Genomic DNA, 144,179 nt, shown 5'->3' with positions numbered 1-144,179 from the left:
TCCTTTTCTGCTATCCCTAAGGTCTTTGAAATGTTTCCCTCTTCACTGTTGTTGGCAGTTCTTCCTCTGCCAAAGGATTGTCCTTTCTCTCTACGAGTTCCCCATCCTCTCCTGTCATTCTGCTTTCTTGCGATCTTTTCTTCTGCCTTTAAGGCACTCTGCTATGCTTCCTCTATGGTATAAAGTTTATATTTCAAACTTTGGGCTCTCGGTATTAATATAAGGGTTTTATTCATATATATACGGGAAGGGTTTATATTTCTTTTTTGGATTTAATACATATATAAGTGTTAGAAATTAATATGAAGATGGTGGAGAATGGGTTTTAGCACTAAGTGTAATGTATCTAATTCATTTTCTTTTCATAAACACATTGTAACTTAGGCTAAAAAGGTAATTTTTGAGGGTTTTTTAGGAAAAATGCTTTACATGGGAGTAATTTCTTTTATAAGGTTTTACCTTTAGAGAAAGGGATTTATTAGGGGAAAATGGTTTTTCCTTAGGAAAATGATGTTTTTCTTAGGAAAATGGATTTTTTAGGGAATATGAGTGAATTTGAAGGGGGTGTGATTGGACCAACTCTTTACAGTTTCGTATGAATAATTAATCGTTGATTGTTTGTATAGCTAGTTGACTTAATAGCACTATACCTTGGTGTTAATGATTTGGGGAAAGATGTCCTAGCCTTGGGGCTCATTCCTTTCCACCTCTTACCACACCCTCGAAACCCTCGGTCGATTCATTTCACTGTTGTTTCACTTTTTTGTTTGTGGGGTGAGGTCTCTAGTTCGTTTTGCTGTGATCTTCTATGAAACAAAGGTTATGGCTTTGGTTGTTTTACAGTGGTTTAGCTTCGCCATGCCTGGACATGCGTTTCTCTGAGGGTCTCCTCCTGTGTATGCTCTCAATGTTGCCTGTTCTGTGTTAGTTTTCTCGGTTTGGGTCTTGAACCCTCGGTCTTGGTCTCTCGTTTGTATTTGGCTTGCCTCTGGTTATGTTTTCGCTTGTATACTTCTGTTATATGTTGTTGGTTTCGATGCACTTGCTCCTCCATTTGATTTTTTTCTTGGTTCTTACCACAGGTTGCGGTTGTGGAGTGGCTTGGCTCTCGGCTCTCATTCAGCAATTTATTAGAGGTAAGTTAACTCTCCATGCTAGTTTTTTCTCCTCGTTTTCCTTCGGCGCTGACAGCTCTTGCTCCTTGTGGGTCGTGAACACTCTACATCCATAAACTTTGCTCGTGGTTTCTCTCCTATGGTTCACACAGGCTTGGATCTCTCACGCAGGTTCTATTGGTCCTTTCCTTCGTTTTCAACCCTCTATCTATGGCTTCATTTCACTGTTTGCTGATGGCCTGCTTGTTGGCCATGTAGGTGCATGACTAGGCTCCATTTGTGGACCTCGCACCTTGACTCCTATGCTCAAAATGGGTAGGGTCACTCCTTGAAAGTTCTCTGCTTGTCTGTTTGAGGGTTTTACTATTCGTAGGGTTTATGAGTCTATTGTCGTAGTTTGGTTTCAGCTCTACGGTTTCTTGGCCTCACTGTGCTTGTAGTTTCACTGTATATTTATGGCTCTGCTATTATAATTATGGTTGTAATGATACGGTCCTATGATGACCTCGCAGAGGTTTTTGATATTGTCAACTCTGTTTTATTTACTGGTCTTTGAACAGTGAACTGTGGATGTTTGACTACAAAGCTACAGGTATAAAATTGAACTCAAACAATTTTCCTTTGCAAATTTTTATCAACCGAAAATCACTGTATAACTATATATATATATATATATATATATATATATATATATATATATATATATATATATATATATATATAGTGATTTTAGGTTGATAAAAATTTGCAAAGGAAAATTGTTTGAGTTCAATTTTATACGTGTAGCTTTGTTCTCTTGGGTGTTCTTTCGATAGTGTCTCTCTCATTTCTCCCATAAGCTTGCTCTGTTACGCTGCTAATTTGTTTGGGGGCTCTCCTTGCTTCAGTGCTTACTGTTAACTTTCTGTCAACATTATGCTTATGGATAAGAAAATGAATTTAATTGTATTTTGTAGAAAAAATGCTAAAGCTATAATATGAATGGATTCAGATGTGTTTTTTCTTCAGAATTCTTCTGTGCATTTTCTTCATTCAGTTCTATGAGGGTCAAAAGATTACAATAGTCATTTCCTTTTTTTGTTTTGTAGAGAACACCAGACAATTATCAAATTGCCAGTAGTTACATTAAGTTGTTTCTGAATAACTATCTTTTCTTGATTTGTAAACTAAAAGCAAATTTTAATAAAACTAAAAAGTAAAAAGAACACGTAAGAAAACACTAACAGTGACTTAGACAACCATTCCTAGAAATGTAAATGAAAATTAAAACTAACGAAACTCAAACTGTTAGAAGAGACAAAATCCCAGCAATGACCTCCGTGAGCTAGATGCTCCCGCATTAGGGTGAATGTTGATGAGGAGAATTTTAGTACTTAAGACCTATAAGTCATTGGACCGAGGGTTGAGAAGTCATAGAAATTCTCTAAGTACCTTTGACTTAAGTTTTTAGGTACTTAAGACTTTTCTTGGAAATTAGTTAAGTTAAAAGTGTAATGAGTGAGGGAGGTTAATATATTTGACTTTGTGAATTTGTTACATGCCCAAAATTATTATCCATACTTGGAACTTTGATGATGAAGGTGATCAGCATGCTTTTATCTAACAATCATCACAATTTTGCAACCATTCTTCTACTTGCCCACCTACTCATCCTACCATTTTTACTTCTCTTTATTAGGGTGCACTTAAGCTGGCAAACCCTTTACCAAAACTTTTTCTTTTCTTTTACAAAAATAATCTATCTAAGTCTAACCTTATTACATCAAGGGCTCACATTGAATAGTTGAGCTCCTTTTATTCACTCTACCTAATCTAATTATCTGCCATGGTGAAACAGTTTGGTCCTATTTTCATTCTCTATCTATAAACAAGAAATTCAAAACATGGAAAACCAATATTAAACTATTTGATTACAATGGATTGTGGCATGAACAACAAGTTGCACACAATCATTATTTTGCATAAAAAAGTAAATAGTAGTGGCATTTTGACTAGCACGCTTTCTTGGTATTTTATTTCTTTGGGGTTCATATTTTTCATCTTTTTTTACCTTTTTTATTCTTTTTGTCCTTCGATTTTTCTTTTAGGACATGCCCTCTTTACATTTTTTTTATTTTTTGAATATGGAAAACATTTGCAGAAGGAAAAGGTATGTACATATTACAGGTTTAATCTCAACCATTTAAAAATTATGACTCCTACTGGGATAGGAACCTAACAGAAGCCATTGATGGTAAAATAAAATTTTATAACCTTAACCATGTATGGGAAGCATGCCATAAAGGGACTGAAGCTATAGCAACATTGTGAAGCATTCACAATGATAAATTCATTGTATTACTAAAAAAAGAATAGAAATTAGAAAAGGGCATAAATGAATTTTAAAACCTTACGCTGGTTGGCCAGTGGGATTCCTCATCAGGCATATGAGTCTATGGAAATTTCTAGGCAATACTAGTTAGGGAAGCCCTAGGTAGACCTGGTTGGTCTCTATCCAAGAAATAATGTCGTGGAAGTGAAATTGGATTGGGGGGAGCTCTGGGGCTGATACAATGATCATTGGTTGGGTGGAGAAACCCTCCTTCCCTAGTGATTTCCTATGCCAACCTAACTGATTTTGGATAGATAAGTACTTCTATGTAACTCTAGTAAAGACTTCTTTACAGAGTATTTCTATAAATTATTTTCGTAAATTTTTTTCCATGTATGCTCTCCACAAATTGTTTCTATAGATGTTTTTCTATGGAAATATCAGAAATGATGTGATTAGAAACTTGAACGAGTTATTATGTTTAGCGCTAAATGGGAAATGACTAGCTTTGCTATGAATTTAACTATTTGAAACCACTGCTAGAAAATTAAATCCTTGTGGACTATGTTAGTTCCCATGCTCCAGGTGGGTGATACCAGCAATGAGGTAATAATTTTGAGTCATTATTATAAATCTAAAGAATAAGACATATATATACATTCGGTACAGACCCTTCATGAAATTGTAGTACTAATTATTAAATATTAACATACTGTAACTAATAAACTAAAGAAAATAATCACATAGTGGCTTTATTTACTCTTGGTGTAAAACATATGTAAAATCAGACTCTTGAAAGGATTTTCTCTATATAGAAAAATCTGGTTTTATCGGGGTCAGCCAACCCAACATAATCTAAACTCTCAAGGGAATAATTAACTGTGAAATATGCACCTTTGTTGCTAACATAAACCTTGGGAAAATAATCTCCTGCTAATAATAATTTGCAATGCAAATTAATGAATAGGAATTGCAAACTTGGAAAAAACACCCATAATATATACATACATAATTGTTTAGTATAGCCTAGTAAGTTTAAATAATTAATAACAATAGGACAAATATTACCATTAATTTCGTGACTAGCGGAGTAAAGAAAGATTCAAAACATGCAACTTGAGACTCGTAATATAAAATAAAAAAGGTGCACAGTGATGCCAAATCTTCCCAGATTTACTAATTTTAATTAAATTGACAAATAACATCCAAATAACTCTATAATATATATAAGCAGTCAAACAAAGGTTTTAGAATAAACCCTAACATAAGTTAAACCATAATGTAGTCTTAATTGAGAATATTTATCTGAGCATCCAAGGCTGAAAGACAATGTCAAAAATAATAACTTTCAAACTATGAAAACAATCCATCAAATATAATTTCCAATTATCAATTAACCATTAGACCCATAGATAACTCTACACCATACCTTATTAAAAGTCAATTATTTGTGATAAAGGTTGAGAACCCTACTAGGATTGGTCTCCAATGAGAAACCTGTTGTATCAGAATAAACAAAAGGGTTATTAAAAGAACATGGTAAAAGAAGCGATGCCTATTCTCCAAGGGATATTTGGCTGCGGAAAGTTAACCTGAATAAAGAAAGGGAGAATAGGATTACTCAAGAACACTAAAACAAATTGCTACAATAATTCAACAACAACATGGTAAATGGACTCAAATTGTTACCTGTACACCAAACCAAAAGCGATCCTAATTTCCCCAAATGCTCTGCAAGAACATGAGAAGAAGTTTAGGGAACAAAATCATAAACATAATCTGCATATGTTAGCTTTGAACTACAGAGAAGTCAAAACAATGAGAATTATACCAGTCGAAGGGTCTTCGATATTAACTAAGGATTTCGTTGTAACTTGTGAGGTGCAGATTTCAGAAAACATTCTCAAATGGGAGATTGAAACCCTGTAAAATAATGCTATAAGAGACCTATATTCGAATATTTTAATTGAAAGGGGAGATACTATTAATTATGAGAAAGGGACAAGCTCGAACATTACTGGTGGAGCCTAGGGCTCTCGGTCAGGTTTTCATATTGTAGATCATGTTTCTCCACAGTGCAGAAGTGAAAATGAGCAGAGTCAGCAGGAGAGGGAGGGGGTAGTTACTTTCGTAACTCCTCGTTCCCAATATATGGCTAGAAATACAACCCTAAATTGCCTCAATATTTGATGGTCACTAACACATAAGCACGGGGTACACTTACCATATGCACATTACGACTACAGCTAGAAACTCCCTCTAGAAGTTTCTGTCAGGATGCTTAACTCTTATGTTTCAATATAAAATAATGTAAACTATAATTTATTTTAGAATTTGAAAGGCCTTGATGACAGGGTAAGTAAACATAACTCTTCAAATACCTTAGATCGTATAATCATAATAACTGGTTCCAAAAATCTTCACTAATTGGACCCAAAACCTAATCGATCCGTGGATTTGATTAAATGAGTTAGCATATAAGAATTATCATCACCAAGGGGTGTGGTACTCATTTTTTATTAATTTGAGGGAGATTTGGATAGGTGTGGATTCCATTTAATAAATGAATTAACAATCGATTTATAATTATGTATTAAACAGAATTCTTGTCAAATCATTAGAACTAGAGTCTCATAAGTTAAGATATTCATGGGGTAATTGTTTTTGAAGACTCGGTGATGTTAGAATCTCTTTCATAGATCTAGAGTCACACTGATTTTGAAAAACACAATAATAAAATGTTTTAACTATAAGAATTTTCTATTTTTCACTTGTTTTATAACATATATACATAGTTTACACTGAAATATTTTATATTCAAACCATCCACATTAAAATGTTAATTCATACTGATTAATTAGGAACTAGAGAACATATACCCATATGATAATCTCTCTCATATATATATATATACACCAACATCGGTCCCTCAATGCTCTAATATTCATCTAATTTGCATTGATTGGAAGCTCCAAAAGACAACAGGACCTAGAAGAGAAAAATGGAAGCCATATAGCTCTACAATTGCACTTGTTGAAGAATTTGAGGTTGAAGAAAAATATTTTTGCGTATAAGACTATCATCATTTGACAGCCTTCATCATTTTCATTCCAAAGTTAGGTGGCACGCCTTGTGGTTCCTCACACTTCATGAAATAAGGCCTTATGCCCCAAATGGTTGGTGAGCATCCCTAAAATGAGATGATGTGGAAACTAAACATTGGCTCCATATTTTTTCAAATCATGAGGCCAAGAAGGATTTTATATTAATGGACTTAATCAAGTATATTTTTGGTTCCAAGAAAGGATATTATCAAGTGCATATTATCATTTTTTTTAAAGTTAATTTTACCCTATTTTTTGTTGGGTTTTTTTGTCTCCACAAGTCAAATTTAAATTCAAATTTATGAAGCCTATTTAAGGGAATTGTCTCTCCTTCATTTGGAAACTCATCTAAAAACTCATCTAAGGTATTTAATGTGAGATACTTGTGCCTATTTGCAAATTTTTTGAGTAGTCTTGATCATCTCAGGAAAGAAGTAAATTTTGAAGAAGAACTCTAGGTTTAATGTTTGTTTCTTTTGCTACGATTCCTCTATGGGATCTTTAAAGCATTTTTTGAGGCAGTTTGACATCTTTCACGACTATTATGGCATCATTTTATCTATGTGAGATATTTTATCGATAGAAGATTTGTTGGAGCCTATTTTTACCCCTCACATTGGCATATCAGTGGAAAACTTGGTCATTCCTAAGGCTCTCATCAAGGCATAACTGTGTTATGTATTTTGACCTCTCTTTAATGCTCAAATCTAAAGTCTAGGGAAGTGTGATCTAAGACATGTTTTGATATTTTCGAAGGACTACCGTGGACAAGGCTAATTGCTAATCAGGTCAAGTTTCCAAGTGAGCTACTAAGGTTATTCTAAGGTATATTTGTATCCCTTTCAAGGTTAATCTGATTGATAATTCTATGGTCTCTTAATCAATTCAGTGGAAAATATTCATTGTGTAATTAAAATGTTTTCAAGGGCTTCTTTAGGCCATTTCTTTGCCTCTATTCATTGAAATTTATAAGACTAGTCTTGGCCCTCTTTGCGAGGCCTATATTTGAGGATGACTCTAGTATTTCTGAAAAATTTTAGACCTTTTGTGGACAATATAGAGGCTCTTTTGGCCCAATTTTAAGGGCCCTCTTCTTTGGAATTTTTCATCAAATCTATGAACTAGACCCTCAGACAATTTGATCTAATTTGAGACTCGACCTTTAGGAATATCTTGTGACTGTATTGTACCTTTCTATGAAGCAAGTGGTAAAGTTTAACTTGAACTTTATAAAGAACATTAGTTGCACCAACAATGATTCTATGACATGGTTTGAGTTGCACTAATCAAGGTTTCTGAGACATGGTTTCAGTTGCACCAATAAAGGTTTATGAGACATGGTTTTATATCCTATGGACTAATAAAATCCTATTACAATTTCTTTTTAATCTTCTAAGTTGTAACTTCTTAGTTTTATGGAATTAACTTAGCTTGGAAGGTAGTGTGTGGAGGAAAATATGTTAGGTCCCTATAATACTAGTGTATCCCCATATTTTTATTGTTAGTGTAGCCCCCTTATTGTTATTGTTGTGCCCTTAAATTATTATTCTTATGTAGGCTCATATTATATTGTGACCCCTTAGACTCCTATATATAGAAAGGAGGTCCTCGCATTTGTATCATCAAATAATTTTTCATTCATGTAATGTAAAGGAGGTTCCCCCTCAAAGAGGATAATTTTTAAGTCATTGATCTATATTTTGTGAGCCGGTTGCATAACATTTGGTATGAGAGATTTGGATTCTAGGGTTTCACTTCTCTAAATAGGTCATATTGGAATTTATGCTATAGCGTTTTTTCTACGAGGATTCTGGAGCTAAAATTTGAACCACATAGATAAGAATTCTTGGTGAATGTCATGTACAAATTTAAGATCTTGTTTCGTAGTCTTTTCGGAGATATTATCCTAGGAAGTTAGGGCTTTTGTAGGCTCCATAATTTAGTCTCAAATAGGTGACATAGGTAAAATCGTCATAACTTTCTGTCTAAGCATCGAATTTGAGTTTTTTTAAAAGTTAGTAGAATTGCATTGAAGTTAGTTTGTGGTGTATCATTTTTAGAGTCGAAGGTCAAAAGAGTGCCACATGGAATTCTGTGAAATGTCGCTCTACTAAACTAGTCTATAATCAAGGCATCGTGGGAGATTGGGCATAACCCTTTCTTGCAGACTCCAATCTTAGTATGATTTATGGGGTTGGAAAGAATATTGAGAAGGCTACCATTAGAAAAAAATTTCAAACCATGGAGATCCAAAATTATAGAGCTACAACATATTCAATATGAAACACCTACAAATCAAGAAAAATGTGTGTTTGTTTTTAAAATTTTCATAAGCTTTGTTTGAAAAATCAGTTGAAATGATTCAAGGGGCATAGTGAAGCATAAATATCATCATTTGATTCCAAAATGAATCAAAGCAAGAAAATGGAAACACCAAGAAAGAAACTAGAAATCTCTACTATGGTGCATGAAGAATAGGAATAAATGCAACATGATATATTAAAATTTCGAGACCAAGTGCAACAAATTTCACTCTCGCAAAGAATAATGAAAACTAAAGTGGAATCTAAGATGGACAGTTTAAAGAATGGTTTAAAATAAAACGTGGAAGGTTTGAAGGATGGATTAAAAGAAAACATGGAAGGTTTGAAGGACGGATTAAGCGCAGACATGGATGTTAAGATGGAAGATTTGAAGGAAGGTCTGACAAAGTTGCTACAAGAAATGCTTCCTAATGTCGAGAATGTATTTGATGAAACTTGTGATGAGAAAAATGAATGTTAATCATGATTCTAGAGACTCTAAATTTGGATTGAAGACCCACTATATTCCAAAGATTTATATGAGAAAGTTTGATGGAAAGTATCAAGTAAAATGGATACTACAAATGGAGCAGTATTTTGATCTCCATAATATCTAACACACACAAAAGGTACACATTGAAACTTTATATTTAGAACCCAATCAGTTTGTATGGTATCAATGGATTTGTTCTCCTAAATCACTTGTGACTTGGTCAACTTTTACAGAGGAAATGATAGCACATTATGAGGATACAAAGAACAACAACTTCTTTCTCCAATTAATAAATCTCAAACAATAAGGGGCTACACTAGTATTATAGGACCTAACACGGTATTATGGTCTCAGGTTGACAAGGTATTATCGTAAGTTTGTTGATAATTATGGAAGAATAACAATACCCCTAGCAAAATTACCGAAGAAAGATGCATTTTCTTGGACTCAAAAAGCAACTAAGGCCTTTCAACATCTTAAAGAGGCAATGTGCCAAGCACCAATCTTAGCTATTCTAGACTTCACAAAAACCTTTATTGTGGAATGGGATGCCTTGAGAAATGGATTTGGTGTTGTTTTAATGGAAGAAGGAAGACCAATTTCTTTTGAAATTTACCAAATCAAAGGAAATTATTTACACAAACCTATTTATGAGAAGGTGTTAGGATATTTCGACACATAGGAAATAGTTAAGTATAACTTGGTCTAGTATAGAGTTAGGTAAAGTGTGTTTCTTTACTATGTACATTTCGTAACTTACAATCCGACGATTCATTCTCTCCTCGGTATTACCGACACTTGATCTGTGGCTTAACAACCGATTGGTCCATGATCTCTATTTAAAGAGCGTGGAGGATCATTTGTAGGTTAACCCATCCATGAGAGAAGTTTATGTAAATTTTCATTCTTTTATTAATAAATTTCCTGAAGTGGCCATGTTAGCTCAGGTCGTGGACTATTTCCCTCTTTGAGGGTTTTAACCATGTCAAAAGTACTGGTGTATTGATCTGTGATCTGTTTGTGAGCGGTGTCCTTTAGTGTTATGTCTGAGGAACTTACCCTGTAAATTCCTACATGGTATCATAGCTATTTGAGGGCCGCATCCATTGGCGATCCAAATCTGAAGCCGGTAGAACTGCATCCGACTACCGTTTCCTAGATCTACTGTTTTTGACTAATTTTGGTCCAAGAGGACTGCTCTGTTGTGTTGGGAGCATCTGTTTGAGTGAGGAACCCATTTCGTTTCACGCGAAAAGGTTTCCGGTAGCCCTAGCTACGTCATTTTTAAGATATGGAGGTATATAGTGTTTATTTGCAGTTTACAGTTATTTTCTCTCTGTTTATTTCGGTTTCGGTTTATTTAGCCTTTTTATTACCAGATCTATACCTTTCATTTCTGTGTATGCTCTTTTCCCCGCGACTCTGTGTGATCTGGGCAAATCAGAAACAGAAAGGAAGGAATTTTCTCATGTGTATGCTCTTTTCCACTGCGCCTTAGTGTGATCTCGGAAAATCAGAAACATTGAGGAAAATATTTAGTTTCCGGCTAAAGCTAACTTCGAGCCACAAGGTTCATTTTTTTGTATGTCCGTGTTGGGTTTTGTGTTTTTTGTTTTGTAGGGAAAAAGAGCTTTCTCAAACCAAGCACGCAACCCAAAGCTTAAGCCCCCCCCCTCTCTCTCTCTCAAACTTTTTGTATAGCTCACTTGGTCAAAAGCTAATTTATGAGAGTAGAGGTCTTGAGTTCAAGTCTCCTTTTTGTGGGGGCAGATTTTTCATTTCACATTCGCGCACTTCGTCAGCATCTTCATCAAATTTTTTTCAAAAAGCCATAACTTCTTCATCCGGAAGCCGTTTTTAGAGCCGTTTTTTTTTAACCAGCCTAATTTTTCGAGCGCTGTCCATTGGAACACTTAGTTTCATCATCTATAGCTTCAGTTTTTGTTAAAATGGAAAGTCCATGCCAAGTTATTCTTGATAGCACCAACTACTTCCAATGGTGGTCCTACATTGTGGATTTACTTAGAAGTAAAGGTCTTTACAGAATAGCCTCAGGCCAAGAGACCAAACCGAAAGATGAAGATAAGGCAGCTAAATGGGAAAATAGGCAAGATTAAGCATGTGGGTTGATAGGGATGTCTATTTCTCCAGATCTTAGATTCCATATTGCAGAACTTGATACTCCTGATGAAGCATTGAAACAGATTACTAAAGTTTTTGGAATAAAAAATGAACTTAGAGCCCATCAACCTGAAAATGAGTTGCTTACATTGGACCCCAATAATTTTTCTTGCATTGAAGATTTTTTGTCCAAATTCAAGACCCTTAGACTTCTCTTGGAAGGTGTTAAAGTTAAGAAAGAGGATAATAACCTTATCTATTCCATTCTTACTAAGTTGGGACCAACCTACTCTGTGTTTGTTTCCACCTTCCATCCTACAAGAGAAGCCTTCATTTCTCAAGGACAAGACTACAAGTCCCCTTCCTTTGATTCTTTTTGTGATTATTTAATAGGAGAACAAGAAAAACTCTTACACCTTGGTCTTCTTAATCTTGGAAACTCTTCTAAGAAAGCGTTAGCCGCCCAGCAACAACCAAATCCAAAGAATCCTAAGAAGTTGTATCCTAAAAAGAATGGTCCTAAACCAAACAAGTGTCCTAAGCAATTTGAGCCTCAAAATGAAAAATCATTTCAAGAAAATGATAAGACAAATAAAAACAAAGAGAAGAAGACTGATAGACATTACAACTTTTGTAATCGAGATGGCCACTTAGAATCCAAATGATTTAAGAAGATGGAAACCTTGGAAGCAGCAATGAAGAAGCATAACATCCATTTGGAGCACTCTTCAACTTCAACTTCATCTTTAGGAATGGCACTTTCTGCATGTGGTTTTCAAGCATCTCAGTCTCGCTATGCACTAAATGTATCTTCTTCTTCTCATTCTCATGAGTGTCTCATTGATTCTGGAGCTTCTTATCACATGGCCAAAAACAAAGCCATGTTTTCTTCTTTAAATGATTGTAATACCAAAAATATATATGTTGGTGATGATAGATCTCTTAGTGTTGTAGGGACTGGAACTGTTCATATAAACAATGGTCAATTTAATGATGTATTATGTGTTCTAACCTTATCCTGCAACCTTCTATCTGTATATCAGATAACTCATTCAGGTGAAGGTAAAATCGTTGAATTTTCACCTCACAATGTTGTAATTAAGGACCTAAGAGATCCTAGATAGATTTTAGCTACTGGCATTGCTGATGATTCTACAAGGTTGTATAAGTTTCACAACTTTGGGTCATCAAATCTTCCCTCGGTATTTGTTGCTCATAATGATGAAGTGAGCAAACTTTGGCATGAGTGATTTGGTTACTTAAACAATCGCTCTCTTCAGAATCTATGTAAAGAAAATATGGTGACAGGTCTTCCGATGGTATCTTGCAGAGATGGTGTTTATTCCGGATGTGTACTCGGAAAACATCATCGGGACAGTTTTGAAAAACGTGCCTCTTGGCACGCCTCAGCCCCTTTATAGCTCATGCATAGTGATTTATGTGGTCCACTTCCAGTTGTTTCATTCTCTGGCTACAAGTATTTCTTAACTTTCATTAATGATTTCTCTAGACGCACTTGGGTATACTTCTTAAAACTCAAGAGTGAAGTATTTAACATGTTCTTGGCCTTTAAGGCCTTTGTTGAAAAACAAAATGGACATCAAATTCTTAAGCTAAGATCTGCTAATGGCGGAGAATATGTTAACAAAAAATTCATCAACTTTTGCACTGAGAATGGAATTCAAATGCAACATATTGTTCCATATACTCCACAACAAAATGGTGTAGCTAAAAGGAAGAATCACACCTTAAAGGAAATGGCTAATTGTATGCTTCAATATAAAGGACTTAGTCTTAATTATTGGGCAGAAGCAATTAATTGTGCAAATTACATAATAAATCGCACTCCTACTAAGGTTTTAAAGAATATCACTCCAGAAGAAGCATGGATCTCAATTAAACCAGATGTAAGTCACTTTCGTGTTTTTGGAAGTGAATCCTGGGCCCATATTCCAGATGAGAAACATAAAGCTTTAGAACCTAAGAGTGAAAAAAGTATTTTGTTGGATATTCTGAAGATGTCAAAGGATATAGACTTATTCCACTTAAGTCCAAGAATGCTATCATTAAAAGAGATGTAAAGTTTGTTGAAAATATATCGGCCTACGAGCCTAATTCGGCGGATGTGCCACCTCTTCCTATCTCTTCTACTTTTGAAATTATTTCTTCTTCAGATGATGAAAGCGAGGATGACAATCCTCCCCCACCTTCTCAAGATCCTCCTTTAGCTCCTCAGCTTCCAAAATGGGTCCGTGCTACTCGGGATGCAGCAGGTGATCTTGCCGGTGATCCTACAGATCAGCGACGTACACGTTCTCAGTTCGAGAGAGCCTCTTGTTTACTGGCTCAAGCTTCAATGAATTATGATCCTGACACCTTTGTAGAAGCTTCAGGCCATCCAGATTTGGAAGTAGCTATGAATGAAGAATATCATTCATTATTAGAAAATGATACATGGGATCTTGTTCCTCTACCAAAGGGATGAAAACTTGTTAGATGCAAATGGGTTTATAGAACCAAGTATGGACCAGATGGGAAAGTTGATAAACATAAAGCTCGTCTTGTTGCTAAGGGTTTTTCACAAGTTGAAGGCATTGACTACACTGAAACCTTCTCCCCTGTTGCCAAAATGAACTCTATTCACCTTGTTCTTTCCCTTGTTTCCTCTTTCAAATGGGAAGTCCATCAGATGGATGTTAAATCTGCCTTCTTGCATGGGGACTTGCATGAAGAAATCTATATGGAACAACCTATTAGCTTTATACAAACAAACTCCAGCCTTGTATGTCGGCTTAAGAAATCCCTTTATGGTCTCAAGCAAGCTCCTCGAGCTTGGTATGCCAAAATGGATAACTTTCTTTTAGAAAATGGCTTTTCTAGGTGTCATTCTGACAATACTGTCTACACCAAGAAAGTGGGCAAGTCTCTTATCATTCTTGTTCTTTATGTTGATGATCTTATCCTGACTGGTAGTGATCCCAACCTTATAAACCATGTGAAGTCTAGCCTTAAAAGGAAGTTTCAAATGACAGACTTAGGACACTTACATTATTTTCTTGGTCTTCAAGTCTTGCAATCCAAGGAAGGTATTTCCCTTTCCCAGTCCAAGTATGCCTGTGATATTCTACGCCATTTTCACATGGAAGACTGTAAGCCAGCCCCTTCTCCCTTTCAATCTGGAGTCAAACTTTCAGTCACTTGTACTTCTCCTGAAGTTGATGCTACCTTATACCGTCAAATTGTAGGAAAACTTTTGTATCTAACCCATACTCATCCTGACCTTTCCTTTGCTGTTGGCCTTGTTGCTTGGTTTATGCAAAACCCACATGAAAGTCATTGGAAAGCAATTGAAAGAATACTTCGTTATGTTCGAGGTACAGTTTAGTTTGGGATTCATTACAGTGCCGACGCAACACCTCTATTGGTTGGTTTCACTGATTCCGATTGGGCTGGTGACCCTGATGATCGGAAGTCTACTACAGGTTATGTGTTCACTCTTGGTTCAGGACCTATTACATGGGCTTGCAAGAAACAAGGTGCCATTTCTCTTTCTTCAACAGAAGAAGAGTATCGTGGTGCCGTAGAAGCTAGTAAGGAAGCCTTGTGGCTTCATCAGATCCTGTCAGAGTTTGGCTTTCAGTAGCAACATCCGACTACACTTTGGTGTGATAATCAGAGTGCCATTCAACTATGCAAAGATCCAGTCCAACATCAGCGCAACAAACACATTGAACTGCACATGCACTTCATCAGAAAGCTCGTCCATGACCATGTTCTTGAAGTGCAATATTGTTCAACAAATGATCAAGTTGCAGACATATTTACAAAGGCTCTCATAGAGGCGAAGTTCACTAAACTTCGATTTATGGTTGGAGTTCAGGAAGTTGTCACTAAGGGGGGATAGGCTCTAGTGCCTCCTTCCTTCTCCTATTGTGTCATATTTGTAAATCCTTCAATCCTATCCCAAGTTGTTCTTAAGGGGGGATGTTAGGATATTCCGACACATAGGAAATAGTTAAGTATAACTTGGTCTAGTATAGAGTTAGGTAAAGTGTGTTTCTTTACTATGTACATTTTGTAACTTACAATCCGACGGTCATGATATGTAGTGATCCGACGGTTCATTCTCTCCTTGGTATTACCGACACTTGATCCGTGGCTTAACACCCGATTGGTCCATGATCTCTATTGAAAGAGCATGGAGGGTCATTTTTAGGTTAACCCATCCATGAGAGAAGCTTATGTAAATTTTCATTCTTTTATTAATAAATTGCCTGAAGTGGCCACGTTGGCTCAAGCCGTGGACTGTTTCCCTCTTTGAGGGTTTTAACCACATCAAAAGTACTGGTGTATTGATTTGTGATCTATTTGTGAGCGGTGTCCTTTGGTGTTCTGTCTGAGGAACTTACCCAGTAAATGCATACAGAAGGAAATGTTGGTAATACTACATGAAATAAAGAAATAGTGACCTTACCTAATCAGAAGACACTTCATGATCTAGAATTTATCCAGGATAAAGAATGAAAGGTATTACAGACTCATGTGCATGGATGTTCCTATGTTACTTATGCAACGGATCAATAAGATTGCTAGAATCGATAGACACTGAGTCAATTAGAGAAAACATAGTAGTCAAACATGTAAACAAAACAAGTTTAATAAGGAGTTCACCCAATGCTCCTGGGCTATGTCTCCTGGTCTAGCGTTTCAGTGGTGGCCTCTCTATTATGTTTTCAAGTAGAGTTTTTACAATAGTGAGCTTGATTCGAGTCTCACTAATAGAATGAAGTCAGTGGGAATGGAGTGCACAGACTCGCCTTACTGAAACTCGACCTCTGAGGGTCACAGTAATATGACAGGCCTACGACGAGGAGCTTGCTTGAACCTCTCAAGCCTACAATGGAGTACACAGACTCTCCGACTCTCTCTAGCTCTTTCTGGCTCAATGATACCTTCAGGTCAGCTTGGCTTCTACTCTCTGTTCTCTGCTATTAGCTTTCTATGTCTCTTTGATGTCTGCCTCTATATTGCCTATTCTCTGCTTCTATCAGTTCATGGCTTTAAAGCCAATTTGTTCTTTGACAACTCATTTCTGCTTCCCAGCCTTCCAGTTTCCTTTCCTCTGTCCATTCGAATTCCTCTACTCTACGTCATCATCAAGGGGTAACGCCTCACAGGGAGGTGGCCACCTGTTTGCTAAAGAACTAGGTGTCAAATTCCCTGAATCATACTCGAATGGTCGTTAAATCTGTTTCCTTTAAGATCACCTACGAACACGAATCGTTTGCCAACTCATCATCCACGTCAGACGTCAAATCCCTGTCATCTTCCTTTTTGACCTGTAAAATCCAGTTAGTCATCGAGATGTATCTCTGCCGTTGATCTGGACCCACCAGATCCTACGGTCATCCTTCATATCGAGTGGACAAGTCGCACAGAGTTTACCCATCCAATGCAAGCAATTTTCTCTCTCTTCCTTTAGATGTGTGTTGTTCGATGTGTGGCATTGGGTGGGAATTAGTCAAAACTGCTTACCACCTCGAAGCCTTCTGATATCCTGCCAGTTTTGGGGAATCCCGCGCTACGGAACTGAAACAGTTACTTTTTCGAGTTTTATAGCATTTTCGAGTCCGGGCACTTCGAGGCTTTCCTTCACTGAGGGGGACACTATGGCATATCAGAATCCACCTCTGTTCCTTGATCTGGCCTTCGATTTTTCCAGTTTTGTGCCATTTCACTTTACCATGGGCCAACGGTCTATGCACTCGACCGAGGGTCCTCATTGCTCCGCTCTGGCCACAACTTCCATTATTATGAGGATTCCTTCTCATAGCTTCAATATTTTCTAGGACTTAAATCTTTTAGCATAATTGAAATAGTCATGAAAACTTAGAGAGTTTTAGGATCCAATTCGGATCATGGCCTTCCCACTGAAAAAGCTTTTGGACCACCAAAAGTTGGTTTTCTTTCAAGCATCAATCAAGTGAGGGTATTTCTTCCTTGCTTTCTCAATTTTTATCCATTTTGCACTGCTTGGCTTTGAACCTTTGAGTCCGATCTTGAGGTACTCAACATCACCTCTGCGTGTAGTTCTTACCTTCCTGTCCAAAATTGCATCTTCCTGCAACTCATTAAGATATTCAGGTAAGAGATCATCAATAGAAGGCAATTGACTCTGCTCTTCAGGATCTTCAATTAATGAAGGTTCAAATAGTATCAAGCTATCTGCATTAACAACTGAGTAGATGTGCATGTAAGCTGGTAGATCAAGGTGAAAAGCATTCTCACCAATTTTCTCAAGTATATTGAAAGTTCCATACCTTATTGGCTTCAACTTCTTACCTTCACCTTGCATCCTGTCTTTGTTGATATACAACCAAACTTGGTCACCAACTTGGAAACTATGCTCCATTGGATGCTTGTCATGCCTTGCCTTGTACTTGGCTTGGCTCTTTTCCAGTTGTTCCTGTATCTCCTGGTGAATCTCTTGGATTTGTTCAATGAACTTGGTTGCCTTGTCCACATTGCTATGTCCATCAACTGCTATGTCTTTACCAAAGACAAAATCCAAGGAAGACCTTGGTGTGAAACCAAAAAAAGTCTCAAAAGGAGATCTTTGTGTAGAAGAATGTTTAGCTCAGTTGTAAGCATGCTGCACATAGTATAAATGTTCATCCCAAATTTTGGGATGCTTGCTGCAACAGCCTCTGAGCAACTAGATCACTGTCCTGTTGACCACTTCTGTTTGGCCATCTGTTTGTGGATGAAAAGTTGTGCATTTTTTTAGCCTGATGTCCATCAATTCCCACAAGCTTGAACAAAATTTCCCAACAAATTGGGTATCTCGATCAGATATTATTGAAGTGGGTAATCCAAAATGAACCCATACATACTAAAAGAACAGCTTTGTAGTTTGTTCAGCTGTAATCTATTTGTTACAAGGTATTAAAATACACATTTTACTGAATCTATCCACAACAACATATAAATAGTCATGATATTTCCTAGATTTAGGTAGTCCTCTGACAAAGTCCATGGAAACACTTTCCCAAGGATGAGAAGGAATTGGTAGTGGAGTGTACTAACCTAGTTTTCTATTGATGGGCTTGTTTTTAGCACACATGGTACACCCTCTTACATATCTAGAAACTGTCTCATTCATTTTCGGCTAATAACAAAATCTTTGCATATGTGCAACCATTTTACTTACACCAAAGTGACCTAATATTAGAGAAGTGTGTGCTTCTCGAATTATCTTTACTCTTTCAATTTGTGGAATACATAGCTTCACACAATGATACATGAGTTGGTCCTTAATATGATAATCCAATTCTTCTACTCGTTTTCCTTGACTTAAAGTTGCATATACATCTTTAAAATCTATATCTTGAGCATATTGTTCAATGTAGCTCTCATGCAATACTGAATTATGCTTAAGTGTAGTAGATGCATTTATAATTGGTCCGTCTGCAACTTTATTGTGTTTTCCCTTTTTATATCTAATGAATAAATGAAACTGTTGTAGAAAACCCATCCATCTATAGTGTCTTGATTGCTACAACTTAGTTTGGGAGTGTAGATATTGAAGTGGTTGATGATCAGTATGTATAACTATCCCTTTTCCCATTAAGTAATGTTTCCAGTTTTTCACACTCTATACTAATGCATACAATTCTTTATCATATGTAGGATAGTTAACTACTGCAGAATTAAATGTGTCAGAATGATAACATATGGGTTTACTGTGCTGCATCAACACTGCTCCCATGGCATAGTCACTGGCATCTATTTCAATCTCAAATGGTCTTTGAAGATCGGGCAATGCTAGTACTGGTGTTGTACTAATATTTTCTTTCAAAGTGTTGAAGGCTTTCTACTATTTCCCTCCCCACTGAAACACCTTGTGCAATCCTCTTAAAGCATGTAAGGGAGCTGCAATTAAGGAAAAGTTAGAAATAAACTTTCTCCAATATTGTGTTGTTCCTAATAAGCTTCTAACCTCTGTAGCAGATTTGGGTTTAGGCCAGTTTACAATGACTGCAACCTTAGAGGGATCTATCTTCAATTCACCACCCCTACTATAGGTCCCAAATAATTCAAAGATGTTTTTCCAAATTCACATTTTGAGAGTTTAACATAAAAAATTTCTCTTTTCAAAACATCTAGTGTCTGCATAACATGCTTTAAATGTTCTTCCCACGTTTTGCTAAATATAAGAATGCCATCTAGATATACAATAAAAAAATCATCAAGAAAAGGTCTGAGTACATCAGTCATTACTCTCATGAAAGTAGCAGGAGCATTAGTTAAGCCAAAAGGCATAACTAGCCACTCATACAATCCCTGCTTTGTTTTGAAAGCAGTCTTCCATGCATCTTGCTCTGCAACTCTGACCTGATGATAGCCACTATGTAAGTCTAACTTGGAAAAATAAACAGCTTCTTTTAACTGATCTAATAGATCATCTATGTGAGGAAGGGGATAATGATTTTTGATCGTTATCTTATTCAATGCTCGGTAATCAATGCACATTCTCCACGAGCCATCTTTCTTTTTCACCAAAACAATTGGAGACCCACATGGTGATGTGTTAGGTATAACGAACCCTTTCTCGAGCAACTCCTGTACCTTCTTCTTGATTTTTGCATTCTCTAAAGTGGAAAACCTGTACATTCCGATGTTAGGCAATGGAACATCTTGTTGCAAATTAATATCATGCACTATTTCCTTTTTGGGTGGTAGACCTTTAGGTTCTTGAAACAATACATCATATTCTGAAACAACTTTTTCTAAATTAGCTTGTTGTTTAGCATCACAGCCCTAAAATACATTGGTTTTATCAAGTTTCTTTTCCTTTACAACCATCAGTAAAAATTGTTTGCATAAATTTACAATTCGTTTCATCTGCCCTGAGTTTATGAGAGTATAATTATTCTTGAGCTTATCAGCTCTTACAATATATTTGATTCCATCTTTAATGAGTATATACTTGTTCTCAGCTCTATGAAAATAGCTTTTCTATCATACAAGTAAGGACTTCCTAAAACAATTCCACATATATCCAAAGGAACTATATCTAACTCAACCTCATCTACAAATGCTAACCTAAAAGAAAACATAAGTTTACATTGTCTAGTCACTTGTAGCTTTGCTTTATCACATAGCCAACCCAATGGATATGGTTTCTTGTGAGGTGTGGTTAGTAATCCCAACTTCTTTACAATTGCTTCAGAAATTAAATTTACTTGTGAGCCACTATCAAACAAAGTATCAATCTTTTGATGACTAGAAATAACTCAAATATGAAAAATCTCACGTATTTTTCTCTCATTTTCTTCATTATCAGTAGATTGTGCAGAATTACTAGTAGATGCTTCAGAATTTTTACCTTTTATACCTGTGGTTGCGATTGTTGCTTCATCTCCTAAGTCTGACCCCAAATCCTTTTGAATAGCTGCAGCAGTCTTCTTCTTCTTTCCCTCGAACTTCTTAGGTTTCAGCTCTGGATGCAGAATCCAGCAGTGTTCATCATCGTGCCCATCCTTCTTACAGTGAGTGCATGAGGACTTGCTCTTCTGTACAGTGTTTTTCTTCCTCTCTTTCCATTTTTGTTCTCTTTTCTCCTTATTTTTTCTTGTAGTGGGATGGGATGATCTCCCAACTTCTAGGTTCCCATTCTTACCTTTGGCTTCTAGATGCGTAGCCTAAATGGATACCTCATCTATGCTAGTGGGATTAAACGTGAAGATAGTGTGCCTCATGTAACTGTGTAGACCACCTATGTACTTCAACAGAGTCTCAAGTGACTCTAAATAAATTCCTAGAATCAAAGCTCTTTTCCTAAATTCTTGAGTGTAACCTTGTACACTTTACCCTTTTAGTTGTTGAAGAGTTTCCAACTCATCATGGCTTGCTGCATGTAGGCTAGTGGATAGAATTTCTTTTTAATTGCGGAAACAAATTCACTTCAGACAGAAAGAATCTTACCATGTTTCTTCATGTCAGCTTGTGTCCTGCCTTCCCACCATACCAAGGCAGTGCCCCCAAGGCGTAGGCTGGCTAGCTGAATCTTACTCTTGTATGAGTCAATGCTCTGCACTTTGCAATAAACTCTATCTGATCCAATTATCCAGCTTCTCTACATTCAACTCTCCATCATATATTGGTAAATCAAATTTAACATCTAATTTAATCAAAGATTTCTTCCTTATATGTTCAGGGCTATTAGAAAGCATGAGAAATTTTTCTTCTTTCCCTTTGCCTTTGGAGTGGTCATGGAGGAGAGATTCTTATAGTCATTTGTCTTGTTTGGAGCTTGATGCATCTTCATATCTATGTTTTTTATAGTCCCTATACATTTCCTCCACCATGGATTTCAGGGTCATAAAACTATCCATGAACTGGGGGTCTAATTCCAAGGGATTTTGTTCTGACATTTTCCTCTTAGAATAGACTCTTCCAATTTCCGGGTTAGTTTCGGCCAATTCTCCTTCTCCTAATTTAAGCTTTGATCTAGTTAGCATTCAACAACAAAATTCAACACAAGCTTTTCTGACCTTAATAACTCTATGCTCTGATACTGCTTGATCTAGAATTTATCCAAGATAAAGAATGAAAGGTATTACAAACTCATGTGCATGGATGTGCCTATGTTACTTATGCAACGGATTGATAAGAATGCTGGAATCCATAGACACTGAGGAACTTAGAGAAAACATAACAGTCAAACATGTAAACAAAACAAGTTGAATAAGGAGTTCACCCAATGCTCCTGGGCTACGTCTCCTAGTCTAGCCTTTCAGTGGTGGCCTCTCTATTATGTTTTCAAGAAGAGTTTTTACAACAGTGTGCTCGATTCAAGTCTCACTAACAAAATGAAGTCAATAGGAATGGAGTGCACAAACTCTCCTTATTGAAACTCGACCTCTGAGGGTCACAGTAGTATGACAGGTCTATGCCGAGGAGCTTGCTTGAAACTCTTAAGCCTACAATGGAGTACACAAACTCTCTGACTCTCTCTGGCTCTATCTGGCTTGATCCTGCCTTCAGGTCAGCTCGGCTTCTACTCTCTATTCTCTGCTATTAGCTTTCTCTGTCTCTTCGATGTCTGCCTCTGTATTACCAGTTCTCTGCTTCTGTTAGTTCATGGCTTTAAAGCCAGTCTGTTCTTTGACTGCTCGTTTCCGTTTCTAGGCCTTCTAGTTTCCTTTCCTCTGTCCATTCGAATTCCTCTGCTATGCGTCATCATCAACGGGTTACGCCTCACAGGAAGGTGGCCACCTGTTTGCTAACGAACTAGGTGTCATATTCCCTAAATCATACTCAAGTGGCCATTAAATATGTTTACTTCAAGATCGCCTGTGAACACGAATCGTTTACCAACTCATCATCCACGTCGGACGTCAAATCCCTGTCATCTTGCTTTTTGACCTGTCAAATCCAGTTAGTCATCGGGATGTATCTCTGCCATCAATCTGGACATCCCAGACCCTACAGCCGTCCTTCATATCTGGCGGACAAGTTGCACGACATTTACCCATCCGATGCGGGCAGTTTTCTCTCTCTTCCACTAGACGTGTGTTGCTCGATGTGTGGCATCGGGTGTGACTTAGTCAAAACTGCTTGCCACCTCGAAGCCTTCCAATATCCTACTGGTTTTTAGGAATTCCGCACTATGGAACTGAAACAGTTACTTTTCTGATTTTTATAGCGTTTTCAGGTCCGGGCGCTTCGGGACTTTCCTTCACTGAGGGGGACGCCCTGCGATACATGATTAGCACTTAGCACTAATCACGTATGAGAATCCACCTCCATTCCTTGATCTAGCCTCCGATTTTGCCAGTTTTGTGCCATTGCACTTTATCATGGGCCAACAGTCTGTGCACTCGATCGAGGGTCCTCGTTGCTTCGCTCTGGCCACAACTACCATTGTTATGAGGATTCCTTCTGATAGCTTAGATATTTTCTAGGACTTCAATCTTTTAGCATAATAGAAATAGTCATGAAAACTTAGAGAGTTTTAGGATCCAATTCAGATCACTTCAAGGTAAAAAAATATCATGATAGTATTAACTAATTTTTGGAAAAGATATTATATTCAAAATAACAACAAAAATGGGTCGCAAAGATGACTTTGAAATCCTATACAAAAAGGGAAGCAAAATGTTGTTGCAAATGCACTCTTAAGAAAGGATGAGGATGTTGAAGCATTGCTTTGTGTTATTTATATTAACCAACCAGATTGGATAACCAAAGAAAGGGATGAATGGAAGAATGAGGAAGAATTGTGGACACCCATTCAAATGTTACATCAGGATCCCAATACATCTGATACATTTAACTGGAAAAATTACTCATTATGGTACAAATATCACTTATATATTTGTAAGAATTGCCAACTCAAACAAAGGATTCTTTTGGAATTGCACACCTCTAGGCACTAGGGATTTTTAGAAACTTACCACAAGGTCAAGAAGGAATTTATTGGGATGTCCTTAAATATCATATTCAAAAGTTTGTGGTGGCATGTTTAGTTTGCCAACAAAATAAAGTTGAGATAATTAAGACCCCAGGTCTTTTACAACCTTTAGCCATTCCAAGTCAACATTATGAGGAGGTCTCAATGGATTTTATCACATGTCTACCCGAGTCGAAAGGAAAGAGTGCCATCATGATGGTAGTTGATAGACTTACCAATTATACACACTTTTGTGCATTATCTAATCCGTTTAAATCTAGTACAGTTTCTATCGCATCTATGGAAAAATTAAAAAGCTACATGGAAACCCAAAGTCTATTACAAGTGATAGAGATCCCATTTTCACTCAAAATTTTTGGACGGAAATATTTTCTTGTATTCGTACTCAATTAGCTCGTAGCTCATCTTATCATCCTCAATTTGATAGGCAAAAATGAGATAGTGAAAAAATGTTTGGAATGATATCTTCGTTGCTTTGTATTTGATAAACAAACACAATGGGTCAAGTGTGTTACACATCATTTTGTCGCATTATAAAAATGACCATCGGTCTCAATTTTTCGCTATCCAAAAATGTGTCCCAAAGCATTCCCCTACAAATTTATAGTGCAAACTATCCCAAAGAAAGTGTAATTCCTGGATCCCATGGTTGAAAACCCTATTTTTGGCTTCTTGTGGAGTTCCCTAGTCAATATCTATGCATACACAGAAGATTCCATGAAGAACTGTGCATAAGTGCTCCTTATCTTACACTATGACCTGTGCACATGACTTAACACATGTAAAAACAAAAAGTGAAGTCTAGGAGCATTGTTAGCTATATCTATCCCAACTAATTAGCTTTGAATGGTTACTTATTCAACCATGATGCCTCCCATCATGGAGTTAATCCCTCTCTTTGTGGACCCCCTATCTCACCATTAGTGGTTCTCATCCCTTAGAAAATGGATACTAAACTTCCCCTCCTTGGCCTATAAAGCTAACATAGACTTGAGGATTGAGAAGGATCGTTGGAAGTAGGCTTATGCTGCAGGAATAAGGTTGGAAGGTTGTTCATTCAAGGAGAGGGTTGGAGATTGTGGGAAGGGATTTGCAACATCAAGGCTTCGAGCTTGTAAGAGTATTCTCCATTTTATTAATACAAAGGAAAATTTTCTTTCTCAATTACATCTTTATTGATATAATTTGTGGGATTCCTTGATCACCTACATAGATTGTGATTGCATATTGATCAATTTATGATATATGATTGGATTGACTAGTTCATTTACCTCTTATGTTAGATGCTGGATGCTTTGATCTGATATATGTTTCTATTTATGTATATCCTCATTAGGACAACATGCAGAAGCTATGGGAAGTGAAGGGCAGTTCTCTAAAGCATCGAGGAGGAGTAGATGATTGAAATATCTTAAGGGAACTTCATCAATAATTTTGATTGAATGGTAAGTGTCCTCTATCATAGTATCTGTTTCACTCAATCATAGTCTAAAGAAAGGTAGTAGTTCATGTTTATTTGTTACTACATTTCTTTGGAGTCTACGGAGATCTCTCTTGTCTGCAAGAGGGCTAAGTCCACATAAGAAATTGGTGACTCCACTGGGGATGCATCTCACTCTTCATTATTTTCCTTGTCTCATCTATTGAACCTTCTGTAGAAGCCCTCTCTGAGTGTTTGGAAATCTTAAAAAATGGATTTTTGGTTTTATTTGACTTGTTTTTTATTTTTTCCAAGATTTCCTATCGTGCACACTTTATCTTTAGCCATAGAGTGCACTTTCGTGCACTTTTCTTTCTGCAACAATGTGTATGCACACTAGTTTTCTCTATGACCTATGCACATAACTGGAATTATAAAAATTTTAGTTTTATCCTCATCAAGTCAAGAGTTTTTTATTTTTCCTATTTAAGTACACTTGTTTGTACTTTCAGTAAGTCTCTATCAAGTTGATTGGGTGTTTTGAATTTTCTTTTTGAGAAATTCTTAATTTGATTTTCTTTGTTCATTACTGAGAGGGTTGTCTTATTTTCTTAACAATTTTTGCATGTTTTTACTTTCATTTGTTGGGTCTAAGTGTTAATCTCCTTTGAGTGCCTTCACTTTTAATATTTGGAATTTTCACCCAATTTCTTTTACTTACACTCGATTGGTTCTTTAGTTACATTGGTGAAGGAAAATATTCTTGTTGTTCTTTCATTGATTTGGAATCATCTTGTGTTTATTTTGAAGAATTCTCTTACATAGATTACATTTGCATAGTTAGAATTCTCATTTTTATGAACTAAAATTGTGCATAGATTCCATTTGCATAGTTTTCAAGGAAATTGTGCATAAGTTACATTGCATGGTTTGACGCTTAGGGCTTTGAATTGCATTGGAAAATTAGAAATTGTGCACTTTGGAATTAATATTTGAACCTTTCTCCTTACTTTAACTAGAATTCATCGAAATGAAAAGATCAAAATATCATGTTTGATTGCATTAAATTTTTGAGGTAGGTCATAATACCATTAGTTTCACATCCATTTACCATGTGAGTAAATAACAACTCTTAAAATTAGCACTAATAAAATCATTTTTATTTTATTTTATTTTATTTTATTTTTTTAATTTTTATTATCTTAGGGCCCTTTTCCACCTACATTAGATCAGTTTCTAGGGCTTCAAAATAGGGAAGTGAGTTAACATTCCAAAGATGAAAACAAACATTAACATCTCATGATAGGGAGATAAATCCATTTACTGCAATATTTCTCTGGGAATCTCCCCTTACAATAGAGTCAAGCAAAAGATCATATCGGACCCGGTGGAGTGATCAAATCCACTTCATTAGTTACGGTAGAGTGATTTACATGTATTGAAAATGGTCCCGAAAGGTACTTGGAGACACTTGGAACTGAACCTTAGATTAATCATGTTGAGGAACTTTAAAGGGGTTTGAGCTTTGTTACTCTGTCCTTGTGTGTATGTCTAATTTGTGACTATCCCTCAACATTAAATTGTTCTACGTAGTAACCTTAGAGACCATAATCTTAGGGATTTTACCCAAGGTGACAATGGAGGGGAAGTGTCTACTGTACCTGGAACAGATGTTGGCTAGACTCTATTGGACCTTTCTGTAGGGTATTATTCATTCGAGATGGCATAAATGAAGTTTACTTACACCAAATCGTGTACATTAAGCAGGTTGTCAGTGTAATTGGTTCCACACACTCTATCTATAGCCACTGTTAACTTTTATCTTTGTGATGTTGGGCTTCATCAGTAACTAGTGATTTAGTTGTGAAAATCTTGTTTGCATGGTTTGAATCTTTAGATTTACTAGCTCTTGTTAATTGTTTGTTTTTACTTTTTTACAAACCTTAGGTGTGAATTGTGATTTTCAATTGCTAATATTGATATTAATTTTATCTAAGTTGAATCTAATGGAAACAATGCCAGAAGTTACCGATAAAAACCTCCCTTCGAATGGGAACCCTAATCCTTTCCCTAATTTTGTAAATGTTGGTCCTCCTCATATGGCTACGTTATCACTTCCAAGATTCACGACAAGTTTATTGGTGTGGCTGTTTTCAACTTCTTTGATCCAAAATACCCAAACTATTCCACCTCAACTAAGTACATCATCTCAACATCACCAACCTCTTGTTCACCCTTTACCTTCTTCACCTAACATGTCCTCCTCCCTTTCTTCTTCCTGTCTTGGTAAAATCCTTGATGCTAGTAACCAGGTGACTAAGAAAAAGAAGAAGAAGCAAGATAAGAAAGAAGTCAACCGACCAACAATGGCTATAGGTAATGGTAATGTTGAGGAAACTTCTAGTATACATCGCAAGACCAGATACCATTAAAATATTTATAAGGGTGACCACTTACTTATTGATTGTCCTAGCATTCCTAAGGTCTTGGAAGTATGGTTTAAAATTATCAACCTATTGTTGATCCATCAACTAGTGATTGTGAGGTTCCTCGTAAAAAGGGTAAAATTAGGTTTCCTTGCAGGTTATGTGAAGGGATTCATCATAGTCAACTTTTCTCTCATATGGATGAAGCCTAAAAATTGTTGGAAAGACTTACTATTTCATAGTAACAAATTCCAACTCGTTACCTTAAAATTTCTCCCAACCTACCGTCAGTTCATGAAGTGATTGATATAATTCCAAGTACAGTCAATATCACTCTTCCATTGGAGAGTGAAACACATATCACTCAAGCTGATGAGCCATTTGTTGATCAAGTGGTCAACTCAATTCCAGCCTCAGTTGATCCCACTCTCCCTTCAGACAGTGAGAATAGTACCTCTCAAGTTCTCCTTGTTACTTCAGACTCTTCTACACATGGGGGAATTTCACCTGTTTCCATTGATCCCCCTCCAAGTTATGAGGCTACTTCATTTGATTGGAGTAGACTAACATGACCTGGTCTTCCTTCTTCCACCCATTTCCAAATCATTTTGAAAGAATATGGTTGGATGAAGGTGCTTCTATTAGTATTGTATCCTCATCTGCTTGGAAAGCTTTGGGTTCCCCTCAACTTGTACCTGTTACGCAGAATCTTTTGGATTTTAACAAAACCATTAGCGAGCCTTTAGGGATCCTTCCTAAGTTACCTATTACTCTAGAAGGTAAAAATATCTGTATTAATCTTATGGTAGTCCAAGGTCCCTTAGATTTCAATTTCTCCTTCGACGAGACTATTTCTATGCTATGAAAGTTGTCACATCGACACTCTTTCACGTGATGTATTTTCCTCACAATGGAAACATTGTGACTATTGACCAAATTTCATTCATTGATCTTGATTTGGCTATCAACCATATGACATCCCTGAATGTTCCTTATATGCAAGTGGTATCATCCCTACCATGGGTTAATTATGTGGAAACCACTCCTATGTTTTGAGTTACCGATGAAAGTCAACCTCTCAGTGTTTGCTCGACTTGTTATGACTTAGATCCAGAAATCGACGTAGGGAACCTTATGGGGGAATTTGAAATGGATTTTCTTAGTCCCTGTGATTATCTTCACATGTATTCCTTCCAGAGAGATATTATTACTTCTGATTATGATCTCTTCGAAACCATGGTCACGAAACATCCCTTAGCATGTGTTTCTTCCAAATGGAAGCCATGATCTAGGTGACTTTGAGGAAAGTTATTCTATTGTGTCAACCTCATTAAAAACTGAAACAAATAGCCATGAGGATGGTTCTTTTACCGTGTCAACCTAATTAAAAAATGAAACAAGTGCCTAAGAGGATAGTTCTTTTATTGTGTCAACCTTGTTAAAAAATGGAACGTGTCCCTGTGAAAAATAGTTCTTTTACTATATCAACATTGTTAAAAAATGAAACAGGTTCCCATGAGGATAGTTCCTTTACTATGTCAACCTTGTTAAAAAATGAAACTGGTCCCTATGAGCATAGTTCCTTTTCTTGTGTAAATCTTGTTAAAAAATGAAACAACTATCATGAGCATAGTTCTTTTTCTGTGTCAAGTTCATTAAAAAAATGAAACAAATCCTCCCCTAATTAACTCAAGTCTTTCACTTGATCTCGTAACTGAACCTTCATTTCATCCACCTATTAGTAACCAATTGTCTACTTGGATGCATGAAATGATGTTGGGCAATCTCTCTTGCAGTCATTATGCTAGGGGCATGAAAACCACTCTCAAACACAGTTTCCTCTCCGTTTCAAGCTTGTGCAAAAATGATACCATTTTCAAGCATAATTTTTCTCTGTTTCAAGATTCTATAAAAATCAAACCTATCACGAGTCCATTTTGGTTATTGTTTTCAATACTCGTCAAACTCATGAAATCCTGAGCATCTTTTTCTATATTTTCATGCTCGTAAAATGTGCATGAAAATGTTGATTTAATTCAATATTTTCCTACTCATTAACTAAATTAAAATTTGGTGATATGACTATATTTTTATCATTTTTTTGAACTCATTAAAAAGTTATGAAAAGTCAAGACAAGGAGTTCTCTTTACGACGTTTTTAGAATTCTTGAATATGAAACAATTTCGAGTACTTAATTGTTCAAACTCGTAAAAGTAAATGAACAACCGTCTATTCAGGTTAAGTTTACCCCTTTTACATACTGAACTAGACTATTTACAAAAAAGGTATATGTTGACTAATCATGGTCAATAGAGTTCTCTCCTGCATTATTTTACCCTTTTTCGGGCTTAAGGGACTCAACTTATGAAAATGGACACTATGGAGTTTGTTTATTTTTTTCTCCTAACTCCTTAATACTGAAAAACACTACGCAACTCCTTAATACTGAAAAACACTAAGCTTTACTTTCTTCAATCTTGTTAATAATTTACGTTGAAAGAAATGAAAAAGTTTACATTTTGTGTCTTTCAAAACTCTTTAAACATGAAAATGACATCGAATTACACCTTCACTAGACTCTTCAAACTTAAACAATGCAGGACTCATTAAGCATGACAAGAGTGAACCACTCCTTCTTAAGGTTTGCTAAAAATACTTCAGAGGACTCAACTGAAGGATGAGCTTACAAGAAAAGTGTATGTTATCCTCCTAAATCTTGTAGAAAATAAAGAGGTACTTGTAAGTAATGGTGGGGGTAAAGTGAGAAAGAACCTTTTTTTTGTTTTAGAAAAGGTAGTATGTCACTCTTGAACATGAAACTCCATCATTTTTTGCGTCCAGGTTGGGAAATCGATTTTCCTCTCAATTGGTTATACCATATTGAAAGTATTCAGTTGGTTTGAGTATTATTTTTCAGTCAAATGCTACTAATTTACCATGTCATGTCTCTAATATGTTCAAGAGAAGTTCAACATCAACTCAAATTACTTTGTAATTCATAGTCTTCAATAACTTCGACCATCCCTGAGTTAGTCCTGGATTACTCCAAACTTTTATTCTTCAAAACTTGACATGAGTTTTGTCTCATAGGCCCTCCTGTGATGGGTCACTTCCTATCAACTTTAGGTCACTATCTGGGATGTTGATCTAGAAAACATCAGTACCTTGGAGCCTACATTGTTTAATGGTGGGTTTCTCGCCTTTGATGACATGTTCTCATCATTGGCCTTCAATTGAATGATTCTATGAGTGTTTGACATCAACACATCTATTCACACTCGATAGATTATACTGGAAATACCTTGAGAGCCATTGTCATTAGTGATGGTTTCTCTCACACTTGTTAACAGTTCACATCATTGATCAGTAATAAAGTGGTTTCTACCATGTTCGACTACAAGACATTAACTCACATGGATAAATTCTTACTAACGATCGAGAGATGGAGTTCAAGACCCCGAATCTAGTTTCATCCATCTAAGTTGCGTGGAGTTATTAAATATTCATGATTGTAAACATAGATCCAAGAATGGCTGCGTTCATACTATGTCAACTACTAACATGGATTTTCATAGGTATTTTCGTACTGGTTCTTTGAGACATTTATACTTTGAGTATGGGAATGCCTACCTCAGCGATGATTATATATTACATTGCAGCATTTGATTGATTGTTTCTGGTCTCCAACTATAGTCTCTAACACAAATCTTGGCATGATAAAAAAGTTGAGACGTCGAACATATTTTTCTGACTTTTCACTTTAGGGGGCAATCTGTTACACTCCATTTTGTCACATTAAACAAATGACCATCCGTTTGGATCTTTCACTATCCAAAAATGTGTCCCAAAGCATTCCCTTATAAATTTAGAGTCGAAACTATCCCAAAGAAAGTGGAATTCCTCGATCTCATGGTTCAAAACCATGTTTTTGGCTTCCTACACAGTTCACTAGTTAATCTAAGTGCATATGTAGAAGATTCCATTAGGAACTGCACATAAGTTCACATTATCTTACACTATGACCTTCACACATGACTTAACGCATGTAAAGATAAAAAGCCAACTCTAGAAGCATTGTTAGTCATATATATCCCAACTAACAAGATTTCAATGTTTTCCTATTCATCCCTGATCCCTCCCATCATGGAGCTACTCCCTCTCTTTTTGGAACTCCTATCCCACCATTAGTTGATCTCATCCCTTGGAAAATGGATCCCAAACTTCCCCTCCTTGGAATATAAAGTGAACAAAGGCATAAGTATTGAGAAGTACTATTGGAAGTAAGCTTAAATTGTAGGAATAAGGTTGGAAATATATTCATTCAAGGAGAGGGTTAGATATTGTGGGAAGGGACTTTCAACATCAAGGCTTCATGGTTGTAAGACTCTTCTCCATTTTATTAATATAAAGGAAATTGTTCTTTCTCAATTACATATTTGTTAATACAATTTGTAGGATTCCTTGATCACCTACATAGATTGTGATTTCATATTGATCAGTGTATGATACATGATTGGATTAATTAGTTGATTTAACTCTTATGCTAGATACTGGATGCTTTAATCTATTGTATGTTTCTGTTTATGCAAATCTTCGTTTGGACAACATGCAGAAGTTATTGGAAGCGAAGGGAATATCTCTAAAGAATCTAGGAGGATCAGATGATAAAAAGCTCTGAAGGGAACTTTGTAAATCATTTCAATTAAATAGTCAGTGGACTCTATCACAGTATTTGTTTCAGTCAATCATAGTCTAGAGAAAGGTAGCAGTTCCTAGTTGTTTGTTACTAGATATCTCTAGAGCCTAGGGAGATCACTCTTATCCATAAGAGGGATAATTCCATGTAACAAAGTGGTTACCTCTGAATGAATGGTGGTATAACACTTCCTTCCATACTGTAGCAAAATGACCCCATTTATGGCACTTTATGGATATCATCCACCGCCCAGCACGTCATCTTTAAGAGAAAATTTCAAGGTTCAAGTAGTGGAACATCACATAGAGCATAAAAAAAAAGTTCTCAAGTCTTAAAGGATAGCATCACTTTGGCACAAAATTGAATGAAATAATAGGGAGATCAACATTGCAATGAAAGAAGTTTTGATGTAGGCGACTAGGCATTTTTACGGCCACAACCATACAAACAAATGTCCCTTGAACAAATCTAAGAAGGATAGTAAATTATCACCAAAGTACTATAGTCCTTATAAGGTGTTGCAAAATATTGGTACTATATTGGCATACAAATTGGAGCTTCCTGCATCTTCTCGAGTGCACCTAGTTTTCCATGTTTCATGCTTAAAGAATGTTATAGGTGACAAGATCCCAATTCAAATAATATTTCCAAAACTTGACAAGAAAGGAAAAATAATATTGGAACTTGAAGCAGTCACGGAAACAAGAACCTGAAATCTATGAAATCGATTAATTTCATAGTATGTCATCACGTGGAAGAACTTACTAAATAAAGATTCTACATGGGAGGATGATAATTTTATATAGAAGCATCCAAAACTACTCAAGCATTAAGGACAACACTTTTTTTAAGGAGAGGGACATGTTAGGTCCCTATAATACCAGTGTATCCCGTTATTGTTATTTTTATTCAATAAGGGAATTTTGAGGTCTAAAATGGGTTTCCTAAGGAAATTATAAAATAATAGTGGAAATAATAAAATAATATTAGATCACATCATCAAATTTTAGATGGAAAAAGGAAAAAACTATTTTTTCAACTCGTTCTTTCAACTTATGTTCGTATTTCTCAACTCAAATTTCGAGAAGAAACACTCATTGGATGCAGGATTTGATTCCTCATCCAAGGAGTACCCATGTTGCATACTTTTGATGAACCTTGCTACATGAAAAATGAGAAATACATGAAAAAGGTGATTACAATCACGTTGTTTCATGTATTTCTCATTTTTCATGTAGTTGGGTCCATCAAAAGTATGCAACATGGGTACTCCTTAGATGAGGAATTAAATTTTTCATCCAAAGGGTACTCCCCCTCGAAATTTGAGTAAACCTTAGGGAGATAAGTTGAAAATACGAATTGAAAAAGTAGTTTTATTGTTTTCTTATTTCTTAAAATTTTTACTTTTTTGCTCTGAATATGGTGAATCATCCCCTATGGTTGACATCATCATCTTGAATCCTATTAGTTCTTATAAAGTTTATTTTGGTTGTACATTTTTCTTAGGAGGCCCATTTTAGACCTAAAAATTCCCCTAATGGTAGCCTCCTTATTATTATCGTTGTACCCATGTAGTCCCCATATTGTTATTAGTGTGTTGCATAGAAGCTCACTATTGCTATTGTTGTGCCCTTACATTATTATTATTATGTAGGATTTGATTATATTGTGAACCCTTAGATTCCTATATATAGAAAAGAGGTATTGTCATTTGTATCATCCAAGAATTGTTCATTTGTGTAATGTGAAGGAGGTTTCCCCCTTGAAGAGGATAATTTTTAGGTCGTTTCTCTATCTTTTTGTGAGTTGGTTGAATAGCAAACTCTATGGACGTTGTACACTTGAGAGCCAAATAAAATTACTGGTAGAAAATTATTTTGTGTGATCAGTGTAATGGTAAATGTTTATTGAACTGGTTTACCAAAGGGACAATGTATTATTGTAATGAAGAATATAGATATTATGTTCCTTAAACCAAAATAAACATACCTATAGCATATACTTCATGCAACAGTGTGCGACAGAATGTGGATGTTAATCGATCTGAAGTGTTGTACATGAAACCTAAGAAATTTGTGCATTATATCATAATATTGTAAACACTTGTAACATGGATCATGTCATCAATGTATAAGTTTTATGTTGATTGCTATTTTTGATTGGCTTGTTAGTGATCTAAGTTTGTATCATCATTGTTTTTTCCTATAGTGGCTTGTGAGGGTTTTTGTTGCAGTGTAATATAGTACTCCTAGGAGAGTTGGTTTGTTGCCAACGTTCATGCATAGGATTTGTATATGTTATTGTTGTAGAATATTAAAATATAATATGTTGTCTTGGATATCTATTTATGAATAGAGTGTGTTACTTGAGTGTTAATGTTGCTTCTAGAGTTCCATAGCCTTGTATTGATGTTTTTGGGCATAATTATTAATGATTAGTTTATTAGTGAGTCTATTAACTGCATTGTGTAGTTTCTTAATAAACATATATTATTGAACGATTGCTACTAGGGTTTCACATTGAAAACAATTGTATTGATGAGATCAATTACATTATGGAATGTTAGACAAAAGGAAAGGAAGTTTCAAGTATAGTGGTATATTGGTAGCATTGATAGTCAAAATCATCAATTTTATGACTTGAGAAGAGCTATTGTGGTAGTGGACTTGACAAAGTTACTTATGTTTCTAGGGTTTGAGAAGAGGAAGTTGATGACCTTGGGAGAGTACTGTAAAATGGAAAAGAGATTAGGTTTTTTTATTGAGCACAAGTGAATCTAGTCTAAAACTTATGAAACGTGGTCAACTATGGTGAATTGAAGGGTAGTAGGGTGGTGCAGGCGGGAGATGTAAGTCCCCTTCAGGTAGGAGCCTAATAACACATCAAGGTAGCAAGGCGGTGATAGGGAAGGTTGGATCATATATAGGGTGTTATAAATGTAGCAAGAAAAGCATCCATTTGAATTCTACCTTAGTAAAATGGAGAAATTTGATTTTCCACATTAGCAAAATGAATTAGATTGCAGTTAGCTTGAGTGACATAGCCTTGTCACCTAGTTAGATCAACAAGTTTGAGTTTGTAGGCTTCGAGTAGAGATGTGCATGTATTGATTGCTAAAATTTAGCAATCTAGTTCCACTATTCTTAGTTGAACTCAGTTAACTGAGCTCTAGTCATTAATAGAGCCAGTGGAAGGTTAGTGGAGTAGTTAAGAATGTTGTCAACATAGCGATATCTCAGTTAACTAGTCAATCAACCAAAAATAGCCTAGATATGCATGGAATTCGAATTGCCTATTTGGAGTGGAGGAAATGGCACATTGTAATCATGAATTGTATACTAGTTAAGTGTACATTCTTGGGAGTTAATCAGGTGATAAATTCCCTTGGATTTGTGGAAGGAAATAGGGAACTCCCCTATTCTTTAAGATCTCAATTTCTCCAGGATTGTGCAAGGAAATAGGATGAAGATGGGGGGCTTGAATAGGCTAGGTGTTGTCCAGAGATGGTCACTCAGTAGGAGAGCAATTTTACAGTGCATGGCGTGCTTTAGAGTTGAAGTAATACATTGTAATAGTTTCTCATTGTCATCTGATTAATGAAAAGCAAGAGAGGGGTTTTTCCTAGATGGGTCCCCTTGTAAAATATTTGTGTTGCTTGTGTTTTGGTAGTTGCATGTCATTACATGTGTTTCTATCTTGTGATTTTCTATTCCAAACATAGTAGAAGAAATTTATATCTGTTGATTTTAGTTTGACTTCATCAGTAGTAGAAAATTTCTTACAATTTCTACATGGTATCAAAGCCTGAAATCACATTAGAAACGAGTCAATAGCTCTTCTCCTTCAAAAATTTTGATTTGCAGATTCAGTAAAGAATTTTTCTTTCGTGTGGGGAAAAATTTATCTCAATGGATTGAGTTTGGAGTATGACTCGGAGGGAACCTCAAATTTCATAGCTTTGAAGGACATGATGGAATTTGTACTCGATGATAATGGAGTGTTGGAATATACCCAAACTAACATTGAAAAACCAACAACATCATATGCAAAACAATTATCCCAAAGGAAGAAGGATATTGCACAATCCAAGAGGATCATTGTGGAGGGTGTGAGAGACCATATAGTCTCAAATTTACATGGCAACGAAACTCCATTTTCTATGTGGAAGACCCTCATTGAATTATTCAAAAATAGAAGTGATGCCTGAAAATTGGCATTGCAAGACAAGGTCAAAAACATCTGAATGTAGAGAAAGTAAACCATTCCACATTACCTCTCTAGATTCACTCAAATTTGAGATGAAATTAGAGGAGTATGAGAAAATGTGCTATCTTCTAAGCTAGTGTGCCTAGCTCTCCAAAACCTTCCAAAATATTGGCATAGTTATTGGGACTTTTTAAATGGAAGGGGAAAAATTACCAAATTGGGAGAAACTTTGGTTCAATTTGGTGCAGGAAGGAATTCAAAGGAACACAAAATATGGAGTAACATCCAAAGCTGAGGAGGAAGAAAATTTTCCTTAGCGGGTAGCGGAAAGAAGGCCAAGGGCAAGAAGGTCCAAGGAAATCCCGAGTCCAACCAGAACAATGGAAAGAAGAAGGATCTCAACAAGATAAAATGTTTTCACTACCACACATATGGACACTATGCAATGAGGTCTCTAACATGAAATCCAATAAGAATACCCCAAGAGGAGAAGGAGGTGATGCTCTCACCTCCTAATTTAGATTGGAATTGACCCTGCTTACATGCATGATAAGCACTATAATGGGGAGTCTATGGTACCTAGATTCTGGTGCCTCATTACATATGATAGGATACAAATAATTCTTCATTATCTTAAAGGAGAAGGATCTCCAGATGCACATAGAACTTGGAGATGATGGGAGGTATAGTACCAAAGGAATTGGTACTGTCACCTTTAATAGGGAATCAGGATCCCATCCTCATTTAAAAGATGTTATGTATGTACCTAAGATGAAGAAAATTTTTATTTATGTAGTTATATTGGAGGGCATAGGTTATGATATTGTGCTCAAAAAGGCAAAATATATTTGAAGCATGTAGATTTAGGGCAAGTGAAATAGATTAGAGTTAGAGTGAAAAATATCTTCAAACTTGAGGTGGATTCTTGCGCTACACTGAGTAGAAAGGAAAAGAATGTTAAGAGTCGAGATGTTGGAGAACTCTAGCATAGGCACATGGGACACTTACACCATGGACCCTTAAAAATCATGCAGAATATTACCATTCACTTCATAAAATGCACCCTTGAATAACATGATGTCTGCAAGGGATGTATACTAGGAAAATATGTCAAATCTGCCTTCAGGAGTTGACATAGAAGAGTTGGAGAAATCTTGTAGTGAGTCCTCTCTGATGTATGTAGACCATGTTCTACAGCCTCTACAACAAAACAAAGGTACTATGTGATTTTTTTATGGCTTTTCTCGAAAATGTTGGATCTTCATGAGGAGAAAGGATGAATTTTTTTCCAACTTTTTTGAATTCAAAGAATTGGCTGAAATGGATACTGGACAGTGTTATGAAACCAGCTCAAGAAAATATAGAAAAGATAGATCAACGCCTTAGAATTCAGCCTCTTCGAGGGGGCAACCTCCTTTACATTACATAAATGAACAATTCTTGGATGATTCAAATGAAAAAACCTCCTTTCTATATATAGGAGTCTATGGAGTCACAATATAATCCAACCGACCTAACAATAATAATATAAAGCCACAGAAATAACAATAGAGGGATTCTATGAGGCACAGAAATAACAATATGGGGGTAATAGGGGCACAACAATATAAATAAGGGGTATAACTACAATAGTAATGGGGTAATCACTAGTATTATAGGGACCCAACATGCCCCTCTCCTTCAAAAAAGTGTTGTCCTCAACGCTTGAGTAGTTCTGGATACTTTTGCATAAAATCTCATCCTCCCATGTGGAATCTTCAGCGGATAAGTTCTTCCACTTGATAAGATACTCTGAAATTGATCGATTTCATAGCTGTCGAGTTCTTGTTTCTGTGACTGCTTCAGGTTCCAATATAATTTTTCCTTCCTCGTCAAGTTCTGGCAATATTGTTTGAATTGGGAGCTTGTTGCCTATAACCTTCTTTAAACATGAAACATGGAAAACTGGGTGCAATCGAGAAGCTACATGAAGCTCCAATTTGTATGCCATAGTACTAATCTTTTGCAACACCTTGTATGGACCATAATACTTTGGTGATAATTTATTATCCTTCTTAGCTTGCTTTAGGGACATTTGCTTATATGGTTGTAGCCGTAGGAATACCCAATCACCTACATCAAAACTTCTTTCACTGTGATGTTGATCTGCCTGTTGTTTCATTCTATTTTGTGCCAACACGAGGTTATCCTTTAATAGTTGGAGGACTTGTTGTTGATGTTCGATGTGATGTTCCACTGCCTGAACCTTAGAATTTTCTCTTAAATATGATGTGATGGATGGTGGTTGATACCCATAAAGTGCCATAAATGGGGTCATTTTTGTTGCTGTATGGAAGGAAGTGTTATACCACCATTCAGCGAGAGGCAACCATTTGACCCATTGTGTCTGTTTATCAGATACAAAGCAACGAAGATATCCTTCAAAACATTTGTTTACTATCTCAGTTTTCCCATCAGATTGAGGATGATAAGATGAGCTATGAGCTAACAGAGTACCAAGACAAGAAAATAATTTTGTCCAAAAATTTCCAGTGAAAATGGGATCTCTGTCACTTACAATAATCTTTGGGTTTCCATGTAGCTTTTGAACTATTTCCATAAATGCAGTAGAAACTGTACTGGCTTTAAATGGATGTGATAATGCACAAAAGTGTGCATACTTGGTAAGTCTGTCAACTACCACCATGATGACACTCTTTCCCTCAGACTTGGGTAAACCTGTGATAAAATCCATTGAAACCTCCTCCCAACGTTGGCTTGGAATGGATAAAGGTTGTAATAGACTCGGTGTCTTAATTGTTTCAACTTTATTTTGTTGGAAAACCAAACATTCCGCCACAAACTTTTGAATATCTGATTTAAGGCCATCCCAAAAAAATTCCTTCTTAACCCTGTGGTAAGTTTTTAAAAATCCTGAGTGCCCTCCTAAGGGAGAAGTGTGCAATTCCATAAGAATCTTTTGTTTTAGCTGGGAATTCTTACAGAGGTATAAGCGATCTTTGTACCATAATGAATCATTTTGCCAGCTAAATGTATCAGAAGTACTGGAATCTTGTTGTAGCTTTCGAATAAGTGCCCACACTTCTTCATCATTCTTCCATTCCTCCCTTGCTTCGTTTATCCAATCTGGTTGGATAATAGAAATGGCACACAACAATGCTTCCACATCCTCATCCTTTCTTGAGAGTGCATCTGCCACCACATTTTGCTTCCCTTTTTTGTAGATGATTTCAAAGTCATAACCCAACATCTTTGTGACCCACTTTTGTTGCTCTTCAGAGGATAATCTTTGTTCTAAAAAGTATTTAAGGCTATCATGATCCATTTTTACCTTGAAGTGTCTTCCCATTAGGTAGGGTCGCCATTTCTTAAGTGCATGGAGTATTGCCAACATTTCCTTTCATAAATAGCTTTGCTTAAAAACTTTCCCTTGATTGGACGACTTTCAAAAGCAATGGGTCTTTCATCTTGCATTAGAACAGCACCAATTCCATTTCCTGAAGCATCACATTCCACAATAAAGGTTTTTGTGAAGTCCGGTGTAGCTAAGACCGGTGCTTGGCACATTGCCTCTTTAAGATGTTCAAAGGCCTTTGTTGCTTCCGGAGTCCATGAAAATGAATCTTTCTTCAATAATGTTGTTAGAGGTGCTGCTATTCTCCCATAATTCTTAACAAACTTGCGATAATACCCTGTCAACCCAAGAAATCCTCGCAGATGCTTTATGGATGTGGGGATTTTCCATTCCTTAATGGCTTTAATTTTGCTAGGGTCTACCTTAACTCCTTCATGAGATACAATATGACCCAAATATTCCACCTCCTGGACTTCAAAGAAACATTTGGATCTTTTTGCATATAATTGTTTCTCCTCCAATAGTTGTAGCACCCTGTCAACATGTTCAACATGATCCTTCCAAGACTTGCTGTAGATTAGTATATCATCAAAAAATACTAACACAAATTTTCTAAGGAATGGTTTGAAAATTGAATTCATCAAACCTTGAAATGTTGAAGGTGCATTGGTAAGGCCAAAAGGCATGACCAAAAATTCATAATGACCCTCATGAGTTCTAAATGCCGTTTTCAGAATGTCTTCAATCTTCATTCTGATTTGATGATATCCCGAACGAAGATCCAACTTGGTGAAGTAAATTGATCCATGCAATTCATCCAGTAATTCATCAATGACAGGAATGGGGAACTTATCTTTAATAGTGAGCTTGTTGAGCTCCCTATAATCCGGACACATGCGCCATGATCCATCCTTCTTGTGCACCAATACTACTGGAGCTGAGAAAGAACTTTGACTCGGTTGAATTATACCAGCCTCTAGCATTTCTGCAACCATACGTTCAATTTCACTTTTTTGGGCATAGGGATATCTGTACGGCCTGATGTTTGGAGGAACACTTCCTGAAATCAGATGAATAGCATGATCATGATCACGCATAGGTGGGAGACCTTTGGGAGTCTCAAATACCTTGGAATGATTGTCCAAGACTTTTTGGAGATCTGGAGAAATAGATGATTCCAATGTGGAAACATCTAGCGAACATAATTGTGCAATTACACCTCTTTGCTCCTTTTTAAGAAGCTTAGTCATGCCATTAGAGTTGATTATCTTTCCTGGTTTCCCTGCAATACCCCTTAATTCAACTTCCTTTCCTTCCATAGAAAATTTGATGAAAAGTTCTTGAAAATTAAAAGCTATTGTACCCAAGGATTGTAGCCATTGGACTCCTAGTACAACATCAGCACCTCCCATTGGAATGGAAAGCATTGGGCTAGTCAATACATATTCTCCCATGGATAGCTTGATATTATGGAACTTTCTAGATCAATTTATTTTTCCTCCATTTGCAATCATCACTTGACACTCTGGTGCTGGATATAGGAAGCAATTCAATTCTTTTGCTACCCTACAATGAATAAAATTGTGGGTGCTTCCTGAATCAATCAACACTATTACCTTTTTCTTCTTGATTTGTCCTTCTATCTTGATGGTTTGAGGAGTGGTAATTCTCGCCAATGCATTACAAGATATGGTCGGATTTATTTTTTCTTCATCTAGGCTTTGTTCTTGGAGTATATCCTCTTCTTTTGACCTTTCTTGCTCCTTTTCTTCTTCCTCTTCACAATCTATGTAGAATAATTTCTTCTCAGCACACTTATGACCTTTTGTGTATTTTCTATCACAATTGTAACAAAGCCCTTTGCTCTTTTTTCTTCCAATTGTTGTGGTGTCAACCTTGTAGGTTGTGGAAGACTAGGGGAAACAACACTTCCGTCTTTATAGTTGTGAGTGGTATGCTTCCTAGTTGCCATAATTTTGCTTTCCATTTTTCTTGCTAACCTGAATGCCTTCTCTAATGAATCAGGTTCCCAAAGGCGGACATCATGTTGGATATTATCCTTTAAAGACCCTATGAACACATCAATCCTATGCTCCTCTGGAATATCTTTTACCCTTATGTTCAATTTTTGGAACTCCTCAATGTGCTCCATTATTGAACCCTTTTGTTTGAGACTTATCAATTGGCTAAAAAAAGTGTTGCTTTTTGTATCCTCATAATGTGCTATCAATTCTTCCGTAAAAATTGCCCAAGTGATAAATTGTTTACGAGAACAAATCCATTGATACCATACAAACTGATTTGGTTCCAAATATACAGTTTCCATACGTACCTTTTGTGTGTTTTGCACATTATTGAGATCGAAGAATTGCTCCATCTGTAATATCCATGTGGCGGGATCCTTGCCATCAAACTTCCTCATATCGATTTTTGGAATATGGTGATTCTTCAATCCAACATTAGCATCTACGGAATCATGATTAACATTTCTTTTGTTCTCATCATGAGTTTCCTTTAGTACCCTTTCACCCTTAGGGACCATTTCTTGTAGCAACTTATTCATATTTATCTTCAATTCGTCCATGTCTGTCTTCAAATCTATCTTCAAATCATCCATCTTAGCTTCCACGTCAATCATCTTAGCTTCTATGCCTTTCTTTAAATAGTCCATCTTAGCTTCTACACCTTTCTTTAAACCATCCATCTTAGATTCTGTTCCTTTTTGTGCAAGGGACAGTTGTTGCACTTGGTCTTGTAATTTTGATATATCATGTTGCATTTCTTCCTCTTCTTCATGAGTCATGCTAGAGCTTTCAGGTTCCTTACTAGGTGTTTGCATTTTCTTTCCTCGGGGCATCAATTACTGATAATAATGCTCTACTATGCCCTTTGAATTCCTTCAAAATAAATTTTCAAACCAGGCTTAAGCAAAAAAATAAGAAAATCTACACACCTTTTTTCACTTTGTAGGAGCTCGATATTGCCTCTGATGTATCTCTGTACTTTCCAATCATCTAGTTCTGAATTTGTGATCTGTAGTAGCCCTCTGTGTCCTCTTTCCAATGCCACAAGTTTGACCCAAATTGGATTCTCCAAGGAAGAGTTATGTGAAATCTCCCAAAGTGACTTGCTTTTAGACTAGTTCAGTAGAGCAAACTTGTACGACGTGCCACGAGTCACTGTTTCAACCTTTGGATCTGAAACACACACAAAAGAAGCTACAATCTGTCCTCTTTCTATATCTTCTTACGAAATTTCAATCCGATCCCTAGAGAGAAAGTTATGACGATTTTTCCCAGGTCACCTGTTTTGAATGTAATTTAGGACTCTGCAAAAAGACCAACTTCCTCAGATCATATCTCCGCAAATATCGCGTGAAAAGCTCTGAAATTCGGACCCAAGGTTCAGCGCTATTTCTTCTCAAATGGATTTTTTTTCCGACTTCTGAAACGTCCCAGAAAAAAAGTTATAGCGAAAATGCCACGATGACCTATTTGGAGCAGCGAAACCCTAGAATCCAAAGCTCTGATACCAAATGTTATGAAACCAGCTCAAGAAAAGATAGAAAAGATAGATCAACGCCTTAGAATTCAGCCTCTTTGAGGGGGAAACCTCCTTTACATTACATAAATGAACAATTCTTGGATGATTCAAATGACAAAACCTCCTTTCTATATATAGGAGTCTATGGAGTCACAATATAATCTAGCCGACCTAACAATAATAATATAAAGCCACAAAAATAACAATAGAGGGATTCTATGGGGCACAGAAATAACAATATGGGGGTAATAGGGGCACAACAATATAAATAAGGGGTATAACTACAATAGTAATGGGGTAATCACTAGTATTATAGGGACCCAAGAGATAGAAATTAAAATCCCTGAGAAGTGATAATGGAGAAGAATTTGTATCTGGGACATTCAAGGAATTTTGTGCCAAAGAGGGTATTAGAAGAGAACTAATAACACCTCATAACCCATAACAAAATGGGGTGGATGAAAGGAAAAACAAAAGCACATTGGAAGAAACAAAATACATGTTGCATTATAAAAGGATGTCATTACATCTATGGGCATAAGCGTGCAACACCGTAGTCAATTTGCAGAACAAGAGCCCCCACAGAATACTTGTTATGATCACACTTAAAGAGAATTCTCTAGGAGAAATCTAGATGTATCCCATTTTTTAATTTTTGAAGCTACTATGTATTGTCATGTCTCCAAGGATAGTAGGAAGAAATTGGAGCCTGCAACTGATATGGGAGTCTTTGTAAGATACACAGAGACACCACATAATTACCAAGTGTATTTCCCCTCATTCAGGATGACAATGGTGAGGAGAGATGTTAGATTTGATAAAGACAAGTTTATGAGATGCTCTCTAGAGTGATATATGAGTAACCTACTAGAGGAGGATATTTTAGATCCAAAGGAGAAGCCTCAGAAAGAGCTTCATGACTTTGTAGAGAAGCCACCTGTGGAGGAGAAGACAAGAGGCCAAGTGGAGGCACCCATTCAACCATAATCTTCCACAGTGGGTAGGAAGAGAGCCAATGATTGTGACAAGTTGGTGCAAGATGCTAGGGAGCATGTGGGAGCTCCTACATCCTTGTGCAAGCAGAGGAGGTCACTGAATAGGTACGCTAGTTACATGGAACTCATGACATAACTCATTGATTTTGGGCCTTATTCATTTGAGGAGGTATTTTATAAACAAGAGTGGGTTGATTCCATGGAGGAGGAGCATGAATCCATCCTGAATAATAGTGTATGGAAGGTGATACGAAGACCAGAGAGAAAGTGAGTGCTTGGTTCTGGATGGATTTACAAAGTGAATCATGCAGCTAATGGGAGCATTAATAATTACAAGGCCATATTTGGGGATAAAGGCTTCTCCAAGTGAGAGGAAGCTGACTATGAGGAAAAAATTTCCCTTGTGGAAAGATATTCCTCAAAACCATTCTAACATTAGCTATGCAGATTAGGTGGAAGATCCACTAAATGGATGTGAAGAGTCCCTTCCTCATTGGAGTGGCTGAGGAAGAGATTTAAATGGAGAAACCTAAGGGATTTGAGACATGTGATAGGGAGACATATGTGTGTATACTCAGGAGATTCCTTTATGGCCTCAAACAGGAACATTGGGAATCGTACACTTGGATTGAAACATATCTCAGTGGATTGGGATTCACCAAAACTAAAGCAGATGCCAACATTTATAACATTGTGGTAGATGGAAAGTTTCTTATCTTGGTATAGTATGTTGATGAATTGATACTTATAGGGAATGATTAGGTGATCCACTCTTACAAGGAGGACCTTGCAAGAGAATTCGAGATGAAGGACATGGGATTAATGCATTGCTTCCTTGGGTTGGACGTATGTTAGGGAGATGGATAGCTATTCATGAGTCAATGTTAGTATTCCTATGAAATACTTCATATATTTCATATGCATGACTGCAAGCCTATGGACACTCCTTTAGCTACAAAATGGAGGAAGCATGATTCCTCTTCATGAAAGGTAGTAGATGCTACCATATACAAACAAATTGTGGGGTCCTTGATGTATTTGGTAAACAAAAGGCCCAACATATTCTTTGCAGTTAGTCAGATGAGTCAATTTATGGTGACTCAATGAAGGAAGCAAAGCATGTGTCTAGATACCTTAGAGGAACAACTGAGCATGGGTTATGGTATAGGAGGATAGATGGTGTGAAGCTTTAAGTTTTCACTAATGTAGATTGGGAAGGGAGTCAACTAGACAAGAATAGTAATTGAGGAGTTATCATCAATGTTGGGTGTGCAATTATTTCCTAGTATAATAGGAAACAAAGGCCTATGGCACTCAGGTCAAGAGAGGCCAAGTATATGGCTGCAAGTCAAGTAAGATGTGAGGCCATATGGATGAGGAAAATTGTTGGTGGTATTTTCAATCAAGAGATGGACTTGATAATGATTTATTGTGATAATCATAGTTGTATCAAACTCTTTACGAATCTAGTATTTCATGAAAGGTCCAAGAACATTAATATCAGGTACCATCACTTGAGATATTGTGTGCATAGGAGAATAATGGTGTTGCAATAAATTCCCACTGAGGAGAAAGATGAAAATATTTTGACAAAGGCATTATCAAGAGGAATATTTGAGGTCCATGGGTTCATGATAGAGGTGGTGCAGAACACTTTTCTCACTAAGAGGGAGTGTTAAAAATGTATCAAGAAAAGCCTGCATTTGACTTGTGCCTTAGTCAAATGGAGAAATTTGTTTTTCCACATAAGAAGGATGACTTGGATTGTAGTTAGCTTAAGTGAAATTTCTTGGTCACTTAGTTACATCAACAAATTTGAGTTTGTAGGCTTGGAGGAGAGTTGTGCATGTAGTGATTGCTAAAATTTAGCAACCTAGCTCAGTTATTTTCAGTTGAACTCACTTAAATGAGCTCTAGCCATTAATAGAGCCAATTAAAGGCTAGTTGAGTTGTTAAGACTATTTTCAACTCAGTGACCTGTCAGTTAAGTAGTCAATCAACCAAAACTAGCCCATACATGCATGGAATTCAAATTGCCTATTTGGAGTGGAGGAAATGACACATTGTAATCATCAATTGTATATTAGTTGAGTGTACAGGCTTGGAAGTTAAGTGTTATTGGGAAATCTAGTGTCTATGTAGAGCTGCTAGTCCCACTAAGGCTGGTAGCTACCTTAGAAACAAACAAACTAAAACTACTTTTGTTTTCCTTTATGAGAAATAGAGAAGAGGGGAATAAAGGAGACCAAACTCTGTCTTGCGCTTGGTACCTTGCTTGATTCCTCTCCCTTATGATAGATCTTTGCCACTTTCTTCCTTGTCTACCCAGCTTCAAAGAGCACTTGTAGAATCAAAGCAGCATAATACTATCCAAGAACATAGATCTATTATCATAAACAATATAGGACCAGATATATATTGACCACACAAATGCATATATCATCAATTATACAAGAATGTGGAGGAAAACTTGAATAGTTTTATTGATAATCAAGAAAGAGAAAAGAGGATTACAAACAATTGTTCTGACCCAGCATCATCCTCTCAGCAAGAAAGCCCTTCTTCACCTCATGAAAAGCTTAGATCACCCAACACTATGATATTGCACCAAGAAACCAGTAGCACTTCCTTACAAGATACAAAATTCCAGCCTCTGGATCTCTGGGATGAGGGATCCATATATAGATGTTCGCAACGGGGGTGAGTCAGCTTTTGAGATTTGATTAGTTTCTTCTCTTTGATAGTTCTTGATTCCACTTGGAGATTGATGATCTCTTACCCATCCCTGGGTGAATGTAGAGAGGCAAGTGTCACATGAGAAGTTTCTAGAAGATTCCATGATCCTCCACCTTGTAGATTGACCCTACCATTTTTCCACTCTCGCCCATCGCACCCCATAGAAGGGCTTTTCATGATGCATCACACCTCCTGTGTGTATTTAGGTGGGATGTAGCACACTTTGACCATGGGGCAGGTGAGATGGTCCAGTTTTGACCAGTTCTGGGTAGTTTTTCATGGAGAACTTCTGGGAGAAGATGTAATCAGTTGACCTTGTTCTTTTAGAGGTTGGAACAACACTTTTAGGGAATTAAGAGCCCTTGGTTTACAAAAATTTATGATTAGGGTTGCAGTGCCCAAAAATGTCTATAACAGTTGCCCCTTAAAGCATGAGGTCGTTAATCTGTTGATGTCAGGTGAAATGCTTTATCATGAGGATCTGAAGTTCTTTCAAGCTGGAAGGCAACTTGTAATAAGATACAATACAATACATTATCTTCATAATATTTTCATGATCTAGCTGAGGCGGGCATTCCCATGCTCAGCTTTATAAATTCATTTTTATGTACATAAGGCAGACAATCTTCTGAGTGTAGACTGATGATTCTGGTAGAGCCATCATCCCTTAGGTTGGATGATTATCTGTGCAGTAGTGATGTACATTTGATGTCTTTATTTTCCTGAATATATATCATAGCCTGGATGGATGAAACTAGATCCAGGGTCTTCAATCTCGTTTGATCTTCACTCAAAGTACAAGTCGATCCATGTGAGAGATGTTTTGGAGTCGAACATGGAAAAACATCGCCTGATTACCAGCCAATGATGTAAGCTGTTAACAGGCACGAGAGGAATCACCGATAATGATGATGACCCTCAAGGTACTACAATACAATTCACGTGGTGTAAATAAGGGACTTGGCATCGAACACCACGCAAAATCTTTCGGTCGAAGGCCATTGATGCAAACCTGTCACTGGAAGTGAGAAACTTGCCATTGAGGCATGCAAGCTTCAAAGTACTGAAAGGGTTGTTCCTAGATCGACTTCTTGGATAATGAGCTGATGTCAACAAGAAGTGATCTGTCATAGGAGGGCCTTAGTGAATCCCACATCAATGACACGGAATGGAGCAAATGATTTTAGTGGAGGTGAAAACGATTTGGTGATATAAGGTTTAGGGTGGTGGTCATGAAAGAATGGAGCATGAATGTATTGCAGTGGGTGAGACACAGGTGAATTCTCTGAGCAGCTTCTCTCGAACATATCGGAATCACTGACATGATGGATTGGTAGAAATAACCCCAAATATGGGTGGTGTGACAGAACCATGGTGATGTGACCAGTGAATGGAACAACCCAACCCGACTCGGATGCAGAGTGAAAGTGTCATGTTCAAGAGCGACTTGCTACCAATAAAGTTTCTTCAAGTTTTCTTCCCATTTTTTCCCCAGTCATTGCTGACCAGTACCTCTTTATTTTTTTCAAGCTTGAGGAGGATAACATGTGCTTGTTCTATAATTTTCCCTTCAGGCAAACCCATCGCTATGCTTTAACGAGCCTAGAGATAGTGAAACTCGTTCTTGTCTGTATGGACAAGTTTGTCGCTATTCGGTTTTAACGAGTTTAACGACAAGGATAACTTGGTCCTTTTCAATTTTAGAGAGTCTAAAAAAGGGACGTAAAGAAAACTCCAATAATCCATTTTTCATCATATAATCCCTTGAGTCCGAAAAAGTATAAAACAATACAAAAGGGATGAATTTTCAGTACTTTTAATGAGCCGAACAAAACAAGCGCTCGATCTTTTTGTGTAATAATCCCTCAAGTCCAAAAAGATTAAAATCTAAAGGAGGGATAGAACTTTCGGTCCCTTTAACGAGCTGGAGAGGCCAATCGCTCGGCAATCTTTTCATTTTTTACGAGTCAATTGAAAAGAGCTTAAAGGAGACTCGTTTTTTGAGGAACGAGTGATAAATTTGGGTAGTAGCTCATTCCAGGTAAGGTTTGGAATTTTCCAATCACGACAGTGTCACAAGGATGGCTAGCAGCATCACTCTTCGCAGTTGTTCCTCAAAAAGGGTAAACAATCAAATGGAGGTGAATGATCGGCCAAAACAAAGTGGAGGTGATGATGAGAACACGACCAAGGCTTCACGGGCTGATGGTAATACATTCACAATGGTTATTTACCGGAGAATGGTTCATTTTTTAATGAGCTTAAACTCTGGGGGAACATTTTCTCATTGCTTATGTTTATTTTTTAACGAGCTTGAATTCTGCGTTAAAACTGCTTGATATAATGGTCATTGATTGTCTTGATTTTACCATTGACAACTTTGTTCTTTCAAGGGTTGTACTGCCTACTCAATTGCTTCATCAAACTTGTTAGAAACGAACAATATATGTTTGAAAAATGAGTTAAAACACTAATATTTTACTTGAATTACGTGAAAAGTAATTTAAAAGTGAATTTTACCTCTCATTTTACCATTTCATTTGAACTTTGGTTTGTTGGAGCTTTGGAGGTGCTTTCCCCATTGATTTTCACTAGCTAATTCTGGGAGATTCTATGGACGATTCTCGGCACCTTCTGGACCAGGTAGGAGCTAAACCTGAGCTCTTTAATTTCATCCTTTCCATTTTGCATTCTGAGCATGTTTTCTGGTTTTTATGAGCCTCTGGGTTTGAAAAGCTCGCCCTGGCTGCATCGCACCTCTTCCACATCGAAAGGTGCGATGCATGCTGGCTTGGCCATTGGCCAGTCAGCATGCATCCCACCTAGAACACTGCTGGGGGTGCGATGGGCACAAAGAGGGCCATTTATGCACAATTTTTCATGGAAATTTTTTCCTGTTTCTCACCAAATCAGGACCTTGACTCTTCTCTTGTTTGTTTCATAGATTCATTGGAGAAAAATGCCTCTTACATGGTGAGAATGTGAGCATGAAGAAGAGGACATGCTTGCTTTACATGATCCCGTTACAGTAAATGCACTGCGGAATTGTGGCCTGTTCAAGTTTTTCCGCATCTCTTGCATGAGGCAACAAATCAACTTGTTGCAATATTTTCTTGATGCATGGGATCCTACCACCCAGGCATTCTAGATTAGGGGTAAGTCCATCCCCTTGACTTTCGTGGACATCTATTTTTTGACTAGCTTATCGAGGCGGGGTTCCCCTATCTCATTATCAGGTTCGGCCCGTGGGGGTAAATCTGTGAGAGATTACATTCGCAGGTATTGCAGAGAGGGATCTCAGCCGAGTAAGGACGGTAAGATCATTATCCGAGATGTCACTGAAAGGTCCCTAAGGACCATTTTGTTCACTTTTGCTAGACTAGCTGGTAGTGCGGCACTTCACGTGCCCAACAGGTCTTATATGCAGTACGCCTTGGAATGCCTTGAACCAAAGGTGTTCAACTGGTGTGATGCAGTAATCTGTGTGATGAAAGAACAACTGACCAAGGTGAAAGATGGAAGATTGAAGAACTTTCGATATGGTTCTATCTTGACAGCTTTCGCCTTGGAAAAGATCCCGTTGATGTAGCCGCAATATGTTTCACTTGGTTTACCTCCACCAACTGAGCCACAGATGCAGAGATGTGTCGACCTTATGGCCAGACATGTTGGTCAGTCCCAGATTTCCTTCTCTGATAACTTTTTCGAGTGGTTCAACCGTCAGGAGATGGTTTTTTCCGAGTATCCATATGCTGGTATGGATTTCTGGGATGATCCGAATTTGGTACTGCATGCTGGCGAGCAGTGGGGTGTCATCGGTAAATTCTCTAACCATATCTCTGTTTAGCGTTTCCCTTTATAATGTTCTTGTGCTTTCTTCTATCAGGACTAATCAAAACTCATGTGCTCATGTAGATGTTGGACCAGTTCGACGAGTAGTACACCTGAAAGTGCCAGCTGCCGCTCCAGCAGGAGAGGGTGCGTGAAGGGCTATCCTTCGCAACCTTCATGTGGTTGAGACTCTTTCAGCATTGCAGGATCAGGTCGAGGACCTTACTCTTGGTATTCCGGATGTGAGGACCGACGAGCTACCCCTGAGGTTGCAGCGACATACTACTGGTGTACCGAGTCGGTGGACTAGGCTTTTACGCATGATTCCACAGGTGGTGACTTGTTATCACCAGCATCATTAGACTAGGGTTCCCCCTAGCATTTTGAGTTTTGGGTCATTTGACCAATTTTGTCTTGGTTACAGAACATTATGTGTAAACCACAAATAGTTATATATATTTTTGATTTTCGGAGTTTTATTTTGGTTAAGTTACATGATCCTGATGCAAATACTCATGAAATGCTTCTTTTTATAAATGTTGCAAATGTCTATCTAACACATAATTTGCTAATGAGTCTACTAATGTGTTTAAGTTTCTGGAAATATGCTGATATTGAATAAAATCAAATTGTCTTTCCAAAATCTTGACACTTAGGAACATACGATAGATAGCTGGATTTCAGACGGAGTAGATACCATTGAGTTGTAGTATGAAGAGCTGTGAGTCTAGCTTGACGGCAAGTCATCTTAGGCCATGTGTGATGGCATCAGAGAGAAGTTCTATCAACACGCTATATTCAGCGATGTTATTTGTTGACCGACTAATACATACCCCTCTGAAACTTACTAACTCGTCGTTTGGATCAAAAATGGCCCAGGCCGCAGAAGATAGGTTCTGTGAACTATGACTCGCTCCGTCGGCATATCCAACGAAAGATTCCAATGGGTCCGACATCTGCGACAAATGTAAAAAGTGGATTACTTGACCAAAACAATTACTCTTAGCGAAAAAAAAATGTAACAAAAGCATATAGGTTACCACACTGAATCATGCGTAGTAACGATTAAGGTACAACCCGTTACGGGGTTGCACCAGTGGAATCCCGTCATAATCCATTAACTCATAGGCTCCTTTTGCTAACACTCACTTAACAATATAGGGGCCCATCCATAAAGATTTGAACTTACCTGCTCCCAATTTATCAGATTCCTGGTCATAAAGTAAGACCAAGTCACCTTCTGAGAAGACACGGGGTTTGACATTCTTGTCGAACTGCGCCTTGACTCATTTCTTATGGGCTTTGTTAGCCAAAGCGGCATCATGATGGGTTTCATCCAATTGGATTAGTTCCAAGAAATGAGCCTCCTCTTCTTAAGTTCCAGGGAGAAGGTCGACTGCGAGTTTGAGGGACGAGATTTCACACTGAACTGGTAAGATTGCTTCTAGGCCATACACCAGTTGAAAAGGTGTAAACCCGGTTGCATTTCTTACCGATGTTCGGTATGCCCACAAAGCTGAGTACAGGATCAGGTGCCAACTCCTTTTGTTGACTCCAATCATCCTTTGTAGCATCCGCTTCAGGACTTTGTTGATTGCTTCAACTTATCCATTAGCCTGCAGGTAATATGGAGTAGAGCTGTCGTGGGACAACCCTAATTTGGCAGCCAATTTGACCATCATGTGATTGTGAAAATGTGATCCATGATCTGTGACTATAGCCTGTGGAACACCGAATCTAGCGACTAAATGATTGAAAAAGAAAAGGGCAGCTGTTTCACCAGTGCTATCTAATGTAGGCATCGCCTCGGCCCATTTGGTAAAATAGTGTACGACGACTATGATATACCCATGCCCCCCAGTCGAGGTGGGGTTACATGTCATGAAATCAATGCCCCATTTCCTCCTTGGAAAGGAAATACAATCTTCCTAAAGTAGGTCGACACAACCGCAGCCATAGCATATATCCATGGTCTTCCTAGTAGGATGTTGTAATCGAGGTTTCCGTCGATTACTTCGACATCTATTTCTACTGTTTTCCCCCTATTTCAACTTGCAAGTTACTTAGAATACCATACGGGGTATACGTTCGTCCATCAAATGCTTTTAATGTCGTCGAAGATCATGACAAGGTTGGAGATCCTAAAGTTTTCCAGCAACTCATCGACATAATACATGTAGATGCCCCTCATCAATAATTGTTCTATGAACAGTTTTGTTGAGAGCTTTCACCTGAATGAGGAAAGCTAGTTGAGCTGGTAACTGAGGATCATATCCTTTGTGATTAAAGGATACAAGATTAAAATCCTTTGGGTCTATCCCACCTATTGCTCATAATAAAGCCTGCTTTTGGGATGGGCAATTTTGTAATACTTGAAGTGTCAACATAGCAGATGGCAATTGGGCCAGATCTTCCACTATGTTATAATGCTATGCTGCTATGGCACGAGGATTAAATGTTGACTTGTGTACTAGTCCCTTTGGTGGTTTTATTGTTAGCTCTGGAATGATGGGCAGCGCAACTTCTGTTGAAGTTGTTGTCGAACTACTAGGTTAATCTTTATCCTTGTTGTTCGACAGCTATGGATTCCCATAATCTTTATTCCTTGTCGATATCAAAGCATCATTTTGCTGTTTCAAAACCGACAACATCAACACTTGTGACGGGGAAGCATTTTCACTAGGAACCAGATTTGTTCCTGGATTTGGAAACGGATCAGTCAATACCGCTGAGGTTTTTGAATTCTTGAAGAATCTTTTAAGCTCAGCTTTATGTGGACAATATCTTGTCCAATGATCCTCATCACATATTAAGCATGGACTTTTTGGTTTCCTATCTCTAGGAGGGTTTGCAGAAGAATTTTCAGGTGATGATTCCTCCTGTTTCTTCTTCTTCCCTTTGTTTTTCTTCTTGCCTCCTGGTTTCTTGGTTTCTTTGCCTTTATCAGTCGAGACAGCATTTACTTCCGAGGTGAGAAGTTCTTCTTTTACATTTTGACTGGAAATCTTACGGGCCTTTTTAGATGTAGCCTTTTTTGATTTCGTGTCTGTCGTACCAATCACGCCATCGCCAGCATGAGAGTCATTATTCGATTTAGGAGGAGGAGGGATGAAAAATTCCAGTCTGGGAGCGTGAGGGATTTTATCGTAGAGCATGCCAGATTGGATATAAATCAAGTCTAAATATTGCGCACGAGCAATTACTTGCTCTTTAGTGACGACTCCTCCTTTTGCCACACCTTCTGTGATGGAAGGTAATAATGACTTAATAAACCATTCAGCTAAAAGCTGATCAGGAACATACGTTTTTACCATTCTACGACGATGTCGCCACTCATGACTATGATCGGATATGTGAGTGGCCATTGTTTGCTTGAAATTGGTAAGAAGTTTTATTCACATTTCGTACCTTATCGGTAACTTAAAATGGGTTAAAAAGGTTGTGGCTAGGGCACTGAAGTTGTCAAACGAAGCTCTAGGTAACTCGATATACCACTTTGCTGCCAGACCAGTTAACGTCCTCTGAAAAAGTCAAAGCCTAATCGAATCATCATTTAGGGTGTTTGATGAACACCACAGATGAAACGTCATCACATGATTTGACGGGTCTTCACCTGGATTTCCATTAAATTTAGGAATATCTAATGAAAGTTTATCCAAAATCGTTGGCCACCAAGGGGAGTAAGAAATTGGATCGTTCGTTAGCAGATTTAGATCTTGTAACTCTAAAGTTGCCACGAAGGGTAACTGTTGATTCAGGTTTAGTGAAGCATACCCAGGATAGGACGGAATTGCCTGAGCAGTTGGTCTTTGCATACCAGCATAATGCATTTGATGCTGGTAACTTTGGTAAGGTTGATGGGCATAACCATTGTAGAACAGTTGATTTTGACCATTTTGAATATACGGCTGCCCACTATTTGAAAATATTTGTTGCTCAGGCCCCTGGTAAACTTGTTGGAATTGCGGTTGTTGATATTGCACCAGCCATGGTTGTGAAGCCATGTGCTGTTGTCGAATACTGACCGTTTGACCAAGATGAGGGGTAATTGTACCCGTTTGGGCCTATTTCATTCCACTAGTTGGCGATTGTGGTTGAGTTGCAGGGACAAGAGGCTGTTCCATTACAACCTGAGAAACCTAAGGTTAGCATACAACAAGCAACGCTTGTAGTTGCGACAACGTCACAATAGCCAGCGTAGTTGGTATATTTGACATAGGTAAACATTGTTGCATTGAATATAAAACTCTTGGTCATTGAGGTAGTATTGGCACCCAACCGCTAGATGTAATTCCAGCATAACCTGAATTTTGTTGTGAACTCACGTATGGTTGTCCTCCCGGAGGAGACAATGAAAGGGTATACTGCCCCCCATATGGCGGTAATCCGGTACTCAAAGGAATCGTTTGTCCTTGAGAGCCGGACTACCCAAATTGACACCCTGAAGGATCAATTTGCTGAGACTCAACATAAGAGTTCCCAGATACTATTCCGGATGAACAAACAGGAACAGACCATATTGTCAAAATAGCCCCTAAGTGGGCCCCTTCTAGCGATTGAGAGCTAGTTGGGACAGATGGTATGTCAGCAAACATTGTTGGAGTGACAGCAGGAGGTTCTGTCGTCACTGTGTCAGATGACATAGTCCTAGATGTCGATGGTTGTTCAGACATTTCTAGTCTATCCAAAAGATTGCCTAGCGATTCTACAAGAGCTTCCGATGACGGTAGACTAATTTCTGATGAAGAAGGATATAGAGTGATCCCGACTCCAAATTGCGATGGAGTACTAGATGGAGGATCCTCCATAATCTCTTCTATAGCAAACAGACCAGGTGGAAGAGGTAGACCGTCAGGTCCATAAAATGTTTTTGGTGCCGAAGAAGGTATAGAATCTGCAACGACAGATGTTTGGGGAACAACACCTTCCGAATCAGCTGTAGATGGAGCTGGTTCAGTAATACAAGTGTTTACCTTCACACTAGGATCAGTTCTACTGTCCTTTGGTGGCTGCTGAACTTCTTCTGTAAAGGCAGGGATACCAGAAATGTTTGGAGTAACTGGAGTCTCCGAAGGTGTCAGAACACTTGTTCTAACTTTACCAGGGGATTTGGAACCGATTAAACGAGTTCACTTTGTCCGTAACAGTTTCGATTCTGGAGACAAAGACAGTTGACTTGTAAGCCTCCATGAACGATGGGGTTTCAATTGACTTTCTTCCATGGTTGCGGATTACTTGATCAACTAAAAATCAAAGGGGAAATATGTTTCCGAATTAGATGAATTTTAGATGCTTTGACACAACTTGCTTTTTCAATTTTTAAGAGTTGAGAAAAAACAAAAGATGACTCTATTCGCCTTCGATTTTTAATGAGCCTGAAGTGACAAGTGCTCAGATGGACCTTTTCCGTTAAGGAGTCTGAAAAGGAACGGAAGAGATTGGTCTAGAAATCTAGATAGAGGGATTACCAAACCAATCGCAAAACTGCAGAATACTTTTTATGGTACGGCAGTCAATCTTCCCGAATGATGTGTTCAGCGCATTGCAATCGATAGGGTGGCAGACATAGCTTCCTATGGATAAAGGATAAAGCCTATTGTGGTCTCCCAATATATACTTGACGGTACGTGGGAGCACAAGTCCATACTGGCACTTATCGTCTCAAAGTGGAGAAATCACCCAACCATCAATGAAAACAACAGTTACCAGGCTTTACGACGCCGGAATACGTCTCTAGCCTAGACTTCTAGATGTTGTGCGTTAGGTTCCAAAGTGTTTTTAGATTCATTAAATTTATTTTACAGTTGACCTTGCTTAAGAAATTTGCCTTTCAGGTTCACCGCGTGATGTAGATGTAAAATTCCTAAAATGCAGTCTAAGATGATAAACAATCGTTTAATCTTCGTTTTGCAATGAAAATCCTAGCTACTAAGGAAAGAGAGATAACGTTCTTTCAACATAGAGTAGAGAGCACACACTATATGCACTGTCCTAAATCAAACCAACAAACAGTCTAAATGCAAATGCACGTGCATGTATTTGTTTTTAGCCTTCTTAATGTGTGAATGATAAAAGTAAAGCTGAGCGCAAATATGAATTATTTTTCAAAGCGACATTACTAGCAATTTTCTTTTCAAGACAAAATGAGGACAATGACGACACTTTGCGATTTGCAATTGAAAACTTTCTTTCGACACTTGAAAAAGCTAATAATTCAAATCAAATACAAGAGTAATAGTGTAATCAACTATCAAGAACAATCGGATTCTCTTCTATGACTGAAAACGACACTTGCGACACTTTCAAATCAAGAATCGATAGTACAATTACGCTACTTCTTTGTAAAAGAGAACTGAAAATGGCTAAAAATACAGAAAAACATTTACAGTTCTTTGCACAATGGGGGTGGAATAATGGCAAGGAAGGGGGTTTCAATAGAGGTGTACTCACTATAGGGAGCAAAAACTCTTGAGTAGAGCTGAAAAGAGTGAACACAGAAACCAAAATCTAGGAGCAGGAAAGGCCTTGTCTGATCAGCGCACCTGTAACATAGTGAAAAAGAGATGCAGCGCACCTACTACACTCGGGAAGTGCGATGCATCTAGAATTCACAGAAGAGACAGTGCACTGGACCAGGGACGAGACTTTAACTGGGTTCCGGGTCACAATTTGTAGCTCAGTTCAGGGATTTAGGTTGAGCAAGTGGTAATTAGTAAATCAATCACAGGGGTAGATCTAAAGAGGTTACTAGAGCAACCATAAGGGCAATTAGAGAGCTTGTAAATCAATTGTTCAGTTCATAAACAAAACATGGAGATAGACTGAAGCAACATTGATCTACTTTGCACTTGCATAGCAAATGCAGTTCGAAGGCTAGCTGGCTTAACTTCAGGCTCCATCTGTAAGTTTATAAAGTAAACAAATGTAGATAAACAAACAATCTATTCACTCCCCAGCGGAGTCGTCATTTTGTTATAGGGAAATCTAGTGTCTATGCAGAGCTACTAGTCCCACTAAGGCTGGTAGCTACCTTAGAAACAAACAAACTAAAACTACTTTCATTTTCCTTTATGAGAAATAGATAAGAGGGGAATAAAGGAGACCAACCTCTGTCTTGTGCTTGGTACCTTGCTTGATTCCTCTCCCTTCTGATAGATCTTTGCCACTCGCTTCCTCATCTACCCAGCTTCAAAGAGTACCTGTAGAATCAAAGCAGCATAACACTATCCAAGAACATAGATCTATTATCATAAACAGTATAGGACCAGATATATATTGACCACACAAATGCATATATCATCAATCATACAATAATGTGGAGGAAAACTTGAATAGCTTTATTGATAATTAAGAAAGAGCAAAGAGGATTACAACCAATTGTTCTGACCCAACATCATCCTCTCAGAAAGAAAGCCCTTCTTCACCTCATGAAAAGCTTAGATCACCCAACACTATGATATTGCACCAAGAAACCAGCAACACTTGCTTACAAGATACAAAATTCCAGCCTCTGGATCTCTGGGATGAGGGATCCATATATAGATGTTTGCAAGGGGGGTGAGTTAGATTTTGAGATTTTATTAGTGTCTTCTCTCTGATAATTCTTGATTCCACTTGGATATTGATGATCTCTTACCCATCCCTGGGCGAATGTAGAGAGGCAAGTGTCACAAGAGAAGTTTCTAGAAGATTCTATGATCCTCCACCTTGCAGATTGACCCTGCCATTTGTCCACTCTCACCCATCACACCCCATAGAAGGGCTTTTCAAGATGCATCACACCTCCCGTGTGTATTTAGGTGGGATGCAGCGCACTTTGAGCATGGGGCAGGTGCGATGGTCTAGTTTTGACCAGTTCTGGGTAGTTTTTCATGGAGAACTTCTGGGAGAATATGTAATTAGTTGACCTTGTTCTTTTAGAGGTTGGAACAACACTTTTAGGGACTTAAGAGCCCTTGGTTTACGGACATTTATGATTGGGGTTGCAGTGCCCAAAAATGTCTATAACATTAAGGAGGTGATCAAATATCTTATATTTGTGCAAGGAAATAGGACGAAGTAGGGGGGATTGAATAGGCTAAGTGTTGGCCAAATATAGTCATTTAATGGGAGAACAACCTTATAGTGCAAATTTTTCTTCAGAGTTGAAGTAAGACACTGTAATAGTTTCCCATTCTCATCTGATTAATGAAAAACATTGAAGGGGTTTTTCCCATTTGTGTTCCCCTGTAAAATCATTGTGTTCCTTTTGTTTTCATGGTTGCATGTGTTCCTATCTTGTGATTTTCTATTCCATAGATAGTAGAAAAAAATTGTATCTCTTGGTTTCAATTAGACTTCATCAACCTTATCACATTTCTTGCAATTTTTGCATAGAGTGTTCGAGCATCCTTCTAGTGTGAGGTAATAAATCAAGGCATTGAAGCATCCTTCTAGTGTGAGCTAATAAATCAAGGCATTGGAGCATCCTTCTAGTTTGAGGTAGTAAATTAGGGTGTTGTAGCATCCTTCTAGTTGGAGCTAGTAAATTAGGGAGTTGGAGTTTCCTTTAGGTAGGAGACTATATATTAGGGGGTTGGATACTCCTTCAGTTGATGCTGAGAATCTTGGAAGTTGGAGATTCCTATATATGTAAATTTTGAAATTCTATATTAAGAAACATTCAATGCTTTCTCTCCTAGAATGATTTCCACCTAAAAATCTCTTTTATAATATATTTGATGTTTTGCATTGTTGATGGTGTTCCTAATTTATTATTTCATATAATGCCAATTAATGCTCCACAGGTTAAAAATTAACTAATTGAAGTGACATGCTCATTCACCCTCCTCTCATTATTTCCAACACACACACACACAAACACACACACACAATCATGTTTGTTATTAATATTTTTTGACATGTTACATATCAAATCCATATTAAACATTGAAATAATTATAAATTCCCCTCGTACCTTGAATTATAATTCACATATTCATGAAATTAGAACTCTCCCTATCTTTACATGAACATATTTGACAGGAAAATCTTTTACTCAATGCATAATAGCATTTTTAGTTTAAATTATTATATTTTTCTCTATATAATATATATATAAGATTATGTTATTTAATATTAACATTCAAATAATTTATTTATGGTTTACATAAATTGTTTTTTGTTCTTAATATAATTTTGTTTTAAATATTACATGTCAATTTAATATAAAATAAACTACACATCAAGTAACTCAAATCCTATTCTTTTCAAGTATCATATATCCATATACCTAAGCATTTTCTATAACCAAATTTCTTTCAATAAATTCTACACATATAAATCCTATCCAATGTTTTTATATCGACATGCATTCCTATGCTTTCATTTGATCATGTCACTATCCATATATCTCACAAAATCAGGACCCATTTCATTCTTCCATCCCTTTACGAGTATTGATTCCACATCACATGGAATGTATACTAACCTTTTTCATTATGCCTTTCCCAAGGATATTTTATAATGAGGGTTCTTCGAGGATCATGATTCTCCACATAGGCAAGCTGACTTCCTCTAACATAATATTAGATAATTCCTAGATGATTAAAATGAAAAAATGGTATATCTATTCATCTATATAGATGATATCTACAAGGTATTTCAATCATGTAAATTCTAGGCATGCTACTATCATACACTTCTTTATATGATGCTATGCAAAAGATATTATCATATGCTTCTTCTGAGGTTCTCCCATTGCCTTATCTACATGAGATTCACTCCCCCTTTTTTTTTCCTGTTGGCTTGGATAGTCCTTCTTAAAGTTTCCAAACACATTACACTTAAAGCATGGAGCCTTGGACAAGTATTTCTTCTTGCACTTACTAAAACTTCCCTTCTTCAACTTCTGCACTTGGGATAGAAAGCCTTGATATTGCTCATATGATCCAAGATAATCCTTGACATTGATCCTTAACTCTTCCAATATGTGCTACACCCAAAAATCATCAAAGGGAGTTGAATCCTTCTTGGAGTAGATGCTTGTTGCAAAGATGCTCCCTTATGGTGGCAATGGATTTAGTACACAAATGGTTAGCTTAGAATCAGAAATCGGTTCCCCAAGTCCTTGTAGATGGTCTCTTAGTTGAAAGAATCTCATGAGAAAGGATGCCACATCCTCCTCCTTTGATTTATTCATTATATATAACTTATTATACAAATACATCTTTTGTCATGTTTTACTTATAGAGTACAAATTCAATAGCTTCTCATACATAGGCTTGGAAGTTTTCAATTTTGCAACGAATGGAATCAAAGAATCCTGAATTGATTCAACTATGATCCTTTGATCCATTACTTCCCCTTTCTGGTAGTTTTCGAGTTCTTGTATCTTGTCCTTGCTTGGTTCAGTGATTTCCCCAGTAATATGTTCCGTTACTTCTTGCTCTATGAGTATCAAGTCAATTATTTTCTTCTACAGTAGATAGTTTGATACCCTACCGAACTTATTTCTATCCTTATAGAAAACACCCATATGTCTTGAAGATTCAGACATGATGTAATAATATGATACTTACTTGAGATCAAGATTCTCCTTGATGGTGCCTTCAATCTTCTTGATGCCTTCAAGATCCTTCAAGCATCTTCAACAACCTCTTATAAAGATGCTTTATTTAGTAATATCTTCCAACATCCTTGATGCTTTCCTCAAAGATACCTTTCAAATAGATCTTCTTTCAAGTGAGATCAACATCCTTCTTGTACTTTTCCTTTTGATGTAGCCTTGATTATTTTTAGTAGAAACCCTCATTCTAGGTATTTTACCAATGAGTCTTCAATCCTTCTTGAAGTCTTCTTCTTTAATCTTTTCTTCAGAGTTTCCTTTTCCCTTCCCCTTTACAAGTAACTCCTTCTATTGTCCTTCCAGTTTCCTTCCTTTTTCACCTATTTTTTTACACCATGTTGGAAAATCAATAATAACAACTATTAATCTTATTTTCCTTAACCTTGATACTTGCTTGTAAATCTTATTTATATTCTTTGTGTTATTTAGTTAGATATTTTCTTCAAACACTATCAAGAATAGTAATAGAAAAAATAAAGGACACAGATATTAGCCTCTCATCGAGGGGAAAACCTAGAAACTCTTCTCTTCTTAGAATTTGCTTCAAATGAGATATAAAGACCCAAACCCTATATTGAGACCTTATCCTAATACCAAATTAGCCCTTCCTCAAGTCCTTCCTCTATTCTACATCAACCAACTTCAATACTATAACTTCAACCTACCAGCTTCAATACTACATCTCATCCTACAACTTCAACCCCACAATTTGAGACTTGCAACTTCTTTAGAAAGCCTAGTATAGTATCTTCCTGAGAAGTTCATAGAGCAAGACAACTCTTCCCACGGTCAAAGAAGTCTACACAATATTTTTTCTTCCAACTACAAGTTACTGCACTTCGTCCTCCTGCAATTTAGACCTGCAATTCTGCCCTCTTCCTCCAACCCAGAAATCCTAGAATTTCACATGTGTCAAAGAGATAGAATGGAAACCAAGATATTTTTGACCTTCTTTATTCTCTCACACCGTTTCTCTCCTTTTCTGCTTCTCCTAGATACATATCAAACTTCCTTTTGTGATTTCAAACAAGTGGAGAGTGTGTCCCAAATGGAGCTGAAATGATATTTATATAGCCTTCTCAAGGGTTCAAATTCTGTCCTATATGACTTGATGTTCCTAGGGCCAGCTTATACTTTGGAGACAAAATAATTCTTTTTACAATTATATTTTTCTGAGAAGTATCTTATAAACCTCATGTTGACTCCTTTGACTCAAGGTAATAACTTTCCTAAGACTTAAAAAACCCTAGAAGCACAGAGAACATGCTTTTACCTTGAATACCATCAATAATGAGATTGAAACCCATGCTTTAATAATAATAATTTTTCTTTTCTTTTCTTCTTTGTTACATAGGATACATATTGAAATGAGTGCAACAATACTTATGAAGATCGAAACTAATTACATTTTCAACACCAATGCCATGGCCTAAGACAATAGACTCCACATTAAAGGTTTTTGTAAAGTTAAGGTTGGCTTGAATATGAATTATACACAAATCTCTATATTTTGTTGTAGATTCAAGCCTCATGTAATTTCCTAAAAGAAAAAAATAAAAATTTACTCTACCTTCAAATAGTGGAAACCAATGATCATGAACATAGTAATCCGACAAGAGAAAGATAATAAATGGCACATGAAAAAATATTTATCTTCGGAAAACAACAACTCAAAACCCCTACTATATATATTGCATTAATAAGAAATACAAGATGAAAGTAAAATGGTTGTTCTCACTAGAAAGATCCCCACTCAAGTATAATCAACTCACTGCTCACAAGATAGCTTAAGCCAAACCTTAACCTATTTTGCTGCTCTCCAAGCCCCTATTTCCTTGCTCAATTGCTATGAGGATCAACCCATATTTAATTAGGAAATCCTTCCTCTAAAACAGTGCAATCCAAACTTAGGTCCTTCTCTCATTGCATGCATGATATGTACAACTCGAAAAATCTTACAGTTGATATGCACTCTAGTCTCAATTGGATCTTCCTCTAAATTGACATGTATGAGTTTCTCATGACTGAATCTTCAATTAGTTGGAGTAGGACCTAATGATAGTGCACCAACTCACTATTAGACCTCTACTAGTTCCACAAACAGTTAGAACTAGTTTCTATAAGTGAGTCTCTAGTTACAATTCAAATAAATTGACCCCTAAAACTTAGGGATCACACTTACATGACTTCAGATAGACTTCCACCTCTAAATTTCTAAGTTAACTAATTCAACTTAACTTAGTTAACTATTAAAAGGTGCTATTAAAAAATAATTACAAATTAATTCACAATTTAATTCAAGCACAAATTAAATTGGAATTTCCACATCCTATTTTAAACATTTCTTTTTTATATTTTCAACAAAATCCTCTTTAAGATTTGAAAAATATTTGGTTGGTTTTTTAATGCAAGAAAATGCTTACTTATTCAATGATTTTTTTAGTGATGATACTATTTGACCAAAATTCTTGGAAAAATTGTGGTAATATCCTATCAATCCTCTATCTCAGGGTCTTTCTGAGCGGTCATTCCCTCATAGATTTGATTCTTTTGGGTCCACTTTAACACCTTCATCTTATAAAGTATGACCCAAATATTCCACTCTTTCAAATATTTGGGGTAGATTAGTATGTCATAAAGAAATACTAACACAATTTTTCTAAGAAAGAGTTCCAAACTAGAACTCATCAAGCTTTGAAACATTGAAGGTGCAATGGTAAGTCCAAATAACATGACAAAAAACCCATAACAAACTTCATATATTCTAAAATATATCTTGGAGTGTCTTCTTACCTCATTCTCACTTAGTGATATCTAGAATGAAAATCCAACTTAATTAGTAAAGAAATTGCTCCATGAGATTTGTCTAATAATTCATTAATAGTAGGAATAATAAACTTATTTTTTATTTTCATTTTGTTGAGATAGACACATATACTATGAGCAATCCTTTTTTATAACCAGCACCATAGGTGAAGACAATGTACTTTAGCTATAAGTTGAGTGATGCTAGTCTCTAATATTTTTTTAACCATATGCTCAATCTCACTTTTATGTGCATAAGGGTACTTCTAAGGCCTAATGTCAAGTGGTGCACTTCTTGGTTGCAAATGAATGAGATGGCCAATATCCCTTTGAATATGATGGAGTTATTATTGCTAATTTTTTTGAGATAAATTGGAGTAAAAGATATAGATGTTTAAATACCCTTATGCAGCTCTACAAATACCTTTAAAAGATTATTGATTGTGTTTTGGAGGTCCAAGAAGATATAGATTTTTGAATACATAATAAATACAAATTGTGCAATTTGATATTAAGCCATATATAAATTTCACTTAAGCCTTTAAACCCATAAAAAATGTTCAATAAAAATGCAAACGGAAAATTAATTAGATACTGTGTAACAAAACATGGAGAATAAAGTCTGTACTTTAAAGAAAAAATACTAAGTCAAATTTCTTAACAAACCCTTTTATTATCTTCAATAAATATATATATATATATATATAATGATCCAGTTCTTTTTTAACATTTTTATCAAGTTTTTTAAAATCTAAACAAACGTAAAAACAATTTTCTCATTTTAACATTTTTATAAAAATAATAATAATAATAAATTTTTCTATCTAGACAAACAGAAAAACCATTTTCTCAAATGATATATCATAATAAAATGTAAAATAAAAAATTAATAAAAAACTGGTTTTTTCTTCATTAAGATTAATATTGAGATGTTATTTGGAGTGGACACTTTTACACTTTGTTTACATTTTACCATTCACTGACATTGATTCTCAGCAAGCTGCATCAAATTCACCATTCTCTATAACCTCAAAACTATTATCTGCATCTACATGATCACTGTCAATTAAATCTACAACATCATAATCATTTTGTTAAATCTGATGTGAATTTGACTAACTGCTCTTTTTCATGTTCAACTTATTCCCAATCATAATTATCTGTCATTATCCGCATAGTTCCTTGATCTATTTCTTTCACGAGATAGAAATTGTCAATAATACTCCCTAGAGCGGTAGATTCCAAATGTGGAGCTTCAGCAGTTTTTAACTCCTCATCTGATTTCGATTCCCTTGCGCAATCAATTGTTTATACAGGAATCTGGTTAGCTGTTTATACATATAATCTGGGTTTGCATTAAAGAAACAATAGCATTGAGGATTTTTCCAATAAGAATGAAATCTGAGCACATTGAAAATTTGAAGAAGAAATGGATGGCATACAGTTGTACATGCTGCAAATATCTAAACATTTAAAACGCAAAATTGAAGACCGCAGAAAATCGATCTAAACAAACATAATTAAATGCTTACCTCAGCATAAGAATGAGTATTATGTTCGGAAATCGTTGAATTCGAACTAGGGTTTCGATGATGGGATGGATCCTCAGCTTCAGAAACCGTTGAATTCGAATTAGGGTTTCGATGATTGGATGGATCCTCAGCTTCAGAAATCGTCAAAATGGAGCTAGGGTTGCGAAGATCGGATGGACCCTCAGCTTCAGAAATCGTTGGATTTGAAGTAGGATTTGGAAGATCGAGTGGACCTTCGACTTCAATTGGACTAATGACGACTGCCTTAGGTTTTAAGTCGCAGTAGATGGATAGAAATTGTAGAGATCGTGACAGAAAAAGAAATTGTAAAGATTGTAACAGAAAAGATTGTCAAATTCCATAGTAAATTCCATAGTTTCTCTTTTATGATGGCTGGTTGTAAATGAAACAGAGAAAATCAAGAAGCACTTCTACAGCTTTAGGGTTGCACCGGGGGAATAAGCAGGGGCAATTTTTTCTCCAATCACGGTGAAACCAAGTAATAGTAGCAGGACATCGAATCATGAACTCCCTATGGCGTTAAAAGGTTTTATTTATACAAAAAGTGGTGATTTTTAGGTAATAAAAGGTATTAAGTTTAATTAAATTATTACGCCCTATGGGCATATCGGCACAGGGTTTTGGGTGGCGATTAAGTATATTTTTAGATATTAAATATTATTTATTAAAAATTTAATATACTATATATATCTATATTAAGTTTAATGCAAATTATTTTTTAATAATATTTAGAAAGACTATAATTTATTATGGATAAAATTTTCATAAAAAAATATATTTATATTTATTTAAATTATACATATAAAAATTATGTTTTTCTTAAATTTATAATAAATTATAATATTTATTAATCCACATATACTTTGCTCTAATTATGTTTAATTCACAAAATATTTGAATTTCGATATAAACTTATTTTCATGTATTATGAGGACTAGTGGTTACTAGATGATAAAAAAAAAAATATCATGTTTAGTTTTTTTAAGTTGGTATTTTTCATTAATTCAAAAGGTTATAGTGTTGTTTATAATTGTTCAAAATTCTACGAAACCATCAAAATGATAACACAACTAATATCCATCTAGGAGTGAGAGGAAGTAACAATAGAAGGATTTTCTAGTTTGGAACAAGGGATTATCAACAACTTGAATTCACATTGTATATGCTTCTCCATGTGGACTAGGCAAGTGTCCAAATGAGAGAGGCGCTCTTGCATACTCGAGTGGTTCCTTTGCACGTCCTTGAGAAATGAAATAATCTCATTTTTGTCATCATTCTTTTCTCTAAGAACTTGCCTTAGTAAGGTTTTCAACTACCAATGTAAGGTGACTGATTGTATGTATTGAAATATTCTCCCCCTAGTGTGTCCCAAGTCTAGGAGATAGTGTGAAACTTCAACAATAAGTTTAGAATTTGAGAGAGATTACCTTTCTCTGTGAACAGTTTGTTCAAATCTACGAATATCAACTTGGGTGCAGGGAGACATCACTACTTGGTAGGAAACAACCACTTCCTGGGACTCATTCTCAGCGTGTGACTCGATGGACTGGCCTCACTCATTTTCTCCACAATGGGAATAATGTCATTGCCTCGAAAGTAATACTCAAGTCATAATCCAAGCAATACGAATTCTGAAAGGGCACCTAAGGCAATACCTTCATAAGTCAAGCCACACAAGCTTCACTAAGCTATCAGTGTCTGGCGACCTCCTATAGAAATGGCCCTCCCTTCTTTTCCTCTGAGCCTAAAATTGGAGACCACCACCTAGAAATTGGTGGGGCAGCAACAAGCTGATGCCTAGCCAACAATAGAAAGCTCACACCACAAGAGAGAAAACACAAGGATAAGTAATATACTAAACACCAATAAACAACTAAGATGAAACCCTAAACAAACAAAAGGCCGATGAACATGCTAGACATATAATCCAAATACTTGTAGGTATTGCACAACAAAGACCTTAAAAACACTACAAAATTGACCAATGGACAAACACACCGTAGGAGAGACCATGCACAGAGAATTACCTTGAAATTCAACGGGGGATGAGATGGGTGATGAGCCATGGAACCACTTCAACAAGAGTTCCCTGCAAAAGGCCTCCATCTAGCCCTAGTAATTTGCAGTCATGGAGCCACTTCCTCATGAATGAATTCTTTCTTCCACCACAAACCTTCTCTAAGAAAATTGGACCCGAGATAGTCAATATAGAAATATTGAAGGTACATGAGAGCTCAATGGTTAGGTGACTCCAATCTTTCCTTTTCTAGACAAAAAAACCAACAAAGAGTTGTCAATCCCTCACACAATTTCTAACTATAGAATTAAGAAGTAGGCTTGGAGGGTTTCCTTTGGAGCACCCCTGAAACCTTCAACAAACCCCCTCATTGCATCATTAATGTTACTTAGAAGAAATATTTGGAATTTATGTGAAGGCTGAGACATTAGGTGAATATTAACATCACACAAATGGTGCATCGGGGGAGGGGAGAGAGGGATGTCACACCTTAATAATCATGGGATTCAATGGGGTGGTGGTTTCCCCCTTCTCCCCAAGATTCCTTTCCCGAAGACCATCCACCCCCATCGGGGCAATAATATCATGGTTCTTTTTTGTAAGGTTAAAGTATACCCTTAAAAATTCAAGCAAAACATGTACATCCATCAAGAATCATCAACTAATATGTCCTTGGGTAGGTGGTCTCAATCTTCCCAAATGGGAAACCATACATTTTTTACTACCTACCTATAGAGTAATTAGTCCAAAATTTAAGAAGTTTCAACATAAAAAGCATAACAAGGCTATCTATAGGTGCACTATAAAAATAAATGTTGAATAAAAGCATGGGGACTCAAGTATCTAAAGAAGTGCTCGAAATAATATCTATGTCATTCAATCATGAAGGAGCATGTGAACTTGGTTTGCATTGAAAATGAAGTTCTATATGAGAAATCATCTCCTCAGTCCTGTCTAGATGGTGGTAATGATTACATTGGTGTCTTTTGACATCCTCCAAGCCAGCAAATATGTTATATCTCTCATTCTATTTATCCATAAATATTTTACCTAGTAGAGCCTTCATCTTCCGATATAAGGGTAGTGCCACATAATAATTCTTCCTTCATCCTCGAGTGTTCCCTGAGTCAAGAATCCTAGTGGCTATGCCTTTTAAGATCTCAAAGTATGAGAAGACCAATCTTTCTTGGACTTCTTTGGCCCCTGAATTATGAACTTCATTTTCGGTGCTATGGGGCACTATTGTATGGTAATTACCAGTAGCCTCCTTAGCTTTTTGTTGAGCTCTATTATGTCCTTTCCACCCCCCGCCCTCCCCAACACTTGCCAAGCATTCTTGGATGCTCCATTTCCCTCTAAAAGCTAAGAGCTTTTAATATGAAAATATTAAGACCCAATACCTAAAAAAAGGGAGTGTAAATTCTAGACTCGGTGATATTACAGGAACTAGTTATAAACTAGTCAATAAAAGTCCAAATATTGGTGTAATACAAAGAATTCCACAATAATATGAAATTGTACCTATAGACAATAATCCACTAAGCATGTCCAACTTCCATCCATGACTCAAGGGTGACATCAAGTAGTAAGCCCCATAAACATAGACCACCAGAGAATGAAAAACACAAAAATATATAAGGAAGTATACAAGTTAGAGGAACCCAAGCTCAATTAAGACGACGACTGCTTGGGGCACAATCACTAAAAACATCTACTATATAAGACAACACATGCACTACCCTACACCTAAGCCTCCAAAGCCTCTTTGACCCAACACACTCTTCAAAATGAATCTATGAATAATTAAACAACTTTTTGAATCTATACCATATAAAAAGAAGAGAAATACCGTGAAGTTTAAGAGTTACCTAGGAGTGGTGGAGAGGTGCCCTTCCCTTCCATACCAGGTAAGGTGTTTTCCTCTAGGTTGGCTCAATTGTGTCTACCAGAACGAGCTCGAATAGGCTATGCCTCACTCCATATCACCCTCTATCTACTTCAGCTTCTTTTGCCTCCATTGAATTATGCAAATTAGTCCGTCAAGCATCCCATAGATTAGTTTATTCAATACCTCTCCCAAAGAATATCATTGGTGCAGGAGCATTCAGCCCAAGAAAATCAATGTAATTTAGTAGACATAGGGGGTCTTGTGTTTTCAAGAAAATAGGTTCCTGAGTAAGAATTAATGTAAATATTTAGGCCTTTGAGTGATTTTAATGAGAATAGGAATTAATTAGATATTGTGAGACATATTTGTAAATGTTCTCGAATGTAGGAGAACATGAGAGGATTAGGATTAGTTAGGAATTAGTTTAAAGAAACTGTTGAGCAACTGTAAAGAAACTGTTTCTAATGTATTGAAAAGAAAAAAAAGAGAGAGGTTGGAGGAGTTAGTTAGCCAGTTAGCTAGCTAGCCAACTAGGGAGAGTGTGTCTGTAAGCCTACGAGCAAGAGAGGGAGAGAGGCCATTGTAATCAAAAGATCAGGCCAAAGAGGTAGAGTTTCGATATGTAACCATTGTTATATGTTTGTATATAGAGGAACTGATTTGAATCCGTTTAAAGGTGTGTTTCGAATGTAGAATGATGAATTTGTGTCATTGGAGGCTTACATAATATATACGTATGCAGGCAGAGTTCAATGAATGAACAGAGAGGAAGAGAGCGAGACAGAGACTCGTAATGGGCTGTTGATCCATTCGAAGGATCAAATTAATGCTCTAGAATGACAGTGATTTAAGAACTCACAGAGTTCAAACTCTGGCAGGAGTGCACAACGGAATAGCGAAAGGCAGAACCATTAAAGAAACCCTAGAAACCACAGAAAACTGAAGAAAAGGCGCAAAATCTAAGTGAAGTGGAAGAGCGGAGAAATGAAGTGTTAACGCTCAGCAGCCGTTGGATCCGGAAGGTCAACGATCGAGATTAAATCACAATCAGAAGTCAAAGGTGCCAAGGGACAGTGACAGTGATTCAACGATGTTGCGATATCGCCGATAGCAATAAATCGACTATCGAAGTTTGGGCTTATCGGCGTGTAGAGGAATGCGACATGCGAATGATAAGGTGGACCCGATAAGGGTATAGGTGCAGTTAATGTTTTTTGAGGTTCGATGTTGCGTTACCGCCTATCGAATGTGAAGGAGTCATATGTAAAGAGACTCGTGGGGACACTGATAATGATCAACGATAAAGGGTGCATTAGGAAAAGTGCCAACCCAGACTAAAGCGGGAAAAGGTATGTTTGTGCATGTTTTTACGTGTGTTGCTTATAAGAGTATTACGATGGATTAAAGCGCCGATAGAAGGGTTTTTCCAATTGTAACCCAAAGTTTTAAAGTGGGTTTGGATATATGCGGGCTTAAGGGGTAAGCGAAGGATTTATAAAGGTCTGTAAGGGATAACCAGTCCCGATAAGAGATATGTGAGGAAGGCCTTAAAAAAAATGGTTAATGAGGGTTTAATCGGGGTGATTAATTTCCGATAGAAAGGAAAAGGCAGGTTAATGTTTAGACCTTGTTAAGTCTATAAATCATTCGGCATGAAACTAGTAATGGGGGCTGTCGAGCAGTAAAAAGGGTCTTTTTCACCTCTATTTACCCTACATTAATTGTCAATCCAGGTACAATTTGTTATCTCAAAGAGTGTACTCAGTCTGAGGTGGTCATTTGTCAGAGTAATGCTAGTAGTATAGTGCTTTAAATACAAGAGTAAATGGATGCTTGGAATAAAATATACTTTCAAAAAGAAACTTAACACTCTGAGACTTAAATCATTCACTTAGAAAACTACAACAACTTATCAGTCAAGGGTGTAGTAATAATAACTCCTCCCTTTGTAAACTAATGTAATTGAGAAGCAATTTAAGGGAAAAGATCATCAACCTGGGAACTGGACAACAACTATCAATGTTCACTACAGTTTCAGATCGTTCTGTGCACATCAAAGCAATGATAATTCAAATAACAGGAAATGGAACAGCGACTGATCTATTTAACTCAATTGAACAACAAAGCTTTAACCTATGAAAATGAAGCAGTAATTGCAATCTTCACTCAGAAATGATTTGAACAGAAAACGGAAATGGGACAGCAAACTAAAGGAAGCTATGAAATATTGAACAACAACCAGAATCAAATGTAAATGCACAACAAATGAAATTAAATATTACATGCAACACTTTTCTGTTGAAGAAGCAGTAATCTGAGTTTCGGCATAACAACTATTAATCACGGTTGTGAAGAAATAGCAATTGCGATCACAGTGGAACAACAGTCCCAATGAACAACAATCACACTTGGAGTAAACCATAGATAAATAGACAATAATACTGATTTATGAATACACAGCACTGTTACTCTGTAATCGAATAGTAATGGCAATCTGTAAGGAATCAGCAATGTTATACAACAATATCAATTTGTTAAAGGAACAACAATACGATATAACTTCAGAACGAGTAGCATAACATTCCTATGCAGAGAATAAACTTACTGTTCAAATATGAACGAAATATAAGAGAGATAATACATGAAATAACAAGGAACAACAGATTATTGAATCGAGGTGGATAAAAGAAATCAAACCACACACGACTTGGAATCGAGAATTAATGGTACAGGAAGCAAGTGATCCACCAGGGCCGGGCCCTTAGCCTCCACAGACGCGCTGCTTATGATTGCACCAGAATCAAATATGGAATGGCAACAGAGTTTATATATTAAGCATCAAAACAGAGTTACAGTAATCGCTCTTTTAAAGAGAGTCGATGATCAAAGTTTTAGTTACAATAGTGAATTTCATAAAAACAACAATAGTCCGTCCCCTTGGGCTAGCAATGTTGTCCCTTCTTATAGCAGTCGAGCGGAGATATCAATGATACAGAGAATCATTAAGGTAGCGATCCCTCAGGATCAAAGGATCCTGAGGGATTTGCCATATTGTTAACTCTCAATTATCTTCCCATTCTCTTGTGCCGATTTGGTATCTCCTCTTCCTTTTCCTGGCTTGTACGCTCCAATCTAGATTGCATCATTTGGATGTGGTTCCCTATTAAAGGGACAAAAGTTGATTTCATCTTGTCATTTCCTTTAGAATGGTGATTTTCCATTTTCCTCTTTTTCTGCATAGGAAAAGGGTAATTATTAGTCATTTTACGTTGCACACAAATCTTCTAAACTTTATCATAATCTTTCACCATATACCTATTTCATAATGTAAAGAAGTTATGAATTTTAAGGAAAAGATGACAAAATAAGTGGTAATTACATACCTTCTCTAGCACTCAAGACACCCCCCTGCTTACCCTTTTTCATGCCCTCATGAAAACATTGTAATTGACATGCAAGGCAATTAGGGAATAGTTTAGAGAAGAGATCTCATGAGGTGGTCTATAGCCATGATGCCTAGCTAGGTATTCAAAAAGATGTCCTTTCTGACCTTCAAGCATTTCATATAAGGCTTGATTTCCTGGTGCAGGGTGCCAAATGACTAGACTTCGGAACCTACAGCCTAACCAAGACGGGCCTTCTCTCAAAATGAGGTCACCATAGATACCCAAGCGGTCAGTAACTAGCTTAAAGTTCTCATAATTAAATGGTTCCCTGTTTTGGATGTTCCGATTAGAAGTCTGATATCGGAATTTGGCTGCTGATATGGCAAGGTCTTTGATGGCAAGGAAGTATTCTACACCTTGCTAGATGACTGTTGTGTGAATAGGTCCCAATTCTTCGATCACTCTCTGAGTTCTCATTAGGCTCCTATGTTTATTCCATAACTGCAGTGGGTCTCTAGGTTTCAGCCCACACCCATAAGTCTAATCCATTCTCTTGTCTTTGAAAGACATTGTTGGCTTTAAGCCACTTTATTTGATTAACACCAAAATAAATAAATGCCTGTAGTTGGACATCACCCACAAAAGGACTAGGATTCTGCTCTGTTTCTCCATCTAATACAAGATTGTGCAAATAAAATTCACATAACAGTCTCTGAACTTTCACCTCGTAATGCTTACAACAGTTTATGAAGTCATCAATGGTTTTTATTTCTATAGGAACTCCTACTTTAACAGCTTTAATTTTCAATTGTAAATATCTTTCCATTAAAAACAAAGCATAGTTCCTAGCAGGTGCCCTACATGCTAGCACGTCAGTATACAGAGAGCATAAGGTATCCATTTGTTTGATGACTACATCTAGTCTATGGGTTACCTTTGTGACTCTTTCTTCTGCTTTTCGCCATCCTTCAAAGGCCTGAGTTTTTGATGCATTAATGTCTTTCAGCTGCTATTGTAATTTCTCGTATTTTTCTCGAGGGATAGTCTGCTCTGTAAGTTTCTCTATTGTTTGCTGGGCTTGTGCCAAATATTTTCGCAGAGTTACTATCCTTGGGTCATTATCCAACATAATAGTTGTAGGCAGGAGATCTACTTGGGTCTTCTTATCACAACATCTCATCTTTATGGTCCGAGTTTCCTTAGAGGACGGTGCCTCTGTCTAAATTTCCTTATCATGGGCCGATACATTCTCTGTTTGTACTTTGACATGGGCAATAGCCGGATGTTGTTACTTTCGGTTTTTAATGGAAGGTTGGACTTGAGTCCTCTTGATCTTTTTCTTAAGGGGTTTCGCCTGGGTGGTTGCATGCTTTACCACAGAGGTTCCTTTTGATTTCTTCCCCATTTTCAAAACCCTTATCTGTTGTCAAAGTTGCTTGATTATGTTAAGCAGTCTTTGTTGTTCCTTTCGTAATCTTTTAATTTCCTCTGTTTTCTTGGAAGGAACAATTGTTTGTTTACTCATGCCTGGGATTTGTACCTCCAGTATTGCATCTTCACCTTGGCCAATTTCCTTATCTTTTTCGGGTGCTTCTTCAATGTTCTGCTGATCAGGTTGTTCAGGGGTAGAAACCCTAGCTTGCTCTACTGTTTCCTGGGTAACTTCTTCTTCTACCCCTTCTTCATCGTGGAATTCTTCTGGTGTATTCTGACTAGGAACAGATTGTTCCTCTTCTTCATCTTCGTCACTCTTCCCTCCAAATACACTCTCATCATGGGCAGAGTGATCCTCTTCTTCTTTTTATTCGTCACACAGTTCTTCAGGTGCACTTTTATCATGAGCAAAGTGCTCCTACGGTTCTTCTTCAGTGTGGGGGTTAACTGGGTTGTGAGGTTGGGCATATTCGCCCATAATGGCCAGAATCTTGGCCAATTCATCTTCTTGTAGTGGGTTTGCAGTGGACTTCCACTGCGTTTCTCTATTTCCTCTTCCTCCTGACCAGATTGCTCAGTCTCTTCCTCTGGTTCTCCTTCATCATTTTCCTCCAATTCTTTTTCGTTCTCCCCTCCTTCCAATTGTAGAGCCTCTACTTTGCACTTGATTATCCATCATTACCTACAGTTTTCCCTCACTCATCTCTCTCTTTTGCCTCATTTTCCTTGCAAACCAACCCAGATCATTACATTTAATGTCTTTAAGCATGATTAAGTGAACTTTGCTAATGTGTGACTGTTTTTTTTAGATTTTGACATATTTACAGAGATTCCGCAGCTGTCTGGCAATTCCGCAGCCATTCAGCGATTCCACAGCCATCTGATGATTCCGCAGCCTTTTTGTTAATCTCAAGGTTCCACGTGTCATTTTGCAAAACGAGCCACATGGGCACTTAGGAATAAAGGTGCTCGAGGTTCCTGTGCTGTTAGTTCGGTCAGCCACATCATCTACACCTCCGGTCAACGAGGGTCAAGCCACGGTCAACAAAGGCAGCTTAACGGTGTTGCGTAAGCTGTTGGGTCACGTCAATGCAACTGGTGACTTGTCCGTGTTACGCAGGTTGTGGAAGACATAATCCAACTCTGGATTCAATTCCCATAACGACCAGAACCTCCAGCTCATCCACGAAACTCATGACGTGTTGCTGAACCTTTATTACGCATGACAGATTAGTTAATTTTCAGTTTCTAGCTTTACGCATTAGGCAATCGTTTAGATGCCTATAAAAACTAGCGTTTGCATACGCTTAATGTTACTTTTTAGTTGTTGTGTTTTATGAACTTGTTATAATTTTAGTGCATTTCAAGACTCTGTTTTGATAGTGCTGTTCTAGCACTCTTGACTGTAATTTTCTGCACATGGAGTAATAGAAGCAGTGCTGTTCTGAAGTTTTCAATTCCTTGAGTCTTCTTTGGGTTGTATGAATGGAGGGCCCCTGTTCATGACTGCCCTTGTATAGTATTTTATGTTCAGCATTTCCTTATTTTCCATTCAGCATTTCCTTTTCTTTGAAACATGTACAGCTTGATTCACTTTCATGTTATTTCATTTCCAGCCTTTATTTTATGCTGATCAGTATTGTTCTTTTGCAGGTTTTTAACCCGGGATTGTTTTTGTGTTTATGTATTTGCTTTATAACTGATGGTATTTTCAGTTGACAGATTCAAAGTTGCTGCCTTTACTTTATTTTCATAGCTGGTTTTTAGTTTAATTTCTCAAAGTTGTCTGCTAACATATGAATGGTCTCTTTATCACAAATTGTTTATCTTTTAGAGATCAGAACACTGATAAATTACAGCTGGCTTTGAGTACTTTTTAGACTAATCTTTAACTATTTTCTAATCGTGCTTTACATAGTACCATATGATAGAAGCAGAAAGTTAGAAAGAGCTGAACATTATAACTAGTCTTTAAAGTAGATTTTTCTCATTTTTTATCACTTTTTAAACTCATCTCTAGCTACTTCCTAATCGTGTTTTACACAGTACTATGTGTTAGAAACAGAGAGTTAGGAAGAGATAAACATTATCATTGGTTTTTAAAGTGATTTTCTTACCTTTTATTTGCAGCAGCATGAATGGTGTCTAGTGCCATTAGAAAGTGGTTCTTTGCTTTCAAGTCATTTCAAGTTATTTATTTCTTTCAAGCTTTTCCTTTTCAGCAAGTAGTTAGAAATCACCTTACACACACACTCACTCATCTGTTTATAAAAACTCCATTCCATCTTAGGAAGATAAACTGTCCATAAAACAACACCCCCAAAACGACAAAAAGCTCTAAGAGGTTGCTTAAGTACATATAGTACACCTTCACTTCATCAGCTTACGAGCCCCGGGTTGACAATTAATGACATCAATTTAGGAACACTAAATTGACTAAACATTTTGGCACCGTTGCCGGGGAAGTGAAATTAAGTAGCCATATTCTTAGAAAAAAAAAACATAAAAATTTCAAGGAAAGAAGTTGATAACCTATCAAAGTATGCTCTCCTCTTGCACTTCAAGGTGATCTGGAGGATCAGAAAAGAGAAAGTTATTGATTTGGTAGTTTCTTGAGTATGCTCTCTTCTTGCACCTAGAGTGAACTGGAAGATCAGAAAAAGAACTATTGACTTGACTTGAAGAAAAATAATAAAAAATGACATGCATAGAGCTAGATATTCTAGAGGAAGGTTTTTAGCTAGAGCTCGAAGTTCAATTTTTACAAGTCCATCTGCTTCAAGGGATAGACAAGAGACACCCCCCTTATCTCCAACCGAAACTCCTAGTCCTAGAATTCCTGGAATTCAAGAGCCAAGAGTTGACTCTCCTACACCTTCTATTGAATTTGAACCAGGAAGAGACTCTTCTCTTTCTCCTACAGAAAGACCAATTGTAATTGAGGAAGTGGAATCATCTGAAGAAGAAGGAGAAATCTCTTCTCATTCACCTTTTGTAGAGGAACCAGAAGATTTTGAAATCCCTAGGAGAATCATCATGGCAGAGGAAGAAGGAGGTGGTAGGGGTAGAGGTAGAGGTAGAGGAGGAGGAGGAAACAACAATAACAATAATGGAGGTAGAGGTCCCCTTGGAGGAGGAAATAGAGATGGGGATAATTCATTTGGGTTCCCCATTGTTAATGAGGATTCCCGAGCCACCATGAAAAACATATCACCATCTGTCCTTCCTAATTTCCATGGGTTAAGGACTGAGGACCCTGAAACATTCTTATTTGAGTTTGAAGTGGTGTGTCGAACTTATGACTACCTGGATGATTCTCAGAAACTCAAATTGTTCCCTTCAACACTGAAGGATCAAGCCTTGAAATGGTTCATGGGGTTACTCACTCAATCCATTAGGACTTGGGATGAAATGAAACAGACATTTTTGGATAGGTATTTGGACTATTGTATGCCTACTAATCAAAAGGACGAGGTTTTTAAAATGATACAAAGAGAAGATGAGAGCTTAGAAGATTTACTTGAAAGATTTCAATATAACTTGAAAAGAGCAAAAATGAGTACCTTGGATGAAGAGACCTTAAAAGCCCTCTTATTAAAAGCCATTAGGGATGAATGGATAGATATCTTAAACATGATGGGGAAAGGGGATATTTCTCAACTTTCACTCAATGATATAGCAGAACTCTGTATCCATCTCTCAAGAGGCAAATCAAAAACTCAAAAAGGGCCTAGAGATCCTTCTCTCATTAGGGCAAATAAATCTGCAACAGGATCAGTGAGTAGGGCTGAAATCGGCAGTATGCTTGATGAATTTAAAACTGACATCTTAGGGAGTCTTAGTGAACAACTTGATACCCTTAAGATTCACAATAAACAAAAAGCAGAAGCTGAGGCTTTGGCTATCTTTTGCCCGAAGTGTAGAAAGAAACATGCTTTAAGGGAATGTCCCTTAGATGCACACGTTGTAGAAACATGTGTAATTTGCTCAGAAACTCATGAGACCAAGGATTGTCCTTCAATTCCTGGCCTCAAAGCAGTCTTTCAAGAGGATCCAAAAACACTTGAATCTCTCTGTTTTATTGCAAGGAGACCTTGGCAAGGACAACAGAATCAAGGGTTTAACAACTCTATGAATTCTCAATCCCAACCAAATTGGAATCCTTGGCAACAACCTTGGCCTCAACCTCAAAATGCTTTTCAAGCATGGATGCAAAGCATGCAGAATCCTTATGGGAGATTTGCTCAATTCTATCAATATCCTCCATCATTTCAGAATCAGCAAACCCCACAACTTCCAAATCAAGGTCAACAACTATCATTGCCATACCCTCAACAACAACAACCTCCTCCACAAAATCAAAATTCTCAACTATCACTTCAATCCCAGCAGAAATCAAATCAACTTCCCTCTCAGCCATTACCAAATCCAAATAATAGGAACCCTCAAAATGCTTACATGATGGAAGGTCAACCATTCCCTACCTATATGGTTGTTCCTCTCAATCAAGTACAACTCAGATCAGGTAGAATCTTAGATCAACCTTCTACAAGTGTTCAACAACCAAGCATTTCTGAGGAAGAATCTCTCAAAGTCAATAAAGGTTCTGAAGTATCACTTCAAAACCAAAATATCCAAAAAGAAAAAGAAAAAGAATCAACCTCCACAACTCCCATAGTTGAGCAACCTACACCTTTAGCTACACCTCCTTTTCCTGAAAGATTGCAAATTGACAAAGGGGTGGAAAAGCAGATATGGGTGCCTGACTATAGTTTCCTAGATGAATTGAAGAATGTCTGTATCAAGATCCCCTTGTTACAAGCCATTAAAGAAATTCCCATTCTAGCGAAGACAATAAAGGAGTTGAGTTTGAAGAAAACAGGAAAAAGAACCAGAGATACTAAAAAGATACATCTAGTTGGAAAAATTGCAGACATAATGATGGGTAAGATTACCATGCAAAAATATGTGGACCCCGGTAGCCCTATTGTCAAGACTCATATTAATGGGGTTGAAATCCCAAATACTTTGATTGACTTAGGAGCCGCGATCAACATCATGAGTAGACAGACCATGGATCAGTTAAAGCTTCCTAACCTTCTCTTTACACCTACTTTGCTACAGCTTGCAGATAGATCAATCATTAAACCTGATGGTGTATTGGAAGATATTCCAGTCTCTCTAGATTCTTGGGAATATCCAGTTGATTTTATGATTTTAACTCCCAAGAACAATCTAGGAGGACATCCTCTTATTTTAGGAAGACCTTGGCTGGCCACAGCTGATGCTTTCATAAGTTGTAGGTCTGGGGACATGTATATATCAGATGGTAATTCCACCAAGAAATTCAACTTGTATCCTCCAGCAAAGGCAATAACAAAAATAGGAGAAGATGAGTGGGTTGATGATGAGGATACTATTCAACCTGTTCTAACCATCTCTGAAATCAGTGAGGATAGTCAAATTCTAAATACATTAGAAAATTTTGAAATACCTTTAGAATATGACTCTACACAATTTCAGTTAGATGCAGACATTGAATATCTCTCCTCTAGACAGATGTATCTCTTCTCAATGGAAGAGCTTGGTAGTTCTACAGTTGAAATCCTTCCAGGAAAAACATTGAACATTAACAAAAACTTGGAAAGACCACAACAAGAAGAATTAACTAAACTGTTGCAAAAACATTCCACTGCCTTTGCATGGGAATACACTGACATGAAAGGAATCGATCCTAAGACTTGTATTCATCACATCTATATTGAAGAAAACAACAGACCTATTAGGCAACCACAAAGAAGGATGAATCCAAACCTTAGGGAAATCGTGAAAGAAGAACTCCAGAAATTGCTCAAGGTAAACTTCATTTACCCCATTTCAGATAGCCAATGGGTTTCTCCCTTGGTTATAGTGCCCAAAAAGAATGGTAAATGGAGAGTTTGCATTGATTATCGAGAATTGAACAAGGCAACCTTAAAGGATCATTTCCCTTTACCTTTTATTGATCAGGTACTAGATACTTTAGCAGGTAAAAAGTATTTCTCATTCTTGGATGGTTTTAGTGGGTATAATCAAATTCAGGTAGCACCTGAAGACCAAGACAAAATCACATTTACTTGTCCTTGGGGAACTTTTTCCTACCGAGTACTCCCTTTTGGATTATGCAATGCACCCGCTACATTTCAAAGGGTTGTACTAGGAATCTTTTCAGATCTGATTCATGATTGTGTAGAGGTATACATGGACGATTTCACAGTTTATGGTAATACATTTGAAGAAGCTTTGGAAAATTTGGAAAAAGTACTGGTAAGATGTAAGGAAACAAATCTTTCTTTAAGTCATGAAAAGTGTTTTATGATGTTTACTGAAGGGATTGTTTTAGGACATCATATTTCAGGAGATGGGATTAAGGTTGATAGATCCAAAGTTGAAGTCATCTCTAAGTTACCTGTTCCAAATTGCCAGAAGGATGTTAGAAGTTTTCTTGGGTTTACTGGGTATTACAGAAGATTTACTGAAAACTTCACTAAGATAGCATCCCCTCTTTTCAAATTGCTTACCAAGGACTGTGAGTTTAAATGGGATCCCGAGTGTCAATCTGCCTTTGAAGCTTTAAAGACTAGAATATCTGAAGCACCCATCTTAAGGGGGCCAAATTGGAAACTCCCTTTCCACATTTCTACTGATGCTTCAGATACAGCTCTAGGAGCTGTTTTGGGACAAAAGGATTTGATCCCTTATGCCATTTATTACACAAGTAAGAATTTGACTCCCACTGAGTTAAATTATACTGTTACAGAAAAAGAGTTCTTAGCTGTGGTACATGCAATCAACAAGTTTAGACACTACATAACCGGCTATGAAACCTTTGTCCTTAGTGATCACTCTGCCATAAGATATTTAATGAACAAACCTATCACTAATGGTAGAGTTACAAGATGGCTTTTACTTTTACAAGAATTCAACATTACTGTGTTAGATAGACCTGGAAAACAAAACACAATAGCTGATTTCTTGTCTAGAATCCAAAACACTAATGAAGATTCTCCAGTAGAAGATAAGTTTCCAGATGAATACTTGTTTGCAGTGACTACCAAGACTCCTTGGTATGCAGATATGGCTAATTATCTTGTTACAGGGAAGCTTCCTCTACACTTATTTCCTAATGAGAAAAGGAAAATCATTCAGGAGAGTGCACATTATTCTTGGATTTCTAATGAATTGTTCAAAACAGGGCCAGATTGTATAATCAGAAGGTGTGTTCGGGAAGATGAAATGCCTAACATCCTTAAGGCATGTCATGATGAACCATGCGGCGGGCACTTTGCTGACAAGAGGACAACCTATAAAATCCTTTCTCTAGGATATTATTGGCCTTCTCTCTTTAAAGATGCAAAGCAGTATGTTAGAAGGTGTGACAGCTGCCAAAGAGTTGGGAAACCAACTCCTTCAAATGAAATGCCTCTACAGCCTCAGGTATGCATCGAACCCTTTGAGAAATGGGCTCTAGATTTCGTTGGACCAATTAATCCACCATCAAAGCAAAAGAAGTATATACTGGTTTGTACTGATTATGTTACTAAGTGGGTAGAAGCCAAGGCATTGCCTTCTGCCACTGAAAATTCAGTTGTTCAATTTCTTTTTGAGGATATTTTCACTCGTTTTGGTGTCCCAAGGGAAATTGTAACAGATCAGGGCAGCCAGTTTACATCTAAATTGATGGAGAAGTTGATGGAGGAATATACGATCAAGCACATAACATCTACTCCCTACCATCCGCAATCCAATGGCCAAGTGGAATCTACCAATAAAGTTCTTGAAGGCATTATCACCAAGACTGTTCATCTTCATAGAAGAGATTGGGCGGAAAGGCTTCCTGAAGCCTTATGGGCCTATAGGACTATATGGAAGAACACAACAGGACATTCTCCCTATGAACTTGTTTATGGGAAGGAAGTCCTGCTCCCCATTGAGTTCCAAATCAAGACCTTCAAGATGGCAGTCCAATTGGGAATGAGCCTCTCAGAAGCCCAAAGACACAGAATGGACCAGCTAAATGAGCTAGATGAAATAAGACAAGATGCAATTCTAAGGACCGATCTAGTTCAGCACCAAAGATCTAAATGGCATGATCGTCATATCAAAGAAAGAAAGTTTCAGAAAGGAGATTGGGCTCTATTGTTTGATTCAAAATTCAAAGACTTCAAAGGAAAGTTTCAAACTCATTGGCTTGGACCATATGAGATTGATGAAGTCTTTAGCAATGGAGTAGTTCGAGTGAAAACTATTGATGAATTTCATACTCCTCTTATTGTGAATGGCCATCGCTTTAAAATCTACCAAAAGCCATTCTCAAAAGAAGAGTTTGTAAAGTTGTTTAAAGAATATTCTGCAATCAGGTTGGTGGAGAAGGATTCTTCTCCTCCATCAGCCTAATCTTTGGTTTTTGAAAAAAGAAAAAAAGAAAAAAAGAAAAATAAATAAAAATAAATAAATGTATAAGCCTGAAAACCAATCTCTGCTTGGCAATCTTATGCAGAAAATCTGAGGTGAAAATCAGGGTCACCTGACACCTCATGTTTTCCAAAAAAAAAATCTCTCTCTTCCATCTCATTTCGCCATTTCATTTACCATCTCATTCATTTAATCACTCTCACTCCACCTCATTTCTTTCCATCCATCCATCCATTCATTACATTTCATTCCATCAATAAAGTTATTTTTTAGATAACTGAAGTTGTTTTGTGCAGCCGGAGGGTATCACTGCAGTTTCCGCAACTGTTTGGAAATTCTGCAGCCATCCAGTGATTCCGCAGCTCTCTGCACCTGCATAAAAAAAACACAGTCTGTTTGAAAAAAATTTACAGTTCAGAAGTCATCAACAATAAGTGGAGAAGAGTCATGCAACAACAATAAAACAATGAAGGGTTAGTGGAGAATGATCAAAGGCAATCCAAGCGCGGATATGAGGTATGATCTAAATCCTAAACTTACGGTTATCTCATTTTGCAAAGTTTCCGGGGTTATGTTTTCTGCCATTTAATGTAATGATTACCAGTCTTTCCCATCATGCGACCAAAAATCCACGTATCCCCCACACTTATCGGTCATGATCCTCACGATTTTGAAACTCAATTGCGGCTGCTCCTCCATTAAGATTTTCGTACCTAAGTGACGTAGACTACTGTACTACGTCTCTCTAAGTCATAATCCCGCAGCCAAGTGTAAACCTATGACCGAAACCTAAGGACCTAACCGTTTCTACCCATCGTTTCATAACCCTCCTACGCTCGTATCATTCCATTCACGCTGTTTCATTTCCACAGTTCCCTTATTCCGCTGTGCTCACTACACTGCTACCTTAGCCATACTCTATTTTACTTCTTCCTCTCTGCTAATTCTGATTATCAGTGAACGTATGTTACGGATGTTCTATTAGAGCCGTAAATTTACTGTGTTAAGGCCACTGTTGAAGCTGTGTAACCTTTTTTTTCCAAAAGTCTTAGAACAGAGCCGTAGAGCCAATGGGTAAACTCTTAAGAGTAGAACCAGAGGGTTCAAAATTTCTGGAGGGATATCCTCAAGTTAAGGAGGCTTTGCAAAAAGAAAACTGGCTCCAATGCATCCAGAAATTCAGAGGTTACCACAAAGAGGTTACGAAGGCCTTTGCACGTTCCTTCAGAGACAAAGATAATCAAGTGGAGATAGGGGACCTAAAGTTTACAGTCACTGAGAGCAGTATAGCACAGGCCACTTCACTCCCACAAACTGGAGAAAGATGGTTTAAAAACATATCAGTACAAGACCAACAGTGGAAGCAAATCTTAAAGAATCCAGGTATGGATACCAGCATTTTTACAAAAGGGATTCCTGTTACTTATGTCAAGGAAGAATGGACAACTTTACTTTTATTAGTGCAAAAATTCTTACTTGTGAGGGAAGGTTTGGAGTTTTATATGTTTACCATGCCAAAGTCATGATGCATTTCTTAGGAGAAGATATTAACCTTCCATATTTTTTACTCTCAAGTCTTAGAAAAATGTGTTCAATTGTCCAAAGGAACCCAAGAAACATTGAATCACATCTGTATCATCATGGTCTTGTTAAGATGCTAGTTGAGGAATAGTTGAAAGCAAAAAGAGATACCTGGGAGAGATTTCTTGTGAGAAACCATTTTGAAGAAGCAGGAGAAACCTCTGTGCCTAGAAAGAGTAGAAGAAAAAGAAAAGAGGCTACCCCTGAAACTGTTGTCCAAGAGGAAACTGTCCAAGAACAGATTGAAGAAGAAACTGATGTACATCATTCTGAACATGAAATTGACCCTGAGCCTGCTGTGGACATTGATCAAACAGCCCAAAGAGTCATCACAGAAACCCTTTCAGAACTTGCCCAAGAAGTTGCTCAAAAGAGAAAAGAGAGTAGGAAGAAACAAAAGAAAGATAAAGGAAAATCCATAGCTCAAGAAACCTACCTCACTCCTGAGAATTCTAGTGAAGAAGACACTCAGCCCTTAGCACAAAGGTTGGCCCAACTCCATGAAACTGCCCTTTCAAAGAAGGTGGAAAAACAAAAGCAAAAAGCACAAAAAGAAAAACAGAGCACCACCACCGTGAGAAGGAGCAGCAGGTTACAAAGAAAAGTGGGGGCCACAAAGGGTAAAAAGTCACTCATCATTGACTTGAGCACACCTGAAAAGGTTGCTACAAGACCTGACTTTGAGAAAAGCTCTCCACACGCTGAGTATGTTGAGACCAGTCCTCCACGTGAGGAAAGTCCTTTTGAGCATGAACCTGAATATGAACATGGATCCGAATTTCAGTATGAGCCTAGTCCAAAGAAGTCACCTGAGGTTGATCCAGATCAGCAGAAAGTTTATAATTACCTGGAGACGTTAGAACAAGCAGCTGTTGGTCCAAGTACTGTTCAACCTTTGGAACAGCAAGTGCAATCACTGAAGCAGGAAATATTTGAGCTGGAGGTACTAAATCGCCACATCAAACAAGAAAATGAAAAACTGAAGGTACAGAGCAATGTGGACAAGATGGTCCAAGATAACACCATGCTTCATATGGGCCTGTGGCAAAAGGAAAACAAAAAGCTCAAAAAGAGATGCAGGAAGATAAATAGAGCTTTGATCAGTCTAAAATTCAGATGTTTGATGAAAAGACCAAGAGTCAATATAGTCACACAGAGGAAGAAGAGAAGGCTGGATGTCTTAGCAAAGGCATCTCAATGGGTGGACTGAACAATGTTTTTGATTGCATGAGGACATGCAATGCCCTCGTAGTGGGGGTATGTAGAGCCTCTACTTTGCACTTGATTATCCATCATTACCTACAGTTTTCCCTCACTCATCTCTCTCTTTTGCCTCATTTTCCTTGCAAACCAACCCAGATCATTACATTTAATGTCTTTAAGCATGATTAAGTGAACTTTGCTAATGTGTGACTGTTTTGTTTAGATTTTGACATATTTACAGAGATTCCGCAGCTGTCTGGCAATTCTGCAGCCATTCAGCGATTCCGCAGCCATCTGATGATTCCGCAGCCTTTTTGTTAATCTCAAGGTTCCACGTGTCATTTTGCAAAACAAGCCACATGGGCACTTAGGAATAAAGGTGCTCGAGGTTCCTGTGCTGTTAGTTCGGTCAGCCACATCATCTACACCTCCGGTCAACGAGGGTCAAGCCACGGTCAACAAAGGCAGCTTAACGGTGTTGCGTAAGCTGTTGGGTCACGTCAATGCAACTGGTGACTTGTCCGTGTTACGCAGGTTGTGGAAGACATAATCCAACTCTGGATTCAATTCCCATAACGACCAGAACCTCCAGCTCATCCACGAAACTCATGACGTGTTGCTGAACCTTTATTACGCATGACAGATTAGTTAATTTTCAGTTTCTAGCTTTACGCATTAGGCAATGATTTAGATGCCTATAAAAACTAGCGTTTGCATACGCTTAATGTTACTTTTTAGTTGCTGTGTTTTATGAACTTGTTATAATTTTAGTGCATTTCAAGACTCTGTTTTGATAGTGCTGTTCTAGCACTCTTGACTGTAATTTTCTGCACATGGAGTAATAGAAGCAGTGCTGTTCTGAAGTTTTCAATTCCTTGAGTCTTCTTTGGGTTGTATGAATGGAGGGCCCCTGTTCATGACTGCCCTTGTATAGTATTTTATGTTCAACATTTCCTTATTTTCCATTCAGCATTTCCTTTTCTTTGAAACATGTACAGCTTGATTCACTTTCATGTTATTTCATTTCCAGCCTTTATTTTATGCTGATCAGTATTGTTCTTTTGCAGGTTTTTAACCCGGGATTGTTTTTGTGTTTATGTATTTGCTTTATAACTGATGGTATTTTCAGTTGACAGATTCAAAGTTGCTGCCTTTACTTTATTTTCATAGCTGGTTTTTAGTTTAATTTCTGAAAGTTGTCTGCTAACATATGAATGGTCTCTTTATCACAAATTGTTTATCTTTTAGAGATCAGAACACTGATAAATTACAGCTGGCTTTGAGTACTTTTTAGACTAATCTTTAACTACTTTCTAATCGTGCTTTACATAGTACCATATGATAGAAGCAGAGAGTTAGAAAGAGCTGAACATTATAACTAGTCTTTAAAGTAGATTTTTCTCATTTTTTATCACTTTTTAAACTCATCTCTAGCTACTTCCTAATCGTGTTTTACACAGTACTATGTGTTAGAAACAGAGAGTTAGGAAGAGATAAACATTATCATTGGTTTTTAAAGTGATTTTCTTACCTTTTATTTGCAGCAGCATGAATGGTGTCTAGTGCCGTTAGAAAGTGGTTCTTTGCTTTCAAGTCATTTCAAGTTATTTATTTCTTTCAAGCTTTTCCTTTTCAGCAAGTAGTTAGAAATCACCTTACACACACACTCACTCATCTATTTATAAAAACTCCATTCCATCTTAGGAAGATAAACTGTCCATAAAACAACACCCCCAAAACGACAAAAAGCTCTAAGAGGTTGCTTAAGTACATATAGTACATCTTCACTTCATCAGCTTACGAGCCCCGGGTTGACAATTAATGACATCAATTTAGGAACACTAAATTGACTAAACACCAATTGTGGGCGTTTCTTGTCTCCTCAATCATCTATTTCCACCAGTTGACTGATGTTTCCCCAGGAATTTCCTAGCATCCCTCTGATCCATGCCAATCTAACAGATTTTCTTCGTTTCAGTGGTCTGCTCGATGTACTAGCGACATGTTTTCGTTTTTGGGCTGACAAAGCCAGTGCCCTGTCTATCGGGAAAATCAATTCTTCCCAACTTCTCCACTGTTGAGGAAGACTATAGCTAACTATCAGTCATATTAACCCGTGGTGGCTTAATACTGACTCTACATGGTGAGATTTCTTCATGCTTCGAGCAACATCGTGTAATAAAAAATTTAAAAATGCAGGCAAATTCACAGCGCATTTTTGCTTTAACACAGCTAAAAGTTTAAGATGGTGTGGTCTTACCATGTCTTTCCTGCCGTCACAAGTGATGTAGCTTTGGATAATTCTTGCCAAACCTACCCACGGATCTCCCAAGGCTGCTGGTAAAACTCCCTTCCCTTTTACAGTCAGGTTTTTCCCTTCATCCTAGAAGATTTTCATGGCGTCTCGCAATCTCACATTTTCTAGAATCCACACAGGTCCAGTGGCTGGCAGTCCCGAAACCTCTGCAATTATGTTGTCAGTGACTGCTATCTGTCTCCCTCTCACCATGGAATGATGTTCTTGCAAGTTCTATAAAAACTCAATTGCCACCATCTCATTGGATTGTTGTAGACGGTTAAGATAAACTATCCATCCTGCCCTTGCTAGGATCTCTCGTGCAACATCAGAGACCATCAACACCTGTGGCTCTCTGCGAATTGATCTTTCTCCCATGCTTAGAACACTGTAAAAAAAAAACAGAGACGACAATGGAATAGCAGGTTGTTCAAATTTCTAGCTCACTATTAGCAAACACAGAGAAGATGACGGAACGACAAGCTGTTTGAATTACGAACTTACCACTAATTTTTGTAGGGAAAAACATGGAAATAGCTTCGAAACAGCAAGCCATGCAAATTGGGAAACAAAATACTGTTAAGATTTGCTATTCTTGAGTCATAATTCTCCGAATGATAAGCTGACACATATGCCAACAAATTATGAGGTCACCTACACCCCCCGTGCAATGTGATAGGCCATTCTTGGCTGTCAAATGAAGGAGCAGTGTGCTGAACTGCCATATTATAGAGTCATAAAGGAACAACGTATACAGAAATGCCATGTTTACAACGACGAGCGGATTACCGAAATCGAGGTGTATAATAGAATCGCTTAATAAATAAGGAAATTTCGTGATATGATGCGAGAATTGGAGAATATGACATCTGACGTGCATAAAAGGTCCTATGTAATCATTATCGACTTTTACCGTCATAATTTATTTGTAATTGATTTTCATGTATCAAAGGTTTGGAAGGGTTATATACATAATCTCATTTGATCCATTTATAAGGATATAAGAAGAAGGATTTTATAATTGCTATTGATGTCTAAGAAATATTACTTCAATACCATCAACAGAGCTTTGTTGCCCACAGATGTCCATAACCTTGACAGAGTTGTTTATTTCACCCATGGAACCATAATCCTTTGTGTATGCCTAGGAAAGTGTTGTGCAATGTCAGAATGGAGGCCATTATGCTGGCTTGGTAACCAGATAAATCATAATGCCATTCACCAGGAAGGAGTGAAAGGTGGGCAGGCCGGCTCGTGATGAGACCTCCTGTTCCAAGGACTTTTTATTTTTTCTGATGTGCCTCTTGGATCATATCCCTGGTGTGGTGGCCATAGTGGGAATGCCACTTCACTTTCTTCCTTATGATCATGGTAGGCTGGCTCTTGATGAGACCCCCTATCCTTCATCTGACAAACCATGTTAGTAATCATATAAATATTTTTCCTTCTTTTTTTTATTTTATATAGCACTTTTCCTATTTATATGCAGAGGGTGGTTCAACACTCCTTAAGAGTAGGGATGGTGGAAGAAGTCTTAACATCTCAATAAAAAAATATGCCCTTTATTCTTATTCATTAATAATGATCAAAGAGAATTATGGGGATTTAGGAAGAACCATCATGAAAAAAATAATCAATCATATCGGTAATAGTAGAATAATGACAACAAGGTAATCAATAGTTGTGTCCTTTCTTCTTTTCTCTTATCAATTCAAAGCAATTTCTTGTAAAGATAATGATTTGTAATTCGATGATTTCAGTATCCTCTAGTTTTTGTATTCGTTGCATAAATATATAGTTGTGCTTTAAATGAGCATGAATCACAAAAATGATGTAAATGGTAAAATACACATAGAAGAAAATGCACTCTAAAAATGTTGTTCTCAAGATAGAACAGCTACTGTACAAAAAGCGCAAGCAAAAGGAAAAAATATGCTCGAAACTATTGTTCATTGAGAGGAACAGCAGCTGTCCCTTAATTGGAACAACAAAGAAAACAAGCACAAACAAAAAAATTTGAAAATGTTGTTCCTTCGGAAAGGAACAACAGAAAAATGAAAGTGTTGTTCCTTCGGAAAGGAGCAGTAGAAAAATGAAAGTGTTGTTCCTTTGGAAAGGAATAGCAGAAAATGAAAGTGTTGTTCCTTCGGGAAGGAACATCATAAAAATGAAAGTGTTGTTCCTTCGGAAAGGAAAAACAGAAAATGAAAGCGCTGTTCCTTCGGAAAGGAACAACAGAAAACGAAAGCGTTGTTCCATCAGAAAGGAACTACAAAAATACAGAAGTTTTGTTCCTTCGGAAAGGAACAACAAAACGTAAAAGTTCTGTTCCTTCGGAAAGGAACAACAAAAAGGCGGAAGTGCTGTTCCTTTGGAAAGGAACAACAAAACGACGGAAATGCTGTTCCTTCGGAAAGGAACAATAAAATGCAAAAATGTTGTTCCTTCGGAAAGGAATAGAAACTAGCGAAAATGTTGTTCCTTAGGAAAGGAACAGCATAATGCAAAAGTGTTGTTCCTTCGAAAAGAAACAACAAAATGGTGGAACTGCTGTTCCTTCGGAAAGGAACAACAAAATGGTGGAACTACTATTCCTTCGGAGAGGAACAACAAAATGCAAAAGCACTGTTCCTTTAAAAAGGAACATCAAAGTGGTGAAAATGTTGTGCCTTCGGAAAGGAACAACAAAATGCAGAAGTGTTGTTCCCACAAAAACGAACAGCAGAATGGTGAAAATGTTGTTTCATCTAAAAGGAACAACAAAATGCAAAGGTTGCAGAAATGTAGAAATCTATACAGAATATAATTTACACAAACAAAACAAAAGAATTATGTACAATATTTAAAAGCAATCAAATCTCTTAATGAACCAAAGGTGGGGAAGAGTTCTCTTCCTCAACCAGAATCTACATGTCGGAGTCTTCCCAAAGTTGCTAGTAGAAGGATTCCCGACTGAGTGGTTTGCGGTGCAATCGAACTTGGTGGCTGTTTGCCTTAAAGGTATGTCATGATCCATCGATGGTGGTTAAAATAATGGTGTCATTATCATGTACCTTCTGGATTTCATATGGTCCCAGCCAGCGAGTCTGAAGTTTCCCCAGAAAATTATGAAACATGGAATCATATAGGAGCGCCCAATGTCCTTCACAAAAGACTTTCTTTTTTATGAGGGCATCGTGCCATTTGGCTCTCTGTTGTTGTATTAATGCAGTATGTTGAAGAGCAGAGAGCCTGATTTCATCCAACTCATTGATCTGCTGTAGCCTATTAATTTGGGCCTTGTTTAAATCTAGACCGACTTCTTGTGCTCTTCTCAAGGTCTGTATTTCGAATTATATTGGAGATATGGGTTCCTTTCCAAATACTAGCTGATATGGTGAATAACTAGTAGTGCTTCTCCATGTTGTTTTGTATGCCCACAAGGCTTCCGATAATCTTGTAGCCCAATTGCGTCTGTGTGATGCAATGGTTTTGGTTAGTATTGCTTCTATTACTTTATTCGTGCTTTCTACTTAGCCATTCGCCTGTGGATGGTATGGAGAGGCAATTTTATGCTGAATATGATAGTTTTTTAGTGTTGCAACAATTTTATTACCAGAAAACTATGGTCCTCCATCCGTGATTATATCTCTTGGGAGGCCATATCGCACAAATATGTGGAACAAGAACTGACTGACATAATCCTCTATAGCTCTTGGTAATGCCTCTACTTCAACCCATTTGGTGACATATTCAATTGCTACCAAAATATATGTTTTCTGGTTTGATGATGGATTGATCGGACCAACAAAATCGAGTGCCCAACATTCAAAAGGTTCAATGACTAGCTGTGGGTTCGGAGGCATTTCGTCGAACTGTCTAGGGCATCCTGCTGTTTGGAAACTGTCACAAGATTGAACAAATTTTTTTGCATCTTTGAAGATTGTGGGCCAATAATACCCTCTTTGCAAAACTTTGTGACCAGTTCTTCTATTTGCGAAATGTCCGCCACATGGTCCATCGTGACAGGCTTTCAAAATGTCAAAAATTTCATCTTCACCGACACATCTTCTGATGTGCATATCTGCCCTTGTATGGAATAGGTAGCCCCCAATCCAAGAAAATCGAGTATTACGCTGGACAATATACTTTCATTCATAGGGAGTCAGAGGTTTTGGTAATTTTCCTATTGCTAAATAATTTGGAACATTAGCATACCAGGGTGTTTTGACAGTAACAGTGAACAAACGTTCATCTGGAAATTGATCTTCGACTGCTGCTACGTACACTGGTTTTGGCATTCGTGAGAGAAAATCAGCTACAGGATTTTCTTTTCCAGGTTGGTCTTTTATTGTGATGTCGAATTCTTGCAATGAAATCATCCATATGGTTACTCCACCATTTGTGATTGGTTTATTTGCTAAATATTTTATGGCAGAGTGATCTGTATATAAAACAACAGGATATCTAATAATATAATGCCTAAATTTATTTACAACATGAATCACAGCTAAAAATTCCTTTTCAGTAACAGTATAGTTCAACTCAGCAGGAGACAAATTCTTGCTAATATAATAAATTGCTTATGGTTTTTTGTCTTCTTCTTGCCCTGGGACTGCTCCAAATAGCTGTGTCTGAAGTATTTGATGAAATTTGGAATGGCAAGTCCCAATTTGGACCTCTGAGTATTGGGGTTGTTGACACAAGCTTTTTCAGATCCTCAAAAGCACGGTCACATTTATCTGTCGAAACAAAGTCAACATTTCCTATCAGTGTGTATAGAGGTGCAGCAATGTGAGAAAAATGTTCTATAAATCTCCGATAATATCCAGAAAATCCAACAAAACTGTGTACCTCTGTCTGTGTGGTAGGAGTAGGTATTAACAAAATTATTTGAATTTTGGCCAGATCTACCTGTATTCTAGTTGCTGAGATATAATGATCTAGGATGAGTCCTTCAGTCATCATCATATAGCATTTTTCATGGCTCAAACAGAGCCTAGAGGTAATGCATCGTTGCAACACCCTTTCCAATGTGTCTAATGCTGGGTCGAAATCATCTCTATATGGTGTGAAATCATCCACGTATACTTTAAGCCCTTCATTTATTAAATCTGAAAATATGCTGAGGATAGCCCTTTGAAATGTGGCAGGGGCATTGCATAGGCCAAAGGGTATAACTATGTAGGCAAACGTTCCCCAAGCATAGGTAAAAGTAGTTTTGTCTCGGTCTTCAGGGGAAATCTAAATCTGATTGTATCGACTGAAGCCATCCAAGAAAGAAAATAATTTCTTTCCTGCTAATGTATCTAATACCTGGTAAATGAATGGAAGGGGAAAGTGGTATTTTGTGTTGCTTTATTTAGTTCTCTATAATCTACACAAATCCTCCACTTTCCATTCTTCTTTAGCACCACTACAAGTGGAGAGACCCATTTGCTATCAGAGATAGGATAAATAAAGTTTACATCTAAATTTTTTTGTAGTTCAGCTTTCACAATGTCTTTTAGATGGGGGTTAAGTCTCCTTTTAGGTTGGCGAATAGGTCTTGCATCCTTTTCTGTGTAAATGTGGCGTGTACATAACTGGGGATCGATTCCCTTCATGTCTGGATAATCCCATGCAAATGCTTCCTTGTATTTTCTCAGTAGTTGGATTAGCTTCTCTTCTTGTTTGGGAGTCAGGTTACTATTAATGTTTAAAGTTTTTCCTGGCTCAATCTCTATAGTTTTGCTATTTGACACAGAGGTAGTAGGTATTGTTTGATCATGAGTGTCTTTGAGAGGATCTTCTTCTAATTCATTATCAAATGTTGCCTCTATCATGTGACATTGTATGTGGGATCTGGATTCAGCTTGGTTAATAAAGTTGTTAATAACATCATCCTCTGTTTGATCTTTGAAATCGAGGGCATCTTCTATAGTTAATGGGGATCTAATGTTTTCGGTAAGGTATGATATAGGATGTTTGTTAGTTTTTATTATCATGACACTTGGCTGGGTGGGAGGGTATAGGGCTAGATTCTTGATGTTACTCCCTCGAGTTATGGTCATACTGCCTTGTCGGCAGCCAATGTAAGCATCAACAGTTGCAAGCCAAGGTCTGCCTAAAATTAACAGATGTCCATCAAGTTGGTTTTTGGGGTTTATTATCAGAAAGTTGGCAGGATATTCCCAAGAATCAATGGATACCATGACATCATGTAGTGTGCCTTCCGGCCTAACCACTGATCAGTTAGCCAGTTCCAATAAAGTGAAAGTTGGTTCTACTGATGTAATGCCCAGTTTTTGACAAGTTGTGGTTGTTAAGATATTAATTGCAGCCCCAAGATCAACTAAGGCATTTGAAAAGGTTTTCCCATTGATTTGTACTGTCACTATTGGATTTCATGGGTCTTCATTTTTGACAGGTGCCTCTCTTCCTGATAACAGGTCAGATAAGGTGCCAACTACTTGGACTATTGGGTTATTTGTTATTCCCCGCCTTGGTTTTTTTATACAGAATTCTCTGATGGTATTTGCATATATTGGGATGTCTTGGATGGCTTGGAGGAGTGGGATTTTTATGTACAAATTCTTAAATTCTCCCAGAATATCAAAGTTAGGATGTTCTATAGGTCGTGGTATAATTAATCATTCTAGGAATGAAGGAGAAGATGTGGTTGTTTGATTATGAGTCTATTGTCGGATCACATCTTCTTCTTGTGATGGTTGTTCTACAGGTAATTGATTTTCAACTTGAATAGTTTTATCTCCATCTATTTCTACAACACGCCCAAACCTTAATTGAAGGTCATTGCACTCCCTTAGATCGGTTTCTATTTCTCGTGTTTCAATTATTTGAATAGATTGAACCGGTTTGTTATTTGGGTTTTGGTTGGTTTGCGCTAGGAGTTGCGGTCTTAAATTGGGTTGTGGGTTTTGTTATAGTGCTGGTAGTGCAGGTTGAGGGAGTGGAATGGTTCCTACTGGCTGATTCATCGGTCTTTGCCAAGCTTGACTCTGCGAAGTAGGAGGGGACCATTGTGTTGGATAGGCATTATTTTTCCAATATGGTGGAGCATAGGGAAAAGTTGGCCAATTAGATTGGCTTGTTTGGTTCAGCCATGGAGAGGATGAAGGAAATGGTTGTTGTGACCAATTTGGGAAGGGAGGTTGATTTTGCCACATTGTATTATATTGTTGAGCATGATATTGCGGAGGCTAAAAAAAAGAAGCTGGATCGGGGAACATATCTGATTGTCGTGGCTGCCATTGATGGTGTTGATTAAGTAGGTACACCGGTTCTGGTTCTTCTTCCACTTCTTTGTATACCACTTTCAAACCAGGTAGTGAGGGAATCTTTCTGTAGAGTGGTCTTTGGTGCAAATGGCGCAAACTTGAATCACATCCAATGGGCACTCTTTGTGGTTGTGTTTCTTTCTGCATCTGGGATAGAAGATTGCCAAATTTTGCTCTACTTCTGCTTGTTTTTTCTTGGCTTGCATAATATCGAGCTGCATTGTCAGAGTCCCCAATATGTCAGTTTTGAATTTTTCTAATAAATTTCCAATTTCTGCACGAGTTACTCCTTCTGCAGAGATCTTGTTGTCCCTTGTAAACTTGTCATGTTCTGTTGGTTTTAGCCTTGTGCTTCCTCGTGAGCTCCTGGTACATAAATCAATGATTGTAGCAAAATATTCTTGAAATATACCTCCTTTTCCCATAGTATTCAATGTTTCAATCCATTGTTCCTTCATACCTTTAATTAATGTTGTTTTTAATACATTATCAGGTAAGGGTAATGATGCATAAGGAGATCTTTGAAGATTATACTGAAAATGTTCAACATATTCTTCTAACATTTCATTAGGTCTAGCTACCATCTGAAATATTTCATCTTTTAATTCTCTAGATCTACAATAATATTGATATTTATTCAGGAAAGCACCTTTCATCTGATCCCAGTCATTGATGACACCCCCACCCAACCCCATAAACCATCGTAAAGCAGCTCCTTTTAAGGCAGAGGGAAATAGTTTCAGCTTTTTGGGGTCGATGGTAGTCTTATCCTCTACACAACGCATCAAATTCAAACAAAAATGCATCTGGGTCTTCCAATGTTAGGCCATGAAATGTAGGGATATGCTGAAGTGGAATTGCCTTCATAGGTGCATTGACTACAGTATCTACAATGGGATATTGCACTATGGAGGTTTGGGTGTTTGGCTAGTTCTAGGCCATTTGGTCAAATATGTGCCAATAGCCTTCCAGGATTTCTAGGAGGGTATTCCTAGGTTGGTTGGACAGAGCAGGGATGGTCTTAACAGGAATGGCCTTAGCAACACTCCCTTTGTTTGCGATGATGAGAGTTCCTAATGTCTCGGGGAATTTTGGCTCTTGAGGTTCTTCAACTTTGCTATGAATGATTTTGCAGCACTTCCCTTATCTGGACTGCTTTATGGCTGAATTATTCCAAGAGGAGATCTTGGTTCTTCAGTTTCCCCTGTTTCTCCTCCTCCTTCGCAGAGGTTGCTAAGGTTCCCTTCTTGCAATGATTTTGGGCTAGAATTCTCAATTTCTTGAAAATCTTCCTCTTCAATTTGGCTGTGCACCTCAGCAAAGGCTACAGATGGTGATCATGTGGCCTGAAGGGAAGTAGTAGGTTGTCTAGAAGAAACTTTTCTAGGTCCTACTGAAGGCTGAGATTCTTCTTTCTTAAGGATTTCGTCTATAAAGGTCGATCGGCCAAGGGTCACCGACCACTTAGATTTATCAGGCTTGGGTAGTGGTTTAGGATTGTTTTCAAGCTATTTCTACTTAGTCATGCACACAAATCAAATGCTAATTTCTACCCAAAATTGCAACAAATCTACAGGAAAGCGGGAAAGAGAGTAGGGCTGTTACATGCTCCGCACACAGGTTCTTACCTTCCATTTTTAAAACCTAATTCTCTCCTCGCACGTACTTACACTACACTGAAAAGAAACAAATGTCTACACTCTTCCCCGGAAACGACGCCAAAATGTCGAGGAGTAAAAAGGGTCTTTTTCACCTCTATTTACTCTACATTAATTGTCAATCCAGGTATGATTTGTTATCTCAAAGAGTGTACTCAGTCTGAGGCGGTCATTTGTCAGAGTAATGCTAGTAGTATAGTGATTTAAATACAAGAGTAAATGGATGCTTGGAATAAAATCTACTTTGAAAAAGAAACTTAACACTCTGAGACTTGAACCATTCACTTAGAAAACTACAACAACTTATCAGTCAAGGGTGTAGTAATAATAACTCCTCCCTTTGTAAACTGATGTAATTGAGAAGAAATTTAAGGGAAAAGATCATCAACCTGGGAACTGGACAACAACTATCAATGTTCACTACAGTTTCAGATCGTTCTGTGCACATCAAAGCAATGATAATTCAAATAATAGAAAATGGAACAGCGACTGATCTATTTAACTCAATTGAACAGTAGAGATTTAACCTACAAAAATGAAGCAGTGATTGCAATCTTCACTCAAAAATGACTTGAACAGCAAACGGAAATGGGACAACAAACTAAAAGAAGCTATGAAATATTGAACAACAACCAGAATCAAATGTAAATTCACAGCAAACCAAATCAAATATTACATGCAACACTTTTCTATTGAAGAAGCAGTAATCTATGTTTCGGCATAACAACTATTAGTCACGGTTGTGAAGAAATAGCAATTGCGATCATAGTGGAACAACAGTCCCAATGAACAACAATCACACTTGGAGTAAACTGTAGATAAATAGACAATAATACCAATTTATGAATACACAGCACTGTTACTCTGTAATCGAATAGTAACGACAATCTATAAGGAATCAACAATGTTATACAACAATATCAGTTTGTTAAAGGAACAACAATACGATATAACTTTAGAATGAGTAGCATAACATTCCTGTGTAGAGAATAACCTTAGTATTCAAATAGGAATGAAATATAATAGAGCTAATACATGAAATAACAAGGAACAACAGATTATTGAATCAAGGCAGATAAAAGAAATCAAACCACCCACGACTTGGAATCGAAAATTAATGGTACAGGAAGCAAGTGATCCACCAGGGCCAGGCCCTTAGCCTCCAGGGATGCACTGCTTATGATTGCTCCAGAATCAAAGATGGAATAGCAATAGAGTTTATATATTAAGCATCAAAACAGAGTTACAGTAATCGCTCTTTTAAAGAGAGTCGATGATCAAAGTTTTAGTTACAATAGTGAATTTCATAAAAACAACAATAGTTTGTCCCCTTGGGCTAGCAATGCTGTCCCTTCTTATAGCAGTCGAGCGGAGATATCAATGATACAGAGAATCGTTAAGCTAGTGATCCCTTAGGATCAAAGGATCCTGAGGGATTCACCATATTGTTAACTCTCAGTTATCTTGCGTTGATTTGGTACCTCCTCTTCCTTTTCCTGGCTTGTATGCTCCAATCTGGATTGCCTCGCTTGGATGTGATTCCCTGTCAAAGGGACAACAATTGATTTCGTCTTATTGTTTCCTTTAGAATGGCGATTTTCCGTTTTCCTCTTTTTCTACATAGGAAAAGGGTAATTATTAGTCATTTCACATTGCACACAAATCTTCTAAACTTTATCATAATCTTTCACCATATACCTATTTCATAATGTAAAGAAGCTATGAATTTTAAGGAAAAGATGACAAAATAAGTGGTAATTACATACCTTCTCTAGCGCTCAACACACCCCCCTGCTTACCCTTTTTCATGCCCTCATGAAAACATTGTAATTGACATGCAAGGCAGTTAGGGAATATGCTAGAGAAGGGATCTCATGAGATGGTCTACAGGCATGATGCCTAGCTAGGTATTCAAAAAGATGTCATGTCTGACCTTCAAGCATTTCATATAAGGCTTGATATCCTGGTGCAGGGTGCCAAATGACTGGACTTCGGAACCTGCAGCCTAACCAAGACGAGCCTTCTCTCAAAATGAGGTCACCATAGATACCCAAGCAGTCAGCAGCTAGCTTAAAGTTCTCATAAGTAAATGGTTTCCTGTTTTCGATGTTCCGATTAGAAGTTTGATATCGGAATTTGGTTGCTGTTATGGCAAGGTCTTTGATGGCAAGGAAGTATTCTACCCCTTGCTGGATGACTGCTGTGTGAATAGGTCCCAATGCTTTGATCACTCCCTGAGTTCTCATTAGGCTCCTATGTTTATTCCATAACTACAGTGGGTCTCTAGGTTTAGCCCTCATCGATAAGTCTAATCCATTCTCTTGTCTTTGAAAGACATTATAGGCTTTAAGCCACTTTATTTGATTAACACCAAAATAAATAAATGTCTGCAGTTGGACATCACCCACAAAAGGACTAGGATTCTGTTATGAAGTCATCAATGGTTTTTATTTGTATAGGCACTCCTGCTTTAACAACATTAATTTTCAATTGTAAATATCTTTCCATTAAAAACAAAGCTTAGTTCCTAGTAGATGCCCTACATGCTAGCATGTCAGTATACAGAGAGCATAAGGTATCCATTCGTTCGATGACTACCTCTAGTCTATTGGTTACCTTTATGACTCTTTCTTCTACTTTTCGCCATCCTTCAAAGGCCTAAGTTTCTGATGCATTAATGTCTTTCAGCTGCTGTTGTAATTTCTCGTATTTTTCTCAAGGGACATTCTACTCTATCCCAAATCTTTTCCCAGAGTTACTGTCCTTAGGTCATTATCCAACATAATATTTATAGGAAAGAGATCTACTTGGGTCTTCTTATCACAGCGTCTCATCTTTATGGTCCGAGTTTCCTTAGAGCACGGTGCCTCTATCTGACTTTCCTTATCACAGGTCGATACATTTTCTATTTGTACTTCAACATGGGCAACAACCGGATGCTGTTCCTTTCGGTTTTGAATGGCAGGATGGAGTTGAGTCCTCTTGATCTTTTTCTTAAGGGGTTTCGCCTGGGCGGTTGCATGCTTTACCACAAAGGTTCCTTTTAACTTCTACCCCATTTTCAAAACCCTTATCTGTTGTCAAATTTGCTTGATTATGTTAAGCAGTCTTTGCTGTTCCTTTCATAATATTTTAATTTCCTCTATTTTCTTGGAAGGAATAGCTATTCGTTTACTCGGTCCTGGGCTTTGTACCTCCAGTATTATATCTTCACCTTGGCCAATTTCCTTATCTTCTAGGGGTGCTTCTTCAATGTTCTGCTGATTGGGTTGTTCAGGGTTAGAAACCCTAGTTTGCTCTGTTGTTTCCTGGGTAACTTCTTCTTCTACCCCTTCTTCATCATGGAATTCTTCTGGTGTATTCTGACAAGGAATAGATTGTTCCTTTTCTTCATCTTCGTCACTCTTCCTTCCAGATACACTCTCATCATGGGCATAGTGATATTCTTCTTCTTCTTCTTCGTCACATAGTTCTTCAGATGCACTTTTATCATGAGCAGAGTGCTCCTACTATTCTTCTTCGGTGTGGGGGTTAAGTGGGCTGTGAGGTTGGGTATATTCGCCCATATTGGCCAGAATCTGGGCCAATTCATCTTCTTGCAGTGGGTTTTGTAGTGGACTTCCACTGCGTTGCTCTGTTTCATCTTCCTCCTGACCAGATTGCTCAGTCTCTTCCTCCGGTTCTCCTTCATCATTTTCCTCCAATTATTTGTCGTTCTCCCCTCCTTCCAATTGTGGGGGTTGCTTGTCTCCTGAATCATCTATTTCCATGGGTTGACTGATGTTCCCTCAGGAATTTCCTAGCATTCCTCTGATCCATGCCAATATAACAGATTTTCTTCGTTTCAGTGGTCTGCTCGATGTACTGGCAACATGTTTTCATTTTGGGGCTGGCAAAGCCAATCCCCCGTCTATCGTGAAAATTAGTTCTTCCCAACTGCTCTGCTGTTGAGCAAGACTGTAGCTAACTATCACTCGTATTAACCCATGGTGGCTTACTACTGACTCTACATGGTGAGATTTCTTCATCCTTCGAGCAACATCATGTAATAAAAAATTTAAAAATGCAAGAAAATTCATGGCACATTTTTGCTTTAACACAGCTAAAAGTTTAAGATGGCATGGTCTTACCATGTCTTTCCTGCCGTCACAAGTGATGTAGCTCTGGATAATTCTTGCCAACTCTACCCACGGCTCTCCCAAGGCTGCTGGTAAAACTCCCTTCCCTTTTACAGTCAGGTTCTGCCCTTCATCCTGGAAGATTTTCATGGCGTCTTGTGGTCTCACCTTTTTTAGAGTCCACACAGGTCTAGTGGCTAGCAGTCCCAAAGCCTCTACAATTATGTCGTCAGTGACTGCTTTCTGTCTCCCTCTCACCATGGAATGATGTTCTTGCAACTTCTATACAAACTCAATTACCACCGTCTTGTTGGATTGTTGTAGATGGTTAAGATAAACTATCCATCCTGCGCTTGCTAGGATCCCTCGTGTAGCATTAGAGACCATCAACACCTATGGCTCTCTGCGAATTGATCTTCCTCCCATGCTTAGTACACTGTAAAAAAAACACAGAGACGACAATGGAACTGCAAGTTGTTCAAATTTTTAGCTCACTGTTAGCAAACACAGAGAAGATGACGTAACAACAAGCTTTTCAAATTATGAACTTACTGCTAATTTTTGCAGAGCAAAACACAGAAATAGCTTCGAAACAGCAAGCCATGCAAATTGGGAAACAAAATACCGTTAAGCTTTGCTATTGCTGAGTCATAATTCTCCGAATGATAAGCTGACATGTATGCCAGCAAATTATGAGGTCACTTGTGCCCCCCTGCAATGTGATAGGCCATCCTCGGCCATCAAATGAAGGAGCAGCGTGCTAAACTGCCATAATATAGAGTCATAAAGGAACAGCGTAAACAGAAATGCCAAGTTTACAATAATGAGTGGATTGTCGAAATCGAGGTGTATAATAGAATCGCTTAATAAATAAGGAAATGCCGTGATATGATGCAAGAATTGGAGGATATGTCAGCTGACGTGCATAAAAGAACCTGTGCGATCATTATCGACTTTTACCATAATAATTGATTTGTAATTGATTATCATGTATCAAAGGTTCGGAAGGGTTATATACATAATCTCATTTGATCCATTTATAAGGATATAAGAAGAAGGGTTTTATAATTGTTATTGGTGTATAAGAAATATGACTTCAATACCATCAACAGAGCTCTGTTGCCCACAGGTTTCCATAACCTTGACAGGGTTGTTTATTTCACCCTTGGAACCATAATCCTTTGTGTATGCCTAGGAAAGTGCTATGCAATGTCAGAATGGAGGCCATTATGCTGGCTTGGTAACTAGATAAATCATAATGCTATTCACCAGGAAGGAGTGAAAGGTGGGCATGCCAGCTCGTGATGAGACCTCCTGTTCCAAGGACTTTTTATTTTTTCTGATGTGCCTCTTGGATCATATCCCTCGTGTGGTGGCCATAGTGGGAATGCCACTTCACTTTCTTCCTTATGATCGTGGTAGGCTAGCTCTTGATGAGACCCCCTATCCTTCATCTCACAAACAATGTTAGCAATCATATAAACATTTTTTCCTTCTTTTTTGCTTTTATATAACATTTTTCCTATTTATATACAGAGGGTGGTTCAACACTCCTTAAAAGTAGGGATGGTGGAAGAAGTCTTAACATCTCAATAGAAAAATATTCCCTTTATTCTTATTCATTAATAATGATCAAAGAGAATTATGGGAATTTAGGAAGAACCATCATGATAAAAATAATCAATCATATCGGTATTAGTAGAATAATGACAACAAGGTAATCAATAGTTGTGTCCTTTACTCTTTTCTCTTATCAATTCAAAGCAATTTCTTGTAAAGATAACGATTTTTATGTAATTTGATGATTTCAGTATCCTCTAGTTTTTGTAATTTGTTGCATAAATGTATAGCTATTCTTTAAATGAGCATGACTCACAAAAATGATGTAAATGGTAAAATACACAAAGAAGAAAATGCACTCTAAAAATGTTGTTTTCAAGATAGAACAACTACTGTACAAAAAGCGCAAACAAAAGGAAAAAATATGCTCGAAACTGCTGTTCATTGAGAGGAACAATAGTTGTCCCTTAATTGGAACAACAAAGAAATCAAGCACAAGTAAAAAAATTGGAAAATGTTGTTCCTTCGGAAAGGAACAACAGGAAAATGAAAGTGTTGTTTCTTCAGAAAGGAACAGCAGAAAAATGAAAGTGTTGTTCCTTCAGAAAGGAACTGCAGAAAATGAAAGTGTTGAAGGAACAATAGAAAAATGAAAGTGTTGTTCCTTCGGAAAGGAACAACATAAAATGAAAGTGTTGTTCCTTCATAAAGGAATAGTAGAAAATGAAAGTGTTGTTCCTTCAGAAAGGATAAGTAGAAAACGAAAGTGTTGTTCCTTCGGAAAGGAACAACAAAAATGCAGAAGTGTTGTTCCTTCGGAAAGGAACAACAAAATGTAAAAGTGTTGTTGCTTCGTAAAGGAACAGCCAAAAGGCAGAAGTGTTGTTCCTTCGGAAAGGAACAGTAAGAAATGAAAGTGTTGTTCCTTCGGAAAGGAACAACAAAACGGCGGAAATGTTGTTCCTTCGGAAAGGAACAACAGAATGCAAAAATGTCGTTCCTTTAGAAAGGAACAACAAATGGTGAAAATGTTGGTCCTTTGGAAAGGAACAGCAGAATGTAAAAGTGTTGTTCCTTCGAAAAGGAACATCAAAATGGTGGAACTGTTGTTCCTTCGGAAATGAACAACAAAATGGTGGAACTGCTATTCCTTTGGAGAGGAATAGAAAAATGCAAAAGCATTGTTCCTTCAAAAAGGAACAGCAAAGTGGTGAAAATGCTGTCCCTTCGGAATGGAACAACAAAATGTAGAAGTGCTATTCCTTCGAAAAGGAACAACAGAATGGTGAAAACGTTGTTTCATCCGAAAGGAACAACAGAATGCAAGGGTTGCAGAAATGCAGAAATCTGTACAGAAAATAATTTACACAAACAAAACAAAAGAATTATGTACAAAATTTAAAATCAATCAAATCACTTAATGAACCAAAGGTGAGGAAGAGTTCTCTTCCTCAACCAGAATCTGCATGTCGGAGTCTTCCTGGAGTTGCTAGTAGAAGGATTCCTGAGTGAGTGGTTTGCGGTACAATTGAACTCGATGGCCGTTTGCCTTAAAGGTATGTCCCGATCCATCGATGGTGGTTTAAGTAATGGTGCCATTATCATGTACCTTCTGGATTTTGTATGGTCCTAGCCAGCGAGTCTAGGATAAATAAAGTTTACATCTAAAATTTTTTGTAGTTCAGCTTTCACAATGTCTTTTAGATGAGGGTTAAGTCTCCTTTCGGGTTGGCGAATAGGTCTTGCATCCTTTTCTGTGTAAATGTGGTGTGTACATAACTGGGGATTGATTCCCTTCATGTCTGGATAATCCTATGCAAATGCTTCCTTATATTTTCTCAGTAGTTGGATTAGCTTCTCTTCTTGTTCGAGAGTCAGGTTACTATTAATGTTTAAAGTTTTTCCTGGCTCAATCTCTACAGTTTTGCTATTTGACATAGAGGTAGTAGGTATTGTTTGATCATGAGTGTCTTTGAGAGGATCTTCTTCTAATTCATTATCAAATGTTGCCTCTATCATGTGACATTGTATGTGGGATCTGGATTTAGCTTGGTTAATAAAGTTGTTAATAACATCATCCTCTTTTTGATCTTTGAAATCGAGGTCATCTTCTATAGTTAATGGGGATCTAATGTTTTCGGTAAGGTATGATACATGATGTTTTTAGTGTTTATTATCGTGACACTTGACTGGGCAGGAGGGTATAGGGCTAGATTCTTGATGTTACTCCCTCGAGTTATGGTCATACTACCTTGTCGGCAGCTAATGTAAGCATCAGCGGTTACAAGCCAAGGTCTGCCTAAAATTAACAGATGTCGATCAAGTCAGTTTTTGGGGTTTATTATCAGAAAGTCGACAAGATATTCCCAAGAATCAAAGGATACCATGACATCATGTAGTGCGCCTTCCGGCCTAACCACTGATCAGTTAGCCAGTTCCAATAAAGTGAAAGTTGGTTCTACTGATGTAATGCCCAGTTTTTGATAAGTGGTGGTTGTTAAGATATTAATTACAGCCCCAAGATCAACTAAAGAATTTGAAAAGGTTTTCCCATTGATTTGTACTGTCACTATTGGATTTCCCGGGTCTTCATATTTGACAGGTGCCTCTCTTCCTGATAACAGGTCAGATAAGGTGCCAACTACTAGGACTGTTGGGTTATTTGTTATTCTCCTCCTTGGTTTTTTTATACAAAGTTCTCTAATGGTCTTTTCATATATTGGGATGTCTTGGATGGCTTGGAGGAGTGGGATTTTTATGTACAAATTCTTAAGTTCTCCCATAATATCAAAGTTAGGATGTTCTATAGGTCGTGGTATAATTAATCGTTCTGGGAATGGAGGAGAAGATGTGGTTGTTTGATTATGAGTCTGTTGTCTGATCACATCTCCTTCTTGTGATGGTTTTTCTATAGGTAATTGATTTTCAACTTGAACAGTTTTATCTCCCTCTATTTCTACAACACGCCCAATCCTTAATGAAGGTCATTGCACTCCCTTAGATTGGTTTCTAGTTCTGGTGTTTCAATTATTTGAATAGATTGAACTGGTCTGTTATTTGGGTTTGGGTTGGGCTGGGTTGGGAGTTGCGGTCTTAAATTAGGCTGGGGGTTTTGTTGTAGTGCTGGCAGTGTAGGTTGAGGGAGTGGAATGGTTCCTACTCGCTAATTCAACGGTATTTTCTAGTTTGTCTGCCAAGCTTGACTCTGCGAAGTAGGAGGGGACCATTGTGTTGGACATGCATTATTTTTCCAATATGGTGGAGCATAGGGAAAATTTGGTCAATTAGATTGGCTTGTTTGGTTTGGCCATGGAGAGGATGAAGGAAATGGTTGTTGTGACCAATTTGGGAAGGGAGGTTGATTTTGCCACATTGTATTATATTGCTGATCATGATATTGCGGAGGTTGAAAAGAAGAAGCTGGATCGAGGAACATACCTGATTGTCATGGCTGCCATTGACGACGTTGATTAAGTAGGTACACCGGTTCTGGTTCTTCTTACACTTCTTTGTATACCACTTTCAAACTAGGAAGTGAGGGACAAGTTTCTATAGAGTGGTATTTTGTACAAATGGCTCAAACTTGAATCGCATCTAATGGGCACTCTTTGTGGCTGTGTTTCTTTTTGCATCTGGGACAGAAGATTGCCAAATTTTTCTCTGCTTCTGCCTGTTTCTGCTTGGCTTGCATAATATTGAGCTGCGTTGTCAGAGTCCCCAAAATTTCAGTTTTGAAATTTTCTAATAAATTTCCAATTTCTGTGCGAGTTACTCCTTCTGCAGAGATCTTGTTGTCCCTTGTAAACCTATTATGTTCTGCTGGTTTTAGCCTTGTGCTTTGTCGTGAGATCCTGATACATAAATCAATGTTGTTAGCAAAATCTTCTTGATAGATATCTCCTTTTCCCATAATATTCAGTGTTTCAATCCATTGTTCCTTCATACCTTTAATTAATGTTGTTTTTAATACATTCTCAGGTAAGGGTAATGATGCATAAGGAGATATTTGAAGATTGTACTAAAAACGTTCAACATATTCTTCTACAGTTTCGTTAGGTTTAGCTACCATCTGAAATATTTCATCTTTTAATTCTTTGGATCTACAATAATCTTGATATTTCTTCAGGAAAGCACCTTTCATCTGATCCCAGTCATTGATGACACCCCCACCCAACCCCATAAACCATCGTAAAGCAACTCCTTTTAAGGTAGAGGGAAATAGTTTCAGCTTTTGGGGGTCAGTGGTATAGTCATATCCTTTGCACAACACATCAAATTCAAATAAAAATGCATCTGGGTCTTCCGATGTTAGGCCATGAAATGTAGGGATATGTTGAAGAGGAATTTCCTTCATAGGTGCATTGACTGCAGTATCTACAATGGGATATTGCAGTGTGGAGGTTTGGGTGTTTGGCTGGTTCTAGGCCATTTGGTCAAATATGTGCCAATAGCCTTCCGGGATTTCTAGGAGGGTATTCCTAGGTTGGTTAGACAGAGCAGGGATGGTCTTAACAGGAATGGCCTTAACAACACTCCCTTTGTCTGGGATGATGAGAGTTCCTAATGTCTGGGGGGATTTTGGCTCTTGAGGTTCTTCAGCTTTGCTATGAATGATTTTTGCAGCACTTCCCTTATCTGGACTGCTTAATGGCTGAATTATTCCAAGAGGAGATCTTGGTTCTTTGGTTTCCCCTGTTTCTCCTCCTCATTCACAGAGGTTGCTAAGGTTCCCATCTTGCAATGATTTGGGCTAGAATTCTCAATTTCTTGAAATATTGCTCTTTAGTTTGGCTATGCACCTCAGTAAAGGCTATAGATGGTGATCTTGTGGCCTAAAGGGAACTAGTAGGTTGTCTAGAAGCAACTTTTCTAGGTCCTACTGAACGCTGAGATTCTGCTTTCTTAAGGATTTTGTCTATAAAGGTCAATCAGCCAAGGGTCACCGGCCCCTTATCTTTATCAGGCTTAGGTAGTGGTTTAGGATTCGTTTCAGGCTATCTTTTCTTAGTCATGCACACAAATCAAATGCTAATTTCTACCCAAAACAACAACAAATCTACAGGAAAGTGGGCAAGGGAGCAGGGCTGTTACATGCTTCATACGTAGGTTCTTACCTTCCGTTTTTAAAACCCAATTCCCTCCTAGCAAGTACTTACACTACCTTGAAAATAAACAAATGGCTACACTCTTCCCTGGTAACGGCGCCAAAATTTCGAGCAGTAAAAAGGGTCTTTTTCACCTCTATTTACCCTACATTAATTGTCAATCCAGGTATGATTTGTTATCTCAAAGAGTGTACTCAGTCTGAGGTAGTCATTTGTCAGAGTAATGCTAGTAGTATAGTGCTTTAAATACAAGAGTAAACAGATGCTTGGAATAAAATCTACTTTCAAAAAGAAACCTAAAACTCAGAGACTTAAATCATTCACTTAGAAAACTACAACAACTTATCAGTCAATGGTGCAGTAATAATAACTCCTTCCTTTCTAAACTGATGTAATTGAGAAGCAATTTAAGGGAAAAGATCATCAACCTGGGAACTGGACAACAATTGTCAATGTTCACTACAGTTTCAGATCATTCTGTGCACATCAAAGCAATGATAATTCAAATAATAGGAAATGGAACAACGACTGATCTATTTAACTCAATTGAACAACAAAGCTTTAACCTATGAAAATGAAGCAGTAATTGCAATCTTCACTCAGAAATGATTTGAATAACAAATGGAAATGGGACAGCAAACTAAAGGAAGCTATAAAATATTGAACATCAACCGGAATCAAATGTAAATGCACAACAAACCAAATCAAATATTACACGCAACACTTTTCTGTTGAAGAAGCAGTAATCTGAGTTTCGGCATAACAACTATTAATCACGGTTCTGAAGAAATGGTAATTGCAATCACAGTGGAACTACAGTCCTAATGAACAGTAATCACACTTTGAGTAAACCGTAGATAAATAGACAATAATACCGATTTATGAATACACAACACTCTTACTCTGTAATCGAATAGTAACGGCAATCTGTAAGGAATCAACAATGTTATACAACAATATCAGTTTGGTAAAGGAACAACAATACGATATAACTTCAGAATGAGTAACATAACATTCTTGTGCAAAGAATAACCTTACTATTCAAATAGGAACGAAATATAACAGAGCTAATACATGAAATAACAAGGAACAACAAATTACTGAATCAAGGTAGATAAAATAAATCAAACCACACATGACTTGGAATCGAGAATTAATTGTACGGGAAGCAAGTGATCCACTAGGGCCGGGCCCTTAGCCTCCAAGGATGCATTGCTTATGATTGCTCCAGAATCAAAGATGGAATGACAACAGAGTTTATATATTAAGCATCAAAACGGAGTTATAGTAATCGCTCTTTTAAAGAGAGTCGATGATCAAAGTTTCAGTTACAATAGTGAATTTCATAAAAACAACAATAGTTTGTCCCCTTGGGCTAGCAATGTTGTCCCTTCTTATAGCAGCCAAGCAGAGATATCAATGATACAGAGAATCGTTAAGGTAGCAATCCCTCAGGATTAAAGGATCCTAAGGGATTCGCCATATTGTTAACTCTCAATTATCTTCTTGTTCTCTTGTGCCGATTTGGTATCTCCTCTTCCTTTTCCTAGCTTGTACTCTCCAATATGGTTGCCTCATTTGGATGCGGTTCCCTGTCAAAGGGACAACAGTTGATTTTGTCTTGCCGTTTCCTTTAGAATGGCGATTTTATATTTTCCTCTTTTTCTGCATAGGAAAAGTGTAATTATTAGTCATTTTACGTTGCACAAAAATCTTCTGAACTTTATCATAATCTTTCACCATATACCTATTTCATAATGTAAAGAAGTTATGAATTTTAAGGAAAAGATGACAAAATAAGTGGTAATTACATATCTTCTCTAGCGCTCAACAGGGGCCTTAGCCATTCATTGATGGTTTGAAGATTTTGACTCTTGGTTCGTTAAAATACCTGGGACAAATGTGTTTATGCATCCATATGCATACTATGGGTGTTAGCAGGGGTAGCCCTGCATTAATTGGTATCAGAGAAACTTAAAAGCTTTTGGAGAAAACTTAGAATAGAATTGTGTTTAAGTCGTTTATGCAGGAAAGAGAAGATTAGATGCTAAACTGATAAATAGCATGCACACAAGGATAAACGTGTAGCAAAACTTGCAGATGAAAGAAGATAGAGAACAATCCATTCAAAGTGTAGGAGAATGGTGGACCAAGATCATGTAGAGATCTTGAAGGTCAGATGACATGTTTTATTTCAAATTGCAATTGAAGATTGTGGTTGTAGATGAAGTATCTCAGTAAAGGACATCAAGAGAAGATGTGAGAGGAGAACCCGATGTGTTATTGAAGGCAGAGTAAGGAAAACACTCTGAAGGAGAAGTGACAGTGAACCTGAAGAATCCAATTGAAGGTTGGACAAAGAGGATAAGAGTATTCTCAAAAGGGAACTGAGAAGTAAGCTTTTGAAAGCTTGGGAATGGTCTTTGTTTTAAATATCATTGATATGCAGGTAACAAAAATTAGTGAAGCATCTCAACAAGAAGATCACAACCTTAAGAGCAGTGATGAAGGAAGCCAGTAAGGGTTTGTAAGAGAATGTGGTCAGAACCTAGTATTTCAATTGTGATTGAAATACAAAAGGACAGTTGTGTTCTTAAAAGGTGCAGGTGAGTTGAAGCCTAGAAGGAGCAGAGAGAAGTGCTCAAAGGAGGTTCTAGAGATAGAGAACCAAGTACTTGCCAAAAGACCAAGTACAGAGGAAATCTTGGTGAGGTAAGTTGCAACAAGGAGGACTTGTTGTTGCATAGGCTTTAATACAGCTCATAGTGAATGAATGAGGAACTCATAGATGTGGAGAAGAAGATGACTACTAATAGTCATAACAGAGGTCCTGAGGAAGACCACAACAGAAGAAAGATGAAGAAAGAGGTTTCCAAGGCAAATGGCAAGAGGATGAGCCAAGAAGAGTTTGACAAAGAGAAAGCTGAGATAGGTCTCCAGATTGAAGTATTGATGGAGATGCTGCAGAGAATTGATGAAGGCCAGAAGCATGGTTGGACCATGAGAAGAAGAGTGAAGTGGCAGAAGCTACAAGAGAAAAGGGATCAGCAGGTGAATTTAGAGCTGGCAGAAGAGTTGAGAAAGATTGAGCAGACAATTGTTCAATTGGAATCAGAAAAGCTCAGAGAAGCTGAGTTGGAAATGGAAGTGTCCATTTGTGAACCAGAAGAGGGTAAAATTCTGGGAGAAGGAAAATTCTGCACTGAAGAGACAGATGAAGAGTGGAGATCAGGCGAAGATCCCATGGACTATTGTGATAGTTCCATGCATCCTGAGAGGATGCTGACAGGAGATGAAGTTGAACCTGAGAAACTGAATCATGTAGAAGATTCAGAGCAACAAAGAAGTTTGATAACTGTAGAAGCAAGAGAGACAACTAGATCTTATGATCTTGAAATTAGTGATTTGTGGGTGATTGTGGATATGTCACATGAGGATGAACAAACTTTAGAGTTTTTCAAAGAGAAGGAGTAGAATCAGAAATTTGTTCAGATCAAGACTGAGATGGCAAGATCTCAGAGCCAATAGGAGACAAAAGAGTCACTTGGAAGTAGGCAGCAAAATGTTAAAGCTGTCATAGAGGAGGAATAACATCTACTGAAGGATGTTAGAATAGGTTAAGTTTACACCAAAGATGCACATGGAAGACATAATGAAGGAGATGAGTTTGCTATGTTCAATAAATCTGATCATGATGATCTGGTAGAGGAAGAAGGTCCATTTGATGATGTATCAACAAAGGATGAAGATGAGGAGGATTTGATGATTGAATCATCAAATGAGATCATGAAATCTCATGGGTTTAAAATTGACAAATTGTGTGTGAATGCAGGTATTGTAGAAGACAAACCATCCTATGGAATTGTCTTGAATGAAGCTGAAAGATGCCAAGCCAAGTATGATGATGACTGTCCTTTGAATGAAGAAATAGTGTCACCAGTAATTTGTGCTTGGGACAAAGAAGAAGATAGTGAGGATTGTATAGGACTTTTGGGAGAGCTTCCAAGTGAAATGATAATGTTGTGGTGAGAGTTAAGTATTTTGGAGAAAAGGCTAGAAAACCAGGAAGCAAGCATTCAGGTTGTAAAATCAGAACTGAATGAGGGTGGAGAAGCTTGCCATGATGGGCAAGGACAGATATTGTTTGAAGATGAGATGGAGGTTCTTAAAGAACAAGAGGGTAAGGATGAAAGGGAGGCAGTAAGAATCAAACAATCTCAAAGAAGGGTTAGCCAGCAACAGGCTAAGGATGAAGAAGTTCACTATAGTGAACAAAGATAGGAAGACATCATTGGAGCAGATGATGTGGAAGAGAGACTAGGTGACAGTCTCATGAATTCTGTTGAGAATTCAGAACAGCATACTGGTGTGCTAATAGAGGAGGAGAGAACATAGTAGTAAGCTAAATTGTTGCCAAGGAGAGAAGAGGCACCAAGGCTTTATGTTTTTGACTTTCATAACTGGTTTCTGAATGCAGATTTTGTTGCAGATGTTGAGGAAGATTTGATGCAAGAAGAAAAAGCCATGGAAGAGAAAAGCATGAAGATGCAGAAGTTGGAAGAAAGCAACAATAATCTGAAGACCAGAGAAAGAGAAGACGTGTACCAGACCAAAGATGTGCTGGACTTGGAGATAGAAGAATTGTGGCAGTTAATGATGACGCAGCTCAGATGGAGGAAGCTGATGACAGAAGGAGTGATCAATCAGAAGGTGAAGCTGATTGAGAAGGGAAGAAAAGAAAGGAGAATGAGACAGAAGATAGCAGACATGTGGCAGCAGCAAAGGAGTAGAGCATTTGGACTTCTACAAACTAAAGTTTGGGACCCTAGAGGTTTCCTATTGCCATATGGGAACACATGATTAGGAGATCATGAATGTTTTCAAGCTTGGGAGTCTGATGCAGGAGCATTCAGCCCAAGAAAATCAATGTAATTTAGTAGACATAGGGGGTCTTGTGTTTTCAAGAAAATAGGTTCCTAAGTAAGAATTAATGTAAATATTTAGGCCTTTGAGTGATTTTAATGAGAATAGGAATTAATTAGATATTGTGAGACATATTTGTAAATGTTCTCGAATGTAGGCGAACATGAGAGGATTAGGAATAGTTAGGAATTAGTTTAAAGAAACTCTTGAGCAACCGTAAAGAAACTCCTTCTAATGTATTGAAAAGAAAAAAAAGAGAGAGGTTGGAGTAGTTAGTTAGCCAGTTAGCTAGCTAGCCAGCCAGGGAGAGTGTGTTTGTAACCCTACAGGCAAGAGAGGGAGAGAGGTCATTGTAATCAGAAGATCAGGCCAGAGAGACAGAGTCTTGATGTGTAACCATTGTTATATGTTTGTATATACAGGAACTGATTCGAATCCGTATAAAGGTGTGTTTCAAATGCAAAATGATGAATTTGTGTCATTGGAGGCTTACATAATATAAACGTATGCAGGTGGAGTTCAACGAATGAACAGAGAGGAAGAGAGCGAGACAAAGACTCGTAATGGGCTGTTGATCCATTCAAAGGATCAAATTAATGCTCTAGAATGAAAGTGATTTAAGAACTCACAAAGTTCAAACTTTGGAATAGTGAAAGGCAAAACCATTAAAGAAACCCCGAAAACCACAAAAAACTAAAGAAAAGGTGCAAAATCTAAGTGAAGTGGAAGAGCAGAGAAATGAAGTGTTAACGCTCAACAGCCGTTGGATCCAAAAGTTCAATGGTCAAGATTAAATCGCAATCGGAAGTCGGAGGTGCCAAGGGACACCGACGGTGATTCAATGATGTTGCGATATCGCAGATAACAATAAATCGATGATCGGAGTTCGGGCTTATCGACGTTCATAGGAATGCGACATGCGAATGATAAGGCAGACCCAATAAATGTACAAGGGCAGTTAATGTTGTTTGAAGTCTGATGTTGCGTTACCACTCATCAGATGTGAAGGAGTCATATGTAAAGAGACCCGTGGGGACACCGATAGCGATCAACGATAAAGAGTGCATCGGGAAAAGTGCCAACCTGTACTAAAGCGGGAAAAGGTATGTTTGTGCACGTTTTTACGTGTATTTGCTTATAAGAGTATTACGATGGATTAAGGCGCCGATGGAAGGGTTTTTCCAATTGTGACCCAAAGTTTTAAAGTGGGTTTGGATATATACGGGCTTAAGGGGTAAGCGAAGGATTTATAAAGGTCTGTAAGGGATAACTAGTTGCGATAAGAGATATGAGAGGAAGGCCTTAAAAATGGATAATGAGGGTTTAATCGGGGTGATTAAATTCTGATAGAAAGGAAAAGGTGGGTTAATGTTTAAACCTTGTTAAGTCCAGAAATCATTCGGCATGAAACTAATAAAGGGGGCCTTAACCATTCATTGATGGTTTGAAGATTTTGACTCTTGGTTAGTTAAAATACCTGAGACGAATGTGATTATGCATCCACATGCATACTATGGGTGTTAGCAGGGGTAGCCTTGCATTAATCATCCACACTTTTTCTCTGAATGTTGCTTCCTCTACAAATTACCATCCTGGAATCTCTCTTGAGGCAGGGAAACATCCCCATTACTTTAGATGCCCAAACGAGCTCGCTCAAACCTTCTTTATCTCTACTCTATCACAATACATAGCACTGAGGGGAGTAAAGAATATATGCTTATACATGTGAGGGGACAGTCACACCACCTTACATTAACTCTCCTCATATCTCCATAGTAACAAGCACAAGCCCCTAATCATGAAAAAAAAATATTATGTTACTTATATACATTTTTAAATATTATATTATATATATAAAAATATGAAATATAAATATATATCTATATATATATATAATTTGTTAAAATAACTATAAAATAAATAGAATAAAAGTGTCTCATATATATATATATAATAAAATAGTTAAATTTTAAAAATAAAAGTTTCGGTTAACTAAAAAATAAACATCAATTAATCATAATTAAAAATTAAAATTCATATTTCCTATTAACAAACTAAAGAGAGCCATTTTCATCCTTATAACAAATCACTCATCCAAAAAATAACTGAGCTAAACGAACCCTTTATCCAACTATTAATATTGACGTAACATGACGTAACATGTAGATTAATATTCACCCACGAAACATATATCTATATTTGTAGATAGTGTTTAAAATGTAATTTCTATTTATTTTTATTTTTACTTCTATATTTTTTTTTATTAATGGGCAATGTTTTCTCTCATTAGTTTTATTTTGCATAAGTATTACTTAATATAAAAGTTTATATTTTTCACTGTTTTCATAATAAATAAACGATTGAAAATGATTGCTAATCTATTAACATACAGGTTAATATATAATTGAAAATAAAATCAATAATTTAAATATAGTTATTACTTATTTGTTAATTTAAGTTAATTTAGGTGGTTGAGAGAAAGGAATGGAATTTTCTCTATTTAAATTTAATTTAAGCAAGATGGATATTGACAATTTTGATAACATTTGTATATTCTTCATATGAAATAATAGTGTTGTACCTGTGAATAAAAAGATTATCATTTATTTACTTTCTAATTTAAATTACTTGAATAGAAAATACAAATACATCTATTTTATTTATGAAGTTTTTAAAGGTAAATATCACTCAACATACTCTATATTTGAGGAAGCTTGAATACACTGCCTAAAATTTAAGATAGCATTGAGTTCATGTTCCTAGACAACTTATGGTTTTCAAGGCTAGTAGTGAGAGGAGTACTGTGTGTAATTATTTTTGTTTTATGCATAACAATGTAAGTGGATTATTATTGTCATATAAATAAGTTGTTGTGATGTATAAATTGCAATTTTAGTTTAGTAGGTTAATTCACGTGGTTGACTTCATTGAGATTTATGAGGGAGGTTTTAATAATGTTTCCTCAGGTGTCCAAAATTTGTTGAATCTCTCATTCAATGTATTTACTTTGTAAATTGTCATAATTAACATTAATCCGTTCGCATTGAGAACATCCAAGAATGTAAGGAAACATCCAATCCCTTGTGAGGTTTTCATTGGAAAAGCATATAGTTTTAGTTTTGATAGTTTTAAAATCATTTTATTAATATATTTTTTTACATTTACAAGAATCCCACCATCCACTTGCATGAGGACTCCTAGAAGAATTCAAACTGGGAGTGCACCTATACCATATTAAGTAGGTCTAGCACTGTAACTTACTCATCTCCAAGTACCTCAAGATTCACATTCTTAAACTATTTTGAACCTATGATATCAAAATAAAATAAAATCAAGAAGTATGACACACATACCTAATAATCAAGAAATAAAAAAGATTAAGAATAATGAGCACATGTAATATATCACAATAGAAATTGAATAACAAAATGAAATATAATACATCAAAAAACTATATTTAAGGAATAATTCCACCCACTAGATGTAGATGTGGAATATTCCACCCAAAATTGGGCTCTCGTTCATTTAGTCATTCTACAACATGCCACCCTTGAGTTGGGGCTATGCATCCATAGGCCTAGATGCCTAGGTCAACTCCAATTCTTACACACCAACCCAACTATCAATATGCTACAAACTATTCACTCTCTCTCTCTCTCTCTCACACACACACACACACACACACACACACACAACAATCTCAATTTACCTGCTTTCTTTCTGTCTTATCCAACACAATGCAAGGAAAGGAATCCCTTCTCTATAATGTAGACCCTCAATATATTGCATTTCTCTCCAAGGAAATAGTATAGATTTGCTAGGAAATATTAGTGTTGTAAACTCAAGAAAATCTTAGCCATGGATAGTTCTCCTCAAATGTCATCATTCTTATGCACATAGTTATCATTTTCTTTATTGGTATAACCAAAGGTCACCAACAAACAACTAGCATTGGCTCTCTACCTCTAAATTTTTCAATCCATCCCCAAATCAAAAATAGGAATGAATGAAAGAAACCCCTAATAACAAAAAATGTATGGTTAATATATGCATTCTCATAATGTATAGTTTGGATTTTCCTAAGAAACCCTTGTAACCACTTTCCCAATTAAATCTAAGGATAAAAAGAAAAGAAAATATAATAAATGTTGTCCCTTTAGCTACCTATCTTATTAAATAATAGTCACCTACAACTATGTCCTTGTCTATCTATAGCTGATGGTGCATTTTAGTTTTTATTAATATTCAATATATTACATTGATAGGCTCTCATTCCAAAACAATATAGATACTTTGGCCCAAAGTCATACTAGATCACCAACCTATAAAATATATGTCCACAAAAATATTACAACCTAGGAACTAAAGTAGGGGCATTACATTTTCTCTCCTTTATGGTTGCACCATGTTAAGTTCACAACCCCATGTAGGTGTACATATGTTATAATTTACAACAAAAATTCAAAAATAATTATGGGTATGCCTCCCACATCACATCTTCCAACTCCAATATCACTTATTTTAAGATTCAGTACGTCCCTTGGACCTTTACCTTCACTATGGATTTATTCTAGAGCACCATGACCTTTCCGTCTAGTATACACATTGGCTATACTCCTTTGTAGCTCCACTTGAATCAAAGTCAAATCAATGACATGATTAATATCACAAACATATTTTTTCGACAAAGAGACATGAAATACATTATGCACATTCATGGAAGTAGGAAATGCAAACATGTGTGCGACTAATCCTATTCTATCCAATATTTCAAAAGGAGCATAGAATTTGGTTTCTAGTTGATACAACTTCCTAGATTCAATGATATTTTCTTAGGATTCACTTTTAAAAATAAATGTTCTTCAAATTTGAATTCTCTATATTACTTTTTTCTATATAACTCTTTTTTTTATCAGGAATTGCTTTCAATTTTTTCTTAATTTTAATGATGCTCTCTCCCATCTCCTTGAGCATTTTTTTCCAAAGTACTATTCTATCTATTAGGCTGTTTCAAATCATTGGAGTATCCAATTTTATGAAATATAGATCTTTAAATGGGCTAATTTTCAATGAAACTTGATACCTAGTGTTGTATGAAAACTCAACCAAATTCAAATAATCCTTGTACTCAGATTTCTTATCCATCATGTACAATCTTTAAGATGTCTTTAATTATTCGATTAAATCTCTTTGTGTACCCATATGTTTGTGGAAGATGTGTTGTACTAAAATTTATATTTGTACAAAACCATTTAAATAATCCTATCCAAAACTTGAGGTATAATTTGGAGCTCTATCTAAAACAATTGATTTAGGTATCCATGTAACTTGGAAATTTCCTTAATGTATATTTTTTCAATATTAGCAATATTATGACTTAGTTTCACTAAAATAAAATGTGAAGTAATTGTCAAACTAACTACTACCACCATTATTGAATCATGTTGTGATAAAATCAATAGATACTACTTCCCATTTCTATTGTGGAATTGGCAATGACTGTATAAGTGAATAATTTATATAATTTATATTTTGTATATCAATTTTTATAATTATAATATTTTTTCCAGTAGAAGAACAAAGTTACATTTTATATATGTTGAATGCATTAAAGTATTATTTCTTCATGGAAAATAAATGAGGTCGAAAGAAAAAGAAATAAGTAGGCACGAAGGCCGGCAAAGAACCCCAAAAGAGAAACCAAAAACCCGAAAAAACCCTAAAGGGTGCATAAAAAATACAAGCCAGAAAACCCCAACAAAATTGTTGGCTAAATAAAGCCATAAATTGGGCACAATTCACTGAGTAAGTCCTAACAAAACAAGCCTAGAATATGCCTCCAAAAAGAAAACGAGTTATTTCCAACAGAAACCCCATGGAAACCCAGGAAGGTGACAACATTAGAGTAACGATGACGAAGTGAGCATGGCAATGGCAACACAATGTGGAAGAGGCATGAAACATGGATTAGTGGTAGAGGCCACCATAATAACCCCACCCCCTCAACTCACCACACACAACCAAGCACCTATGACATAGCCATAAAAGCCCAAAAATACACTAGACCAAAGAGAAACACGGTGAAGGTTGGACGATGGCCCTCCGGTGGTAGAAACAAGCAAAGGTAATGATAGCACCCAGGATCACTGATGAACTAGAGCAATGACTCCAAAGAGGAAGAGGGGGGTGTGGCATTAGGGTTCCAACTATAAGACCCTGCCATAGATGAAACCTAAAAAACGGTAAATGATAGAGGAAGCAAAAGATTGCCAGATCTCACTAAAAGGTTCTATGGAATTATCACCATCACCATCAATTTTTATATTTATAATATATTACAAGTTTAATGCAAATTAGTTTTTTTAAATATTTAGAAAATAGTAAAATTTATTATTGATAATATTTTCATTAAAAACTATATGTATATTTATTTAGATTATATATAAATAAATTTATATTCTTACTTCTTAAATTTATATAAAACTATAATATCCATTAATCCATAGATATTTTTCCCTAATTATGGTTAATTCAAAAAATGCTTAAATTTGGACATAAACTTATATTTATATATAGTGAGGACTAGTTGTGTGTCAATGATATAAAATAATATATATATAGATATATATATATATATATATATATATATATATATATATATATATATATATATATATATATATATATATATATAGTAAGTGAATATTTTTTCATCAATTTAAGATGTTACATTTTCATTTATAGTTTCTCAAAATTATACTAACCTCACTTTTAGTAGATTTGTTTGCTAATAGATGATTGACCATAATTTTAATAATAAACAAAAAAGATTGTGAAATTCAAAATAGAATATGAGTATGTAGCCAAAAAAATATCAAAATGATAACACAACAAATGCCCACCAAGGAGTCAAAATAGTAACTGGAGAAGGTTTTTCTAGTTTGGAGCAAGGGGTTATCGACTACTTGAATTCACATTGTATGTGCTTCCCTATGTGGTCCAAGAAAGCATCAAAATGGGTCACGATGTCCTACAGACTCCATTTTTTGTTTTGCAATTCATTGAGAAATGAAATAATTTCATTTCTATCATCATGTTTTTCTCTAAGAACCTACCCTAGTAAGGTCTTCAACTGCCAGTGTAAGGGACTGAATGTATGTATTGAGATATTATCCCCCTAGTGTGGCCTAGATATGGGATCCAATGTGAAACTTTAATAATGAGTTCAAAATTTGAGAGAGATTATCTTTCTTTATAAATAGTTTGTTCCAACTCACGAATATCAACTTTGGCATTGGGATGTATCACTACTTGGTAGGCAACAACCACTTCCTCGACATGAGTCTAAGCATGGGACCAAATGGACTAGCTATAGCTAGACTAGCCTTTCTCACTGTTATCGGGAAATCTAGTGTCTATGCAGAGCTGCTAGTCCCACTAAGGATGGTAGCTACCTTAGAAACAAACAAACTAAAACCACTTCCGTTTTCCTTTATGAGAAGTAGATAAGAGGGGAATAAAGGAGACCAACCTCTATCTTGTGCTTGGTTCCTTGCTTGATTCCTCTCCCTTCTGATAGATCTTTGCCACTCGCTTCCTCGTCTACCCAGCTTCAAAGAGCACCTGTAGAATCAAAACAGCATAACACTATCCAAGAACATAGATCTATTATCATAAACAATATAGGACCAGATATATATTGACCACATCAATGCATATATCATCAATCATACAACATTGTGGAGGAAAACTTGAATAACTTTATTAATAATCAAGAATAGCAAAGAGGATTACAACGAATTGTTCTGAACCAACATCATCCTCTCAGCAAGAAAGCCCTTCTTCACCTCATGAAAAGCTTAGATCACCCAACACTATGATATTGCACCAAGAAATCAACAACACTTCCTTAGAAGAGACAAAATTCCAGCCTCCGGATCTCTGGGATGAGGGATCCATATATAGATATTTGCAAGGGGGGTGAGTCAGCTTTTGAGATTTGATTAGTATCCTCTCTCTGATAGTTCTTGATTCCACTTGGAGATTGATGATGTCTTACTCATCCCTGGGCGAATGCAGAGAGGCAAGTGTCACAGGAGAAGTTTCTGGAAGATTCCATGATCCTCCACCTTGCAGATTGACCCTGCCATTTGTCCACTCTCGCCCATCGCACCCCATAGAAGGGCTTTTCAGTATGCATCGCACCTCCCATGTGTATTTAGGTGGGATGCAATGCACTTTGACCATGGAGCAGGTGAGATGGTCCAGTTTTGACCAATTCTGAGCAGGTTTTCATGGAGAACTTCTGGGAGAAGATGTAATCAGTTGAACTTGTTCTTTTAGAGGTTGGAACAACACTTTTAGGGACTTAAGAGCCCTTGTTTTATGGACATTTATGATTGGGGTTGTAGTGCCCAAAAATGGCTATAACAGTTGCCCCCTAAAGCATGAGGTCGTTAATCTGTTGATGTCGGGTGAAATGCTTTATCATGAGGATCTAAAGTTTTTTCGAGCTGGAAGGCGACCTGTAATAAGATACAATACAATACATTATCTTCATAATATTTTCATGATCTAGCTGAGGCGGCCATTCCCATGCTCAGCTTTTTAAATTCATTTTAATGTACATAAGATAGACAATCGTCTGAGTGTAGACTGATGATCCTAGTAGAGCCATCATCCCTTAGGTTGGATGATTATCTATGCAGTAATGATGTACATTTGATGTCTTTATTTTCCTGAATATATATCGCAGTCCGTATGGATGAAACTAGATCTGAGGTCTTCAATCTCGTTCGATCTTCACTCAAAGTACAAGTCGATCCATGTGAGAGATGTTCTAGAGTCGAACATGGAAAGACATCGCCTGATTACCAGCCAATGATGTGAGCTGTTAACAGGCGCGAGAGGAATCACCGATAATGATGATGACCCTCAAGGTACTACAGTACAATTCACGTGGAGTGAATAAGGGACTTGGCGTCGAACACCACGCAAAGTCTTTCGGTCGAAGGCCATTGATGTAAACCTGTGGCCGGAAGTGAGAAACTTGCCATTGAGGCATGCAAGTTTCAAAGTACTGAAAGGGTTGTTCCTAGATCAACTTCTTGGATAATGAGATGATGTCGACAAGAAGCGATTTGTCATAGGAGGGCCTTAGTGAATCGCACATCAATGACATGGAATGGAGCAAACGATTTTAATGGAGGTGAAAACGATCTGGTGATATAAGGTTCAGGGTGGCGGTCATGAAAGAATGGAGCGTAAATGTATTGCAGTGGATGAGACACAGGTGAATTCTCTGAGCGACTTCTCTTGAACATATCGGTGACACTGACATGATGGATTGGTAGCATTAACCCCAAATATGGATGGTGTGATGGACCCATGGTGATATGACCAGTGAACGGAACAACCCAACTTGACTTGGATGCGGAGTGAAAGTTTCATGTTCAAGAGCGACTTGCTACCAATAAAGTTTCTTCCAATTTTCTTCCCGATTTTTCCCCAGTCATTGCTGACCAGTACCTATTTATTTTTGTCAAGCTTGAGGAGGATAACATATGCTTGTTCTATAATTTTCCCTTCGGGAAAACCCATTGCTACGTTTTAACGAGCCTAGCGATAGTGAAACTCTTTCTTGTCTATATGGACAAGTTTGTCACTATTTGGTTTTAACGAGTTTAATGACAAGGATAACTTGGTCCTTTTCAATTTTAGAGAGTCTGAAAAAAGGGACGTAAAGAAAACTCCAATAATCCTTTTTTGTCATATAATCCCTTGACTCCAAAAAAGTATAAAACAATACAAAAGGGATGAATTTTCGGTACTTTTAACGAGCCGAACAAGACAAGCACTCGATCTTTTTGTGTCATGATCCCTCAAGTCCAAAAAGATTAAAATCTAAAGGAGGGATAGCACTTCCAGTCCCTTTAACGAGCTGGAGAGGCCAATTTCTCAGCAATCTTTTCATATTTTACGAGTTAGTTAGAGCTTAAAGGAGACTCATTTTTTGAGGAACGAGTGATAAATTTGGGTAGCAGCTAATTCCAGGTAAGGTTTGGAATTTTCCAATCATGGCAGTGTCACAAGGATGGCTAACAGGATCACTGTTCGCAGCTGTTCCTAAAAAAGGGTAAACAATCGAATGGAGGTGAATGATCGGCCAAAACAAAGTGGAGGTGATGATGAGAACACGACCAAGGCTTCAAAGGCTGATGATAATACATTCACTATGGTTATTTACCAAAAAATGGTTCATTTTTTTAATGAGCTTAAACTTTGGGGGAACATTTTCTCATTGCTTATGTTTATTTTTTAACGAGCTTGAATTCTGCGTTAAAACTGCTCGATCCAGTCGTATAATAAGGATGTCTCATTTAATGGCATTTTTCAAAGCTTTGCCCCGCATCCTTTCTTTATGCAAGTTAGGAAACGACCAATCCTATGAGTTTAAAGGGTTAGAGGACCTATAAATTTAAAAAAATAAATGGTTTCTCTTCGCTTGCATGCCACCAGTTATAGTGAAGTAGAGTTTCTAGGTTACCCCTCAATTTGTAGACAAAACATTTGTTTTATCGGGAAAGGCCTACCTTTTCCAGGTTACCCTTCAATTTGCAGACAAAACATTTGTTCTATCGGGAAAGGCCTACCTTCTAACGGAGGTATCTTATTCCGGTTTAACCCCATTTTCCTAAACAGACGGGTATGTCAACCAGTCATATATCCTTCGCAGAAACCTACCCTATACCCAAGGTTTTCCTGTCGAAATAGGCCAGGGTGCATGCCCCCTGGGTTTCAGTCATATCCTCTGAATCACTCGCGCTCATCAGGAGGATGGACTGGGGATTGATGAGACATTCCTTGCGTGAAAAGACCATTCAGGGATGGTATATGACTATTTGCTATGTGTGAACCAGGGAATGAAAGCTGGTCTACGAGCTTGACCACTCTTCCTTCATGCGGAAAACAAATTACTCTAAAGAGTGAGGAGACAATGGCTCCCATGCAATAAATATAGTCACGTCCAAGGAGTAGATTATAATCCAGGGGTCCTTGGACTACCATTACGTTCATGTGAACGGTTTTCCTTCTCAATGTTATCAGCACATTGGGAAGGATCCCTAATGGTCGACTGGTTCCTTTGTCAAAGCTTGTTAGATTTATCATTTCAGGCAAAAGCAGTGGTGAACCAAGCACTTTCCAAGCAGTTGAGGAAAGGATACTCACAGAAGCCCCTTCATCTATGATGGTACCGACCATGACCATTCTGTATATTTGAGCAATGATTCGAAATGGTACACTAGCCGGTAAGCGGGGTCTGCCTAGTAGATTCCAATCGAAGGAAACAACTAGGCTGCTTGGAGGTGGGACCGAATAGACGACCGGATATGACTCTGACGAACTTCCTTCTTGTGGTAAAGGAACGAGTAGATTGCCCCCATGTTCATCGGAGTCTGTGCTTATGAAGAGAATTTGGACAGTGTCATTTTTGTTCTCTCTGGTGACTGTATCATTTGAAGATGGATCCTCTGAAGGCAAAACTGGGTCAACTGCCGCCTCGACCTTTTGACTTTTGTCTGGTGTGGATTCAGATGGTTTATCTTCAATGATAGACGCTTTGACCAACAACAATGGTGTGTCAGCTGGATTCTCAACTAGTGACGGACTCGGCAATAGTTTCTTATATCCAGGAGGAAGTTGTAACGGTGAAATCGGACGGTCGTCCAAAACTCTTTTAGCCTCGTCTAAGAAGGGACAATGGTGGATGGAGTGATCACCTTCACACAGTTTACAAGGAAATTTACATTTTCCTTTTTGTCCAGGGGATTCACTTTCACTAGTCGACGCTGTATTTTCAACATGATCATCAAAGGTTGACGACACTAGATTGTGCAAATGAGGAGACCAGTCCCTTAAGATCCGAGGGATGGAAGGACAATCTCGATGATAGTGGTCTCCTTTGCAAATGACACATGGAGATTTAGGCCTAGACAGTGCAGTGTGTGGATTTTTGCTAGACGATGCTTGGTTGCCCCTTTTCGCCTTTAGCTCCTTCTTCTTCTTCTCTTTCTTCTTCTTCTTCTTCTTCTTCTCGGTTACTTGATTTTTGGCTTTACCAGCTTCATCAAGCAAAGAGGAAGGAGGAGAGGAAGAATTGGACGAAGTAGAAGGTTGGGGGTAACTCTGGTATCGTTTAGTTGCTGACATGATTGTTCAGGAATCACGGTGTTCTGAATGACAGAGGTTGAGAAGAGCCATACGGGCAAGCTGATTGTCAATCCTGGAAGCGACAATGTGGCCATATTGTTATAGACATTTTTGGGCACTGCAACCCCAAGCATAAATGTCCATAAACCAAGGTATCCTAAGTCCCTAAAGGTGTTGTTCCAACCCCTAAAAGAACAAGGTCAACTGATTACAGCATCTCCCAGAAGTTCTCCATGAAAAACTACTCAGAACTGGTCAAAACTGGACCATTTCACCTGCTCCATAGTCAAGGTGCGTTGCATCCCACCTGAATACACAAAGTAGGTGCGATGCATGTCAAAAAACCCTTCTATGGGGTGCAATGGGTAAGAGTGGACAAATGGCAGGGTCAATCCGCAAGGTGGAGAAGCACAGAATCTTCCAGAAACTTCTCCTGTGACACTTGCCTCTCTGCATTCGACCAGGGATGAGTAAGAGATCATCAATATCCAAGTGGAATCAAGAACTATCAGAGAGAAGACACTAATCAAATCTCAAAAGCTGACTCACCTCCCTTGCAGACATCTATATATGGATCCCTCATCCCAGAGATCCAGAGGCTGGAATTTTGTATCTTGTAAGGAAGTGGTGTTGGTTTCTTGGTGCAACATCATAGGGTTGGGTGATCTAAGATTTTCATGAGGTGAAGAAGGGCTTTCTTGCTGAGAGGATGATGCTGGGTTAGAACAATTGGTTGTAATCCTCTTTTCTCTTTCTTGATTATCAATAAATCTATTCAAGTTTTCCTCCACATTCTTGTATGATTGATGGTTTATGCATTTGTGTGGTCAATGTACATTTGATCCTATATTGTTTATGATCAAAGATCTATGTTCTTGGATAGTGTTATGCTGCTTTGATTCTACAGGTACTCTTTGAAGCTGGGTAGACAAGGAAGCGAGTGGCAAAGACCTACCAGAAAAGAGAGGAATCGAGCAAGGAACCAAGCGCAAGACAGAGGTTGGTCTCCTTATTCTTCTCATATCTATTTCTCATAAAGGAAAACGAAATTAGTTTTTAGTGTGTTTGTTTCTAAGGTAGCTACCAGCCTTAGTGGGACTAGCAGCTCTGTATAGACACTAGCTTTCCCGATAACAAAATGGCGACTCCGCTGGGGAGCGAATAGATTATTTGTTCATCTACATTTGTTTACTTTATAAACTTACAGACGGAGCCTGAAGTCAAGCCAACTAGCCTTCGAACTGCATTTGCTATGCAAGTGCAAAGTAGATCAATGTTGCTTCAGTCTATCTCCGGGTTTTGTTTATGAATTAAATGATTGATTTACAAGCTCTCTAATTGCCCTCGTGGTGGCTCTAGTAACCTCTTTAGATCTACCCCTGTGATTGATTTACTGATTACCACTTGCTCGGCCTAAATCCCTGAACTGAACTGCAAACTGTGACCCGGAACCCAATCAAAGTCTCGTCCCTGGTCCAGCGCACTGTCTGTTCTGTGAACTTCAAATGCATTGCACTTCCCGAGTGTAGTAGGTGCGTTGCATTTCAGTTTCACTGTGTTACAAGTGCGCTGATCAGACAAGGCTTTGTTCCTAAATTTTGGTTTCTGTGTTCACTCTTTTCAGCTCTAATCAGGAGTTTTGCTGCCTGTAGTCAGTACACCTTTGTTTGAAACCCCCTTCCTTGTTGTTATTCCGCCTCCATTGTGCAAAGAACTGTAAATGTTTTTATGTATTTTTGAGTTATTTTCAGTTCTCCTTTACAAAGAAGTAGCGTAATTGTACTGTCATTTATTGATTTGAAAGTGTCGCAAGTGTCGTTTTCAGTCATAGAAGAGAATCTGATTGTTCTTGATAGTCGATTACACTGTTACTCTTGTATTTGATTTTAATTAGTAGTTTTTCAAGTGTCGAAAGCAAGTTTTCAATTCAAAATAACAAAGTGTCGTCATTGTCCTCATTTTGTTTTGAAAAGAAACTTGTTAGTAATTGTCACTTTGGAAAATAATTCAGATTTGCGCTTAGCTTTCTTTTTATCATTCACACATTAAGAAGGCCGAAAAAAAATACATGCATGTGCATTTGCATTTAGACTGTTTGTTGGTTTGATTTAGGACAATGCATATAGTGTGTGCTCTCTACTCTTTGTTGAAAGAACGCCATCTCTCTTTCCTTAGTAGCTAGGATTTTCATTGCAAAAAGAAGATTAAACGACTGTTTATCATCTTAGATTGCATTTTAGGAATTGTACATCTACATCACGCGGTGAACCTGAAAGGAAAATTTCTTAAGCAAGATGAACTATAAAATAAATTTAATGAACCTAAAAATGCTTTGGTACCTAACGCACAACATTTAGAAGTCTAGGCTAGAGACGTATTTTGGCGTCGTAAAGCCTGGTAACTGTTGTTTTCACTGTTGGTTGGGTGATTCCTCCACTTTAAGACGATAAGTGCCAATACGGACTTGTGCTCCCACGTACCATTGAGTATATTTTGGGAGACCACAATAGGCTTTATCCTTTATCCATAGGAAGTCGTGTCTGCCGCCCTATCGATCGCAATGCACTGAACACAGTATTAGGGAAGATTGACTGCCGTACTATAAAAAGTATTCTACAGTTTTGCGATTGGTTTGGTAATCCCTCTGTCTAGATTTCCATAGCAGTCCCTTTCGTTCCTTTTAAGACTCCTCAACGGAAAAGGTCCATCTGAGCACTTGTCACTTCAGGCTCATTAAAAATTGAAGGCGACTAGAGTCATCTTTTGTTTTTTCTCGACTCTTAAAAATTGAAAAAACAAGTTGTGTCAAAGCGTCTAAAATTTATTTGAAACAGAATAAACATCACCTTTCCTACGTTGATCTTAAGTTGAGAAAAATTGAGTCCACCAACCAAGGAGTTCCCCTTGGAGGAAATCCTAGTCCCTTCTCCTCTTGGGGAGATGTTGGTGCACCCCATATGGCCACATTGTCTCTTCGAGGATTGACAATCGGCTTGCCCGTATGGCTCTTCTCCACTTCTGTCATTCAGAACACCCTTATTCCTGAACAATCAAGTCAGCAACTAAATAATATTAGAGTTACCCCCCAACCCTCTACTTCGTCCAATTCTTCCTCTCCTCCTCCCTCTTCGCTTGATGAAGGTGGTAAAGCCAAAAATCAAGTAAATGAGAAGAAGAAGGAGAAGAAGAAGAAAGAGAAGAAGGAGAAGGAGCCAAAGACGAAAAGGGGCAACCAAGCATCGTCTGGTGAAAATCCACACACTGCACCGACCAGGCCTAAATCGCCATGTGTCATTTGCAAAGGAGACCACTATCATTGAGATTTCCCTTGCATCCCTCGGATCTTAAGGGACTGGTCTCCTTGTTTGCACAATCCGGTGTCATCAACCTCTGACGATCATGTTGAGCATACACTGTTAACTAGTGAAAGTGAAGCCCCTGGACAAAAAGGAAAATATAAATTTCCTTGTAAATTGTGTGAAGGTGATCACGCCGTCCACCGTTGTCCCTTCTTAGATGAAGCTAAAAGAGTTTTGGACGACCGTCCGGTTTCACCATTACGGTTTCCTCCTGGATACAAGAAACTCTTGCCGAGTCCGTCACTAGTTGAAAATCCGGCTGACACGCCCTTGTGGTCGGCCGAAGCGTCTATCATTGAAGATAAACCATCTGAATCGATACCAAACGAAAGTCAAAAGGTCGAGGCGGTAGTTGACCCGGTCGTGCCTTCAGAGGATCAATCTTCAGATGATACAGTCACCGAAGAGAACAAGAACGACGCCGTTCAAATTCTCTTCGTAAGCACAGACTCTGATGAACATGGGGGCAGTCTACTCATTCATTTACCACAAGAAGGAAGTTCGTCAGAGTCGTATCCGGCCGTCTATTCGGTCCCACCTCCAAGAAACCTGGTTGTTTCCTTTGACTGGAATCTACTAGGCAGACCCCGTTTACTGGCTACTGTACCATTCTGAATCATTGCTCAAATATATAGAATGGTTATGGATGGTACCATCATAGATGAAGGGGCTTCTGTGAGTATCCTTTCCTCAACTGCTTGGAAAGTGCTTGGTTCGCCATCGCTTTTGCCTGAGATGAGAAATCTAACAGACCTTGACAAAGGAACCAGTCGACCATTAGGGATCCTTGTCGATGTGCCAATAACATTGAGAAGGAAAACCGTTCACATGAACGTAATGGTAGTCCAAGGACCCCTGGATTATAATCTACTCCTTGGACGAGACTATATTTATTGCATGGGAGCCGTCGTCTCCTCAATCTTTAGAGTAATGTGTTTTCCGCAAGAAGGAAGAGTGGTCAAGCTCGTAGACCAGCTTCCATTTCCCGGTTCACACATAGCAGATAGTCATATACCAACCTTGAATGGTCTTTTCACACAAGGAATGTCTCATCAATCCCCAGTCTGTCCTCCTGATGAGCGTGAGTGATTCGGAGGGCATGACTGAAACCCAGGGGGCATGCACCTTGGCCTGTTTCGTCATGAAAACCTTGGGTATAGGGTGGGTTTCCACGGAGAGTATATGACTGGCCTGACACACTCGTCCATTTTGGAAAATGGGATTAGACCGGAATAAGATACCTCTGTTAAGGTAGGCCTTTCCCGATAAAACAAATGTTTTTTCTGCAAATTGAGGGGTAACCTGAAAAGGTAGGCCTTTCCCTATAAAACAAATGTTTTGTCTGCAAATTGAGGGGTAACCTGGAAACTCTACTTCGCTATACCTGGGGGCATGCAAACCTTTTGGCGTGCAAGAAAAGAGCGACCATTTATTTTTGAAATTTATAGGTCCTCCAACCCTTTAAACTCATAGGATTGGTCCATTCCTAACTTGCATAAAGAAAGGATGCGGGGCAAAGCTTTGAAAAAATGTTGTTTTATATGAGACATCCTTATTATATGACTGGATTAATTGAGCAGTTTTAATGCGGAATTCAAGCTCGTTAAAAAATAAACATAAGCCATGAGCAAGTGTTTCCCCCAACATTTAAGCTCATTAAAAAATGAACCAATTTCTGGTAAATAACCATCGTGAATGTATTACTTCAGCCTTTGAAGCCTTGGTCGTGTTCTCATCATCACCTCCACTCTGTATTGGCCGATCATTCACCTCCACTTGATTGTTTACCCCTTTTGAGCAACAACTGCGAAGAGTGATTCTGTTAGCGATCCTTGTGACACTGCCATGATTGGAAAATTCCAAACCTTACCCGGAATCAGCTGCTACCCGAATCTATCACTCGTTCCTAAAAAACGAGTCTCCTTTAAGCTCTTTTCAACTGACTCATAAAATATGAAAAGATTGCCGAGCCATTGGCCTCTCCAGCTCGTTAAAGTGACCTGAAGTGCTATCCCTCCTTTAGATTTTAATCTTTTTGGACCTGAGGGATTATTACACAAAACGATCAAGCACTTGTTTTTTTCGGCTCGTTAAAATTACAGAAAATTCATCCCTTTTGTATTATTTTATACTTTTTCGGACTTAAGGGATTAGATGAAGAAAAATGATTTTTGGAGTTTCCTTTACATCCCTTTTCAGACTCTCTAAAATTGAAAAGGACCGAGTTATCTTTTTCGTTAAACTCGTTAAAATCTAATAGCGACAAACTTGTCCATAATAGACAAGAATGAGTTTCACTATCACTAGGCTCGTTAAAACATAGCGATGGGTTTGCCCGAAGGGAAAATTATAGAACAAGCATATGTTATCCTCCTCAAGCTTGACAAAAATAAAGAGGTACTGGTCAGAAATGACTGGGGAAAAATTGGGAAGAGAATTTGAAGAAACTTTGTTGGTAGCAAGTCGCTCTTGAACATGACACTTTCACTCCGCATCCGAGTCGGGTTGGGTTGTTCCATTCACTGGTCACATCACCATGGTTCCATCACACCATCCACATTTGGGGTTAATGCTACCAATCCATCATGTCAGTGTCGCCGATATGTTCACGAGAAGTCACTCAGAGAATTCACCTGTGTCTCACCCACTATAATACATTTTCGCTCCATTCTTTCATGATCGCCACCCTGAACCTTATATAACCAGATTGTTTTCACCTCCATTAAAATCATTTTCTCTGTTCCGTGTCATTGATGTGGGATTCACTAAGGCCCTCCTATGAAGGATCGCTTCTTGTCGACATCAGCTCATTATCAAAGAAGTCGATCTAGGAACAACCCTTTCAGTACTTTGAAGCTTGCATGCCTCAATGGCAAGTTTCTCACTTCTGGCGACAGGTATACATCAATGGCCTTCGACCGAAAGATTTTTTGTGGTGTTCGATGCCAAGTCCCTTATTCACACCACGTGAATTGTACTGCAATACCTTGAGGGTCATTATCATTATCGGTGATTCCTCTCGCGCCTGTTAATAGCTTACATCATTGGCTGGTAATCAGGCGATGTCTTTCCATGTTCGACTCTAGAACATCTTTCACATGGATCGACTTGTACTTTGAGTGAAGATCGAATGAGATTGAAGACCCCGGATCTAGTTTCATCTATCCGGGCTGCGATATATATTCAGGGAAATAAAGACATCAAATGTACATCATTGCTGCACAGATAATCATCCAATATAAGGGATGATGGCTCTACCAGAATCATCAGTCTACACTCAGATGATTGTCTGTCCTATGTACATGAAAATGAATTTATAAAGCTGAGCATGGGAATGCCTGCCTCAGCTAGATCATGAAAATATTATGAAGATAATGTATTGTATTGTATCTTATTACAGGTCGCCTTCCAGCTCGAAAAAACTTCGGATCCTCATGATAAAGCATTTCACCCGACATCAAAAGATTAACGACCTCATGCTTTAGGGGGCAACTGTTATAGACATTTTTGGGCACTGCAACCCCAATCATAAATGTCCATAAACCAAGGGCTCCTAAGTCCCTAAAGGTGTTGTTCCAACCCCTAAAAGAACAAGGTCAACTGATTACAGCATCTCCCAGAAGTTCTCCATGAAAAACTACTCAGAACTGGTCAAAACTGGACCATTTCACCTGCTCCATAGTCAAGGTGCGTTGCATCCTACCTGAATACACATAGTAGGTGCGATGCATGTCAAAAAACCCTTCTATGGGGTACGATGGGCGAGAGTGGACAAATGGCAGGGTCAATCCGCAAGGTGGAGAAGCACAGAATCTTCCAGAAACTTCTCCTGTAACACTTGCCTCTCTACATTCGACCAGGGATGAGTAAGAGATCATCAATCTCCAAGTGGAATCAAGAACTATCAGAGAGAAGACACTAATCAAATCTCAAAAGCTGACTCACCTCCCTTGCAGACATCTATATATGGATCCCTCATCCCAGAGATCCAGAGGCTGGAATTTTGTCTCTTGTAAGGAAGTGGTGTTGGTTTCTTGGTGCAACATCATAGTGTTGGGTGATCTAAGCTTTTCATGAGGTGAAGAAGGGCTTTCTTGCTGAGAGGATGATGCTGGGTTAGAACAATTGGTTGTAATCCTCTTTGGTCTTTCTTGATTATCAATAAAGCTATTCAAGTTTTCCTCCACATTCTTGTATGATTGATGGTTTATGCATTTGTGTGGTCAATGTACATCTGATCCTATATTGTTTATGATAATAGATCTATGTTCTTGGATAGTGTTATGCTGCTTTGATTCTACAGGTACTCTTTGAAGCTGGGTAGACAAGGAAGCGAGTGGCAAAGACCTACCAAAAAAGAGAGGAATCGAGCAAGGAACCAAGCGCAAGATAGAGGTTGGTTTCCTTATTCTTCTCTTATCTATTTCTCATAAAGGAAAAGGAAAGTAGTTTTTAGTGTGTTTGTTTCTAAGGTAGCTACCAACCTTAGTGGGACTAGCAGCTCTGTATAGACAGTAGTTTTCCTGATAAAACATATGGGGCGCACAAACATCTCCCCAAGAGGAGAAAGGACTAGGATTTCCCCCAAGGGGAACTCCTTGGTTGGTGGACTCCATTTTTCTCAACCTAAGACCAACATAGGAAAGGTGATATTTATTTAGATTAAAATAAATTTTAGATGCTTTGACACAACTTTTTTTTTCAATTTTTAAGAGTCGAGAAAAAACAAAAGATGACTCTAGTCACCTTCGATTTTTAATGAGCCTGAAGTGACAAGTGCTCAGATGGACCTTTTCCTTTAAGGAGTCTGAAAAGGAACGAAAGAGATTGCTCTGGAAATCTAGACAGAGGGATTACGAAACCAATCGCAAAACTGCAGAATACTTTTTACGGTACGGCAGTCAATCTTCCCGAATGCTGTGTTCAGTGCATTGCAATCGATAGGGTGGCAGACACGACTTCCTATGGATAAAGGATAAAGCCTATTGTGGTCTGCCAATATATACTCGACGGTACGTGGGAGCATAAGTCTGTACTAGCACTTATCGTCTCAAAGTGGAGGAATCACCCAACCAACAATGAAAGCAATAGTTACCAGGCTTTACGACGTCGGAATACGTCTCTAGCCTAGACTTCTAAATGTTGTGCATTAGGTTCTAAAGCATTTTTAGATTCATTAAATTTATTTTACAGTTGATCTTGCTTAAGAAATTTGCCTTTCAGGTTCACCGTGTGATGTAGATATATAATTCCTAAAATGCAATCTAAGATGATAAATAATCGTTTAATCTTCTTTTTGCAATGAAAATCCTAGCTACTAAGGAAAGAGAGATGATGTTCTTTCAACATAGAGCAGAGAGCACACACTATATGCACTGTCCTAAATCAAACCAACAAACAATCTAAATGCAAATGCACATGCATGTATTTGTTTTCAGCCTTCTTAATGTGTGAATGTTAAAAAGGAAGCTAAGCACAAATCTAAATTGTTTTCAAAGCGACATTACTAACAAGTTTCTTTTCAAGACAAAATGAAGATAATGACGACACTTTGCAATCTGGAATTGAAAACTTGCTTTCGACACTTGAAAAACTACTAATTCAAATCAAATACAAGAGTAACAGTGTAATCGACTATCAAGAACAATCGGATTCTCTTCTATGACTGAAAATGACACTTGCGACACTTTGAAATCAAGGAACGACAGTTCAATTACGCTACTTCTTTGTAAAGAGAACTGAAAATGGATCACAATACATAAAAGCGTTTACAGTTCATTGCACAATGGAGGTGGAATAATGGTAAGGAAGGGGGTTTCAACAGAGCTATACTGACTACAGACAACAAAACTCCTGAATAGAGCTGAAAAGAGTGAACACAGAAACCAAAATCTAAGAGCAGAAGAGGCCTTGTCTGATCAGCGCACCTGTAACACAGGGAAAAAGAGATGCAGTGCACCTACTACACTCGGGAAGTGCGATGCATCCAGAATCCAAAGAAGAGACAGTGCGATGGTCAAGGGACGAGACTTCAACCGGGTTCCGGGTCACAATTTGCAGCTCAGTTTAGGGATTTAGGCCGAGCAAGTGGTAATCAGTCAATAAATAACAGGGGTAGATCTAAGGAGGTTACTAGAGCCACCACAAGGGCAATTAGAGAGCTTGTAAATCGATTGTTCAGTTCATAAACAAAACCCGGAGATAGACTGAAGCAACATTGATCTACTTTGCACTTATATAGCAAATGCAGTTCGAAGGCTAGCTGGCTTGACTTCAGGCTCCGTCTGTAAGTTTATAAAGTAAACAAATATAGACAAACAAACAATCTATTCGTCCCCAGTGGAGTCGCCATTTTGTTATCGGGAAATCTAGTGTCTATGCAGAGCTGCTAGTCCCACTAAGGCTGGTAGCTACCTTAGAAACAAACAAACTAAAACCACTTCCATTTTCCTTTATGAGAAGTAAATAAGAGGGGAATAAAGGAGACCAACCTCTGTCTTGCGCTTGGTTCCTTGCTTGATTCCTCTCCCTTCTGATAGATCTTTGCCACTCGCTTCCTCGTCTACCCAGCTTCAAAGAGCACCTGTAGAATCAAAATAGCATAACACTATCCAAGAACATAGATCTATTATCATAAACAATATAGGACCAGATATATATTGACCACACCAATGCATATATCATCAATCATACAAGAATGTGGAGGAAAACTTGAATAGCTTTATTAATAATCAAGAATAGCAAAGAGGATTACAACCAATTGTTCTGACCCAGCATCATCCTCTCAGCAAGAAATCCCTTCTTAACCTCATGAAAAGCTTAGATCACCCAACACTATGATATTGCACCAAGAAACCAGCAGCACTTCCTTACAAGAGACAAAATTCTAGCCTCCGGATCTCTGGGATGAGGGATCCATATATAGATGTTTGGAAGGGGGGTGAGTCAGCTTTTGAGATTTGATTAGTGTCCTCTCTCTGATAGTCCTTGATTCCACTTGGAGATTGATGATCTCTTACTCATCCCTGGGTGAATGCAGAGAGGCAAGTGTCACAGGAGAAGTTTCTGGAAGATTCCATGATCGTCCACCTTGCAGATTGACCCTGCCATTTGTCCACTCTCGCCCATCGCACCCCATAGAAGGGCTTTTCAGTATGCATTGCACCTCCCATGTGTATTTAGGTGGGATGCAGCGCACTTTGACCATGGAGCAGGTGAGATGGTCCAGTTTTGACCAGTTCTGATCAGTTTTTCATGGAGAACTTCTGGGAGAAGATGTAATCAGTTGACCTTGTTCTTTTAGAGGTTGGAACAACACTTTTACGGACTTAAGAGCCCTTGTTTTATGGAAATTTATGATTGGGGTTGCAGTGCCCAAAAATGTCTATAACACTCACCCACTCCATGATGATAATGACCCAATTCCTCAGTACCTAATAAAAAATCTAGGTAATACAAATTCTGGAAGGGCCTCGAGGGAAATGCCTTTGTAAACTCAAACCACACAGGCTTCACCGAGGCTATTAGTAAGTGTCAACCCCTTATAGAAATGGCCCTCCCTTCCTTTACTCTAATCCATGAAATAGAGACCATCTCATAGACACTAGTGGGGAAGCAACAACTTCAGAACCAACCAACAAGACAAAGGCTACACCATTAGAGAGAAGTGACAAACCAAAAGTAACATATCAGACACTAAAATAAAATAAGGAAAAGCCTCGAAGGGATAGAAGGTTAATAAACACACCATTAGATACACCAAAGAGTTACAACTAGAGAAAATACCAAACCTTAAAAACACTACAAAATTGACCAATGTACAAATACAGTGTAGGAGGGACCATACACAAAGAATTACATTGAAATTCAACCTAGGGATGAGATGAGTGACAAACCATGGAAATGCTTCAACAACAATTGTTTGTGAAATGCCTCCATCTAGCCTGGCTAATTTGAAATCCTAAAACTACTTCCTTAGGCATGTTTTCTTTCTTCCACCACCTACCTTCTCTAAGAAGATTGGACCCGAGATAGTCAATATAGAGAGATTAAATCTAGATAAGAGCTTAATGGTTAGGTGGATCAAATATTTTCTTTCCTGGAAAAAAGAACCATCAAAGAACTACCAGTCCCTCACAAAATTTTTGACTACAAAATTAACCAGAGAGCTTGGAGGGTTTCCTGTGGAGTGCCTCTACAACTTTTAACAAACCCCTTCTTTGTTTTGATTCATGCTACCTAGAATAAATCTCTGGAAGTCATGTAATGGTTCAGACATTAGGTGCATATTAACTTCTATGAATGGTGCATGGGGAGGGGGAACACCACACTACCCTCCTTAATAATCATGTAAGTTAGTGGGGTGGTGGGTGCCACCCCATCTTGAGATCCCTTTCCTGACGATCATCCACCCCCATTGGGGTAATAATATCATGTTTTTTTTGTAAGTTTAAATTACGTTCCTTTAAAAATTCAAGAAAAACATGTACATCAATTAGGCGATATTAGCTAATATGTCCTTGGGTAGGTGGTCTTAATCTGCCCAAATGGAAAACCAATTTTTTTTTCTACCTACCTATAGAGTAGTTAATAAAAAATTCAAGAAGTTTCAACATAACAAGCATAACAAGGATATCTATGAGTGCATTGAAAAACCAAAAGTTGAATAAAAGCATGGGGACTCAAGTATATGAATAAGTATCGAGGGCAGTGTCCATGTCATTCGATCACGGAGGTGCATGTGAATTTGGTTTGCATTGGAAATGATGTTCTATATGAGTAATCCTCTCCTTGACCCTATCTATACAGTAGTTCTGATTACACTACTATCTTTTGACATCCACCAAGTGAACAAATAAATTATATCTCCCAAGCTATTCATCCATAAAGATTCTACCTAGCAGAGTCTTCAACTTCCAATATAAGGTTCATGCTCCATAATAATTCTTCCTTTGTCCCAAAGTGTGCCCTAGGTTAAGAATTCAAGTGGCTATGTCTTCTAAGATCTTAGAGTCCAAGAAGACTTGTCTCTCTTGGACCGTTTTAGCCTCCAAATTATGAATTTCATTCTGGGCATTATGGGGTAGTATTGTATGGTAATTTTTGGTATCCTCCTCAGCTTGTTGTTGAGCTCTATTGTGTCCTTGGGGAGCACACCCCCTAACCCCTCCCCTCCATGCCTTCTACACATTATTTAGCACTCCATATTGCACCAAAAGCTATGAGATTTTAATATAAACTCTCAAAACCCAATATCAAAACAAAAGGAGTGTAAATTCTAGAACAAGTGATATTACAACCATTGATTATGAACCAGCAAATAAAAGGCCAAATAAGGGTGTAATACAAAGAATTCCACAAGAATATAAAACTGTGTTTATGCACAACAATCCATTAGGCATTTTAAACATCCAACCATATCTCAAGGGTGGAATAAAATGGTAAGCCCCACATACTTACACCACTAGAAAATGACAAACCCATAAATATATAAGGAAGAATACAATGTAGAGGAACCCAAGCCCAATCAAATTGGTGACTACTTGGGGAATTCCCACTAAGAGCATCTACTATAACAGACAACACATGCACTACCCCAAACCTAAGCCTCTCAGGCCTCTTTGGCTAGACACAATATTCACACAGAATCTTCGAAAAATTAAATAACTTTCTGAATCTATACCATATAAAAAAATATGATTACCTTGAGGTTTAAGAGTTACCTAGTAGTGGTCGAGATGTACCCTTCACTTCCTTTTCAGGTAAGGTGTTTTTCTCTAGGTTGGATTGATTGTGTCCACTTGGATGAGCTCGAATAGGCGATGCCTCACTCCATGCCCCCATATGTCTACTTCGTCCACCCTTGCCTCCAGAGAATTACGCAAATCATTCCACCAAGCATCCCACATACAGGTGCATTCAATATCCATCCTAATGAATATAATCCACACTTTTTTCTCTAAAGATAGGAGATAATCCCACTGCCCCCTATGCAAATTTTCATTCTAAAATCTCTCTAGATGTAAGTAAATAGCCCCCCATCTTCGTCTCGAACCTTCTTCGTCTCGACTCTATTACAATACATATCACTAAGGGGTAATAAAGACTGCAAGCTTATGCATGTGAGGGGTAGCCATGCCACCCCCACATTATCTCTTCTTGTATTCCTAAAGTGGAAGACACAACCCCTAATCACCATCTTCTCTTATGATTCACCCCATCGAGAAAATAATATCAATTTTCTTATATATGTTTTTTAAAATCGTATTATATATAAATAACTATTAAATCATAATATATAGATATAATAAAAAATATGTAAAAATAACTTTATAAAAATAGATAGAATAATTTTTTTATATATACCTACCTTGTTATTAATAAATATAAATTTTAAATTTCAATTATTATTAATTAAGATTTATTTTCAATTAATTAAAAATAAACATTAATTAATAAAAATTTAAAGTTAAAATTCATATTTACTAATGGCAAGGTAAAGAGAAAGGCATTTTTATCCTTAAACTAAACAAACCCTTTATCCAACTATTAATATTTACGTAACCTCTTGATTAATATTCACCCACCAGATATATCTATATATTTTTTAGATACTACTTAAAATGTATATATATATATATATATATATATATATATATATATATATATATATATATATATATATAATATTTTTTTTATTTAATGAGTGATGTTTTCGTTATTTGTTATTTGTTTTATTTTACATAAAGTATTAATTAATACAAAAGTTTATATTTTTTTAATCTTTTAATAATAAAAGAAAGTTTGAAAATGATTAATATTTTTTTTATCAATGTTAATATATAATATAATTGAAAATAAAATTAATAATTTAAATATAGTTATTATTTATTTGTTAATTAGGTTTATTTTGGGTAATTAGTAGGAAGGAAAGGAATCTTCCCTACCCAAGTTCAATTTATGCAAGTGACATGATGGATATTAACTCTTTTCATAGTATATGTATATTACTCATATGAAATATATATGGTTGTACCTATGAAAAATAAATAGTTATTAATTAATTAATTTATTTTAATTTGAATTAATTGAATAGAAACACACAAATAAATCTATTTAATTTATGAAGTTTTTTAATGAAAATATCACTCTACATACTCTAGATTTGAGGAAGCCCCAATACACTACCTATGATTTAAGATAGCATTGAGTTCATGTTCCTAGACAACTTATGACTGCCTTGGCTAGTAGTGAGACGACTATTATGTGTAATTTTTTTTATTTTTATGCAGAATTATTTAAGTGGATTATTATTGTCATATAAATAAGTTGTTGTGATGTATGCATTTAGTTTTTATTTAAGTAGTTCAATTCAAGTGGTTGATTTCTTTGAGCTTTATGAAGGAGGTTTAATAATGTTTCCTTGGGCTAGTTGGATTTGTTGAGTGTATTACTCAATGTACTTACTTTGTAAATTGTCATCATTAACATTGATGGGTTCACATTGGTAACCATCTGAGAATAAAGAGAAATGTCCAATCTCTTGTGAGTTTTTAATTTGAAAAACATTTAAATTTAGTTTTGATAGTTTTAAAATCATTTTATTAATATATTTTTTACATTTACAAGAATCACACCATCTACTTCAATCAAGATTCCTAAAAGAATTCAAAATGGGAGTGCACCTATGCCATCTTAAGTGGTTCTATGACTTCAACTTACTCATCTCCAGGGACCTCAAGATTCACATTCTTTAACTATTTTGAACCTATGATATCAAACTTAAATAAAAATAAGATGACACATGCACACCTGATAACCAAGAAAGAAAATATATTAACAAGTATGAGCACATGGAATATATCACATTAGAAAGTAAATAACACAATGGAAATATAATACACTAAGAAAATTTATATTTAACCTACTATATGTATACATGGAATATTCCACCCAAACATGGGCTCTAATTTTCACAGTCTTTCTACAATAGACCACACCTGAGTTAGGGATATGCATCCATAGGCATGGATGCCTAGGTCAACTCTAATTCTTACACACCAACCAAATTATCAAGATGTACACACTACTCTCTCTCTCTCTCTCTCTCTCTCTCTCTCTCACGCACACACACACACAAACACATCAATCTCAATTTCCTAACTTTCTTTCTTGTTTATCCAACAAAATGCAAGTAAATGAATCCCTTTCTCTACAATGTAGAACCTTAGCTATTCCACTTCTCTCCAAGGCTTTAGTATATATTTCCTAGGAAATATTAGTTTTGGAAACTCAAGGAAATATTAGCCATGGATAGTCCTCCTCAATTGTTATCATTCTTATGCACATAGGCATTATTCTCCTTATTCTATAACTGATGGTCACCTATATAAAACTAACATTAGATCTCTACCTCTGAGCTCTTCAATCTACCCCAAGATCAAGAATAGGATTGAATGAAACAAACCCCTAATAACCAAAAATGTATGGCTAATATATGCATTCTCATAATGTACAATTTGGCTTTTCCCAAGAAGCCCTTGCAACCACTTTTCCAACTAACTCTAAGGATAAAAAAAAAATAATAATAATAAATCTTGGCCCCTTTAATTGCCTCTCTTATGAAATAGTAGCCACCTATGAATATGTCATTGTCTATCTATAACTGATGATGGATTTTAGCTATCATTATTATTCAACATATTAAATTCTAGGCTCTATTTCCCCAAAACGCTATAGGTACGTCGACCCAAACTCATACCAGATCACCAATCTATAAAACATATGTCCATAAACATATTACAACCTAGGGAGAAAACTAGGGGCATTACATTCCCTCCCCTTTGTTTTTTCACTGTGTTAAGTGTGCAATCTCATGTAGGTGTACATACGTACATAATTTACATAAAAATTCAAAAATGATTATGGGTATGCCTCCCACATGTTTCCATTATGTTACAGTTATTGTCCTTGATGGAAACTCACTCACAGGTGAGTACAGATTTGACAAAGGGAAACTCACATTGTAATAGGTCAGTTAAGAGGTAATAAGGAAATGGTACAAAATAACATGATGTTGGAACAAAGAACTATTGATCAGAATCAAGAAGTTGAAGAAAAAGGATGTTTTAAGTTAGTTTAAGTTCTATACGCAGGTTCACCTTGTCCAAGAAGCGTATACAAGCGAGTTTACAGAACAAAAAGAGCGTATATGTATGCATGCACTTTCACAGAAGGAAAAGTGTGTATGGGATGGAAAATTAAGGTTAAAATAATACCAAGGGTTAATACCATGGTATTAGCCCACAATATTAAGCGGAGTAATGAATATTTGATCCTGTCCAAGAATACCATAGGTTCTAAGTGTTGTTTTGGTCTGAGGTATTGAGAAAGGCTAAAACTATATAAGGAGGTGTTGTAGCGGCTACAACCACCCTCCAAAATTTTGCCTTAACGTGTTTTGGAGGCTCCATACCAACCTTCACAATAGCTTGCCTTGCTTCATCAAGTCCTCAAGCTTGAGTGTCTTTCTTGCTCAAAGGAAGCCTGTCGATCGCAGTTTGATCTTTTCCTTTCACAAGCTGCTCATCCGGACTTGGTCCAGCTGCAGGCTGAGAAGATTCCTAGTGAAATTTGTGCATTTATGGAGGGAAACCACCCATTCCTTCCAAGAATTTCACAATTCCCTCTAACAACTTGCTAGGCTCAAGGATTGCACAATCTTCCAGCCAACCCTCCCAATAGGAATTGCATAATTTTTCCCATCAACAGGCAGTTCAGCCAAGGATTTGCATAAATCTAGGCAACAGTCAGCTGTTGGGCCTAGAAATTGTGCAATCCCCTTGGGAAGTTAGCCCAACTTACAGTTAGAAATGTGTATTTTTATCTAGTAGTAGAGCAGTTGCTTGCATGTGCAGCTAAGTTTACCGGTTCCCTCTAGGACCGAGAAAAAAAAACTTGCATACATAGGTTGCTTCTCCCAAAGCAGCATGCAAAGGCATCCCTTGTTTTAGGGATCTATGTTTAGAAGTTGGAGGTTACATGCAAGGAGCAATTCAAAAACCTCCCTCCAAGTGTCGCTTCCCCTAGATTTGTGGCATGGGCATCATAACCTCGATGTTATCAAATCTCATAAACCAGATGCTGCATAGCTCATTCCGCACATCAACCTTGTAGCTCTGACATCCCACATCACATCTAGGAGTAGTTGGCACATTTAGCTCAACTGTTTTGGGGTATGCTCACTTCCCATGCCTTGTGTTGCATTTCTATCGCTTTTTGTGTATTCCCTTGTGTGAATGTTGTTTTCTTGATTTATTTTCACGCTTGCTATCATTTACATATATTCTAGCTTGTCCTAGCCCTATTTCAATTTTTGTTGCTATCTCATTGTCGTCGCATGCATGAAACTATTTTGCATGGATGTTCACCCAACCGGCGAACGGCCTCACCCACATGCATGTTGATCTATTTTCTCAATCCTCCATTCATGTTTTGCATGAACTGTTTATCACTTCTGCTATCACTTAGTGTCAGCATGCATTTCATCGACTTACTTGCTTTCAATTGCCCGTCGGCGAGTTGGGCCAACCATGGCCCGATCTCTGCCTTCACGAAGGCTGCATTACAGAATCTGGAGAAGGAAGGCTCAGCTTCCTCTCCATATTTGCATCATATGGCCTAGCACTAGCCTCCTAGACTGAATTTGGAATTTGAGGAGGTCAGTGGCTGCTTGGCCGAAAAATTTGTGCAAATATGTCCCTGGGCCAACAGTCTTTCCCAGCTAGAATCGCGAATTCTACATCATAGCAGACGCCCAAGCGAAATGTGCATTTTGCAATTCTAGCAATTAGTTAGTCTCTAGTATCCTGGACTATGCCTTGTGCAGTCTTAGTAGTCAGTTTCCCAACCTCCCGGTTGAAATTGTGCAACCTTCACGATCATTCACCCAGGTATGTTCCAGGTCAGTTCTCATGTTCATTTTAGTTTTCAACTGACATAGTGCTTCCTATGAGTGTTTCCATGTCTCCAAGTATCACACGTGTTCATCTGCCTCTCAGTAGTACAGGTACAATGGTTTCCAATAAAGCAGAGATGAAGACATCGTTCAGAGCACGCTAGGGGATGCAGTCGATCAAGTGTCTATGGGCTTACGTACTCACGAAGACATCAAGTTGTTCATGGACAAGGACATCAAGCAGTAGCATTGCAGTGAGTAGCATCATCAAAAACACCTGAAGGCAGCATACTGAATGTACCGAATGCAGCGAACGCAGCAGATGCAAGAGGAAGGTTGTTGACAACATAGAGGCAGAGCAAAGTTGAAAGATCAAGAAGTTCCACTGATAATGAAAGCAACCTTGGAGACTCAGGCTATGAAGTGACAATGGGACATGAAGATCGCATAAAGGTAGAAGATCGAACAAAGAAGGATTTGCTGTTGGAAATAATACTGAGAGGGGGGGTGAATCAGTATTATCAAGTCAAATATTTCCTTTTTCAATTCCAGATGATATACGCTACTTCTGTTAATAAAAAACACGTATATACGCAACTACAGAAAAAGAAACCCGCGTATACAAAGCAGACTTATAATTTGATTTATCTTTCAGATGTCAATTATTAATCTGT

The sequence above is a fragment of the Pinus tabuliformis genome, chromosome 3_1 (assembly GCF_031772625.1).
Source record: "Pinus tabuliformis cultivar Carrire ecotype Pingquan chromosome 3_1, CPIR1, whole genome shotgun sequence".
Classification (NCBI taxonomy): domain Eukaryota; kingdom Viridiplantae; phylum Streptophyta; class Pinopsida; order Pinales; family Pinaceae; genus Pinus; species Pinus tabuliformis.
This window is presented reverse-complemented; position numbering follows the sequence as displayed.